The sequence below is a fragment of the Copadichromis virginalis genome, linkage group LG19 (assembly GCF_057382275.1).
Source record: "Copadichromis virginalis isolate Kocher_CV1m ecotype Utaka linkage group LG19, C_Virginalis_male_GT1.1, whole genome shotgun sequence".
Taxonomy (NCBI): Eukaryota; Metazoa; Chordata; class Actinopteri; order Cichliformes; family Cichlidae; genus Copadichromis; species Copadichromis virginalis.
In genome coordinates, this window is record NC_140636.1 from 10,836,888 (window position 1) to 10,957,252 (window position 120,365).

A 120,365-nucleotide genomic window follows, 5' to 3' on the forward strand; every position below is an offset into this window, starting at 1 on the left:
TTCTGGTGTGTTAAAATGGTAGTATTGGCTGTGGCTGTGTGCAGTGGTGCACGTGTTGCTCCTCCTTGTGTGTGGCCACTCCCTGAATTCCTGCACCAGAGGCCTCTCACTCACAACATCTACTCTACTGCTTTCTCTCCTGGGCTGAGATCAAACCCATAATTTTGCTGAGAGAGGGAAGAATGTAGCAGAATATCCATACTGTGCTGCATTTTAATCTGACACATCGTGGGTTTTATCCGTTTGTATGCCGTGATGTTTTGTCCTTCGATCCCATCCAGGGCTAGAGGCTAAAATTAAGCTTGAGTCTGTTGCCATATATAGAACATATGTTGCTTTTCTTTTTTTCCATGTGTTGTCTTCTGTCGTTATAGTTCAACTAATATGGAAACAGATGAATACCGAAAGTAATAAATCAACAAGCCATTAAAGGGGCACTTCATGGAGTGATGCGTAATTATATTTGATCCCAAGCAAAAAGATGCTTCTCTGACAGGGAACAAAGGAGGCTGAGAACTCGCTTTATAGTAAAGTACTCATATTCAGGTTTAATGGAATGACAGGCTGTGTAATTGTTTCTCATTTGTGAGACTTTTCGGTTCCAGTCATTTTAGCTTTTCTTCTCTTGAAAATATCTAATAAAAATAATGCAACTAATTTTTCATTGAAAATTGAAATTGAAAAAGTTTTGATGTTTGAAGTCTTCTCAAGGATCTGTACAATGTAAGGTGAAGACCCTGCTATAGATTATAGAGAAGCCCATTGATTCGCTATTTGATAGCACTTTGCGACAGTGGGAAGGAAGATCTCCTTTTTAACAGGAGCTCTTCCTCCACGCAACCTAGTTGAGGGTGAGGGAGGGGAAAGAGAAGGCAGAGGAGAAGAGCAGTGCTTTTGATGATATTTTTCTGGTATAATATTGCTGCTTTTACATAAATAAAAGGCTTTCAAGGTTTTCCTTTTTTTTACACCAGTATTGATCTGTAATGTTGCATATGCTTTATAGAGATCTACACTGCATTTGCAGAGGTAAAGGTGAAACATGAGATTAAACCTCTGTCCAGAATTTCCATGACTAAGAGAGTTGCCAGTGAATTGAGTGAGATTCACAGGAAGTTTAGTCCCCTGCTGTGAGAAACACTGATACTTACTGTACTGGCTTCATTGCCGGGTCAGGTTTTCTGAAAATGACACCAAGTTTTAGTGATGAAGCTGCAGAAACACCTGATTACAACACCAACAAACACTGCAGGACCGATCTTTTTGAATGTGCATTGTCTTTCTCATCATAAACAAACACCTGCTTTTCTATCAAATGACCACCAGAGGGAAGTGTTGGCTTCCATTTAACTCTCTAGACACATTTGGGGAAAAAAAAAAAAAAATATATATATATATATATATATATATATATATATGGGCTGAGGGAAATTTTGCCCTCAGCCCTGCTTTCCAGGCTGCAATGCCCTTTTGCATGATGTATCATTGACATGCTTTAGCTTATACATGTATACTATAACTGAGGTTAAGCAGTTAAAGGTTAGAAGGATTTTGGCTGAGCTCAAAAGGGACTGTTGCCTTGGAGGCAACACACAAGACAAGATACTCCTGCAGGTCCACAGACCACATGCAGTCAGTTGCGTATTGAGTAATGTCCTGTTGTGTGTACGTGGTTGGTGTGCAGAGGTCGGCAGGAATGTCTGTATAGTAAATACTTCATGTTCAGTTTTTGTAATAGAGATGTGACGTTTGTGTCTTTGTGCCAAAGACACAGTCAGGTCTGCATGATGTTTTGCAATGAAAGATTAAAAGACTCACACAAAGCGGTTCGAGTATTTTCTCTTTATTGTTGGATAAAATCTATAAAATATTCCAAAAACAAATACAATACATTATGAACGATCATCTTTTCACTGAACAAAGTCTTCCTTCAGTTACATTGGAGGGGGGGGGGGGTTGTTTTTCATGTTCAGCATTGACAACATACACTTTGTGCTTTGCAAAACCTACTGACACTCTGTGCTTTCACACAATTATAAATAACACTGCAACCTCCTGCTTATTATATTCGATCCTGTCAGACAGATTATGTAAAATTATTTTATAAAAAACAGAAAAGTGGTTTTATTTCACCGGCTGAAGAACAGCCAATTCACACTGTGTCTGTGCAGAGGCATCAGGAGCAAAAACAAGTTGTTGTTGGAGCAGCAGTGCGCTGCTCGTACATCTCATGTGATTGGTCTGTAGTCTTAGTCTGGGCAAAACAAGCTCCAAACCCCTCCTACTGAACATGTGACGCAATCTGCTTCCTCCCACCCTCCTCCACGTCCTCATCCTCCTCCTCTTATTTTCCCCCTTCTGGCTCTGGCTGCCACCTCCTCCCTCAGCTAGTTCACTGTCAGCCCGTCAGGATACATTAAGCTCATATGCCTGTAGTGTTCAGCGAGCACAGAAAAAGGCCAAGTAAAGGGAAGAAATCATGACAGCCGTGGCTTCTGAGTGCTTTACGTAACACCTTTCTGCAGTCCTTTGGTTTACAAAAAACAGAACAAAAAACAAAAAATATCAATGAAGCTCGAGCTCACACAGACACAACACCTCAGCGCAGTTGAAAATTAGAATCAGTAGTAAGGCACGTTGTCAACATGAAATGAGATGGAGATGAGGACGGATCACTTTGGTCTGACAGGAGAGCGTTAGATTCTCAGCACAATTAAAATGATAAACCACACCGTTTCGATCAGCGACAAACACACGACGGCTCTCTGGGTGAAAACAGGAGTGTTCCAGGTAAACCGGCAGACAGACAGACATCAGGAGGTAGAACAGGAGTAAACCACAAACAGCGAAGGTCAGGCGTCAGATTCCCTGTGACCTTTCACTCACTGGATTTCTTCTACTAGACAGGAAATTGGTTTCAGGTAGAAACGCGTATAAAACTGCTCAACTCCCACATTGCGTGTAAAAATTGAAATAAACAAAAAACCCATCAAAATACAAAGGCTTCTGTTTTCAGGTTAAACTCTGAGACATGGCAAAGGTGCCCTGACCATTGACTTGATGTGATTGGCTCCTCAGTCAGAACCACACTGGGATTACATTACCATTTAAAAATACATATTGTATGCTGAGTTAATGACATGTTGGATTTACTATACTAAGAAAAAAAAAGCTGCCAAGAAGGAAAAACTCTTATTTGTCATACAGGTGCTGACTGTTTGTCCCATTTTGTGTCACAAAGTGCATCAACACTGACAGTCCGAGATTAGAAAGAACCTTAATTTATAAGTTACACTCACACCTAACCTATAGACTCTATGTAGAAAGAACAGTAATATGGTTTGCTGTTCAGTTGTCATTCACAAATAAAAAATACAATTAGATAAAAAGGCAACAAGAAAAACAATTTACCCTTTCTATACTGGAGCATTGAGATTTCCTCTCTACACCCCCCACCCCACGCACGCGCACACACACACACTTTCTATACAACTTCAATATAGTGCTCACAAGCGGCTGCATTCTCCTTTCTACTAAGGAAATAAATATACAGATAGATAAATAGTCCATGCTCTGACTGCTGTACGGCCACAAAGACTTTCATCTTTCCTCAACAGGAGTTGCTCGGTCCTACAACTGAAAAAAAGAAACTCGGGCCTGGGCTCTCCTGGCTGGCAGAAGCACGCCCTCTTAAGTAATTGAAGGGATTTCAATTAATAATCAACCCAGACCTGATCTAACAGTCAGAGTGCCGCACGAAGCACGGCAGCTCAGGTTTCTTCTGACGACTGCTGCAGTTACAGAAGCAGGAGAGCAAAGTGACAAATACTTGGAAACGTGAGGATCCACGTCCAGGAAAATTCACCTTAAACACTGCCGTATGCCATCAGTTTTTCATGTCCAGTACCACCCATTGCAACACTTCTCTTGCAAGTTTTGCAATATACTTTTGGTGTGCCAACTTTGTCTAAACATGTCTGATCTACTCTTAGTAGAGATTATTCACCTCCTACTCATAATACAACCAGCTGGAAAGCTAAAGCGCTGCCCGGTTTGATTCCAGGTCTTCCTGTCCCTTCTAAAATGCCTTTCTGATTGTAGCATTGTTATATACCAAGTTTCAGCTAAAAATAAAATTCTTTGATTAATATTGATTGGTTACACAAATAAAAGGTACATCTTTTTTTGCATTTTTGTTTTGTTTGCCAGTAAAATGTCATAAATTAGCTCTTCAATTGCAACTTTTCTGACAGCCCAAAACCCCAGCATAAAAATACTAAAAAAAAATTTAAATAAAATACAAAGACAGAAATAATTTCTTTCCATTTTTGCTCAACTGACAAATTGTGTCAAGTTTTCGATCTTCACTTTTCCTGTCAATAGCAGTTTTGGACTGATAACTATTAAAAACAGTGCAAAAGAGTTGTACCATGGATGTCTAACTTTATAAGACGCTCTGAATGTTATTCTTCATCTGTTACAATAAATATTTCATATCTCTTGAGGCACAAGCATAGGTGCATAACTAGGTCCTCATAAGAGGCATGTGCATATTAGAATTAGTGTTTCATTCCACCTTAAACTGGCTCAACCTTGAGAAAAAATTTCAGCCAAACTATCAGATAGACCGTTAAAAGAAAAAGAAAAAAAAAAGACAGAGTTCATCAGAAAGAGTTTGTCAGCCCTAATTCAGCCGGAGCAGCTCCTAAAAAAAAGACAGGAAATGTTCAGAAGTTCATCTCGGTGATCAGGACTTTACCAGGATCTCCATGATGTGGTCCAGGTCATTCAGGTCCACGAGACAAGACTGGAGGCTCCCCGTTGAGGAATGGCTGGAAGAACGTAATTTCACGTCCTCGTCCGGCCATAGCGACACGCTGACTGGCCACAGAGACCCTGTCGCCCAGGCCGACGGCAGATCTGAAGTCTCATACATCGATGTGTCAATGTCCTCAAAGATATCATCCAGGGCGAGGTCGCTGAGGTAGCCCATGGCATTTACTGCATCGCTGAAAGTACTGATGGCTGCAGCGGGCAGAGATTTCTGCTGGTCGGGGAAGTCAATTGCCTCCTGAGAGGGGAATTCGGGAGACAGTGGGGGAGACAGAGACAGGCTTTCCCCATCTCCTTCGGCACACCCAGGGCACGTAACAGGCACGTCCTCTCTGAAATCGTCCCTGAGTAGACAGGAGTCATCTGCATGAACGCCGCTGATGCTGAGACGTGAATCTGAGGTGCAGGTTCCCACGCCGTCACTCCGTATTTCCTCCTGAATCTGCCTGAGAGTATTGATGAGCAGCACGGAGCGGCGCAGGCTGAGCTCCATCCCCGCCTGATAACGCTGGAGCTTCTCCAAGCAGAGGCCGAGCACCCGCTGACGCTGCTGCAGGTGGCTCATGACCGATTTGGACGGGTCAATGAGAAGCCCGGCCTCGTCTTCCTGGCCATCCTTTCCACTCTGCTCCTTTTCCTCCGTAATAGTGGCTTCCGCGACCACCTCAGCCTCCAGCTCCTCCAAGCAGCTCCACTTCCGCTTCACACCTCGACCCAACATTGGCCTGCATCAGGGGATAAAGAGCCCATTTGTTAGGTTGCAATAAGGTACAACGTGTAATGAAGAGTTACATTTACATGGCAAAACACAACAAATAGTTCTGCAAAACTAAATTAGGTAGAGAGGCTAGTTTCCCAGGGCTTGAACTGACTGTTGGTCTTAAACATTTGTCTTTTTTAAAGTCACCAATCGGAGCATTTCCTCCTGTTGAAGTGAAAGAAAATGAGACACAAACCTTTGACAGCAGTCGCTGAGATGGTGTGTCTATTCTTTCTTTATTTTATTTTTTTAGGGCTTGGATCTCTGATCTGGCGGCATGGCAATAAACCTTGCATTCAATTTATGTAAGAGCACAAAGCAAGCGAGCATGCTTAGTTTCAGAGACACTGTCAGGCACAGAGCCTTTTCAAATCAGGAGAAAACACATAAAGCATAAAGCTGCAGATACTGAATATATTATGCACCTTTACATAGTCGATTTTTTTTCTCCCCTGAGTTAAGACATTTGAAAGAGCGCATTTTACCAACTATGACTCACTGTTAGACACCCCAGCAGGCTTGACAGACTTTACTCATCCATACAGGGATGGGTAGCGCCATGGATCACTTTCTCTCTGATCCTTTTACAAAAGTAAAGAGGACACACGAAGCCCCATTTGGTGAGTTTGACCCTCGTCGGAGAGATTAAAGCTGCTTGGTCTAATTTAATATGTCGGTAGAAGCCTCAACAAAGTAAAATACGCGGATAATAAACATGTTAGCAAAAATCAGTCTTTTTAAATCGCTAACTACGATCATATGGTCACTCTACACTACTTATTTAGCTCAGGACCCCCGAGAACACCCCTTAACCCCGTGACGGTTCCCGTACTTCAGCGGGAACGTTAAGATCCAATTTGAACCAAGTTTAAAGGGCAAACTTGAGTTCAATTTAAGAGAATGACATGAAGACGACAGAAAAACCAACCTCACGTGCCCTTGGGAAGTGTCATGGGAGGTATGAATCCGTCGAGTCTTCGGCTGGTTTCGTTTCAGTGTCCCGTTCCTGAGCTGTAGACGGCCGAAGTGTGAGGAATGTACTGTCCGCTCGCAGCAGCTGGGGGAAGGCGGCGGAGCTGCGGAGGAGGGGGGAGGGGCACGGGAGCTCACCGGCGCACGGGATTGGTCCGTTCACCCGACGATCAAACCTCCGCCTCCGCCACTCACGGGGCAGCGAGTGTGCGGTCGTTTGTTCCGACAGCGATCTGGCGCTGCGTTTAAGAACACCTCGTAACAGTTGGAAATCATGTCGAAGCACACGAAATACACGTGAGCGGCGATAATGGCCTTTATGATCGGTGGAAAAAGAATTTATCAGGACATGGGCTTGTTTTGTCCAGTAAGCGGTAAATAATAAAAGCTGAGCATGTTTTTAAATATGAAATCACTGATAGAGCGTAACCACTGCTGTTATTGACCATGGTGGACTTAAGTATTAACCCTTTAAACTTGTTTGTCTTTTTCCGTTTGACGTATTTTTGGAACTTTAATTATTTTTTTTCACGCATTAACTATCTGCATAAATTTTCTGTTTAAGTACAGTTATATATATTGTCCAGTTTAAGTAGTGTTACTTTAGCTCGATTTTTCTTGCACTGACTTTATAGTTGTTGACATAAAGCAAGAAGTGACTTGTTGAGAAGTGTGTGACAAAGTGACCCTACTTCTCAGTTGATTTATTACCCCAGTAATCACTCAGAATGGGTTTACTGCTAGTCTTCAGTCCTCTTGAGTACAGCACAATGCATATAGCCCATGGCATTTAGTCAGGATATGGCAATGGCAAAGCTTATCTGTGGTACTGTGTTGTTTTTAATTAATTTTAATTCTAACTTTTATTTTACTTATTTGTTTATTTAGGTCACCTGAAAGGATTCTGTTCAGCATTTGGTTGCACTAACAGAAAATCCAAGAAGTCACCTTTTTTCTGTACCATCCATTATTTTTTCATATTGTCAAAAGTACTTTTACTCCACGAGTCTAGTTACTTGCATTACCCAGGTTTTAGGTCCTGGTTTTAAGGCATACATTAATGTAATAGCAACTATTAAGTGAAAGTTTGATTCAAGGCTAAATTTAACTAACATACATGTGGTCTGTTTTTGTTTCTGCAACACGTGACCTACTTAATATTCAGTTTCAGATCCACCAGTCTCTCCTCTGGGCCGATTCTGGTTCCCAAAAACCAAGATGGTGACAAGCAAAATTCTACAGTAGAGCTTTGGAACAGCACTGTGTCTCTATAAAAGAAAAAAAGTGTCAATAATACTCAGACTAGATTATTGGCAAATCAGCAATATACCTGTTGCCTCTACTCAAAGTAACTTATGAGTACTTTCAGCATTAGTGTTGTGGCGTCCTACCGCATAATGTGAAGTAAGAGGACATTAAAGGTGCCAAACATTATGCTATTTTATGGACAATTCTTTCTCTTTTAGATGCCACAAATGTTCAGACATTGATTCATAAAGTTCTCCCATGAATTTACATCTAACAAAGAAGTGAACATTTCTTTTAACAACATTTAATCAACACAGTTTTACCAAACAGACACCAGTGCATCCGTGCTGGAAATATCTAGAAGCCCCAGGTTGCTTTATTGCGTACCTGAACGCAGCATTTTAAAGGGACAAGATGACTCAGAACGGAACGGGAAGGACGTGACCAGAGAGACAGGAAAGGCAAATACCAAATAAGGAAGGTCTTATTCCACCTTATATCTCTTCCTTCTAAATCAGTCACGCTTGTTTCCTCATCTTGTTTCTTTCTTTCATTCTCATCAGCCCCATAGTTTTGTCTTTTTTTTAATTGAAATCGTACATTTGCGCGCTTAAAAGATATATTAGTAAAGAAGAAAAAGCAGCTATATAAAACAGAACCAAGATTTCATAGTATTTCATCTTTTACTCGAACACCGATGTACACTTTACTCTTTTAAGCTGAATGTGTAATCAACGGTTATCTAGATTAAGAGAGGAACCTGAAAGCAGCGTGGGAGGGGTGGACTAAAGCTCACTACTGCACACGTTTTTTAAAGGAAGTGTTGCCCTGTGACAGCAGAAGGCACATGTACTTTAAGCATGGTGCTGTGTATTTATAATAAAGGTCAGAGTAGCATCTTTCAGACCTGCTCTCTTAACATCACATGATGTTAACTTTATGAGAGCATTTCTGAAACAGCTCAGATTTTCTGCTTCACATTTATTTATTTTTTCCCCTCTTTTGCTGCTTTTTAAGACACTCGAGCCTCTTTCACCGATGACTGGATTTTTTCCCCCTAGGCTGCCTTTTTGCTGACTCACTGAGAGGCCATTAATCTTTAACTATAAGCTAACCAATTCCAGGCGACAGTCCAGCTTGCAAAGTAAGCTATAATTTTATGAAGAAATTGCTTTTGTCAGGATCAGACAAAACTTCCTTCAGATTTGTGAATATGCAGTTTTCTGAATATGAAAAAGCTCACGTTTTGAAAAGGACAAAATGTGGCTCGACTCTGAACAGGTTTGCTCCAAGTTGCGTTTCGAACACACAATGGTGCTGTTATGTTGAAACCACTGCAACTCTCTCCACATATCTAACGCAGGATCTCACGGTCCAATATCGTCATGTGACAGCACGTGAGAACAAAGGTCTCTCTGCGGCCAGACTGCAGCTGCAAAACATCTAATTCTATTTTAGTGTCATTAAAAAAAATCCTGTATTTGAGGGAACATATACAGACTCAACTGAAAACTCCTTCAAGGCGTCTTTTAGCAGGTCACACGTGGAAGAGCACTGAATGAATCATGCATGATTTGAGCATGATTTTGAGCACCTGTGGCGTGTGTTTTTGCACACGCCACAGGTGCACCTCTAGATTTTGAAATGACCAAGAAGTGTGTATAGAGAAGTGTCATTAGGAAAGCTCTATATCAGTACAACTCCATTTAAATTTAAGCATTGATTTATAGCGTGTTTCCACTTTACTTGTTAACAGGTAAATACGGATAGATTAACTAAACAGCTGTTAACTGCAACACAGGTCAACAGCACCTCAAAGTGTGGTCTTCAGAATTCTTGCGAAACAATGATGAATCAGCACCTGTCTCAGTTCAGCAAAAACTAAACCTTTACAGGTAGTTCTTGCAGGATAGTTTCATTAGACTGTTAGTTTTAACCAGCTGTTCCTAATAAACTGAAAACTTTTACAGTTTCTGTATGTGCCAGCGCTGATATAGTGAAAACCAACTTCTGATTGGCTGCCCCTTCAATTCTCACCCCAAGAATACACGGATATAAAATACTCAAGAAATGCTTACCATTCCACCAGACACGCCCCAGAGCTTTTTGTTTGTTTGTTTTAAGCTGTAACCATGTGGACCTGCACAGAACAGATGCGAAGGGCAGGGATAGTATAGAGAATCCAGCCAGCCTTCAAAATAAAAGACCCCATAGAACTTAAATGCTCAGCTTCTGAAAAGCTACCCTTGTGATTTGGAGATATGCCAAGACCAGCAGCTTCGTTAGCTACAACTCTTCAGCTCCTTAATAATTTAAATATCTCATCAGCCAATCACGTTGCAACAGTTTAGGCATGTAGACGTTGTCAAGACGAGCTGCTGAACTTCAACTGAACATCCGGATGGAGATAAAAGGTGATTTAAATTACTATGAACATGTATTTATGGTTTAAATGACCCTGAATCCTCCAATAGTTATGCTGCAATATGCATAGACTGCTGGGGGATTCCCATGATGCATTGAGTATTTCTTCTTCAGTCACCTTTATCACTCACTATGTGTTAGTAGACCTCTGCATTGAATCATACTTATTATTAAACTCTGGCTCTCTTCCACAGCATGTCTTTTAGCCTGTCTTCCTTTTCTCTCCCCTGTCACATGCCCCGCCCCTCCCTGAGCCTGGTCCTGTCAGGCGGTTTCTTCCTGTAAAAGGGAGTTTTTCCTTCCCACTGTTGCCAAAGTGCTTGTTCATAGGAGGTCATATGATTGTTGGGTTTATCGCTGTATGTATTATTGTAGGGTCTACCTTAAAATATAAAGCGCCTTGAGGCAACTGTTGTTGTGATTTGGCGCTGTATAAATAAAATAGAATTGAACTGCTTTGAATGTATTTACAGAGAATAGTCCGATAAGGAAAAAATATCCAGCGAGCATTAGTTCTCTGGGTGGAAATGGATTGGAAAAAGGCTGGTGGTTTAGCCCAGTTTGGGCATTTTAATACCAACTTGGCATAGTCTAAACACCACAGCTTACCTGAGTGTGGTTGCTGTCCATGGCCGTCTCTTAACGACCACATCTAGTTTCTTCCAACTGGATAACTCACCGTGTCATGGAGCGGAGGTGAGTGGGGCCTCAGTGCTTACACAGTTTTAAGCCGAAGATATTAAAAAGATGTCCACTCTCAGTAACATCACGCAGAGCCAAGACTGGGGAAAAAAATGAGTATGATGCTGTCTGGAGCCTAGGCTTTTCACTCACAGGAATTACTTATTTACATATGCTTTCATTATTCAAAACTTAATATGCATCCTTTACAGTGGCGCTCATATAACAGAAACAGAGAAGCACAAGTCTTCTTTCAGATCCATTTAAAAACCATGATAAATAGTTAACCCTTTAAGACCTACCATAGAACCAAGTCCGCCAGAGCTTATTTTATATTCTTACTTGCTGTAGTGCCATTTTTGGAAGCATTTCAAGTTGCTATACATCAATACAACCATTATAGCCCAAATTTTAATAATGTGTATGCATTAAGTCCACAGTAACTACATAAATTGCAAAAAAGTGCAATAAACTACAAAAAAAATTGAAAATCGTTTGTTTTTTTACATATACTTCTACTTGGAGAAATTTAAGAGGTTTATCCCTCAAAACTTTAAATACAAAAAAGTTGCAAAAAATGTAGGAAGTGTTACAAACAGCTGATCAGATCGGCAAAGCGTGTTTCTGGAATATTGTGTTTTTGTTCCTGCAAGCGCTTTTTATGCAATTTTTGCAAAGCTATATGTGGAAGGAAATCGTGACCTAGGACAAGCTGATGGCATAAGATGTAAGTACAACTCCTCCAGTTTCATATGCAAAACAAATTATTGCGCTAGCTTACGCGGTTCCGGTTCTACGGGGATTTAAAAATAGTTATGCAAAACGGAGCGTGCCCGCTCCGACCGGCTTTAAAGAGTTAAACAGTAACATGTCCTGTTGTAAAATAAGGGAAACAAGCACACACAATCAATAGTTGCACCTTTTATTATAAAAAATATTTACAAAGATGCTACAATGTTTTTGTCTTAATATAAAAAAATGCATACATTTTACAACGATAATTAGTCTTTGAAGTTCTAGCTCCCATTCAGACCAGAGTGACATCCTTCAGGAGTGTTGTGGTAAGGTATTAAGCGTGTCGTAATACTGTATTTTAGTCAATACATTTTATTTGCCTGAGTTAATCTCTTCATCACGATAAGGAACAATTTTGAAGAATGCATTTGATTTTCCACATATTTAGGAGAAAGGCAACTGTTTGCATAAAGGAATTAAAGGACATTTGATTTGTATACAGTCATTTTGAAACACATATGACAGAGCTGCATAGTAATTTGAATAGTAACCCGGTTGTTGTTATTACTAATAGTCCTTAAAAAGAAAACTTAGGAATAAATAGGTACTGCATTGGAAACGAAGGGCACAATTTGGATAAATACAATTTCATCGGGCCTCATGGTTGAATTGATAGGTCAACATGGCATGTCTGTACCTTGATAAAATAAATACAATAAATAAAACAACAATAAATTAGATGGGTTAAACACACAGAATTCTTCACTTGGAATAACAAATGAGAGAAAGAAATATGGCTTCTCGATGCAGTTATCACCCCGGGGTTTCTCCAAAATGCGTGAGGAAAAAGCTGCTTATTACTGATATTGGATCCATAATGACAGCAGAGCAGGAAAATTACTTCATTTGTCTCCTGGCTACTGTAAACTTACCAGAAATGACAACTCTTGCTCCTTGTTTGTTGACTGGCAGCAATTTTCCTGCTCTGCGTAAAGCTTTTAAGAAAATGAAAGAACAGCGCCTATAAAGTGAGACGATGCCAGTCCTGACACCTGTTACAGTCGACTATACCAAACCATGGGAAGACACCGTCTTGAGACTGGCTATTAAAATCTTAAAAACCGCTTGGGAGGGAAAAATAATAATATCAAATGATGCCTGCAAAATCCCCCAGCTGTATAATGCAAAAAATATATTTCTATATACACATACGTACATATACATAAATTCCATTCATAATTGCTCAAATCTCTAGGAAAATATGCATTGATTTATAGATTTGGATTTACAATTTGTTCTGGTTTTTGATGCATGTAGTGTGAGGAATTGTTTCTCAGTCCATGTAACAATAAATAGAACTGATGAAATGGCAGAGAATACGGCCAGAAGGAGCTAGCATGACAGAGTGAATGACGGACATAAACACCTAAATAAGAATGCATCATGGTAGTTATAAGGTAATTATCTTTGCCTTCTCACAGATATTGTTGAGTTTTGGATTTCAGAACCAAAGTGGGAAACTAACTGCTTTGCCAACTCACCAGCATAGCTTTTAAATCCCCAGATTTGTTAATTTTACCATCACAATTGTAACTGCCAATTACATTTTATTTTTTATACAAAAAGTCACAACAGCAGATGTTAACCTGCCCAAGTGGCTGTTACAGGAGACTAACTACATCTCTAATACCCCCATCCTCAAATCTACTTGGCTTGCTGTTAATTTCCCATCTTGATCCAAAACATCCAACAATCTCTATGTGTAACAATACCACATACAGAACACACACGTGTACTGTGCATAGTCTGGAAAGAGTCTGTGGCATCAGTACAGACCAGAGGAATGTTCAGAGTTTCAGGATCCCACTATGATCTCCATGATGTGGTCCAGTTCGTTCAGGTCTGACCTGCAGCTTGAGCTGGAGCTCAGGGCCGTGGGCCCATGAGAGGACAGGCTATCGAGCAGATCGTAAGGCCCCATTTTCGGGGCGCTCTGCATGCCTGTCAGCACCGTATCGAGGTCATAGTAAGACGGGTCCACGTCTGAAAACAGTTCCTCGAGCGCAGGGTCAGGGGGCGGCGCTGGGTGCTTGATCTCAAAAGTCCCAAAAACCTGCTCCCCTGTCCTGGAGTCTGCACTTAGGTGGTCCCCGTCTCCCTCCTCTCCCTCTGATACGCACTCCTCGCTGTCCTCCTCTTCTTCTTCCTCCTCGCACTCACCGTCTTCCTCTTCCTCCTCCCAGCAGGGCCCCATGCCAAAGGGACCTGCGAGGTAAGAAGCCGAGGACAGCTGAGGGGAGACGGGTGACAAAGTAGACATGGTGACATCCGTCTCCACATCTCCCTCCATGACCACCTCTTCAGAGTGGTAGCCTTCCTCCACACCGACCACTGCGTAAGGCTTTGGGCTCTGCCCTGCCTGGGCTGCTGGATCAGTCTGTCGGCACAGCACTTCAGTGGCCACCAGGCGGTCGGTGGGACACTGGGCGGCTGCGAGGGCCTGCGTCATTATCTGCCAGGTGCCATCCTGGGTCATTTCCTCCTGGATCTGCCGCACTGTGTTAGCAATTAGAACTGAACGGCAAAGGTTTGGCTCTACCAGCATGTGACAAAGTTGCAGCTTGATGAGCGACATGTCAAGCAGCGACTGCCGCTGCAGACTGTACGACGAAGACAGCATCCGAGCTGCCGCCGAAGGAGCTGCGGGGCCCTGGTCGCCACTGGAGACGGCCTCCTCCCCAGAGTCTGAGAACTTGCGCTTGGTGCCCTTCGGGAACATGTTGTCTCTCTTTTGTGAAGGCGAGGAGACAAAAAAGAAAGAAATCAGTGAGAAACACAATGGCACCACTTGCTTAAATATTAAGAAATGTGCCACACAGACAAACACAAAATGTGTACTGCTGTCAATGTCACTAGCTAAAATAGTTAAAAAGATTAAGTGCCATGTAATTAATTATGTAAATGTGTGATGTCATGAGGCTATGTGGTGTAACATTTGTGTGGACATGAGGGAGCTAGGGCTACAATCTGCTGAACTGCAGCTGTGACTTTACAAATAAACTACAGGCTTACTCTACAGTAAACAAATAATTGTTGTAGTTTTTTTCTTAAAGTTTGCTATACCTTTCCTGTTGAGAGGCACAGGCAATAGCAATGCAGCTTGGTCCCGGCTGCAACGCTTCAAGTACTTTTGTACGAGCGACAAGCAGCTTTTGTTCAGCACCATTTCTGCCCATTTTAGGCCAGTCTGAGGCAAGACTCCTGCTGGGCGGAACAACCACACTTTTAACAGACCACTGAGCCACCGAAAATAGCATGGTTACCGACTAAATGCGGACACTGCATCAAAGTAAGCACAGACTACAGAGACCTCTGTCAGAAAACAAAAACAGCACTCAAGTTAATTAGTGCATTTATTTTCTTTCCCCCACTGCCACCTGTGATCAAGAAAATCAAAATGATATCCTAATCAATAAGGGTGCTTTCAAGGGGGTAAAAGTGACAAGGATATGGAAAGTAACAGCATTTACAATTCACAGTACAATGTACCACCATGAGCCACTAATATTTACAAGGGATATCAGGTTTCCAGGTCTACGCACGCGACGCTTCAAAAACTAGCAGAACAAGATTTTCACTTTCTCTTCACTGAGGAGGGGAAGAAAAGCACAGTCAACTTCCTCATTAAATACCACTTCAACACACACATGTCTTACAGGAACAAAACAATACTCCCGCTAATGTTAAAGGCCCCTCTGACTCCCAAAAATAAATGGGATGCAAGTGAATAGGAGACTGAGCTCCAAACAGCAGCCTGTGGCATTTAATTTTCCATCAGACAGAAAAACAGTATGCGCAGTGTCCGGCTGTCTCCTCTGTGTTAAACCTGTGGGCAGGGCATTTGGGTCAATGATTCCAGTTGCTTCAAATTTCTATTTGTGATATACATTTTTTTTTAAAAGGGAAAAAAAGAAAACACAAAATTTTAAAAATCAGTACAATGAAAAACAACACTGATTCATGTTTAGCGTTAGGATTCACAGGGCACAATTCACAGAGAGGGTTGGATCACTTTACAGAAATTTCCTGTTTTTCAGGAACTAGGAATCAAAAAGAAACTACCATGCCCAAGACACTGCTGTTACTGTCATAAATCATCTCTACACCAAATTATCATTTTTATTTTAGGATGCCAGGCCAAACTAAGGCCCATAATCTGTGCAAATTACATATTTTAACATTGACACAGTGTGTAGTCAGGGGTGTTGTGCAATAGCATACTGACAAAAACTAGTAAAACAACAACCTTGTGAGTTCACATTTAATAGAAAAGTATACATCTAAATTGCTGATCAATCAGATCACCACATTTTCAAAAAGTTACAATCCATGCCAAAAGGAAAAAATAAAGAGAAGTGGCTCGTAAGTACAATTAAAGGCTTGGGAGCCTGGAGGTCTTTGAGTCCTCGTAATCATAGAATAACATTTCCTGACAGTGGACAGAATAAAGGGGGGAAAAGGTAATTTATGAAGATACCCGGAGATCTAAAATGAAAAGGGTGAGAAAACGATTACGGACGTATGTTGTCTTCTTATGTGGTGCAATAATACTGGCCCCTGTTAAATAAGAGACACTAGAGAGAACTACCTCCTTAAAGAAAAAAAAAAAAGTAGAAAAATAAAAGGAAAAAAAAAGACATTAAATAGAAACAGGAAGAACTACAACCTGAGAGACGGATCACTGCACACAGAAGAGAAAACAGTTTTGGACATGACAACTTTTTTTTTTTTTAACATTTATACTGATAATTGTTTTCGAACACCCTATAGTTTAGCATTTTTAAAGCTTAAGGATTCTACTCTGAAATTAGAATTACATTCCTGAAAACAATAAGAAAAACAGCCATTCATATATAGGTCATATATAAAATAAGACTGAAAGCGAGTTATGTCCTAACCAGTCTGATCAGTCATCTGTAGCAGGCAACATACACAGTGCGTTGTGTTTTTCCACTGTGGGACATGTAAACAACTACAATCTCATACAATCAATTCCCTAAATGTTCTTACATTTTAACCACTTAAAACACTTTCAATCAAGATAATATTGACAGATAACCTAACATGAGCACTAAATAACAACCAAACTCCTGATAATAACATCTCGATCTGCAAGTGAACATTTTTAAAAAAGATTTACTTACTTTACCAATAAGAATGTATTGATTTTAAAACCCAAAGTGATCTGCTACAGACGCTTAATTTTAATGACTGATATCGAGCTCATACTCAGTTAAATAGTATTTATTTACACCTGCACATTAATGTTGATGTATTAAACTTAGTCGCACATTTTTTAACACGATTTCACAAAAATGCTGACATATGTGGTGTTCAAAAACTTCTCACATATCAGGAAATAAGTGCGGGGGGGGGGGGAGACAATCACCTCGTGTAAATCAGTACTTTATTCTGATGCTGACATTACAGTTGTATTTACGTCAGACAGACAGTGTCACTAAACTGGATTTAAAACAGTTTAAATACATTCACTAAACTAAGTGTTTTCTACTTTGCTAGGAAGCAGAAGCCAAACAAAATTCAGCCCCGTTTTACGTCAATGGTTCTTAGCATGGCCCATCCCCCACCACTTTCACAGCCTGCCGTACTAAATGAATAAACACATTTTTAAAAAGCACTGCTTACATTTTTCCCACTTCCCTCTCAAATACATAGTGCTACCACTGCCAGTCGCCAAATTAAAACCGCTAGAATAGCTGTAAAAAGCGACGGAGAGCTTCTGGCCGTGACTACCGCATGCTTTTGTCTTTTCAGCAACAGAGCTACCGAGCGACAATGAGGCCATTTTGCGCTAGTAGCTAACAGTTAGCCGGCCGGCTATGCTACAGACGGAATTTACACTTCTGGGTTGCCGCTAGCTAGCATAAAATGTTCCGTGAAAAAAAAATGCCTCCAAGGAGGCACAAAACCCTCGGCATTCGTTTGGAAACTTCCTCTTACATAAAACGAATGCTAGCGAACGTAAAGCTAATTAGCTAAAAGCGCCCACCCACCCACAGTCCGCGGTCCTTCCTCCTTTCTAGCCAAAAACAAGAGTTTTCGCCACGGCGGGGCTGTTAAGTTCCCCAAAAACAACACACGGTCACCCGGGTGGCTGGTTAAAAACACTATCGTCGGGTGCTTCAGTAGCCGTACTCACCTCGTGTTTGTGTTAATTTAATTCCCGTCTCGGTCATAGGATCGACAGCAGAGAAAGCGGAGATCAGGTTCAGATGAGATCATTCATGCCACGGCTTCAAAAACTGAACTACCTCTGTCCTGCTGCTGCTGCGGAGCGGACGACAGGAGGGGAAGGAAGGGAGGGGGAGGGGAGCCGACAAAAGCCAGCCATATGCCTGGGATTCCTCTCTAATGATTTCTCCCTGCTTTTCTCTCCTACTAATGCTTCAACAAACAAGCCAAAGCCCGATGCTGGCTTCAAGAACAAGATGTAGAAGATCTGATGATGTTCTGGTTACTCTTTGTGTATTGACGCTGCGTTTACCGCTGGCCTTTTTAACAAGAAAAACAATCTGTGGTGAGGGGAATTATACCCAGTCATGGAAAGTGACTAAGAAACACGAATTTACTCCGATACGTGCCTAGTAACTAGTATGTATGAGGTTATCGCGACATTTAGGTGTTATGCCTTTTGTTTATAGCGAATTATTTTACTTCTGATTTCACTGTCTTTAACTGACAGTTGCAACTACCAGTTTACTGAAACATATAAAAGGCTGGCTGGCGACAAACCTTTTGGCTTTTATTGTGCAGGAAGTTAGAAATCACATATGATCTTAAGTTGTTTAACTGAATTAGTTTAATACTTTAAGAGGTAAAATGACAAAATACTTATTCAAACAAACATAAATTAGAACGAAATCCCTACAAGAGAATGCAATATTGTTTAGCAAAACATCATTTTTCTGTGTTTGTACTTTGTTAATTATCTTATAACCTTTTTACTCACTGTATGAATTATGAGCACTTACACTGTGGATTCAACCTCCAGTAATACTACAGTTCTACACTGACACAAATATCAAAACGCAACCCAGTTTATTAATAAATAATAAAAATAGAAAATGCTTAATAGAAAATTGTAACAAGAAACCGATTATTCTATTTATATAATATTAAAAAATAGTCTTAAACCACTCCTAATTTATTTATATTTTGTTAGGGAAATGGGAAATAGGTGACATGAGTTATTGAAAATTGTGCAAATACAAATATAGCTCATACAACAAAAACTGAATGTGCACAATCCTAATAAACTTAGAAGTCAATATTTGGTAAGACCACTTTTATTCTTCAGCACAGCCTAAAATCTCTTAGGCAAACTTTCTTGTGATTTCATTAAGTAGGAATGGGAATAATCAGGAATAGTTCTCCAGGCTTCTTCAAGGACACTCAAAGCTCTTCTTTGGCTGCCTATCGTTCTGTTTCCTGTAAAGATGATCCCACACTGCTTCAACAATGTTGAGGTCCAGGCTCTGGGAAGGCCAATCCAGCACTGATAGTGTTCCACAGTGCGTTGCCACCGATTTTCAATTATTCTGTAAATTGTCATACCCTCATAGCCCTTTCTTCCTGTTTCCTTCCTTAAGAATGGCTTCATGATTGTCACCCTACCATTGAGACCGTTTCTGATGAGGCTTTGGCAAACTTTAGATGGATCAAGTAAAGTGCCAGATATGTTTCTCAGGTCCTTTGTCATGTCTTTGCTGATTTTTTCCCATTTCTTTCAATCTGACACTTCTTTTTTTGTTTTCATATTCCACTTGTCTAGTTTCCTCAAATATTTTAATGTCACTTCTTTGATATGCCACCTTTTTAGCTAAAACTGCTTTTTTAATGCCTGTGATACTGTATGATACTATGGCATTTTACACTTAAAGCTGCAATGTAAAATTGGTTATGTGTATAGAAAACAGTGGCTGAGCCCATCAGTTAGATGGGTTTATATGTTTGAATTGTCGGTTTTCTTGTCAAATAATAAGTCAGGTGTTAAGCACCTTAACAAGGAATAAAACATTCTTCTGAAAGTAGTCAGGAACAAGGAGCGGACTGAAAATGACAGAAGAATTTGCTTCAGAAAGTCAGAAGAACTATTGCTCAAGACCAGTTTATGAAAATAACAAGAATGTCTGGCTTCTTGGAAGTGAAATGAGGGGTGACTCAATACTGTTGCACAGTACTGTATTTATTTATTTATTTTTAAATGAAATAATTCTTCTTTTTTAATTTGATGCCACTGAAAACTAAAGGCACCTGGTGGAACATCTCTCTATACTAATTAGGTTTGTTGGCAGCGGGTCAGTAACATGACTGGGTTTAAAAACACTGCCAAACATGCAGACTGAGCCTCTGGTAGTTGTGGTCAGAACTAACACACCACATTTTGGGTAATAGTGCATGGATCTTACCCAGTGAGGTGTAAACATGGTTTATACATGTTATGTCTGTTGAGACCGCAATAATAAAATCATTTTGCTCAACCCCGAACAGTTACTCTGCTTTATTTTGAATGGCACTGGTCCATTATGAGTCAAATTTGAATAAAGCCTTTGAATAAAGTTCAAATGGTGTCAACTGATTTAGATAGTAAAATAACAGAAACCATAGTTTTACACTTAATACATGGCAAAAAAGGTATATACTTGTTGAGTCACTGCATGCTCTGTTTTCAACAAGTCAAACAAACAAAATCCATCTAAGCTTTTTCCTTTTGGTGGTGAGGGGCACAAAAGGACTTGCTTTTGCTTATGCTCGTATTTTCTTAAAATGGTAAAGAAATCATTCTGGTGGGGTAACAAGAAGTCAGCTGGTTTCAGTAGCTGATCGAACCGCTTTTAATCCTTTGTAGTTGGGTCTAATTTAACTCAGTGCAACATTTTTTCTTATTTTCACCTTTTCTGTCTTGTTTATGCGGACAGACACTTAAAAGAAATGTCTTTGGTAATATATTGTATTGATAACCTTTGGAAATATTTCCATTCACGGGAAATTGTAATGCAATGACAGACAGATGCAAAGAACACTAAGTTTTATACTTTCCCTGTGTACTAAAGAAATCAGAGATCTGATTACAAACTGCGACAGACTGGCGACCTGTCCAGGGTGTACCCCGCCTCTCGCCCTATGACAGCTGGGATAGGCTCCAGCACCCCCTGCGACCCTGAAAAGGATAAGCGGAAGCGAATGGATGGATGATTACAAATCCATAATAAGTCCAGAAAAAGACAATAAAGTCAAGTTCAAATATGATCACATGTGATTTTCCATCTCACTAGAGATCACTTTGATAAGAACGCTGCATGAACAGTATTTTAGAATTGTGTATTTTGCTCATTGATGGTTGTTTTTTAAGCTTCTAAACTGCAGGTTTAATAAGTAGTTAAACTGCACTTTGTTTATATCTTCCCAAATCAGTAGCAGCCACATTTGGAGGCTTTTCATTAGTGTTTTTTAAGACCCTTTAATTCTGATTGGTGTAATTACCAGTAATTATCATCGCTAATGATGCTTATTACCTCTGCCTCTGGATGTTTTCATTTGCAGCAATGGTAATTAGCTTACAGTGGGGCAAAAAAGTATTTAGTCAGCCACCGATTGTGCAAGTTCCCCCACTTAAAATGATGACAGAGGTCAGTAATTTGCACCAGAGGTACACTTCAACTGTGAGAGACAGAATGTGAAAAAAAAATCCATGAATTCACATGGTAGGATTTGTAAAGAATTTATTCGTAAATCAGGGTGGAAAATAAGTATTTGGTCACCTCAAACAAGGAAAATCTCTGGCCCTCACAGACCTGTAATGTCTTCTGTAAGAAGCTTTTCTGTCCCCCACTCGTTACCTGTATGAATGGCACCTGTTTGAACTCATCATCTGTATAAAAGACACCTGTCCACAGCCTCAAACAGTCAGACTCCAAACTCCGCCATGGCCAAGACCAAAGAGCTTTCAAAAGACACCAGGAAAAGTATTGTAGACCTGCACCAGACTGGGAAGAGTGAATCTACAATAGGCAAGCAGCTTGGTGTGAAAAAATCAACTGTGGGAGCAATCATCAGAAAATGGAAGACATACAAGACCACTGATAATCTCCCTCGATCTGGGGCTCCACGCAAGATCTCATCCCGTGGGGTCAAAATGATCATGAGAACGGTGAGCAAAGATCCCAGAACCACACGGGGGGACCTGGTGAATGACCTGCAGAGAGCTGGGACCAAAGTAACAAAGGTCACCATCAGTAACACACTACAACGGCAGGGAATCAAATCCCGCAGTGCCAGACGTGTTCCGCTGCTGAAGCCAGTGCATGTCCAGGCCCGTCTGAAGTTTGCCAGAGAGCACATGGATGATACAGCAGAGGATTGGGAGAATGTCATGTGGTCAGATGAAACCAAAGTAGAACTTTTTGGTATAAACTCAACTCGTCGTGTTTGGAGGACGAAGAATACTGAGTTGCATCCCAAGAACACCATACCTACTGTGAAGCATGGGGGTGGAAACATCATGCTATGGGGCTGTTTTTCTGCCAAGGGGACAGGACGACTGATCCGTGTTAAGGACAGAATGAATGGGGCCATGTATCGTGAGATTTTGAGCCAAAACCTCCTTCCATCAGTGAGAACTTTGAAGATGAAACGAGGCTGGGTCTTCCAACATGACAATGATCCAAAACACACCGCCCGGGCAACAAAGGAGTGGCTCCGTAAGAAGCATTTGAAAGTCCTGGAGTGGCCTAGCCAGTCTCCAGACCTCAACCCCATAGAAAATCTGTGGCGGGAGTTGAAAGTCCGTGTTGCTCGGCGACAGCCCCAAAACATCACTGCTCTCGAGAAGATCTGCATGGAGGAATGGGCCAAAATACCAGCTACTGTGTGTGCAAACCTGGTAAAGACCTATAGTAAACGTTTGACCTCTGTTATTGCCAACAAAGGTTATGTTACAAAGTATTGAGTTGTATTTTTGTTATTGACCAAATACTTATTTTCCACCCTGATTTACGAATAAATTCTTTACAAATCCTACCATGTGGATTCATGGATTTTTTTTTCACATTCTGTCTCTCACAGTTGAAGTGTACCTCTGGTGCAAATTACTGACCTCTGTCATTATTTTAGGTGGGGGAACTTGCACAATCGGTGGCTGACTAAATACTTTTTTGCCCCACTGTATCTACATCCCTGTTACCAGTACCTAGACAGACTTTTAAATCCTCGAGCCTCCAACATCTAGCTACTGATCTGTAACCTTTTTGGAACAATTATTAGACTTGACACAAAAAACAGAAGGTGGGGCTACTTTTTGGATAAGACAGATAATAAGAGTTAATTTAACTTATTAGAGGATATAACTTATTATTAAGTTACATACCAAACACCAACTTTAGCAAGGTACACCTTGCTAGTCCCAGGTTAGCCCCCTTTTGCTATAAAAACTGTTTTAATTCTTCGTGGCACTAATCCAAAATGGTGCTGGAAAATTTCCTCTGAGATATTGGTGCATATTGAAGTGACAGTATCACACAGTTGCTGTTCATTTATCGGCTGCGTGTCACCACAACCACCTCTCAAAGGTGCCCTATTATCACAATTTTTGGAAGAATATTATTAACCAAAATGGATAGTTTATCTAGATTTATATATCCAGCTTACTCTTTATCAATATCAAATAAAGTTATTAAAACAATTAATAGCTTGAATTTTAATTTTATTTGGAGCAATAAGTGCCATTATATATCTAAAGATGATTTGGTTAAACCATACACTGAAGGTGGTGGAAACACAATTGACTTTGATATAATGAATGGTGTTTTGAAACTTATATGGTTAAAATCCTTCCTAAATAATCCACACTCCATTTGGTTTTTTATACCAAGTAAGGTCTTTAACACACTGGGGGGTATCGATTTTCTCCTAAAGTGTGACTTTGAAATTACTAAGCTACCTGTTAAACTCTCTGAATTCCATAAACAGGTCCTTCTTTATTGGAAAATGTTATTTAAACATGATTTCACTCCACATAATAGCCCAATTTGGAACAATTGATATATACTGACAAATAGAAAATCTATTTTTATTCAAGATTGGTTATCAAAAGGTGTTTGGGCAATTGCCCATTTTGTAGATGAGGAAGGACATGTTCTAGGACATCAAGATTTTTGCCAAAAATTTAATATCCAATGTTCTAAAAGTAAATTTAATCGGGTTATAAAATCCATTCCATTGTCACTTAAAAACATAGTTGTAAATTATATAATATATTCTGACATCTCCCCCAAGTTAAGGCAATTATATATAGATGGTTTTCAGTTTTGTGATGTTAAATGCAATAATAAGTTTCTAAGATCTTCATTAAGGAGTCTTTATTCTCCAAATTTACTTAGATGTAATTACATATTAAAAGATTTCTAAAGGGAAGAAATTGAAAGAATAAGAACTGATTACATCACCTTCCCTATTCCTCCTAAAGGGAAAGAAGTCCAATTTAAAATTTTGAATAAAATTTACCTGACAAATAGACTCCTTGGTGATAGATTCAAAATAGAAACTGGTAATTGTGTATTTTGTAAAACAGAAGAGGAGGATTGGGACCATCTATTCTTTTTATGCAATTTTATAAAAATATTTTGGTTGGATTTTCATACCTGGCTTTATTCCAGTGGGATTCAAATTACCCCATTTACCTTAAATATGATAATGTTTAGAGTGTTTTTGAAAGAAAAGAAAGCTAATTATGGTGTTAATGTGTTATTAATCTTGTGCAAACAATTTATACATAAATGTCGTTTTTTAAGACCAAACCAACACTAGCTTACTGGAAAAACAACTTAAACCTGTTGGTTAAATCTTTGACTTTAGGTAAAAAGAAAAAGGCTGCTTTTTTGTTTCCTTTGTGGAAGATTTTGACTTAGTGAGTTAATAATCTGTTTAATTATGTGACCCTATCTTTATATTTTCTGTTTCCTATATATTAAAGTTGCTAATATGTAAGGAATGTCTATTCTCTGAATGTGTAGTATATGGTGCATTTTGTTTGTATGTTAATTTTACTAATATTAAAAAAAAAAAAAGGTGCCCTATCGGATTTGTTCACTGTGGAAGCCGTTTGAGTACAGTGAACTCACTTTCACGTACAAAAAAAAACTGTTTGAGATGAGTTTTGCAGCATGGTTCATGATCCTGGTGGATGCTGCCGCCAGAAGCGGTCATAGAGTGAGGAACATGGTCAACAATACTCAGGTAGGCTGTGACTTTTACATTATGCTCAGCTGATATTAAGGGGCCCAAAGTGTGCCAATAAGTTATGCACCATGCCATTAGACCTCCAAGATGGATCCATGTATTCATGTTGTTTCTGAAAGTTGCAGCAGAAATCGAGAGTCATCGGACCAGGCAGGATTTTTCCAATCTTTAATTGTGCATTGTTGATGCGCCTGTGTGAACTGTAGCCTGAGTTTGCTGTTCTTGCTGCTATGAAATTTATGAAATATTCAGTCTGTGTCTACATGCCTAAATGCATTGAGTTGCTCTGTGATTAGATAGCCATGTTACTGAGCAGCTGAATGGTAAATGGCCTGTATTTATATAGCGCTTTTCTAGTCCCTAAGGACCCCAAAGCGCTTTACACATCCAGTCATCCACCCATTCACACACACATTCACACACTGGTGATGGCAAGCTACATTGTAGCCACAGCCACCCTGGGGCGCACTGACAGAGGCGAGGCTGTCGGACACTGGCGCCACCGGGCCCTCTGACCACCACCAGTGGTCAACGGGTGAAGTGTCTGGTGAGTGGACACCAGCCATTTTTTTTTAACTCACAGCAAAGGGAACATACCTAAATAAAAGCTCATGCTATACTCACTCAAACTCTAGGTGAGAATCTGCTGACATGGACTTAATCCCTCACGGTCTTCCACTCATTTTTATAATCACTGTCTAATATCACAGGTTTTTACTTCAAGATATGTAAAATGTTTAGGCCATGCCATCAGAAGTTTCACTAAGAGTTGTTTTCATAATTAATCAGTTATTTTGTCCAAAAATTGCCCCATAGCTGTGAAAAGTCTCCATTTTCATAAACCTGAGGGTGAGGCCTTAATTTGTCTTCCCCTTGCAAACAGCCAAGAACAGACAAAAGAAGTACATCCTTAAAATTAAAAACAAAAACAATGGAACATTTACAAATTTTGTGTGGTTGGTTTAAAAAAAAATGCTTGTAAAAGTAATTTGTATGAGTAGTTCATGTGAGCCTGGCAGAATGAAGCGTTTCTTTAGGAAAAAACAAACATTTGAAATGGAAAATAAAAACAAGTCTTTTCAAAGTTCATCTATCTGTGTATGTATTTACTTAGTTATTTGCTTACTTACTTATTTTTATTTTTGTAGTTCCAGAAGTCTGCATTCCTAACGCGGAACTATTCTTCAGACTTCCGGCAAAGGGGGGACATTTTTTACCTCCTTCCACAACGTTCCGTTTCCAGCATTTTCTGTGCTCGGCGAGTAAACGCAGGAGCACCGCTTGAGAGCCCGCAGCAGCCAGAGGCTTCTAGAAACAGCGTGCGCATCGGTGGATAGTCACCGGCAGACACCGGCTTTCTGCTTTTAACATTACACAGTTAAACGTTTCTTATTATTTATTCAACAAAATGGCGAAGTGGGGAGAAGGAGACCCTCGTTGGATTGTAGAGGAGAGAGCTGATGCGACTAATGTCAACAATTGGCATTGGTAAGATCTAATGAAAGGACATTGGTTTTTAGCTGTTAGCCTAATGCTAACACGACACACCGAGCTCATGTTAGTATCAAACTGTAGTTTATATGTTTAGATTTGGATCAAGTAAGGTTAGGTCATTATTTTGTCTGTAGCCGGCCTCAAGTATTGAGGTATATAAAAGTTTGAAACAATTAGGCGAGCTAACATTGCAGGCGTTCTTAAGTTAGCTTCGCCTGTAGCTAGCCGCTGAAGCTTCAAATGCATGTGTAACGGCTTTTAACATCAGTAGCGTTAAAATGCAGCATGACTAATTGTATCTACTGCAGTATTCTGGTGTAGTAACAAGCTTTATAGTCTCTCGCATTTGGTAAGTTTACGATTACCAATGTTTCATCGGTTGCACCAGAACACGTGTGGTAGCCCCAATTACAACGTGACTGCATTTTTTTATAACTGCCCTACGCAAAATAATACGAATGAATTCATAGTTTGTAAATATGGCATTTGTTCGTCTTCTGTAATGATCCCGGAGCATTTGATTACTGGCTTTTCTCTGTAGCAGCCATACTAAAGGGGCGCTGTCACCAGTCAACTAGAATGTGGTTCTCAGATTTGTCACTTAAGCCGGTCTGTGCCCACCTTCCAGCTGTGGTGACCTCCTAAAATACATTTGTATCTAGCAGAGGATTAGAAAGCTGATGTCAGAGGCCATCTGACTGGGTGATCCAATTGTGACGTCCTGAGTAGTTACCAGTAATGTACACTTTACAACTGTACACAACAACTGTACACAGTTGTTGTTGGGTGTTTTTTGTTTGATCTCCCCCTTTTGTGTTATGAAGATAAAGAACCCTTCCCACTATATATTGTTTTTAACACATTTAACTAGTGCATAATGAGTGGCCATATAGGGTGAATCTGATTCAGTCATGTGAGGAGAGGTTCCAGTAGGAAAGGCATCCGGTGTAAAGCCTCTGCCAAATTAAACATGTGGAGCTTCCCGCTGTGGCAACTCCTTGTGAATAAGAGAGCAGATCCAAGTACCATGATCTTCCTCTTGCTAGTTTACAATTGATGTGACTGAGCAGGTAAATCTTGGCCAGTCTAGCCTCACATTTGCCAAACGACCAGTGTCAAACAGACATATGTTTGATGACATGTCAGTGCATCTCATGTTTGGGATTCAGAAAACAAATTTCCCAGTTGAGTATGACTGCAAACACTTTGAAAATACATTGAGAAGAAGGCTTGTAAAGTGCACAATCCTTAGTTAAGGTGTTGGGGTTTTTTGTTCCCTGTTCGGATGTGCTCACTTATCTTTGTGGTCTCTGCTGGACTTTGCAGGACGGAAAGAGATGCAACAAACTGGTCATCAGATAAGTTAAAATCTCTGCTTCTTGGATTGAGCGTGGAGAATGAGGAGGGAACGTGTGAAGTGACAGAAGTCAGCAAGGTGGAAGGAGAGGCCTCGATTAATAACCGCAAAGGGAAACTTATTTTCTTTTATGAGTGGAACGTGAAAGCTACTTGGACTGGTAAGTAGAAAACTAGCATTATTGTTTGTTTCATTTAAGGCAGTAGTTTGGTTTTAATTGTATCTCTGAAACTGGTCGTTTGGCTGCTAACAGTGGCAGTTACCGTCATTGCTTCCAGACTATAATTTAGCAGGTACTGAGACTTAATCAGCATTGTGCCAGCTTGTTTGCAAACATCTTGAATGCAGGGCACGATCTCTTATATGGTGAAGTTTTACAGCTCAGCCTTTAACAGGTAGATTTTTATATCTAATAGGGGGAAAAAGCTTCAGTGGCTTATAGAGAAGAGTGACTGAGCTAATATGTTGCATTTTTATTATCGTTACTAAAATAGGAGGCAGGTTTGAAGAGGCTTTGAATCTTTGCTGACATGTTTATTCTTTTTTGTTTGAACAGGAAAGTCAAAAGCAGGAGTCGAGTATAAAGGAACAATTGAAGTTCCAAACCTGTCTGATGAAAATGACATGGAGGATCTTGATGTAAGTTTCACCAAAGCACATGTGCACACTGATTCAGGCTGGCTGGAAGGTGGAGGAAGAGTTTACCGAGTTTACTTTCCTGTGTCGTGTCCAGATTTCTGTATCGTTGAACAAAGATGAACCCGACACGCTGCTGATGAACCTGATGAAAACGAAAGGAGTGGATAAATTCCGCGACGCATTGCAGAGCTACGTTGGGTTCTTAAAAACAGGTGAGCTAACGAACAGCAAATTTCTCCCAGAGCCTAATTGCTGAACACATTGAGATTATGCATGATTGTAAATCGTTAAACTCTTTTTGGGTAGAATTTGCGTTAAGAGTTTGCCAGATTCAGTTTAGGTCAAAGAAAAGGGTCAAATGCTTACCGTATTTTCCGGACTACAAAGCGCACCTGTATATTAGCCGCACAAGCTAAAATCAGGGGAAAATCCTGTTTTGTACATACATTAGCCGCACCTGACTAAAGGCCGCAGGTGTTTCAATGTTGACTTATCATATGTAAGAGAATATGCACAAAGGGAATTGTCAGGAAAGAGATGGCTGTTTGGAGACACACCCCTTTTATTAATATTTTGAAAAACAAGTTAGGGGTACATATTTGCATAACTTTTTAGGGTATATCAGAATCAGAATCAGAATACTTTATTGATCCCTGGGGGAAATTATTTTTTGTATATGTACAAGTACCGGTAATTACAAGTACAAAACATGTACTGTGCTTCATAAATGAGTAACAAATGTAGTACATAACAGTAACCTACAGCACACCAGAAAAATAGATTCAGCCTACCTTTTAGGCTCAGGTGCAGTGACACGGCTTTAACAAGAAGAAAAGTCAGTCATTCACCACCATCTTTCTCTTCTTCCTGCGCACTAAAACCACCAAAGTCCTCTTCTCCAATGTCGGATACGAACAGGCTCAGGATGGCTACGTCATCCACTCTCAGCTTCTCTCCTTCGTTGTCACTTTCAAAACCAAAGAAATCCTCGTTGTCAGTGTCAGAGTCGAACACCCTCTGAAGGGCCGTGGCGGTGTCCTCCTCTCCATCATGCAGCAGTCCAGCCCTTCGAAATCTGTTGGTGATCGTGGATGTTTTCACACTTTTCCACGCTGTCAGAATCCACCGGTGGAGCATAACTTGCTTTTCGCAAGTTAATCGCCGCTCATCATCCACGCCTCCAGCTGAACGCGTAGTGCTACTTTGAAGTTTGTTTTTCGCGCTACTTCGTACGGCACTACGTTGCCTGGCGGATGGACATGTGACCAACATACCACTCTTGAACCCCGATACTGTGTGTCTGATCACATGCCCTTCCGCCAGGCAACGTAGTGCCGTACAAGAGCGGAACAAACAAAACAAATCGTCTTACGATATCACAAAAATCACGGACAATCCATAGAAAAGCCGCACCTGACTAAAAGCCGCAGGGTTCAAAGCTTGTGCAAAAAGTAGCGGCTTATAGCCCGAAAATTGCGGTATATTTATACAAATTCTTCTTTCTTTTTTTTAATTGCAGAATTCACACAGGGGATGATCCTACCCACAGCCAATGGTGTGGCCAAACCACAGTCCACATCACAGTCCAAAGCTAAGCTGGATAAAACTGAGGTTGGTGCACATCAATCACATAGTAAAGATTTTGGACTTTGACACTCACTTTGTCCCCATTTTATTTACTCTGATACCCGAAGCAGTGTTAAGCCTGCTTTCTGTGGTTAAATTCCCACCATTCAGTTGTTGTTCATGTCAGATTACGTGGAAGGTTTAAAGCAGTTTCTAGTTACGTCAAAAATTATGACGTTTCTGCAGAAGTCTAAACCAGGCTTTAGTTAAGGCACATAAACTGATCCGTGCTCACCAGACTTCTATGCTTGTGTGGAACAGATTTCCTCCTCTGCCAGCACAGCCACTCCCGTCAACACCGGCGTCAAGATCCCCACCTGTAAATTTACACTGAAAGAAACGTTTCTCACCTCACCAGCTGAACTCTACAGGGTCTTTCTGAACAGAGAGGTGAGCCTCAGCTGTGTGTTTGATTGGAAACCCAGGCTGTGGTTGTGTCTTGTTAAGTCTTTCAGTAAAAATGGACTTTGCTTCTTTTGATTTTGGGGCTTCTTGTCAATAAACAGATGGTTCAGGCGTTCACGCGTGGTTCAGCCACAGTGGATGGAGAGAAGGGCGGAAAGTTTCGTCTGCTAGATGGAAATATTCTGGGCGAGTTCACAGAGCTGGTGAGTCTGATCTATGACATTTAAAAATAAGCATTTGTGTATATGAATCATTTACTTGACTGTACTGCACCACATTAACGTCACTTTACCTGAGTAAATTCTAACAAGTCCTCTTGCTTTCAGGTTCCAGATGAGAAAATAGTTATGAAGTGGCGGTATAACACCTGGCCCTGTGGTAGGTTTCTATTTTTCAGTATGTGGGAACAGTGCTTACTATCATACAACAAACTGGACCATTTAAATTCAAATTTGAAAAAAAAATGTACTAGTATAGATGAATTCAAACACATAAACTGTGAAATAATAATTGCACAGCAGTGGTTTGTGTTATGGCTCAATAAAAAGGTCAGCTTTTCATTCACCTACTATAATTTTATCCTCATCTGTAGCTCACTTCAGGGTCAAAAATTATCTCCTCGGATCTCTCTTCCTTTTATGCTATCGTGCTTTTATAGTTAAAAGTATGGATTTTTTTTTTTTTTTGCCACAGAGCACTACGCCACGATCACAATGACGTTCTTGGACCGGAGCAGCGAGACAGAGCTGAAGGTGGAGTATCGAGGCGTCCCAAACAGCCAGGAGGAGCAGACGAAAGAGGGCTGGAAGAGATACTACTTCGAATCTATTAAACAGACATTTGGCTACGGAGCACGGCTCTTCTGAAAACTGTGTACTGTAGTGCTGTTTTGTTTTGGTTTTCTTTCCTGTTTTGGATTTTTAATCTTTTGTCCTTCGATCTCTGGCACATCCGACTGTAAACTCAGAGCACGACTTAACAGAAGAGACAGCATAAGTGAGGCCAATCCATCACCTCTCTGTGTGTAAATGTTTTCTTTTCTGAGCATATTTAAAATCAATCTTTGTTTTTGTTCCCCCTCCTTCAGTATTTGGATCAGTTGTTCAAAGGAGAATGAATGGACCGTGCCTTTGGGACTCGGGATAAATAATGGATTGAATAAAACAAAGGGATCTATCGCACCACTACTTCAAATTGGCCTCTACGTCTATAAATATGTAATTATTGCAGGAGATAAACAGAAATGTTTTCTTTTATTTGAAAAACAATGTTTAAAAAATGAATGTTTATTTTTTACTTGTATTGCTCATTTTGAGTCATTGTAGTGAAGATGCATGTTTTCATTCCAAACTGCCCCCCATGTGGAAGAATGACGTCCGATCACCTGCAGCGGAGCAGGACTGTACTCCAGCTTGTTCCTCTGAGACTAGATTGGATGCTCATTACAAGTGTAGCGTCTGTCAGCGTGGATCAGCAGGAGGAACGTTAGCGAACCTCATCAGTGCTGGGACATGGAAACAGTCTCACCTCCTCATGCAGGTCACTGCGTAGCAACTGAAGAGAGATGTTTTTGCTTTATTTGGTTTCAAAATGTTAAAAAAAAAAAAAAATCCAGTAAAAATAACCTTTCAGAACAGAGTGCATCTATTTATTCCTCATTTCACGCCATCACAGTGTAAAAAGGTTAGTTTACTGGAATAAACCAATCCCTATATGCTTGCGACTTGTTTTTATTCAACTTCTTTACATTCGAACTATCTGGAGATTCCAATTATTTATTTACATAAGTTATTTATTTTCATATATGCAAAAATCTTTAAAACTTTTAATTTACAAGTGCTCTAAAAATAGACACCACAAAGGCCACTATTTCTTAAAATAAGCACTTAGTTTGGTTTTAAAGATTGCTGCACATCCTACCGGAAAACAAAAACAAGCAAAAAATAAAGTAATACACTGAAAGCATCTAATTTGTATCAAAGAATATACATCTTCAAAATACAGTAAAAAAAAAAAGAGCTGCACACTGTCTAAAAGTGTTCCAGAATAATCTCAAAACTCAATATTGTAATCTAAATAGCATCATTATTCAAGCATGTACTGCTCTACAAACACAATTTCCTAATCAGCAAGAAGGAAAAAAAAAATCTACAACTCAGTGCAAACTTCCACAAAAGATTCAAGTGATCCTAAAATATATCTGCTCCAAACAAAGATCCCTTATCCTCCCAAGAAAAGGAACTCTTTATTTACCCAAAAGCTGGACTTGAGCTAACGAAACAACTTGTATGTAGACGTCAGCTGAAGTATTGCGATTACTTAGCCTCACTTATTTGTGACCAAAATCCAGGACAGCAGAGACAAAAGACAAATGTAAGGAGACATAATGAAATGAGGCGCTGCTGTGACTTCACAGCGGCTTCCGCTGGTTGCACAGTCATAAGCAGATGTAGAGCTCCGACTCCTGGAAGGAGGAGAGGAAATGATTGACTAACTGAAACAAGAAGGGGTATTAACATGTCCGCAAAGTTCATAAGCTCTTAGTAACCAAGGTAACTGATAAGAATTTGTTCTCCGTCTTCACCCTTTCACCCACGGATCACCACAACCGTTCTCTAGACAAGACAAACACTGCTGAGGTAAGAAGTACTCTACACTTTTTCAGAGTAAAATTATCACTATGGCCTCAAGGGGGCGCTGCTGCAGCTTTTAGCATGCAACACAAAAGTGTCCACTACTGCTTGAGTGCCAGAAACACAAGTACACACATTCTGAGAGCTGATTGGTTCGGTTCGCATGTTAGTTGGAGTAAGATTTTGTTTTTAGTTACTACGTACGCTGGCACTCGAGTCGTTGTCAAGTGAGTCGAGGCTACCTTGCGGAGCCATTTCCTCCACTTCAGGTGGTTTTTTAACAGAAACTTCATGCTGTTTGTTCCTTGAAACAAAGAAAAGGTCAATTATCATAAGAATTTAATAATGTTGAGGGCATTTGGAGGCTTTTTAAGAAGGAATTAGTTACATTGACATTAAAGGTACACTCTCTACCTGTATAAAGGCCACATACTCATGCTTCTGTTGTCCTTCTGGCTTGTAGGCGTGGTTTGTGCTACCAAGTCTTTGAGAAAATGGAAGAGCTTTTCTGACTCTATGCATTGCTTCCTATAAAAGCACAAAATGTAATACATTATATGCCAACTTTTCATATACATGCATGTGAACGACATGCTAAAGAGAAAAAAAAGCAAACAAACTGACAGTATATTGATTTCATTTGCTTTTTTTGTTAAATATTCAATTTATTTTATTGGGGATAACTAATGTTAAGAGCCTAGGAACTGTTTTAAAAACAACAGCATACAGTATTCTTGATTCTTGAGCCACCGCTGATTCTTTATATTAAAAAAAACAGACTTTTCTTATAATTTCTTATAAAATGGTCCAGAACAATAACTCCCCAAGCTTTCTGAAGGTCTTTCAAAGTTTTTCTTCAAACATTGGCCTCTTTTTCCACTAACTTTCAGTCCAGTCCTTGTACCTGAATATTTTTATAGGAATGGTTTTTGTTTATGCTACTTAACATTGACCTATGAACCTTAAAAGGCCACGTAACTAAAGTAAGACGACCCATTTTGGTCTCATCCTTAACAAATAGGGTGGGGGGGGGGGGGGGTGGGGGTCATTAAAGACCTGGCACAGGACCTAAAAGCTGCATTTGAACCTTCAATTGATCCATCTCTGTTTCGCTCAAGCCTCATCAGAAATGATCTCAGTGGAATGGTGGCTGTCAAGAAGCCATTAGTAAGGAAGGGAAACAGAGGAAAAAGGCTGAGGTATGCCAAAATATACAAAAACACGACTGAAAATCAGAGGCAACAATGGCAAAATGACACAACATTTGAAATTTTTGGTTCAAATTGTTGTGAAGCAATATGGAAGAGTTCAGGAGAAAGGCACAACATGTCTGTTTGCAGCCATCTGTAAAACATGGTAGAGGTTCTGCCAAGTTTGAAAAGCAATGCCAGCATCACTGGCTGCAGGATCATGTGATCCCCAGCATCACTGGCTACCAACACATGACGCTACCATCAGATTTTGATCCACCATGCAAAAACAAAGTATCTAATTGGCAGAATTTCATTTGTCAGCATGACCATACACACTTCCAATGCAGTAAAAGCATACATGGACAGAAAAAACACACAGTGGGACAATATCAGTCATGGATTGGCCTCCCAAGACTCTGGACCTCAAAATCAGTGAAGCAATCTTGGATTGTCATCACAGAGATCACAACAAAAGGCAGCCAACATCGAAAGAAGAGCTTTGAATGTCCTTCAAAAATCCTGGAGAACTATTCCCACTTAATGAAATGACAAGACGGAGATTTCAGGCTGTGTTGAAGAATGAAGGTCCTCGTACCAAATATCGATTTTCATGGTTGTTAAAAATGTACAAACTCTATGTTTTATAAGTATGTCGGTGCATGTTTCAATAAATCGCTGCATCTATTTTCCATTTTCCTAGCAAAGTATAAAGAAGTAAGAGGTGGATCAAGATTGTTGCACAGTACTGTAACCTGTTCAGTCATTTTTTTAGTTGAAATTTGTGAGGAACCTCGTGCGTAGTAAGTCTGAGTGAATGCTGTCATATTCAGTTAGATATGAACAAGATTATAATTGCACGTATGTCTTCTTCATCTTCACAAAAGACAGTTTGCACGCCTGCAGCAGTCGAAGGTGCGCATAGATCTCGTGAAAATATCTGCCTCACTTACACTCATAATATTTCTCTTCCAGTGTGAAACCCTAAAGCACTGCTTTCAGAGATGAGGACAGAAAGTGAAACAGGTCATGTGAACCAGACTCACTGACAATAGGAGCTGGCTTTAGTTTATTGCTTCCAGCTGTTTTTGGAAGTCTTTCATCTAAATGTTCTTCTGTGAGCATAGAGTGTTGCATGCATTTACGCACAGGGCACAACACTGCTGATTTCATTAATTACGTCTACATATACCATCATTTTAGCATCTTGGTTGGATTAGTCTTGATTAATTCATAATCTCATATACTTGAGCTCAAATAACAAAGTCTTACTTACATGTGAGCCACAGACACAACAGCGCTGAGCTTGGACTCTGTAATCACGCAGGTTTTGGTCAGCAGAGACTTCAGGAATATCTCCAAGGCCCGAGCTTATTGATGCAGTATGGGATTTCACAGCTCTACAACACTTTCAGCATGTATTACATACTTGCTTTGACATAATACAGTTACCATTTAACACTAGCTAACATCAAATATCCACACCATCACAGCAGAAAACAGTTCCTATCACCTGGAGGGATGTATCTTAGTGCAATAAACTGAACAATTTATTGTTGAGCCATTGTGTGTATTCGCTTTAATCAGCCTAAATTAATGTTTAATTCAGTCTAACCAATATCCAATACCTAAAACAACAAGATTCATTAGGACAGTTTATTTATTTTGCTAAGCGATTGGCACTTGAACGCAACTGACTTTAACTCCCAGCAAGTGCCTCAGGAGAAGCTGGAAGAAGATGCTGCTTCGGCAACTCATAAAGGATACATATGATTACAGGAACTGCCATCGCCATCCGGCCCACCTCAGCGTCCTTCTGCATGATTTTTCTGATGCGCCTCTGGCAACAATATCAAAGAGTTTACAGCTGTTCAAGCAAATGGAAGTTACGGTGCATTGAGGAGCACTGAGTAAACTGCATGTAACTGATGAAATAACTGTTAATAGCAGCTGAAGGTGGGTTTTTTTAATGGTTCATATGTGAAAAACAATGTGTGACATGTATGTACCAACTATTTATACTACAAAATAGGCCTACATACATTTCATTAAAAAGGAAAACAAGTTTCCCAACCACAACATAAAAAATGGAAGGAACAGAAAGCACAACGTCCTGCAAACTCGTATTCATTGAAAAAACATCGAAACACCTTATATAATGGTACCGTTTTTTGTTGTTGTTTTTTAACGAGTAAGTAATTTAGCCTAGTAGAGCTAAAGCATTTTTATTAACATATCTCCTAGTTTGCTAGGCTAGCTCGCTAATAAACATGATTTCCAGCAGTCTTTGAATGCAACAGTTGTCACACGACTACAGTTACCCGTTAGCTCGTTTGGCAGCTTTAATTTTCCACATTATTCCACATTTACTCACAGCAGGGAAGCGTACGTTATATCTTCTCTTCTGTCCGGACATTTTCGTCGCTTTAATCCGCGCCGCTCGAACACAGTTTTCATATTTTTACCGCAAATCGCTGCTTCGTCCATATGTTTACCTTCAGCAGGAAGAACCCCGCAAAAAATGCCCCAGAAAAGAAAAAACACACACCTGAGGTCAACCTGTCCTGACCCCGACAATGACGTCATCACACTGGCGCGTTAACAACTCGTGCTAAAAATGGTTTTAAAAAAATTCAAAACGTTAACTATTTAGGACTTCAGATACCATTGATGTCAGTTCAAATGTATTTATATAGTACCAGTTCACAACAACATTCTCAGCAAGACGCTTTACGTTGTCAGGTAAAGACCTTACAATATTAGAAACAAAGTCCAATAATCAGATGGCCCCCTATGAGCAAGCTCTTGGCGACAGTGGGAAGGAAAAACTCATTTTTAAAAGCACAAAACCTCCAGCAGAACCAGGTTCAGGGGTTGGGGTGATTGGAAAGAGATAAGAGCAGCGTGAGACAGGACAAAACACACACATGGGAGAAAAAGCCCGAGTTTAATCATCGCTAATGATCAAATTCAATCGAGTTGGATAAACACTTGGAGAGGGAAGAAAGACAAATAAAGTAGAAACACTCAATCCATGGGATATGGGAAGGCCTCAGCAGCCTAGGCCTATTCCAGTATAATCAAGAGATGGTTCAGGGTCACCTTATCCAACACTAATTATAATCTTTATCAAAAACCAAAATTTTAAGCCTAACCTTAAAAGTAGAGAGGGTGTCCAAAAAGTCCAAACTGGAAGCTGGTTCAACAGAAGAGGGCCTGAAAGCTGCCTCTGTCAGGATAATGGGACAAATGTATAATGGGACAAATGACACCTAAAGGACATATCCTGTCAGCAATAACTCCAACATTCCTCACAATGTTACTGTTACTTAACATAGCCATTATTTGATTTATATTGGAATTCATCTATTTATTCATTAATATTACCTACAGCTAACATGACAAATTAAAAAATAAAAGCATGTCCTATAGGCTGCTTTTCAGATTTTGCAGCATTTAGGCCATATATAGGGCCCTCCCCTGCACCACTATGTGCAATTAAAAAAATGAGTGGATGTATGAATTTTGCATTTACTATATTACTGCATGAAAACATCCACATTAATCATGTTAAGTACACAAATAAAGAAATACATATTATTAAATAAGAAGATTTCAAGTTTTTCTGTTGTGGCCACAGGATATTTTTAACACTGAAAGTCCTCTTACATAAGTTCACATTTTAAAGCTGGCCATTTTGCTTTTTTAATACTTCACACAGTTTTTGTTTGCATTCACGCACCATCTGCTGGACTGAAGACCACCCGGAAAACACGGATGTTTTCATTTGCTTGCGGTGACATATTGATCTTCAGCAGAGTATCACTCTGTCTGGACCACTCTGGCTTCACTAATGACTGCAAAGGTTAATCAGATAAGGTTAATCAGTACTCACTGAAAAAGATTATGTAAGACTAATAAAGCATCGACACCAGCAGGATAACTGTTATCTTTACTTTATGCATGCATGTTCTTTTTTTAAACATATTTGTGCCGACTGGTGGTAATTGGTGCATTTTTCATTAACACTTCTAGTCTCAACTAGTTTAGATTTTAACCATTTATAACCTGGGACATTTTTTTTCATGTAGCACCTTTATGGAAAAGGAGAAAAATATAACCAGCCATTATTTCAATTCAAATATATCAACGGGATTTTGGAATAAAAGCATCTTTCTGCTTCTAAGCATTTTATTTGTAGTACTTTTCTTACATACAATTTTAGATCATAAGAATATAAAGGTTAAGTAAGGGATGTCAAACTCATTTTAGATCATGGGCCACACACAGTACAGTCAGCCCACTTTGAGTTTGAACGAGTGAAACTCACCTTTCTGTCAGTGTAAAGAAGTTTAAATACACATTTAATCCCTGACATAGATTATATAAGAAAAAGTGCAATTTCAGCTGTAAATCTAAGTGCTATCGAAATGACAAAGAAATGCTGCTGAAGTAAATGAAAGAAATTACACAACTCTTTTGCAAAATTACAGAAACTTCATGGTAGCTCATTGCCCAGAAAGATTTTTTAATGTAAACTCATTGTAAATAAGAAAAAAGAAAAGAAAAAAGAATTGTAGGTATTGAAAAAACAGGAATGTTGTTTATTTATTACTTTGGTATATTATGAATTGCCATGTGTGAGATCTTTATCAGAGAAAAGTTGTAAAAGGTATGAAAATACAGTTAAAAGTCCAAAGTTTATGCCCTCCTTTACAGTTTTTGACTCTATCCAATGGGCCAGATTCCTGAGCCAATTCTGGCCCCCGGGCCTTATGTTTCACACCCCTGGTTTAGGCCGTCTGCAGTCAAACAAATAAATCCAATTTTCTGCTGATGTGACTGCCTCGCCATTAATGAGTGAACTAAAAAAAACTTAAAATAATATTCACTGCATCTTGATGCATTCTCAATCATCCAGGTAAGTAAATCTCCAAAAGCTGATTCTGTTCATCTGGACGTAGCGTGCAGATAACGCTACGTCCAGATGAACAGAATCAACTTTTGGAGAATATTCACTGCATTCTTATAAAATAACATTGCCCCTCAGCCCATAAAATGCCCTACAACCTGGCATGTTGCAGACCTGGGAGTGATTTTCTGCTGAGACGTGCAGATAAATATCTCAACCCTAATTCAGGAAGTGTGGCCTAACAACATTAAAATCAGTTACACTGCCTGATAAAGGTGCATGGCATTGAATATTTATGTGTGGTGGTTGTGGGGAGAGCAAACAAAACAGCCTCCAGTGTGTTTGAGGGGGAGTTTTGAACTTAAGAATCTTGCAGGTGGGGATCTGAGTTTTTGTTTCCCCTCAAGGAATCAACTCGAGTCTTTCCACAGAGAGGAATTTACAGCCACTGTAACTGTAACACTGACTATACAAGAGAGGGAAAAGAAGAGAAATAAACCCAGCCCTGCCAGGACCATGACAAATAGTAATATCTGGCATATTTAGCCAGCTTAGAGTGCTGAGTTCATTATACATTCATAGCACATCATAACAGAATGGAAAAAGTAGTGTTATGTAACGCCACCTGGTGGACAGCTTTTGTGTAGAATAAAGACTCGACAGAGGGATTGGAATCCCACAACTCTGAGTTTTGTTCACTTGAAAAGTTGTAGTACTCGAGACACAAACGAGAGAAATAAAAAAAAAAAGCCTTCTGTGTTGGTTTGCAGGTCCCTGACACGTGGAGCTCAGTCAGTGCATCTTGGAGCATCAGGCCAGTCTACCCGGCCCATTCAGAGGTGGCTATCTTAGTCCTTTCACATTTCTCAGATTGCACATACTGGATTCCTCTCCTTGACTCCTATCCTTAACCCCCTTTGTACTTCCCACCAGTGATGCAGGCAGAGGAGAGAGGGGTGGAGTCAGCAGGCCTTTGACAAAATAAGAGCACCTCTCTTCAACGCTTCATTTTAAAGCAATTTCAGGTAAATATGATCTTTGGCTCAACTGCATTATAACTTATTGTCGTTGTTTTTTATTTTATTAGCCCAACTACATCTGCATTTTATGATGTAGCAATGTTAATAGGGTGTTATATTTTCTGGGCAACTTTCAATTCAATTCACAGCACAGTGCAATTAGAAAAGACATGACACTTTTTATTAATGCACACAGAAACAGTGAAGGGCAGACAGATTGGTCATGCTACATAATTGAAACAACATCTGTGTGCTAGACTTCGTTCATACACTGAAGGTGAAAACGCTTCTGAAGAGAGTGCATTCATACGTCCTGTGTTACAGCTCCTCCTGCATCGTCTTTTTCCTCTTTCCAGGTGATGAGTATGCAAAAATCAGGAAATGTGAACGCAAGGCCTTAACTTTTGCTCACTTTCAATCCACCAAGATCCGTGTTAGCAGTTCAGTTGGTTTCTAACTTATTAATTTAGTTTTATATCATCTAGCCACTAGAAGCAAAGCTAGAAGTGTCTTACCTGGGCTAAGGAGAAAAAGAACTGGAATTCATTTCAAGGCTGTGGAAAGAGTGGAGAGGCTGAAAATGCAACCTGTTTGAAGTCCAGTGTAAAGTTTCCACACTCTGTGATGATTTGGGGTACTGTGTCAATTGCTTGATGCTGGTGATGGTTGGTCCATTGTGTTTTATAAAGTCCAAACTCAAAACTGCCGTCAACCAGAAGATCTTAGAACACTTTGCAGCTGCCCACAGAGCCAAAACTAAATAGCCAAACGGTTTGCCGATGATGCTGTTACTGCCAATAGAGAAACTGTTGTGCATTGAGAGGAATATGAGAAATGCCCAACCAATAATACAACTGAGCTGAGGGCCACTATCAACTGTCCCCATGTCACACCACACTGATGTAGTAATGCATAGTAAAGCAGCCCCAACCAAAGATTATGTGTATGCAGAAGAGCATCTCTGAATGTACAACATGTAAAACCTTGAAGCAGATGGCCTACAGCAGCAGAAGACCACACGGGAAACCACTCCTGTCACACAAGAACAAGTTTTGACTTCTGCTGCAATATTCACATGGTAGGCTCAGAAATTAGGCATTTACAGCATTTCATCCTGCAGCAGTGGTTCTGACTGATGGTGATATGGTGGTGTGTGCATTTTTGAGCTCCTTAATACCAACTGGACATTGCTTAAGTGCCACAGCCCAAGTTTTGCTGCTGAGCATTTCCGTCCCTTTATGACCACAGTGTCTCATCTTCTGATGCCTGCTTCCAGCATGTTAATATGCCATATCACAAAGCCCAGATGATTTCAAAGGGGTTTCTTGATCATGACAATGAGTTTACTGTAATCAAATGGCCTCCACAGTCACCTGATCAATAGAAAACAATCACCCAAACTTTATTTATGAAGCACATTTCATACAAGTTGGAACATGGACAGGAAGTTTAATGCCCACCGAGCTACAGAAATGATCCAATAATTAAAAATTTATGAGTTGTTGTAAAATGATTGGCAAAAAATAAAGACACCAAATCACTCAAAATAAAGAGATTGAACAAAACCTGCTATACAGTTTATGTCAGAACAGTAAAGTACGGGAATGCCGGTGAGAGAAAGAAAGAAATTATAGTTTTCCTAAAGATATAATACCTACTTTCATTTTACCTTCATGTTCTTTTTGATAAATATTTGAACAAGGGTGTCAAGTGTAGATTGTTTTCACTGAAAAAAAACCCAACTAAATCCATCACTGCTATTTTGTGACATAGTTGCCCTTGATGGTTTGATTTAATAGATCAAACCAACAACATTTCACATTTATTCCATATTATATAGTTTTTAAAGTGACATAAATTAATGATAAAAAAAATATGCTGCATTACCAGTACGTAGCCGCTGGGGGCACCAGAGTCACTGTTTACAGCGTAGCTCCACGAGCTCCTGGCTGGTAGCGTGGAGTTGGAACCAGAGAGGAGGTCGCTGTAGTAGTTTTGTTTTAAAGAAAAAGTTACAGAAACTCGTTGGAGACAGAATAGAGTGTGAGTGGTTTACATGGTGACAAACTACAAACTCAGAGGTAATTATTTGTTCATACGAAACAGTCAATTAGAGTGAAAAACAACAACGTTTAGTTCGGGCTCGCTGACTTCTGCATGGTCGCTAGCTAGCTAGGACTTAGCTCCAAGAGCTACTTGGCTAGCTGGCTAGCGAGGTCCAGCCCAGAAGTTGTTTACTTCAACTTGTGGATGTGGTCACCCCTTGAGCTTTTCACGACTTTTCTTGGGGATAAGAGAGCAAGGACTAACAATTCACACTGGATTTAACACTGTGCGCTGTTAGGAAACTAGCAGGATGTCCACAGAGGTTGAGTGTGCTCAGGTTGACTCGGGTTTGACAGCGGCCAGCCCGAGCGGAGTGGTGGAGAAGAACCAAAACACGTCCCAGGGTGCTCACTTGGACAAAGGACAAGATCAGGGGCAGAAAGTCTTAGAAAAACAACTAGCGGACAGCCACGACTCCGGGGCTCCCAAGAGCCCAGCGGATATAGAAAAGGAAAGCAAAGAAAACGACCAAAGTAGTAACGCTGACTCGGCTGTTGAGACGGTGAAGAAGAAAGTTGTTGAAGCGCCTCCGCCGAAAGTCAACCCGTGGACTAAAAGGACCACGGGCAGAGTGCCGGTCAGCAGCACCAACTCTAGCTCTCAAGACAAAGGTGAGACGGATTTGAAAAAAATCATGTATTAAGACAGATTCAACATTGCAATATGGTAACAGCTGGCCACACAGCTCCCTCTGCAGCCGCAGCTATTAAACACGTTTTTTGCTTTGCAGCATTTTAGCAGCTTCACTGCAGAGAAATCAACATTAATCTTTGCTGCACATCCCTGACATATCTCATTTAGGCTCGTTTAGAGTTGAATGGAGTGCATAACTTAAATGTCAGAGCGGTCGAGAGATGTTGATGGGAGCATACTGCCCCATCCCCCTCTGTGCTCGGATTGCTCCGTAGCACCACGTGTTGATTGCTGACAACTGCTACTTCTTTTAGCCACCACCAGCTAACTCTCGTGCTGCTTTCTCCCTCTTGATCGAGGGTCAGAGCTGGTGTCTGTGAAGTGAAAGCACACGAAAACCTGAATGTGGGACGTAATCATTCTTAATGTCGCGCATACATGCTTGACACTGTAAAAACAAACAAATAAGTAAGTAAGCGCCAAGACAGCCTGGCTAACTGTTCCTGCTGCTGTACAGCACGTTTTGCATGTCCAATGGCCTGGCTGTCTGCAGTTCCTCCCACCGGCCAGCCAGCTCCTCACTGTCACTAGTAAAAGTATCAGAATAAAGTGACTGAACAGGTGATAAGATAAAACGGGACAGGGTTGTAATCTAATGATTGTATTTATTTTTGAAAGAATCGAACAATTATGAGTGATACCAGTATCACTGGTATTGTTTTAGTAAAAAAGAAATTGACTTAATAAGTCACTTGAGCCAAGTCTGGAAAAAATTGATAAGCTTCAAGTATTTTTGATATTAAAAAATAATAGATAAAAAAAGTGAGGTTTGCAAATGGAGCTACATTTAATTTGTCAATTGATTAAAAAAATCTAAACATTCCTTCATTCCTATTCATTTCAAAGTGACACAAATGGGTCATTTTTTGTGTCATGAATGCTTTTCCCTGATTGCTGATCATTTCTTAAAATCTGTTTCGTATTTATTATTTAATTTACTCATGTAATGTGGCAACCATAACAAGTACACATAACTGTACACAGTACAGGGCACACAAAAACAATGAGAAGAAAGAAAACCCATACTCAGGCAAAATACAGAATCAAATAACACCCTAAAAATGCACAGAAGAGTTTAAGCTTTATAAGAGAGTGATCTTTTTGTGCATTTAAAGCTACAGCTAAAAGACATTTAGTCGATGAATAACAATATTGAAGTAGCAGGCCAGTGATGGTACACAAGGTTTAACTGATTCCTCTTAGTGTTAGTAATAAATTAACCTGAACACATCAACTTTGATGCTGAAAGCTTGTATTAAAAATGGGTGTGGGTGGGGGTAGTAAAGCTTAAGATATTTGGAGGTTTAGAAGGTAGGAAAAGTTTAGTTGAAAGAAGCCATCAAGGCGTTGTGGGATATGTAGGATGTAGGGTTCATGGCCGGCAATGAGGAGTAAAATTAAACACAAGTCTGTCTGTAATCTGTTTTCTAGCTCTGCTTCTGTTAATCAGATATCACAACTGAATGCATTACCTTTCTATCTATAACATACAATCAGTTGATCATTTCAGTATCAACAGTTCATTTGATTGACTCATGAGGCTGCTGATTGGTCACTGAGTGATTGCATTTATTTTATCGTACTCGTGACAGTCGACTCTGAAATACAGCTTTCTTGAGTTCAGACCGTTCAGCTAAATTTGAGTTGTGAATGTGTGTCAGAGCGCAGAGCAACCAGGAGGGAGCTATATTTTAAGCGCACGACTCTTGCAAGACCACAGGCATCGTTTTACAGCGTCACTGTACAACCAGTCTCGTGGGTGGATGTCTGAAGGCTCATTCAGGCATACACCCATTCATATGGAAGCCTCGTCCCTGTTTCTCTTATCAATCTGACCATCCACTGTCGAGCTGATAGGAGCTGTCAGGCTGCAGTGGGCCACTCCCAGGACACAGCAGCCTGCAGAGACGCAGCCACATACCGCTGGTGCTGCCTGTGCACAAAACACCCTCAACAAGTCGTGTCACTTAGTCCGTTGGGGGGAGCACATTTATTCTTTCTGTACTGACAGAAATATCCGATGGTGTTCAAACACAGCAGAGCAGCGCATGCAAGAGTAGATAACTTGACTTTTTAACTGCAGTGTTGAGCAACCTTTCTCAATCGGAAACTTCCTCAAAGCTCTTCTTAAATTCAGAGAGTTGAAAAGGACTGAACCCCTTTGGATCTAGTCCTGTCCTGTCTCTCAAACATAATGACCTCACTCTCGGTTATTGATTGTGTATCCGCAGATCAGCAAAATGCTCCGAAAGTCGTCCGCGCCACCAAGCCCAGAACGAAAAAAATCAGCAAGGTAATCCTTTTTTTTACGTTTCTGTCCTTTTCTTTAATGTCCATAGTTGCTCACATCTTACTAATTATTTCCACAGCAAAGTAACCACAAAGTGTTGTTGAATGTCTCGGCTAATATAAAGAGTGATGTTTTTGCTTGTAGTCTTTTCTTCCTGGCAAATAAACCACTATAAAATGATCACATGTTCACATTGCGTTGCCTGTGGATTTTCGTAGGTACTGACATTTAGAATGGGAAATAACCATCTGCTGATAGCCTGACTGTTAGCCGGTTTAAGCTGCTGACCTGTGGTTTTTGTTTGCTTTTCCAACCAGTTTTTCCACTGCAGTTACTTGAAGTTCACATTTAGAAGGGATTTAGATTATATGAAGATAATATCATATATAAAATGGTCATGTTTATTGACCAAAAAAATACATATTATGATTGTTAAGCAGGGGAAGCTTTTAGTAGTGCATCCGCCCAGTGGATCTTTAATTCCACTGAGGATTGATACACTGTGTTTTTAATACCCAGTTTATGTGCTTAAAGTGTGACATACTATCTTATCTAGTCATGCTTTTGCCACATATTGTGGGCTTTTATGTAACCTGGGGAATTATAATGCAACCTGCAGACCTTTCCTCATCAGGGTCATAGTCACAGTTCTACAGGACCCCATATTATCATTACTACACAGTTACTGAATGTTGTCTGGTAGTCATGCACATAATAAGCAAACTGATGTTAAATACATCAAATCACCAAGCCTGGTCCCTTCATATGTGTTTAGAAAAATGTAACAAGTAGTTTCATAACTTTAAATAGTATTTCTCGCACGCTCGGTTTCTGTGTTCACCACTCTTTACATATGAATAGAGTTCTGTGTTTTGTTTTTGCTCTGCTTATGATCTGTTACCTCTAATGACTGCTACTCCTTTTGTCGTATCGTGTCTGAAAAACAATAATTTGGGATGAACTGGAACAGAAGCTTTTTCGGTCAGTACTCATGCATTAGAGCAGGGGTTGTTTAAAAGCCTGAATCCCTTTAGGATAAAGTTAGTTGACTTTCTGTTTGATGCGCTTCATATCGTAGAATGGATATGGTTAGAGAAATCAGCATTTGAGTTTGTGTTTATTTTTTCTGCCCACCATACTCATCACTTCTGGAGTGTGTACCCTTTGTCTGCCTAACCTTGATCCCATATCAGTTTCCCCAAATTTATGGAATTTTCAGCAGTGGAAATTGACTCACTGTGTTTATCACGGTTGTTTGCAGTTTTCCCCGCACACACAGAGCACTGACCTCCTTTTTCTCTATGCTGGGCACTTCAGTGCTACCTGCTCACCCAAAAAGCAAATGAAAAGATTCCTGATCATTATATCATCCTTTGAAACCTGACAGTCTTTCTTCCTCTTTCACAGTCAAGTGACTTCAGTGACATCACTAACTGGCCTACGCCTGGAGAACTGGCCAAAGAGGTATGATATGTGTGAATGCAACTTCTTTTACAAGCAATGAGAGCTTGTTTTCTGGTGCTTCTACTAGCTGCGTCAAAGATGGATTTATTTTTCTAATTTCTGCTCACTAGGTGGAGCGCTAGAAGCATTCTGAAGTGTTCAGGGTGTAGCTTTGCAGAGGGTTGGTGCAGGTTTTTAAAAAGGGGCTGTCTTATAAAATGTAAAAAGGTATTCTGGTTTTGATCTCACATGGTCAGATGTGTGATGGGGGGGATTATTCAGAACCCGATAAAGCTGAAACAGGTCTTCAGTTGACTGTGAAAAATTTTAAACTCACCTCAGGTTCTTCTAACAACTACTTCAGGTTTTGTAAGGTACAGGCGACAGCGGTGAAAATATAACTAACTAAAGGGACTCTAGATTTTTCCTTTTCCTCAATCTCTGCTGATTCTCCAGCACTTAATCTTCAGTATAGTTCAAGATCTGATGAATTCAGAAAAGTTAAAAATATCAGGAAACATTTAAAAATCTTCAAATGTAAAGTTTGATTAACTGGAGAAGCACCTGATGTGTTTTTCATCACGAAGAATATTTAAGTTATTAAAAATGTTGTCATTGTCACAGTGTTGGAAATGAGGTGCTTGTTTCTGCCAGTGTAGTTTTTTTAAGCCCCAAGATTAAACTTGATCTGCATCTAAAAGAATGCATTGTATATTTTCTTACTTGTGCAAAGAATTCAAGTCCACAGAGCAGGAAACATATTAGTAAAAGCCCGCAAAATTGAAATTGTTCTATAAAGGTGTGACTAACAGCTGGTATTTTCCCCCCTTTAAAATTTTAGCAACAACAAAATGTCCTCAACAACAATGGAAAGAAGCCTCCGTCTTTGCGCAGAGATAAGGAGAAGAAAAGAGAGCGACCGGAGAGAAAATCTGAGAGCAGCCATGATGGAGGTGAGAGCAAAGAGAACCAGGAGGCTCAGGTGGAGCCGATGGGAGAGCTGACCAAAGATGAAGAGTCAAAAGCAGGACAGGACGCCAAGAGTGCCAACCTGAGGAAGAGAGGAGGTATGGGAGAGCAAGTCGTTGATGAGATGAAGCTTTGTCTCTCTCTCTTTCTCTCTCTCTTAAATGGTTTGGATAAGGCTAATGACAGCGGCTACAATCCTGATTGATTCTGATTCACACACATTTCATCACCGTCTTGTGAAGTTATTCATCTCCAGAATGTGGTTTTTTTTCATACAGATGTTTCTTGAGTTCCAAATTTGGAGATGCATATTTTTCACTCGACTGTGATGATTTGTATTTTTTAGCATGTCTGTAACTGTATTAACTCTGTAATTGCTGGCTGGTGAAGACTGGTGCATGCTCTGCTGTGATTATCTTACGTGTTTCTCTTCCAATGATCCACTCCTACATTGTAAACATCACAGGCACCAATCTTTGTGGAAGCCATTCAGAGATAAGCACCTTCATTAACTCCTCGATGTCTAAACTAGAAGCGAAAAGTTTTGTTTCTAAATAAAAGAAAAGACATTTTTAAACTATGTTTTGACCTAATATAGCGTTTAAATCAGCTGCCAAACTTTAATAATTTAAAATTTGAAGTGTAGTGTAGGAGTGAACATTAAACAAAATGCCTGAATCACATTGTTAATAAGAACTTTACAAGACTATGTAGAAGTAATTGACACAAATGTTCTATAGAGATGCAAAAAGCTGCTAAATGAAGCAACAAAACACAGTGACTGTGTGGCAACCACCAGTTGCAAGGGAAACAGTTTTCCCCCATCCAGTTGACTAGAGCTTGCTGGAGATTGATGGCAGTTGCCATTGTTGTGAAATCGATTTGCTAAAGCACCAGTCACACAGGCCTAGAGACCAAATACCTACTCCATGAACAGCTATAGTTGAAATTTCTCTAAAATCCTAACCTTTTCTTGCATGCACATAATCTGCAAGAGTTGTTCATCATATTGGATGATTGATAACCACCGGTCACAAGGGAATAATGTGGATTCTCCGATCCAATGGTGAGTGGTCCTTGGAGTTTCCTGGCAGTCACTAGGTGAAATCGGTTAACACCCTAATAACACCCAAAACCTAACTCTGATTACTTTGATCAGTAGTCCATAGTTTGCATGCTGGTCTGTAAAAACTCGCCAACCCATCAGTAGTAAAATTTGAAAAAGTGCAACGCAAATCAGAAACAGAAAACCTCGTAGAAGCTGTGCCTTTTGAACCCTGTTGGTTGAAGCACTGAGGCGCAACTTAAACTCTGAAGGCAAACGCTCTCTGTTCCCGGTTTGTGTTGCACTTTTGTGTTCCACAGTTAGAAAGTAATTGGCAGGTGGGGATCATACTTTCTGCGTCTGCGCGTCCGCTACAGTTTCCTTGAGTCCCAGTAACCTAAATGTCATTATCAGGCAGTCAGTGTGACGGTCTGTGTGGATGGGCTATGCCTGCCTGGTTTTTTGGGGGGGGGTTTTGCAACCACACGTACTTGGAGAATTGACATTACAGCCACAACGTCACAACTGGACACCGACTAGTCTCTAGGCCTGTGTGACTGAGGCATTAGATACTGAAGCTACAGCGTCTCACATCCAAAATGGCAAACAAGTTAATGTCACATGGTTTGCAGTTATGTGGCTACAAAACCTGAATACAGAGCATTAGTACAAAAACCTAGAAGCTATGGGTACATGAGAATAAAGACTTTTAAGTCCTTTATTTGCTAAACAAACCTGGAATATGATTAAGTAGTCATTCATTGCTATGATGAAAGGTTTACGCTGCAGTTTTAGTCACCATGCAGCTTTATTTCTGGATTTGATCTTTTTTATTCCCCCCCTTTTGGACCAAAACTCTACAAGCTTTGTTTTCGGTGTGCAATCATCGTTAGGTAACAAACGTAAGTGGGTTTCTCTGCCGCTGGAGGAAGTGTCCCGGGATGATGATGCCAAGACGCCCGGCAGGGGCCCAGCACGCTCAGACACAGAGCCCATCGATGACTCGTCTGACCTCACGTCGCCTAATCAAACGCTCCATAATAACAGGGCGCATGATAGCACCAGGAGTAAGTGGCCTCGAGCTCACTGTTTACTGTTCACGTCTTCAGTCTTTTTCTTTCTTCCTCACTTCGCTGGGCTGGCTTTGCTTTTTATTTCTCTGGTATCTTTTTAACATTTGCTCAGCAAGCTGCCATCTGTCTTTAGTGTCCACATGGCTTTTTTCCTACTGCATGGCTCAATGAAAGCATGACTTTTTTTTTTTTTAATTTGGCGAATATCTTGCATCAGATGGATGATTTAAAGCTTCTTTGACATTTATTCTCATACAAATTGCCAACAAAACCAAATGTTTGTAATTTTTCCTGCAAATAAAAACAAATATTAAAAGGTTTCAGATCTCTGCAACGAGAACAGGCTGCTGCTGCTTGTCATAAAGCTGTTGAGCTAACTGGATGTTGGTGGACATTTTTATGTTTTTATCATCTGTGCTGACAGTAGTCCTTCTAGTTTAGATGATCTGGCTGTTATTAGGGTTTATTTACAACTTGTTTTTATATTGAAGCTTTAGACAGTTACAAAATATTGATTACAATCCTTTAAATTTACTTAAAGACGAGTACTATTTAAATAAAAAAGCAGTTTACTTTGAGTTTCTTGTTCAACTCAACTTCTTAGTAGTTTTAAATCTAAAAGTTTAATAATGCCCTTCAGCGGTACATGGAAGAAGTTGTAGGCTTTGATCATGAGTGTATGTTTTCCTGTTCATAGGTTGGCGAAGAGAGCCGCGGGACTATGGCGACGATGCTGCAAGCATTCGGAGCGACGGTGGGAGTGTTCGTGGAGGAATACGAGGAAGAGGGAAGGGACGTGGACGCGGAAGAGGTCGTGGGCGAGGTGCAGACTAGTGTTTTTCATTCATTGCCACACATAAATTGGAAGCAGAATCATCAGCAATGCAATTTCTGTCAAAGACAAGAAAATCCAGCTTTTTGAAGTGTTCTCTCTCCTTCATATGCCATTATTTGTTCCTTCTGTTCTTTTGTTTTTAGGACGATATGAATACCCGCTCAACTTTGGAGACTCTCAGTCATCTGATGGTTCTGCTCAGGCCCCTGCAGAGTTTGGCACCAACATGGTTTACTACTACAATGATGGCAACAAATTCCAGATGTACACGGTGGATGAAAAGCTTCTTAAGGAATACATCAAACGGCAAATGTAAGAATTTAATACCTGGAAAAAATATTGTCCTATCTTATGGAGGCTCTTATTACTTTTTACTATTAATAGCTCGATGTTCCAGCTTCATGAAGCATACTTCAAATTTAAAAAAAAAATTGGTTATTTTAAGCAATGACATATTTTTTTCTGGATTAAGTAGAAGGTTGTAAAAATCAGGTCATTTTGTAGTTTGCATTTCTCAAACAAATACCAGAGCAGGTCCAAATATGCAGCGCAATCCATTCGCCAATTTTAGCACCCCAACCTGAGACATGTTAGTTGAACTAATAGTATTGCTTCAAGATGGGAATGCAACATGGAGTGTGGCAAAAGATGTTTGCCGCCTCTAAAATTTGGAACAGCTACAAACAAAATGGGTAGGTTACATGAGGAACACGCATGGATAGATCATAGTGAAATCCAAAGCATCAGGACGGAAAACGCAGAAAATTGCACAACAACAAAAAAAATGGACAGAAATACGAGGCAGTGTTTGTGGCAGAACTGAAAGGAATGTGCTGAACGAAACGGAAAAGCCAAAAAGAAAACCAGTGCAAACACCTAAACGGAAGAAAACAATATGACAGGAGGTTTAACGAGAATGAACTGTGGACGATGGGACGAAAGTGATGATCTGCTGCTGAGATGATGCTAAACTTCTGTCTGCTGCTGTTCCAGTGAAACGCATCCAGATGATTGAAGAAAATATTCCATACAGATACATTTTCCTTTTCAGTTTGTCTCTCTTTTTATGAATAATCACATTTTCATAGTCAGTAATGACATTTAGGCACCGTTAAAGCTAAATTTCCTGTTCTTCCTTCCCTTGTGTAACATAGTAAGTGAAGTGTTTTCGGATTTTTGTTGTTCTCTTATTTCCTCAAAACATTTCCTCGAGTATCCTTTTAAAAGTCACTCAGTTTAAGACCATAAATTCATTAAGGTCTGTCTTTATTTCTGTAGTGCATTTTTCATACCAGTGTGATCAAAAATAACGTCTGAAAGAGATGAGATAGAAACGTCTATAGAAGAGGGGTGAGGATGTCTCAGTACATGTATGATAGGCAGTGATCTGGGTTCAGGGTGGCCTGCAGGGGGCAGTGTCCACTGCTTGTCTGCCTGACACTTTTGGGCCTCATTGCTGTTCAGACTGGAGGGTGAGGTGAAATGCTAAATATAGTCTGAGTGATTTGAAGGGGACAGCAGATGAATTATACCCAGGAGTGACTGGGGAAAAAACTGTTAGAGGGTGAGGAGGGGAGGAAGAAGGGGTGAGGGAGGATAGAGAGGCCACTCTTGTCTTCTCCTTTCTCATCTCACTCAGCGTTATTCAGGCTGCTCACTCAGCCGACGTTACTCTGGCTGCTTGCCGCCCGCAGGGTGGGCACTAAAGTGTGCCATGGTGATTTCAAATAGTCTTGACAGGCAGTCAGCAGGGAGCTCTTCCAGTCTAGATATGGTGCTAAAGTCAGACTATGTCTTTTTTTTGGTAAGGATTATAAAAGAAAATATGATTTCTTAATATATATTTTTTATACTTCTTTGTATTGGTGACTTACAGGTTTCTACCTCAATACTAGACTGAAATGTTTCTGTAACACAGAGTATTGTAAATTATTTGGGAATAGTTCCTGATTCCTGAAATCAATGGAGCCTCAGGGACACAGGCACAAATTTGCCAGCTTCACTATAATACTTCAAAATGGGTAATCTGCTCCTTTACGGATCTCCTTTATGGACTGTTAAACAACTTTGTTTTGTTTGTGCTGGTGATTAAATGTATTATGTTGTCCTTCCTTTTCAGTGAGTACTACTTTAGCCTCCACAATCTGGAGCGAGACTTCTTCCTGAGGAGAAAAATGGACACGCAGGGTTTCCTCCCCATCTCCCTCATCGCCAGCTTCCACAGAGTGCAGGCCCTCACCACTGACGTCAGCCTCATCATTGAGGTAGCATCACATCACCAGTGTAAATGCTGCGTGTGCTCAGGCTGTAAAGCTTGTTTCTTGTCACATCAGTGTTTGTTTTGTCGGTTAGTTTTTAACTTCTAATCGTGCTAAGTTTGACATTTGTAGAGATGGTAGCAGTGAAGGACTTTGAGAAGTCATGGAGTGCTACTTTTCATGACAAATGAAATGTTTTAAAAATAAGTGTGTGTGTAATTATTTATTTTTTATCAATGCTAAACTAAAAGTTCTTATATTCTTAACTACATGCCTTGACTTTAATGCTTGGCTCTGGTATCTATCTCGCATTTTGAAGGCTCTGAAGAGCAGCACAGAGGTGGAGCTGGTTGATGAAAGGATCCGCTGTAAAACAGACCCTGAGCGTTGGCCGATTCCCACCCCTACCACCGTTGGTTCCCCTCGCACCGACTTCTCCCAGCTCATTAACTGTCCTGAGTTTGTTCCTCGACAGACCCTCAATGCCACAAACTCCGGTCAGTATCCTAATGATATCCTCTCAGCAAATCTCATGATGTAGATGCATAGTGTGTATCCAAAACCCCATATATATAGAATGTTAGCACTTTGGGGTGTCGTGTCCCTTTGCTATACAAAAATTAAGTTCTATTTAAAGAGCACCGCTAAGCGGCCCCTTTGACACTGGGTGAACTATGAACACACAGTTTATTTTGACTCGGTTTTCACCAACCTACTGCCCCAAATATTCAGTTGAGCAGCAAATGTGGATTAAACGCAGCTGGAAGGCACCACAAACATGACATTGCTGGAACATTTTACTAAATGAGCCTACATATTTGGGAGCAATGGCTGCAGAAGCACAAAATCACAGTGGATAGAGAGACAGTAGACAGACTGGCTTTGAAATCATGAGATTTGTTGACGCTGTAAAAAAGCATCATCTTTATGCTTGAATGATTAATTCAGTCTAATTATTTTTATTTTTATTTTTCCATGCTAAATTAAACATCCATATTTATGATTTCTTTTTTTAAAATTTAATAATTAAGATGACGCTGTCTGGAAGTCATAAAAACAGGTTTTGATGGACACTTTGTAAACAAGCTGACAAAGCTGCCATTAGTCATCAAAAACAGTTCAGTTTCTCTAATATCAGGTATTGTTGAGTTGTTGGTATTGAGATTAAACGCACAGTTTTATGTTGCTTTGAGCTTTTTGTTTTTTTACTCTGAGTGTCTGTGTTACGTGTCGGGGTTTTCAGCTTCATCACCTGTGAAGGCAGCGACTCCTCCTGATCCCGTGCAGCCTCAGGACTCCCCTGACCCTGGCTCCTCCAGCCAGGAATCTCTACCGGCCACAGATGACTCCAAAGATGCCCTCGCCCCCAAGCCCGACCCTGACGCCTGGATCCAGGTTGAGAAACGTCATAGGCAGCCCTCTGCAAAAGCAAAGGTAGTGAGTGCAAAAAGGTGAAACGGGCCACTCCCCTCATGCCTAGGGTTGCTTTAATTTTGAGTATGTTATTATGGTAACTGGTAGAAATTATGGCCATAACAATCAGAACTAGAAGGGCACACGCATGCTTCACTCCTTCACCAGGTTTCATTAAATTAAAAGTTTTCAAACATATTTTCCATCTTTCATCCCTTCCATTGTCTCTCATTTGTTACTACGTCATAATGCTTGTCTTCTCCTTTCCTCTGTGTTTACTGTCAACACCTTTCGCCCATCTCCTCCATCTTTTTCCTGGCAGTATGTCAGTGATGAAGTGTGCATTGCCGGCTCTTCTCTCTCCACATCGCTCCAGCCTCACTGCCTTTCCTCTGCAGTTGAGTATTTCCTCCAGCACTCACTCATCCAAGCTTGTCCTCTGCCATTTCTTCCATGTGCTTCTTTTTTTTACTTAAATATTGCATGTCTGTTTCTTTACTTCACAAATGAACTCGATAGGGGATTAGTTATACCGTGTTACAGCTAAGTCCTTCACAAAGTTATAATTCTGATTTTATGCTTTAGAGAGACGGTGGCGATGAACCTTGTGGTTGTTTTTGGAGTGTGCAGTGGGTGATGCTGATGAACTGAATTGGATTATTCACAGATGTATTTCTGTTATTTAATATAACATTAATAATAGAAATGCGTGTAAGAAACATTGTATTAATGATGGATCAGTATAACTCTGGACTGTTTGTTTGCCTAATATAATTGGATGGCTTAATCACATTTATTATGTGTTTACACCTCGTTTCCAGCAGGTCTTGTCTGTTCCTTTGTTAATGGCTGTGTATTCCCTGTGTTGTCTAGGGGGATAGTAAAACGCCTCCTCCCAGCCAGCAGCCTCCTCCACAGGCAGAGCCCGACCAGGAGGAGCTGGACTTCATGTTCGATGAGGAAATGGAGCAGATGGCGGCCAGGAAGAACAAGTTCACAGACTGTTTAGATGAGGACGACTCGGACTATGAGCTGGATGACCAGGATGTGAACAAGATCCTCATCGTCACCCAGACTCCACCCTACATCCGTAAGCATCCCGGTGGGGATCGGACAGGTAACCATGAGTCCCGAGCTAAAATTACCGCCGACCTGGCCAAAGCCATCAACGACGGGCTGTACTACTACGAACAGGACCTGTGGAAGGGGGAGGAGCCAATCGAGTGCATCAAGGTAAGACGAACGTGAAAATCATACTGTACGCGTTACGTTAATGGTGGATTTTAAAGTCTTAAAGGCTAGACTGTAATACACTCGTATAGCATCAGTGAACGCTGTATATTTTATCTATTTTAAAAGTTTATAGATGACTGAAATACCACACCAAATACTCAAACTCCCTTTTTTTAAAAAAAATCAAAATAAAGTCATTATCTTCTAGAAGATGATGTATGGATCAAATATAGGGAAAATTATTTTTACCTGCTGGACATACAGACGACCTGCATTTTTAGATCAGTACGCAGCATTTTCTGCTTGGAACTGACAGCTAATAAAAAAGTCTTACAGTCATCATGTAGCGTGTTGGAGCAGGTCTGCCAGAGAGCGGTTAAAAAAAAAAACTGCACTGACACTAGAAAAGAAACACCCAGTACAGACATGCACGTACAGCACACAGCGTAGCAAATCATGCCTGAACAAACCAGCCTTTGCATCTCGCTGCTATTCACAGAATATTGCTCAAGTTTCGTATGTGTTTGCATATGTCAGTTCTAACGTAACATCCATGGAAACATTGACTCTAACTTGATTTTAGACGTTGAAACTGGTTTGCAGTTATTAGGCAATACTCTGGATCATGCTAAGTTAGCTGTCTCATTATCATTCCAGGATTTGTGCTAAGCTTGTTTTGGTGTTGCATGGATGAATTCTTCTGAATTTCTCTGGTGTAGTGGGCTTTATATGGTGATCACATTTAAACTTTATAGTCTGAAATTATTTAGACTTAACACTCGAGTCCAAAAGGTCTAATTGGACTTTGTAATGAGGTTGTTACCAAAACTGAGAATTAATTAAATAAGAACTTTAATTGTAATATTTACAAATTTTAAAGGGTAAGAAAACCTGGTGTGCATCAAGCCATCACCATCCCATCCAGTTATTCAGTCACCATCGCTGTCACAATGTTTGATGGCTTGGAATTCGACATATTTATGCATTATTGAAGGCTATCTAAGTGCGCCCACCCGGCTCTGTGGAATAGGAGGGTCTTTGAGAAGTTAATACAGATCAGGCTATACTACGTATGCACAGCCAGTGGGTAGAAGCGATAGACTCAGCAAACCTGGAGCCCAGACTTCTTTGATATAAACTGTTAGGTAGTTGGAGCAAAAATACCCCGAAAGGCACAAACAACTGTGTCAGCATCCTTCTGTTAACTTCCAGCCTTTATATTTTTTAAATAGGTGAGGAGTTGTCAAAGAAGAAATAAGTGTTTTTATTGGTCACAAGTGCTGGTCACCATAAACGTTTGTATTATCAGCGAATCCTCCGTTTCCGCCAGATTTGATTTTGAAGAATTTATCCAGGAGAGTTTTCTTGTGTTTCCACAGCTCACAAGTCCTGCTTTAACTTTTGCGTTTTATGCATTGTGTTCTAATTCTAGCAGTTATAACAGTGTTACAGCCACACCTGACATTTAGCACAATATACATGTACCATATTGTTCTTTTAAATTGTGTTTTAAATTGTATTGTTATCAGATCACTGATATGGAAATCACTAACAAATTAACTAGATGACACAGCAGACTGCCACATGATGGATCAGAAATCTAATGCTGGGCTGAAAAATGAGTCTGTGTATGTTTGTATTGTAACCAAAGCACTCTGCTATGGTTGCATTAGGGCTCATATCTCATAACCATTACTGTCTGCACCACCTCTTCAGTGATGATCATTGTGAAGTTGCATTGTCTTACATTTCTTTCTTATACAGCAGGAAACACAATTGCACATACTAGAGTGGATATATAGACGGTATATGATTGAATGATGCTGCGGAGCATTGGGGTAGCCCTTGGTTGCTTTCAACTGTAGGTTTCCTTTAAAGCGTAAGCACTACTGGCACTCATGCCACTTTGACATGAAGACATTGTGACAGAGCTGTTAAACCTCACACCGTGCAGAGGAGGGACAAAAATAAATGCACCATTTACTGTCCACTATACAAGCCTCCAGACTACAGTTGCTTCCAGAGCTCAGCGACCTCCTTTTGAAAGCTGCCTCTTCTGTGGATACAGTGCATGTACAAACTCTGACTATAGGTCACACAGCATTATGCAAGCCTTACATTAGAACAGAACTATAGCACAGCACCAGTGTATATTCAGGTTTTACAACACTACAGCATCGTATAATGTTGATGGCCAAACGTCAGCAGCAGGTCACCATAAATCACATCATCAGTTTAAAACACTTTGGTCCCATTCATCAGCATAGATGATGTAACCTTCAGTTACATGGAAGTGGATCAGTAGGTGAAAAGAGACTTTTATGGATTCAGAACAGAACAGAAATGTCTGCTTGTTTTTTACCAGCATATGAAGGGTGTTCTCGTAGTGGAAGAAAAAACAGAAGCAGACTTAAATCATTTGAAGATGTTTAACGTGGAAACACATTAAAAAATCTTAATTAATAGCTTAGAAGTGCGATTGTTTTCTTAAATCCATATAAAATGCATGCTGGCCAAAGTAATTTAGTTTGTAATTTGCAAGAAGTAGGCTTGTTAATATTATTTTGGTGAACTGATACATTTCTTGATAGCATGTTTTGCCTATTAAGAGACACGGCCACTTTCCTAGAGCGTAAGGGGGGTTTGAAAGGCTTATTTTATCAGGTCAGCTGTTCCAAATAAATTTGAGATGCATGTTAGAAAGTGGGTCTATGATTTGCGTGCATGCGTATGTAAAATTTGAATTAAATGAGCATTAAATTATCATTGACTTTTCTGTAATCACTTACAAGAAAAACTGATGTCAACATGTCTATTAGTGGAGAAAAGTCTCTGTAGTATTAGTAACAGGACAAAAAGAGCACGATGAGGAGTTGATGCACGGGCTGTGGAGAAGTGTTGGGTCAGAAGGTCTACAAAGGGGAACTGAAAGGAGAAAGTAGGAGTCATTAGTTGACCTTTAATACCAAACAGTTAGAGCAGCAGGTTAAACATCAAGAACTCTCACACACTGCCACCTCATCACTGGCAGCGTCAGAGCCGTCCACAACTCACAAAGACGAAAACATATCTGTTACACTCAGCAAGAATCATTTAATCCTGCATCTGTCAACAAACTGGGGCTGTAAAATCAGAGCAGAAATGAAAGCTTGCTGGTATAACGGTGACCAAAATGACAAATGAAGCCAACCACAAAAGCAGAATCAACTATAAGAATCTTTATTCAAGCTGCTCTGTGAAGACGTTTTCAACGGGGTCAGCTCATTCATGGGCTCAAGGGTTGGTCAATAAATAAAGCATGTGGGAAATGTTTTGCCTGAGCACACATGCACCAAGGCCACCTGCATATTTTTCTTCCCCCTCTGTCTGGTGCTGACGTGTAAAGTACAAAGTCTGCGACACATGTGCTGTGTGTCACACAGGCCTGCATGGCTGCAGCTGCTGGCGTGTGAGTGTTTTTTACCACCATAGTGAAGTGTTATCAGTTTAAACAGCCTGTAACGGCCAAATGTAGTATCTGAGGGGAAGTGCAGAAATCCTTTTATTGATTAATTTGACTTAAAATTGAGATTTGTCACTAGGAAATCAACTAAATAAGAAGATTGTTTTCAGGGCTGCAGTGAATTGCTTCGTGTTGGATCAGTAATTATATTACTTTGTTTAAGAGCTTAAAAAATATCAGCCTCCAGCTCATCTCTTTTTGTTACCTTATCAACAGGATCATTTGTTTTATCTGTGTTCGGTTCAAAGTGCAGCATTTATTGTTGTTTTTCTGCTTGGATAAAAGATGATCTCAAGGCCGTGTTAAAGGAGTGCAAATGGTGATGATCAGTGGTCATCTAACTCTTCTTTTTTTCCTTTCCCCCCCCCCTTTTGTCACATTTCTGCTCCCCAGCAGGAAGTGGAGAACTTCAAGAAGCTGAACGTCATCAGTAAAGATGAGTTCGACACTCTCACCCCCAAAGCGCCCGTTGACCCAAACCAGGAAGTCCCATCTCTTCCCATGCCAGGTGGGGTTTGTAGAGTTGTGGTGAAGCAGGTTTCATATGAGCGAGCATCCTGTGTGCTACCTTCTGCAGTTTAAACCACACCCCTCTCACACTGCGGTGCTAGTGTAGGATGTGATTTTGTTTGTATTATGGGCTTTTTTTGTGCATTGTAGACATAAAGATGGTAGATATTCAGATAATTACCTGACAGTAAATATAAATTAATAACTTTTTGGGGCAATGATGGGCTTCTCAGCAGACAGTGGAGCAGAGTTGGCTCGTTCTGTGCCCACAACGGTCCCACAGTCGCCCAGAGCTCACCAACCCCGGACCCCCAGAACCCCTCGCACCCCCGGACGCCAGGACCCCAGCAAGACACCACGTTTCTACCCTGTGATGAAGGAGACCGGCACCATTGATGGACAGGTAAGCTCTCGGTGTCCTTACATACAAGGAGTAGCAAAGCTCCTCTTTATCTGCCAGACTACAGATCAACAGATGGATTGATGTCTGTCAGCAGGCCTGCTGGTGAAACTTTTCCTTTCCCTTGTTTGTTTGTTTGTTTGTTTGTTTGTCCTAACTCTTTTTTTCACATGTGCATAACAGTAAGAGTGTGGCCACTCCTACAAATACAAACAGTGGCTGCCGGTTTTCTATTTGTGGTATCACATTGGTTTAAAAGATCAAATATGTAAATACTGAATAAATATATCATTCCTCACTCCTTAAACTAAAATAAAACCATGAAACATACAAAGTAAGCTAAAAATGTCAGGCAGCACAGCCGCCCTGTGCCTCATTTAACCAGTGTCCTGTCCTGGTGTTTGTTCCAGACGCCCAGGAAGAAGAAGACGAGCCACAGTTCGAACCCTCCCCAGGAGGCTCACATAGGCTGGGTGATGGACTCTCGCGAACACCGACCGCGCTCTGCGTCCATCAGGTCTGACTTTTTCATTTGAGTGTAATTTGGTTTTTTGCACATTTGGCCGACGGACCAGTTAGCATCCCAATACAAGGATCGCTGCTCCTCCTACGGTCAGAGTTGAGTCAAACGTGGGGTGGCTGTGGCTCAGGTGGTAGAGCAGATCAGCTACTGATCGGAAGGTCGGTGGTTCGATCCTTGGCTTCCCCAGTCTGCATGCCAAATATCCTTGGGCAAGATACTAACCCCAGGTTGCCCTCCGATGCGTTCATCGGAGTATGAATGTAGTTTAGTTTGCACTTGTGTTTAGAAGTGCTTGTATGAGTGGGTGTGAATAGGTGAATGTGGCATGTTGTATAGAGCGCTTTGAGTACTCCGGGAGAGTAGAAAAGCGCTATATAAGAATCAGTCAATTTACCATTTACAATCGCCACCTGATGGGTCTCCAGGTCAAAGTCACGTTTGTTGTTTTGTGGGAACTAAATAGAGAAGTGTTTCATGAGCCGGATGAGCTGCCATGTCAGTGACATTTTCTTTTTTATGGCTGCATTGATGGTGTCTCACAAGGAGCGCTTCCTCATTTCGCCCTGCCAGTCATTCTCCATTATATGTCAAGCAGTTGTTCTGCTTGACGTATAATCCTTTTTATGAAAAGAAGTTGGTGCTAATGTGATTTACACAAAGTTTTTTTTTAAAAATCAACTTTTGGTGGGGAACGTTCGAGCCTAATTCCACACTTTGTTTTGGGGGTTTTGTTGTCATTGGCTCATTATCACTTCAAACAGAAATGAGACAAAAATCCTGCTTTTTGTTTTGTTAGTCTAGATTTGTTTTTGTAAGGTTTATCTAATAAACTGGCAACTAAATGTTTCCCCGTTGCCTCTCAAACATCTTTTTTTTTTCCTCCATCCTTGCACAGCAGCTCCAATGCCTCTCCATCAGAAGGAGCCCCGCTATCAGGAAGTTACGGCTGTACCCCTCAGTCATTGCCCAAATTTTGGCATCCATCCCATGAGCTGCTGAGGGACAATGGCTTCACTCAACAGGGATACCACAAGTACCGCCGACGGTGCCTTAATGGTACAGAGACCTCTAAAAACCTCCACAAATACTGCTTCTAAGTACTCCTCAGCTCTAGTACACCATCACGTACTCCAAGCTTTGAGAAAGAAGTACCGAAAACAAGATGAAATGGTCACCTTCTCTGTTTCCTGTTCTTGAATTTTTCCCTTCAGAGCGAAAACGGTTGGGGATCGGGCAATCTCAGGAGATGAACACTCTGTTCAGGTTCTGGTCCTTCTTCCTCAGGGACAACTTCAACAGGAAGATGTATGAGGAGTTCAAACAGTATGCTGTAGAAGATGCCAAAGACAACTACAGGTGAGGCGGACATTTAAATCCTGAGCTCTGCGTCTGTGCCCTAGGGATAAGAAGTAAATGTCATTCATTAATGAAGCAAACAGCAAACACAGACTGCTTTGTTTGTGTCACTTATCCACAATTACAACCACACCCTAAAAAACGCCCTGAAGTGTTTTTTGTGTTTGTGTCTCACATAGTGGTGATAGTGACTCTGGAATAACAAGCCACTTCCACAGATTGAAAGACTTATTGATGTTATTCAAGAATTGGAGCGCCTGCAGGTTTAAGCAGTGTCATTGTTCGATAGCATGAGGTTAAAGGTGAACACTGCTTCTGTTGTGACTCTAAAGGGCTTCTCAGTCAAACCTAAATTCTTGTTTAAAGACGTGGGTAGCACAGCCCTGCCTGTTGAAGTGAAAGTGCCTGTAGTGTAAGAGTGTAGCAGCCTCAATGTCTCTTCCTGCTGGAGCTCACCCTGTCTGAACCAGAAACCAGTATACTTGTCTGTCTGGTTCCTCTGACAGCTTCATTACAGCTGTAAATAATCCACGAGAGAATGGAATCCATTGTTGTGAAATGTTGGAGATGCAACTGCTTCGCTGTCAGCGCTGCATTTTCACCCAGCCATTTTCTCACAGTGCATCATTATGTGCACACACTAACGTCTATAAGCAAGGTTTGAAGCTCGGTGATATTAGTTTGCATGTAACTCAGAGTGAAAGGAAGTGTTTGTTGTGTCCCTGCAGGTATGGATTGGAGTGTCTGTTCAGATACTACAGCTACGGTTTGGAGAAGAGATTCAGATTAGATCTGTTCAAAGACTTTCAAGAAGAGACCCTCAGAGACTTTGAGAAAGGTAATAAACATGAAATGTAAACAGGCTCTCCCAAATGTCAGCTGCTGCTTTCACTAATGTAGCAGATTCTTCTGAATAAATCCCATATTCAGTGATCGAGTGTACGAGTGTGGGAAGTTATGTTTTCATTTTGGCATACTATATTAGCACAATTGATCTAAATTCAGACAAAAAATTCAAAATCCGAGTAGAAAAAAGTTATTTTTTACTGTAAAACCCACAAACATGTTTAACGAATCATTTTCATAACTTGAAATGCAAATAGAAATTGTACATTTCTAAAAAATTATGCACAAGTTTTGCAAACAACAAAGTTATATGGTACTATTTACCTAAAAATGCAGCCAAGGCCTCAGGCGTTTTTTATATAACCATTTAAAACTATTTACAGAACAATCAGGTGTTCTACAACAAATAAGAAGACACACAAATTATTTGTGCCAGTCCAAAAAATAGTTTTTGTTAAGCATAAGACAGAGGAGAACACCACAGGCCTAAACCCTGCAGGTCTGTCAGCAGGAGGTGCATCAGTCCAGTTTTCTATGTGGGAACAGCGCTTACACTAGAATTTGCCTTTAGTGGCTTTTTTGGAGCAAATGTGACATTCAGCAGTATAACTGACACACAATACAAAACAATAACTACACAACACACTAACTCTTCTCCCCTTCTCCCTAAACAACCAAGTGCCACATGTTGCTATATCATTTTTTTGATTGGCTGACATTATAAACTTCAACACCAATAGGGAAGGGGTGTTTTTTCTTTTTCTTTTTTCACTCGCAAGTAGAGAGCGTTTGCTAGCGCTGTCCGTAGAAAACGCTGTTTTTGCCGTTCTTCCCGCGGTAAACCCCCAGCGGGTTAATAAATGCTTCATAAAAACACCAAAATTCTAAACATTCTATTAATATATTCAGTATTTACATATAATTAAATATAAAAATGCTAAAGAAGGCCAACATGTGACTTAGCTTTGGTTCACTTGACCCTCTCAGTTTAATGTGGAAGTGTGTAAAGAGAAGAGGGCGTTAATGTAGTTCTCTCAGTCCATTTCAACACTGACTCAGTGAAGCAAACAAACTGTGGTTGTTTTTGTTTAGACTCAACCAATCTTTATAAAACATTCTGCTACAGTACATGTGGCGTGTATTCCCTCTTACCTAACCACTAATAGTATTTGTTATATTAATTTTATGAAAATGCAAGTATCCGGTATTAGCAGACTAAATTAAAAGAGCTGGCTTTCAGATCAAAGTAGATCTGAGCTGTTTAAATCGGCTAGTTTGGATTAGTACCTGCTCAGCCAAGCGATCCAAGCAGGAGGACTGCATGTAACCAATTGGCTGGTCAGTGGCATCATGAGAGCGCCTCGTTCATGAAACTCAAAACCGCCATTTTTCCAGCGTGGTCCTCGATTCTGATGAAAAGCCACAGACACAGAGTATATATACAGATACATCCTTGCCTCGACGTCCACTTTTATTGTAGCACTTACGTTGCATTTAATTATGTCACAGGACACTCGGACGCATTGCTATGACAATGACCATGCACATTAGGAGGTACAAAATTGGAATGGAAAAGCAGTTAATCCAGTGGTTCCCAAACTTTTTTTTTGCTAGGCCCTCCTTTGTTTTTCTTCTTTTGATACAAGTTGACTAGAAAAATGTCCCCTACATTTAGGCATTTGAATTTTACCTAGAATTCAACACTGAATGAAACTGCTCTTCCTTGCATTTCCCTTTCCAGGTCAGCTGTATGGACTAGAGAAGTTCTGGGCCTTTTTGAAATATTCAAAGATAAAGAACCAGCCTATTGATCCGAAGCTGCAGGAACACCTCTCGCAGTTCAAGAACTTGGAGGACTTCAGGGTGGTGGTGAGTGTCTGCTGGCTACAAGTTTGAAAGGATGCTTCATGTTATCTCCACACTAGAGTGCTCTTTACCTGCAAGTTTTATTGGGCTAAATGAATTATTAACGAAAAGAGAAGCTAGCATATCCTCATATAAAATTATTCTAACATCATTATTTCATACTGAAACACTAACAGACTCGGAGCTGCTCAGTCTGCGCCTGCAGTCATAGAACTGTATCATCTGGTCTCAGCAAAAATGAACAATTCTCGTGAGTGATCTATTGTCCCACGCGTAGTTACGCTTTGTTTTCCTGTGATGACTCTCTGCAGCCCCCGATAGGAGACGATGGCAGCAGGAGGAGGCGTACCTCATCCTCGGCTGGGGATGAAGGGAGGCGTCGGAGACATCCTTCCAACACTACCTCAAAGCCCGCGCAGGCCTCCAAATCCTCCAGCACTTCAGCTGAGTCTGCCTCAGCCTCTGCCGCTGCACAGACCACACCCAAAGACAAAGCCCAGAAAGCAGCAGCGACAACATCTGCACAGGGCAAGAAGACAGAAGCCAGAGCCGGGAAGAAGGAAAGTGGTGCACCAAATAAATGAAGCTCCCCTCCCGTAAGCGTGGGTTTGAAAAGAAGCAAAGTGGGGCGGCTGCAGCGCTCATTCATTTCAGAGGCAAACTGCTTGGGTGTGAAGAGAGACTGAGCGTGGTTGATCCAATTTGATTGTTTTTATCAGTGCATTTCATTTAAAAGCAAGCATAGGCAGCGAGCTTGAATGTGTTCACCTGACAGCTCATAACGTTTACAAAAATAAATGCATTCCCTGCATTTTGCCTTTTCAGATGCCAAACTATTCAACAAATACTTTGATTTCAACAATATGTAAGCCGCGCTGGTCTATATAGGGCTGTTAAACTGTGATTCTAAGTTGCCAAGATAACAGACACTGCACACAGTGTGACTAATCTGATACAGCAGGATGTCGGGCGTTTTCTCATTAAGTAAAATAGTCCGCATTCTGCTTTTTTAAAAGTCTTCCTAATTGATTATTTGGGATTCAGATGTGTTTAAAATTGAAAACAGTTGCAGGTTTGTTTGTTTCTTTTCTTTTCTGAGGATATAAACTTCTGTTTTTATCATGACAATCAAAGTTGAGTCTTAAAGTGCCCATATTATCATTTTATTTTGGGGGGTCTGCTAGATTAGGTTTACATGTTTTACCCCATTCTGTCCATTATTGCAGCACCGTCTGTCTGTAAGGCTCTGCTTTTAGCTCCTTTCTGTCCAGAAAAGCACAGTCTCTGGGAATTTGGCTCCATTAATGCAGTACATGTGATCATGGAGAGTTAAAGAAACAAGCGTGATCGTAACATACACCATGCTAACACTAAACCATAGACAGTATAAGAGAATGATGCAACTTTTTAGCTCTAAAGAGTGAAGCCAGTGTGGAAGTGTTTTATCTCTTTACCCCTTTAAAGCCTACTAGAAGTAACCCTTGATGCTCTTGTCGGAGCCGAGTGGTTCCTATCATATTTCATGCCTGCTTATAGAACAAGATGACTGGGTGAGCAATAGACGGTAGTGAGGTTGGTCTCTACCTATTCAGCTACCCTCGGAGAAACCCGCAAACTATTGTAATGTTCGTCAAACCACGTCTTTATTGATATGTACTGAGGTATCAGACCTCGTCATTAAGGATACAATGAAAGTAGATAAATGTTGTCTTTATGAGGAAAAGAGCTAAAACTATTTGTTTTAAATAGCCACCAGGGGGCGATACCTGTGGCTGCAAAAACATATGGTCCTATAGAAGTCTAATGGAAAAGAGCCCTTGGATTTGACCAGTGAAAACACTTTCCTCAATCACCCAGTTAAAGAAATCCCAGAAGGTTGAATGTGTTCATCTGGAGGTAGCATTTTTTTCTGTGGGAAAAATGTCTCATCCCTCATCCAGGACTGAGAAAGTCACTTGGATGAATGAAGATAATCAACTTTCTAGGACTTTCCTGACGAGCTCACAGTGTCAGTTGTTTATTTTGGGTCATGTTGAATACAAAATTAGGTGATAAAGTTACTCACTCATTCACAAGGTGTCACCACAGCGGGTCGTTCCACATGTTTGATTTGACAGATTTTTACACCGGGTGCCGTTCCTGAAGCGACCGCAAAGAGATTTGTGTCTCCTCTCAGAATTGAAACTGAGATCTTCCACTTATTAGTTAAATGAGGTAAACCACTGTTGTACATTTTGGTCAGGCTACGTTTCAGAAAGGAGGATTATCCAGGGTTTGCTCACTTGTAGGTGACATCACAGTGCACACATTGCTTGCTTCATCAGGCTGTTAGTCATTCACACTCAGGTCCCCTTAGAATTCTTTTCTTCTGGCTTCCTTCATACTCTTCCACAACAATGACAAAAGAGCCACATTAAACCTGCTAAAAAGAACTGTTGCTTTTCTGGGGAGATGTTTAGCAAAGTGTAACCATACTTGTGAATGTTCAGCTCTGTCTTTCATTGGCATCAGTCTGTGTTTGTGCTGCATGGTGCTGCTGAGAGAGCTCGTACCGCTCCCACACAGGCTCTGATAGCAAAAATTCATCATGGAGAAATGTTTATTGTTATTGCAATTTAGAAAGGGAGTGGCTGAGATCAAATGTTGTTGTGTTCATGCTATTGCCGTTTAGGGCATTGACTGTGAGCTCAGTGACTCACAAAGATGCACTAACGCCGTGCACAGTCATAACCTGTGCGTGCCTGTCCGTTAAAAGTGACCACTACTCATGTGTGTGGTCACATTACGCCTGTAAGATTTTAGTCTGAGATTTTACTGAAAAGTGAAAAGGTGCTCTTTCACACATGAAGCTAACATGTTCAGACACTGTCAGATTAATGGAAACTGGGGGGGGGGGGGATGGTTGACTGACTACAGCTACAAGGTGGACATTGTTACAAGTCATGGAAAAAAGCCTAGACTGTAAAAGAGGCATTTCAAGTTGTTCATCAGGAGTGAGGACTATTACAGACTAAAGGATAGAGGACAAACCAAAAAAAAAAAACCCATAATAGGGGCACTTAAAATTAGTGAAGGACTCGCACCAAAGCTGCTGCTCCATAACAATGTTTTTACTCTCTGACAGACATTGCAGCTAAACTACAATGTTTTAGTTTTTGTTTAATTTACAGCCTGCAAAAATTCATTTGGGACACTTGACGTCCCATTTTACAACCAGAAGTAGTATAATTTATTTTTATTTTTCCATGTATTTGATGGATGGAATAGTCTTAGGTAAGCATTGCAGTTCTTAATTGCTTTTTGCTATTGAATAAAATAAAAATGTTTAAAAAAAAAATGTAAAAAAATAAATAAGTTTCTGCTGGAATAATGGGTGTGAGCTAGCATCATAAAACTACAGTATATTTTAGCTTGAAGTTTATATTTTGTTTGAGGCTTGGTGCTCTAGAGCACTTTAATGATTAACTTTCCTTTTATTTCACCAATGAACTTAAAATGTGTTTTAGAGCTGACTTTAATGGGAAAAAAATGTAAATACTATAAAAAATCATTTTGCCATTTATTCATTTGATTTTTGAGAAGTGATTTGTTTTATTGGTAGTGTGGTGTTGAGTGTGTTTTTAGGGTAAAGCAGTGCATGTTGATGAATTGTAAAATGCAAAAAAATATAAAATACTGATTGTACAAAATTGTGTTTGTGTGATCTGTCCTACTTTATCTCTCCGACTCCCCTACCTCTATTGGGTTTGTGCATTTTTTTTATTATTTTTTTTCACTGCCAAGTCGCCTATCCTGATAAGCTAGTTTTTGTTGTCAAATCACAGCTCGCACCTTTTAACAGCCTAAAGAAGCAATTCATACTGAAAAGTGTGTGCATGGGTTCGGGAAAAAGCAAAAACAGAACAGCTCCCAAGGAATCCAAAGACACCCTGTGACTTAACGTCAGAAAGTCCAATATTGAGGAATTGTCAGAAATCATTTCCCATGCAGTTTTGACTGCTAACAGTCATGGATTGGCCTCCCCACAGTCTGGATCTCTAGCTTATTGACATACAGCATTTAAATGAGCTTTGAATGTTCTTCAAGAAGCCAGGAGAACTATTCCTGAAGACTACTTAAAGAAATGACAAGAAAGCTGCCTAAGAGAGAACTGACCTCACAGCCCATTGTTCATTCAGTGGGCTGGTTTCAATCATTGTGCAAAGGTACTGTTTAAAAGGTTGGGGAGACCTGCAGTTGGCTGGGACTGAAGAAGTCACTTAGAAGAGTGATAAGACGTTTTTCCCACTGAAAACGCTACGTCCAGATGAACAGAATCAACTTTTTGGGGGTGCTTAAGAGAGTTCAGGCTATACTGAAAAATAAAGGTGATTATAACAAATATTCACTTTCAAGCTCATTAAAATTGTACAAACTCTGCTGTTGCCTTATAATTTGTGTGTGTGTGTGTATATATATATATATATATAATTTTGTACTATTTTCAAACATATTTTCTATCAGTGTAAGGCGAATCCGCTGACACAAGGAGACTGAAGATCTTGGGGCTCCTGTGGAGCAGTCGCTTTCATTTTTGCCTAGCCGTAGCAGCAGCAGCAACAACGCTGAACCCTCGCTCAACTAGTGGTTACCGACAGGACGTGAACGCGGCATTGGCCAGGGGCGGGTAGGCGCTAACCGTGCAGTATGGCGGACGATGGAGACAGTTCGAGCGGACCAGTTGACACAAGCGGTGGGCAGGGGGCAGCGGAGGAGTCGGACGGGCTTGGCCTCGGAGGGATGTTGCTGAATATCAGTATTTTAGTTCTAGTAGCGGTGGTCTGTCTGGTGGTCTACCGACGGTGGGGCAAACGGCTATACTCATACGCGGCCCAGGGCGACGAGGCCTCGGCGCTTCCCAAGATGAGGAGACGGGACTTCACTCTGGAGCAGCTGCGGGAGTACGACGGTATCCAGAACCCCCGCATCCTGATGGCCGTCAACATGAAAGTTTTCGACGTGACCAGCGGGAAAAAGTTTTACGGTAAAGGTGAGTGAGCTGTGGGAAAACAACAATCTTTACGATTGCGTGAGGAAGCTGAGGTGTCCCTTCTTGGGGTGAGTTGTCCCGAACCAAAATTTGGGCGCAAACCGTCGGGGTTAGCCTAGCTCTTCGGCTTTGTCTATGTTTTTGAATGGAGTGCTAGCTGTTAGCTAGCCGCTAGCCGCTAGCACGACTTTTCTTTTGGGGTTGTGACTACAACTAAAGTTGCAGACGTTTGAACCTTATATATATATATATATTAATGTACCGTAAACCTGCGACACTTTCTGTTTAAAGTTATGCAGCCGGGAGATGATTATTACGTTTTAGCATGCTAGTCTGCTAACGCTAGCCTGTTAGCTTGTCGACGTGCACAATGTGCGAGTGTCTGGACTGGACCCGTCGCTTGTTTACAGTGATGGGACTCACAATGCATCAATTCTGTACAGTTTGCATGAATATTTTCACCTCAAATGACCTCAGCACTACTGTACTCGTACTGTATGTTTATTTGCGATTGGGAAAAGCAAGTTTGGGTGCCACTGTGTGAAGTTAAATGGAGTTATAGGGACGAGACTGGCAAAACACGAAAAGAAGATATGACACGTCTTTCACTTAGACAAAACGAATGTGACGGGCCCACAGCCGTCTAACGTGCTACTCTGCATTTTCTCTGGCAAGGCTGAGTCAGCCGTCAACTCTGCAATAAACTATAATTATTCAAACAGCAGTCTCATGTGTCAGTCTGCTACTTCACAATGAGAGGACCGAGCCAAGCAGGCCCTGAATCTGTCCACCTCACCAACTTATGACACACTACCAGAGGCTCAGTGGAGCTGGCAGGACCGTGACATAAACTGTAGTGTATATTAGTCACACTGGATTTAATGCTGGAGAAACAGTTGATAGAAAAGTAAAACAAGGCATAAACTAAATAAATTAAAATGAATAAAGATGTGCAACTTGGTAATGGTGGTGTTTTCTGCTGTTCCATCACCACCTTCCTTGTCAGATCTGATGCATTTGTCATTCATTGTGGCATTAAATAGATCCACCCTTTAATCAGAAATTATATTAAGTCACTTGTATCCCTGCAGTTGTAGCTGTCACTCACAGCTGTTGCTCTGTCTTTCAGGCCTTATTCTGGCACTAATGTGGTCCAGTGAGCGTTTCTTTTTTGTTACACATCAAGTCAACATGAAAAAAAAAAACAGCATGATTCAAATTTAGTAAATGTCTATGTTGCACACTGAAGTTTCGTGTGAAGTGCACGCTGGAGTTTTATCTCTAATTCTCGTGGTTGGTTGTGAAAGGTAAAGAGTACTCCTTATCTTTGAGTTGATTAGCTCTGCTTCATAAACTCTTAAGCAGTGCCAGAGTGAGCATTGATCTGTGTTGGGTTGCACCGTTATATGAGCCTGCAGAGTTTTCACATGCAAGTCAGATGATTGTCCTCTTGGAAGATGATGAAGGATTCAAAACGTGGAGAAAAACTTCAGGAGTTTTATGAGACTGTATATCACTGGTCCCTTTCGAGTGATAATAAAGTCAGATATCAGAAGCAGAAGTCCCTTAGTGTAACACATGTCCTTATAAAAATTAATCTTGCTGGCAGATGTTACAAGACTGGGCTGTAACAAAGGCAGGAAAATACTGGATGTGATCTGATTAGATTACAATGTTTGTTTGACTAAAGCCCTCAGTGCTAATAATGTGGTGAGTTTTGTTGCAGGTCTGGTTTAGAGTAACAAATTGTCATAGGTGACAACAGAGACCTGTCATTTCTGTGACATTTCTACAGGACAAAAAAATTTGTTCTTTTTCTAACAACTGCCTATTCATTGCATCTCTGAAGATTTGCATGATTGATTTTTCTTTCTAATCAGAAGAGTTTGAAGGACTCATTCCTTTTGAGTGGTGTGAACGAGTGAATGTTTGGCATTTCTGCTTGAAAAGTGCCTGTTGACATGATTAAATTTCTGCTTGAGTAACTGTTTAATTGACAGAGTGTTGCAGCCCCAGTTAAACTCTTGTGCAACTCAGGAAATGTACTCCTTAGGTTGCTGATATTGAGTTTCAGATTACAATATGATCATACTAATCTATCTCCAGACTCTAATAAAAACATCAGTAGTGCTCATTCAGCATCTACAATGTGGATGATTTTAAAAACAAACTATTTTTAATGTATTTATTTAGCAGCTTAATGAACGCGTTCATGCGTATTTACTGTTCTTGAAAACGTTTAATGTGAAGCAGCTGCTATCGTCACAAGATGCAAGTCTGAGTTAATCATAAAAGGTTAACTTGTTGCTTTACTGCAACTTCATCTGTATACTTTCCCTTATTCTCAGTAAAACCATGTGATGCTTTTGCGCTGCACACACAGTGGAGTGCAAACACTTTGTTGGTTATTTGATTAGTTAAAGGAGATATGAAAGTACTTTAACTCTTACTCATTCTTGCTGTTGTTTGTTTCTCAGATGGTCCTTATGGCATTTTCGCTGGCCGGGATGCTTCGAGAGGCCTGGCCACCTTCTGCCTGGAGAAAGACATCCTGAGGGACGAGTACGACGACTTGTCAGATCTCAGTGCTGTACAGATGGAGAGTGTTAGAGAGTGGGAGATGCAATTTATGGGTACGCTTATGAAGAGAAAATACACTCGTATTGATTTTGCTCAGATTTCACAACAGCACCCATCATATTAAGTGAGGATCCAAATAGCTAGACAGCACTGACTGAGTTTTAATCTTCTGTTTGTATTGATTTCAAGTTTACTTCACTGTCCAAAAAAGCAAGTTTTTTTTTTTTGCTTTGTTTGTTTTTCCTCGACTGGACCCTCAGGCCTGTCATTTTGGGGGGGGGAAAACACTACTTGCAGTCATTATGTAAGTAGACCCTCACTAAATACTCGTTAGTGACTTATTAGGCTTTTAAAGGTGAGTCAGTGGTGGAAAAACCATCAGTGGACCAAATGGGTCAGCAGCTTCAGTTTGCCCCTTCTTGTAGAAAATATGAAGAAGCAGCTGTAGCTAAGAGCTCTTTTCATAACTCATTAATCTGCTAATGAAGTGACCTGCTGTTTATGCCATATGGGCATTTTTTTTTTTGCTTTTTGCCGTACACCTACGGTGATGCCATAAAGTGTCTCATTTACTCTGGAAACAGACAAATTACTGTGTGTGATATAAAGATCAGAAGTAGCACACTGTCAAATTATATCAGCAGTTATTTTCACTATGGACTATTTGCAGTCTGTAGTTAAAAACCTGCAGTTAATTAAAATCTTTTTTAAGAAAGGGAGGTGTTGAAGGATTTGAAGCTACAAAATTATTTATACTATTGTTATTCATTGATTATCCATAGACTTGAAGTCATTTCAGCTCTGAATGTTTGTTGGTTGTCTGGAGTTGAAAGAAACTTTGGAGTGAACTTGAAAGAGACATGCAAAAAAACAAAAACCTAAAAAACCCTGAAAATATCTCCCGCCACCACATCTTCAGCAGAGCAGTTAACAACAGGAAGCACTGAAACTGGAAGGAAACAAAGGCCTTCATTTTCTGACATGTCATAATCCAAGGATTATTCTGTGCTCGCTGTACATGCAGCACAGTGTTGGATCCTGTTACAGTCTGTCATTTTAAAACTTTCCTCGTGTGATTTACCTCAGATCTACTGTATTAGTGTCTAATTTTGGACTGGAACTCGTCTGAAGTACTGCCGGGCTTCTGCTTGCTTAAATAACACTTTAAAGCAGGACTGAGCAGCTTTGGCTGAGTTGGTGAATCCCAAACTGCAGTTGATTGACTCTTATAAGAGGATGACAGCATGTCATTTACGCTCAGCGCTGTTCCAGCCCAAAGTTGTATCTTGACATCGAGGGCAAATGTATTCGCTTAAGTATTGAGAGAGGTTTGGGAGCTTAAATCACGAGTTGATTAATTTACTGACATAAAACAAATTATAATGTAATAATTTTGGTTCCAGCCTCAAACACTTAAGCCTTCCCAAACTAAGCCTAAAAACTGAGCATCTTTGATTTTTGGACTGTTGCTGATTGTGTCACACATGGGTCAGATGTCTTGTTTTTACCAGCCAAAACCAGTCTGCTGATTCAGCCTCGGGGGTTCAACGGTCACTTTTTGTGTGTGTGGCTTTTAGGGCAGCCAGCAGACATGCAGGTCCAGATTTCTGTTTCTGCCCTACAGTCATTTATAAATCCAGAGAAAATTAGCGAAGCAAATCAAAGCCAAATCTTTATCAGACATGCAATCCCTTATCTCCAAAATGTATTGACCACGTAAGGCAATTGAATGTACCCTGACCAGCTGTCTGACATTTTACTTGGAAACCCAGCCAAACAATTTTTCCATTGTCCGGTTACTTGTAGGTTAGCCGTCTGTCAGGTGATTTTATTGATCACTCAGCCCTTTGTTTGAGCTTTAAATCTGTTCTGCACTTTCTTCCAGAAAAGTATGACTACGTCGGAAGGTTACTGAAGCCGGGCGACGAGCCGTCAGAGTACACAGACGAGGAGGACATCAAGGACCACCTGAAACACGACTGAGAGGTTCCATCACTCCGACCAAAGCCAGGAGCCCCAAACAGCTGTGACAGGGCCCCCCCAGGCCCCCCTAGACCACTTCCTCCATTTCCTCCTGCCCTATTGGCCTATCTGCCACTCCCTTCTCCTGCCCCACTGGCCAAAATCTTCACTCCTGATTCTGCCCGGTGACATGGCTGCTCTGGAAGGGCAGAATTCAAGTGTAAACACCCAGACCTCCCTCTTCTCTCCATCCCACAGAGATCACCACCAACAGAAAGCGATTGACCGCAAAAACCTTCGAGGAGCTTTTTTTTATCGACAGCAAACACATCTGGGGGCGGCGAGAGGCCTCGTGACATTAGATGTATCTGAAACAAAAACCCTAAAATATTTTAATCATTTGTCTGGGGGAGGGGGAAAGTGTGGTCGTCATGGTCGCCGCAGGGCACGGGTGGAGGCTGGTCCGAGGTAGTCAGAGAAACACATTGGTCTGAGATGATCAGTGGACTGGGATGGGGAAGCGGATTTCTCTCTCTTTTTATCTTTGGTTTAGTCACATTGCAACTGAAACTGCTTCAGCTTCGGACAGCTTATCAATCAATCATTTGATTTATTTTTTTTCTTTTGTTTTTTGTGTTTAAGTCATTGTCTCCCCTTGTTCAGAGGGCAGTGCTGTGGCCTAACCAAAGGCAATTGGCAGGGCGTCGCATTTTCCTGTTGTTTGTAGTGTATGCACTACTAGTTTTCTTTGTTTGTCACCATGTGATTGTATTTGTTGAGTAGCATAGAGGGAGGGCAGGGCGGGAGGGCAAATTTTTGTTTTGTTTTCTCTTTTTTTTTTGTTTCCTTTTTATTTTGGATGGGAGGGGGTGGAGGGGTCAGAGGTCCTCGCCATATGAAACTTGTTTTGAATCACATCAGATGGACTGAATCAGTGATCGGGAATACAAAGGGAAGATGACAGGGCAGTCCTAATCAATCGACTCAATTGTTTACATGCCTCACAAGCCAGCTGCAAGTCTGTAGATTCCCCTGAAAATGGTCCAAGTATTAATTGTGCCTTATTTTGTTTGTTGTGTCAGTCCTGACCGGTCTAACAGAGGAGGCAAGCAGAAGGATGGAGGTGTAGGCTTTTCCTAGACTCGGTCCCCCAGACTTTTAAGAAGGCATATGTTCTATCAGTCGTCCATGCACAGACTGTAATATTTCCCCACTTCACAAACTTTGTAAATAGTCCGTATGAATTACTCAGTGTTACTGCCATATTTATGTAGTTGATGAACTCCATATACGTATAATGCTATGTCGTATTGGCCAAACCCCCCCTCCATTGTTTGTTTTTTTTTGTTTGTTTTTTTGTATTTCCTTCTTTGCGTTCTAAACTTCTTTTTAAATGTGGATGAATTTCCAAAGGGGGGGAAAACAAAATACAAGGAGCGTTGCAGTGTGCTGCAGGGTGGGACCGGGAGCTGTTATTGCAGAAAATGTTTTTCAGAGCCGTTGCTTATCCTGTAAATATATCTATCATTTTATTAAAGCATGTGCAACAACAAAGTGAGCTATGCTGAATTCCCACCACATGTATTTAAATGTTGGGCGTGTGTGTGTGCGTGTCTGCGTGACAGAAGCAGGAAGGGATTTGTTCATGCATAATAAATCAATTTGGTTAATAATTGAAGATGTCTGGAATTTATTTGAGATGCGTGATTGGATCGCTAGCAGGAACACAGTTTTCCCGTGTTTTATCACCGTCTTTCCATCAGTCCTGTTTGCTTTCTTCTGACAGCGATGGTGGGGGAACAGTCATGCTGGGTGGCACATGCATGCAGTAATTAGAAGTTCTGTAATATAACTAAGAAGAAAAAAAAAAAGTGCTAAGAGTTTCACAAAATGTGAAGCTGCCTCTAGTAAAGTAAAACCCTTTGTGTTTAACTAGGAACTAAACTTACTGTTTGATACTGCAATAATTTTAAAAAATCTATATGTTGAAGGAAATACTTAGGGTGATGTTAATAATGAGCAAATAACAGAATATTTTTTTACTTCATAGGATTTGAATGAATCACTCAGCCTCATCAGGACAGGTTTGATTTGCTTGCGTAAGACAACCCATACATAAGATATCCTAAGTAGTTAAAATGTGTTTGCATAAAACTGAAACATGACTTGGGTCAACAACACTAATATTTGGATACCGTAGCTCGCTGGTACATTAGCATCAACATTTATAACATGCAAATCTTTGCAAAAGCTGAAATTCGGCCTCCCATTGCTGCACCCTCTGCACATACTGGAAATCTACGCATATATAAACATACTGGATTAATAGTCTTGTGTATGCAAACATTTGCAGTACTGAGCAAAAGTTTTGAAACATCCTTTGGATCCTGTATGGAAGGAAAAACAGTTTGTACAGTTCTAATGAGCTTTGAAAGTCTGTTTTGCATGAGGACCTTTTTTCTTCAACAGAGGCTGAAATCTCTTAGACAAGCTTTCTTGTGATTTCATTAAGCACGAATAGGAATAGTCAGGAATAATTCTCCAGGCTTTTTGAAGGACTTTCAAAGCTCTTCTTTGGATGTTGGATGCATATCGTTCTGATCTCTATCAAGCTGATCCCACACTGCTTCAATAATGTTGAGGTCCAGGCTCTGGGGAGGCCAGTCCATGAATGAGTGTTTTTAGTGATTTTTACTCCACTTCTTGTATAATTTCCCTATTTCAGCCTTTTCTTCCTATTTCCCTTCTCTAAAAACGCCTTCCTGACATTAACCCCTCCATAGAGAATATTTCTGATTGTCTTTAGCAAGCAGCTGATTGATCATCTAACGGTCCAGATGCACGTATCATGATTTTTCCAGTTTCTTACAGACTTTAAGATACTGTCCGTTTGTCAAAGATCATTTTTAGGTCTGCCACGTCTTTTCTCCTCCACTTCTTTATTTTAATTTATTTCTTAAGGACACATTGCACGTCATGCTGAGACATGCCAAGGTTACAGCTGATAGCTCTTTTGGAATCACCTTGTTTTTACCAAAAACCTGTCAAACTGAATTTTTTATTCAACATTCAAGAAGTTTATTGTCATATACACCACAAAACACAAGTGGATACGCAGAGCAATTAAATTCTTACTCTGCAGGTTCCCTTCACATTAAATAAACAAATAACTAAAATAAAGAATAGACTTAACTCTGAGCACAGAAAATAATAAAGTAAACAAGTGCTTATGTAGCTTATGTGTGGGTGTAGTAAGAATTTAAGGTGCAAGTAGTTGCAACACTGTCACAGTGGTAATATATACAGAATATGTAACATTAAAATTGTTTATATTGTATGACGTTGTATTATGTTGTATATAAATGTACAAAATTGCAAATTTACAGGTCAAAGAATTCGACAGCTCGACAATTAGTGAGTTTTCATAGGTTCAAGACAAGAAATCGGAACAAGTGTTGTGTTTTTGTGACAGCCTGGTTGTAACAAGGTAACACTTTGTCCCCCCTCTTGTCCTTCATAGCCACAAAGAATGAGTAAATATTATTTGTGCTTGCTAAGTAATTTCTCCCGGGTTCGCTGTCATATCCAGAGACACTGGAACATTTTTGGTACATGTAACACCAATAATAAACATTAATCCATATTTCAGAGCTGCATTTATTCATTCACGTGGAGCGTAAATCTCTGATATCAACTACTCAACTGCGCCTCCCTCCGCCGCTGATTGATTCGGGAACTTCATCACAACGTGTGTGAGTGAGTGTGAGTTTGGTGTTGGCTGTTGTGGCTCATGCACTGTCGCCGTTGTGTAAAGCCAAAGCGGGTTTCTCCTAATGCTTTCAGCAAGATCACGGATCACGGATGTATCTTAGCTGATTCTCTGCCGAACATTTCCCAGCAGCAGCTCCATCACACACCGCCGACATTTTGGCTGTTTTATCTAAAACCCAAGCTAACCGTGCTGCACTTACACCCTCTAAAACCAACCTTCACCAGACTCGGATCCTTCTGGCTGCTTTCCGGACGGTAAGTGGTGATCCCGTGGAGAGTGTTTGTCCACGTTAAGCGCGAGTTTTTCCTCCGGCTGTGAGGGCGTTGTGTCGGTATGTTTCCCCACCAGGAGCGCAGTAATGGCAGAGCATATGTCCCAGAGTGAGCTGGATTACCCGTTCAAACTTCTGGAGTATTTTAACGGCTTCAGAGTGTCCAAGGTAAACATTTCACGGTTTATCTTCGGGAAGTGTCAGTCTGATTTAATGTGTGTCGATTCAGATTTTCTCCACTATATGCAGGAACTGTTGAAATATTACAAACTGGACTGAGGTGGTGGATCTGCCTATAGTCATAGTTTTTTAACTAAAAGTCTGCCTACCAGTGCAAAGTTGTTAACTTGACAGGTCTTTCCGCAGGTGATATTTTCAGCCTGTGAGCTTGGAGTATTTGACCTGCTGCTCAGGTCCCAGGAGCCTTTGAGTGCCCAGCATGTTGCTCAGGAGCTGGGCACCAGCTTGGATGGGATGGAGAGGCTGCTGGACGCGCTGGTGGGCATTGAGATCCTGGAGGTTGAGAAGACAGATGGAACAGGTGAGGAATAGGAGGAGGCGGGTATAGTGTAGCAAGCAAAAGATCCCTGATTTGTTTCTGGGAGGAGATGCAAACCCCTCGGGGTTGTGTCAGGAAGGGCACAAGGGGTGGAAATCTGTAGAGCTACCCGCTGTGGTGACCGAAAGTAGTTTTTGATGTACAGAGAGAAGGAAACTACAAAAATATGATGGTTTCTCCCTGGGCATGAAAATGATCTCCAGTGTGATCATTCCAAAAAGCCAACATGTCAAATTTAAGCTACATCAGGTAATAATATTATAATTAAAAAATGGTATAATTAAATTGTATGTAATTGTGTAACAGTTACATTTAGCTGCTCTTTAAGGCTTTCATTTTAATTTATTGCTCTTTCTCTTCTATTAAAACAGCTTTGTACAGCAGCACCGACGTGGCAAATCTTTATCTGGCCAAAGGCAGCACCAAATCTCTCCATGACATGATCGTCTACCAATCCCAAACCATCTACCCACTGTGGAACAACTTGGTGGATGCTGTCAGGTCTGTGTATTCACATGGGACCACATCAGGCTAAAATACCACACAAAACGAGCTGATTTAACAGGGCTTTTAGAAATGTTTGCAGATGTAAAGCAACCATTCTCTTTCGCTTTGTGTTGTTTTCATGAGCACAAAGAATTGTTCCTTATCCTCTGTCATCATGCAGGGAGGGGAAGAATCAGAATGAAAAGACATTCAGCCTTCCAGCAGAGGAGGTCTTCCAAGCCATTTACAGGTTGGTGTTGATCCCGCTGCTTCAAGTGTGGCTTTGAGCTTGTTAGGATTCAGTATATGAACCTAAACTGTACCGCACAGATCAGAAGAGGACATGCTGAAATTCATGGGTCTCATGAACTCGTCATGGGTTCTGGATGGACATGACGTTGTGACAGCGTTCAATCTCTCCGGCTTCCAGAACGTAGTAGATCTTGGAGGTAAGAGGCTGTCAGGGATGCTCTGACATCTGAGAGGGGCTATTATTCTTCCCAAGAAGGCAAATAGATATACACACACCTATCAGACATAACATTATGTCCACCTTTAAGTCGTTTAAGTTGCGAGGTGGGGCCTCCATGAATCGGGGCTGTTTGTCCAGTACATCCCATACATGCTCAATTGGATTGAGCTCTGGGGAAACCGGAGACAAGTTAACATCTCAGTCTCGTTGTTGTGCTCCTTGAACCATTTTTGCTTTGTGGCAGGGCACATTATCCAGCCTTCACTCCCCCACATGCATCAGTGTCTCTTGGTGACTCATCATCCTGTCGCTGGCTCACCACTGCTCCTTCGTTCGACCACTTTTGACAGATACCGACCTTTGCAGACTGGGAACACCCCACAAGAGCTGCAGTTTTGGAGATGCTCTGACCCAGTCGTCTAGCTATCACAATTTGGTCCTCGTCAGACTCGTTCATCTCCTTAAACTCACCCATTTTTCCTGCTTCTAACACATCAACTTTGAGGACAAATGTCCACTTGGTCCCAGATATATCTCGCCCAAATAGGTGCCATGAAGAGGAGATAATCAGTGTTATTCACTTCACCTGTCAGTGCTCGTAACGTTATACCTGATTGGTGTAGATACCTCAAATTCATGTATACCAAAAATGAACATTTTGAAGGATTGTTCCCTCTGATAAATGTTGATCGCTGTTTATGAACGATTGCTAGGTTGCACTGGTGCTTTGGCCCGCGAGATGGCAAAGGCGTATCCCTCATCCACCGTCACAGTGTTTGATCTCCAGCAGGTCGTGGAAGTGGCTCAGAAGCATTTCTCTCAGGAGAATGATGCTATTGTATTTCAGTCTGGTAAGTCTGCTATGGATGATTTAAAACACCTTAAATGTTTAAGAAAAAACATACATGGGGGTGGCTGTATGTCACCTACTAATCAGAAGGTTGGTAGGTTCATGATCCTCTGCTACTAACACCAGGTTGCTCTCCAATGCTTGCGTCTGAGTATGAATGTGTGTGAATGTTAGATAGAAAGTACTTCCCTAGAAAGGGCATAGAAAAATGTTCAAAACCTCCTGTTTGCAAGGTGCAGCCAATCAGAAAAAAGCTGGGTTAAAAAAGAGGAGGAAAGGAGCTTAAACATCTTGTTTTGGTTATTTTGAAATCTGAATCATGCATAGAATCATGGAAGTAGATATAATAGGTCCCCTATGAGATTAGTTAGGAAAAAAGCATTTTTTTCTTCACTGTAACCAATAAACTGGTAAATACGTCTTTATTAATGCTGCGCCCTCTACGTGCAGGAGATTTCTTCACTGGTGAAATCCCCACTGCAGACTTGTACGTTCTGGCCAGAATCATTCATGACTGGCCTGAAGAGAAGTGCCTGACGCTGCTGAAGAAGATCTATGACATGTGTGCACCAGGTCAGTACACCAGGTACATGTGGGGGTTTGTTGTTTTAGCGACAAACCACTGAATGTGAGATCTGTCAAGTCTGGGAAAGTAGAGAAGTAACAGCTTCAAAAGCGGACAAGTTATGTTCAGTTTGTGTCAAAATGAGACATTTTCTTACCAGAGTTAGTGGCCAGCTTGAAAATAGCCACTGTTATTACATTTCATATTGCTAATGAGCTTCATCAAAAGAGTAAGAATAATATGAGTATATTATTGAGCGATCAAGTTTGAAGTTGACATTTCTGAGCTCCCAGTTGGAATTTTCATCTGGAACGTCTCCTCAACTCAGAGTCAGAGCAACCCCACCAATCCTGAGGTAATCACAATCACAGCCATAGATGGTGGCTGTGATGTAAACAGTAGTAAAACTGAAAAACTTGTCATCTGTACTGCCATTGTTGTGTATTTGTAACTCAGCCCACTCATCAGGCTCTATCTTTGAATGCCCTGCAGCAGTGTTTTTAAGCACAGAAAACAAGTATTACATTGTTTTTCTTGTGACACGTGAATAGCTCGACCTTGGTAATAATGAAAACAAATCCCATTTTTCTTCGTTTTTGCAACTTTACTGCCGACACTCCCAAGTTCCGACTTCCGTGGTATCTGGAGCACAGCATAAATAACAGTTTTAGTAATTGTTTCCATTTGTTAATGATTTGACCTGTATTTTATCTGCTGCACTGTAAGATGTTCACAAACCTGCTGGCCAACACTAGTTTACTCCACCAAGTACTAAATCATGTGTTTCGAGGGGATCAAACACTTATTTCACTCAGTAGAGTACACATTGTTGCTATATTTTCTCAATTTTTCATTTGATTATTATACTTATAGCAGTTTTTGTTTCTATTTGAAACAAAAACTGCTTTCAGTATCTTTGTTTGTCCTCCTGCCAGGCGGCGGCGTCCTGCTGGTAGAAGCGATGCTGTTTGAGAACAGACGAGGGCCCATCATGACTCAGCTTTTCTCCCTCAACATGCTGGTGCAGACGAAGGGCAGGGAGCGCCCACCGTCCGAGTACACACACATGTTCAACAAGACCGGCTTCAAGAACATTCAGGTCTGCCGCACGGGCAAATCTTATGATGCCATATTGGCCATCAGATGAGCTCAGACAGAGAACGGGATGCTTAGAAAGCATCTGTCAAAAGTCTGGGAAATTAGAGAAAGGTTAAGTGGAAACTTCAAGGCCTCGATAAGGAACAGATGTCAACATCAAACTGTAAACTGTGGGGAGAAAAAAAAAGTTGTCCACATGGATCTCCAGTTTATGTTATCGTCAGCACCAATTATTTAATATTTTGAAATTTTTCTTACAGTTCACCTTGTCTTTCGACCACACCTCTGGTTAGAGGTTGCTGCTGTGATAGATAATATCTTTTAGTCATACTTGCGTCTATAAGTAATGTTCTCACCTTTCACCAAGCAAAATAAGATTCAAGAATGGGTTCAGATTTTAAAAAAAATTTAACATTTGATGAAGATTTTCTCTCTTGATACCACTCTTATGGTTGTATGCTAAATATGAAGCTACTACTACCACCAGAAGCTTGTTAACTTAACATTAAGCTAAGCTAAGCTAAGCTAACAAGTAACTGTTTAGCATAGTTAGCATAAAGACAAAAGTAGGTTAACCTGCAGATATGTTTAATTTACCTTAACTAAATAAATACACTAAGCTAATAAGCAACTGGTTAGCTCAGTGTCGAGGCTCTGACATGAATTCATTGCTCAAGAGTTGTTCACCATATTGAAGATGACACAACAAGTGTTTGCATGGGAAATGTGTGTTCCCCAATGGGTTGGCTCTCGCTGGGTGAAAATGGTTGCAAAATATGTGCAGGACCAAAATCATCCTAGTGATTGCTTTGGTTGCTAGCACATTGCTTGTAGTTTTTCGTGGTTGTCTGCAAATACTCATCTAGCTGAGAACTAGTACATTTTTACAATTTGTAAAAATTTGTACAATTTGTAAAAATGTTACGCAAAGTGGAAATGGAGAAGCCGTGCCTCACCACTGGAGGCAAGCATGTTTCACAAGTTGCAACTTTTACTTTGAAGGTGACGAATCTTTATTTCTAGCTTGTGTTGGACTTTTTGCAGTTTCACTAAAGTTCGGAGAGTGGCTGGGAAGTGTTTGTAGTCAACTCTGTCACTTCCAGTCAAACTAGGACAGCAGCAACATGCTAGCAACCAAAGCAATGACAGAGAGTTTTTCACCAGTTGGTTGAACTGGTACCTATGGCATTTAGAAGCTCCTTGTCTACGTCCCAGCGACTACTATCAACTTCAAGAAACTGGTTGGGGTATACTCACTTCCCTCAGAGTCAGTGGTTGCCAAATGATCACAGGCCATTTGACTGGCTTGTGTGACTGGGGCTTTATTTACTTGATCCTACATTATCACTGTGATCATCACACATCCAAATTGGTGGACGAGTTAATGTCAACACTGACGCTCGCTTCTCTTCTCTTTTATGACTATTTTTTATGCCTATTCAACCAGAATATTAGACCAGTATATCATAGTGGGCACTGCATATGCACCCCAAAACCTTTTTAAACATTTTTGCACAAAGTTAGTTTTATAATTTTGAATTACATCCAGACTTCAGATATAATCTGATCATAAACAGTTTTTAACCAGATAAAGAAAAAAGTCATTTTCACACTGTTGGGAAAACTGACCCTATAATATTTGTTCATGCAAAAATCAGACTGTAAACCTGCTGCCATCATTGCTTTCATTGTTCTACACAATATTTTCTCAGTTGTGTCTATCTTGCAATGTGTCATTTCTCAGTCTCTGTAGAAAAGTCAGTTTTGTCTGTCTTGTAGATCTTACCAAGTCTGTGCTAGATGTGTGTGTCTTCATGTATTTAATGATTCTGTTTCACTCACAGGAAGACACATCAGACTAATAAAGTTCAAATAGGAAAAATACTGACCTTTAAACTTAAAAAAAGTGATGTGATGTGTGTGAACGTGCGCGTGTTCCCAGCTTTCCTGTTCACTGTGACGAGTGGAAGATGAGACTCAACTGTATTTAACCCTTTATGATCACCTCTGTTTACCTTCATCATTCCTCTGCTGCTATTATGAAGTTCTCACTGTGTTGGCTGGTTGAAGAAAAAAGAATCACTCGGGTGCTGTTTAAAAAACCCTCTTTGTCGATGTCTGGTGCATTTTGTCGTTTTATGTTTTATTTTTTTATGATGTCAGTTAGCGAGGCTTCAGGAACTGAAGCTCTTGTTCACACCAGAAGCCGACTCGCATCAAATCGGCTCCTCATAGCTGCTGATAAGTTCACACGTGAATTAAAACATGTGTTAATGGAGCTGTGAGATTATGTTTTATTAGCATGTGTGTCACTGATGACATGTAAATGTAGAATAACAACATGTGCAATAGAAATGGAGCATTTGAGTCACCGGACCCTCCTCCTCCTGCTCATTCCTGTAAGCATGCATCCTTCAGACACACATCTTGGATATTCTGTACAAAAAGTTCATTTGAACAAAAAATATTATGTTTATAATTTTTTGTATTAAAAGTATTGCATGTAAACACAGCCACAGGGTGTTGGGAGTTTGTCCTTGTAGCTGATACTGTGATAGTTCTTTAGTCTTAAATATTTATTAGTTAATGTTTTTACAGCCTCCCTGAATTTTTGCCTGGACTTTACACAGTTTACACATTAGTTATTGAATTACTATTATGTTAAATTGTTCTTTGTTACCAAAGCAGCAATTTTAAGAAGTCATATCCAATATGTAATGTGATCATTTGTCTCGGTTTCTCCTGGCAAAAATTACGAGGATCCAAGAATTATAGATAATGAGTCTTACAGTTTTTTTTTATTTATAATATGGTGTATCCATGAGCAAACTATGCAAAGTATAATAAAATACTTCATTTCACTGAGATATTTTCTTTTGCCTTTTATTCAGCTATTCTGCGTTAACGGGACTATTTTATTAAAGGCTATTTTCAGTGTTTTGCTTGCTGTAACTTGCAAGTTTCCTAGCTTCTGGGATAAATATTCAGATATTATCAAACTGCTTTCATAAATGAGCTGATACAGTATGTTGTAAATAATATCGAAGAGCACAGAAAGAAACACAAAAAGGGGCGTATCAGTAAAGAAAGTGATTATATTGATCTAGGAAACCTTTACGAAGGGAAGAAAATGTGTCCTTTTCTCACTAAATGTTTGTTTTTATGTTGCTGATGGTCTGTCCCTGTAGTGTGTGGTGTCCTTGACAGAAAGCAGAGACTTTGTTGTCAGTAGAAACCCTCCGTCGTACACACTTGGGAAAGAATTATGCACACATTATTATGGTTTGTTGACACTCAAACTGGCAACCGGGTAACGTGGGTTGTTACCGAGGCTGTGGAAACTTCTTGTTTTTTCCTGCAGTGATCTGTTGTCGGATTACTGCTACCAGTTTCGGTTTTGCTGCCCTCTAGCGGCCGATGCACATAGCTGCGTGTGTGCAGAGTAATCTCCTCCCCAGCCGCCACTGTGTTTGTGTATGTGGAATGCGGGTCAAGCGGAACTCAAGGCAAAAACTGCGCTTCGCTTCAAACTCAAAACAGCGGCTCGCATCGGCCTGACGTGCTCTGTACGTACTATGCAATTTATTTAAACTCTACGCTGTTTTAATTCAGGTGCATATGTACCAGAATTATTTTATCTAGACATTTGAGCGAGTTTATATTTTTAGTATGGACGTACTAGCAGTCCGCTAGGAAAACGCGACATCGTCATTTAAAATGGCGCCAAAGATTAACCTCAACCAGTGGATCGCTGGTAAACCTACCACACTGTGCCCTGCTGGTTAGCTGCATAGTAGCGAAAAGGCAGTGTTGTATTAACGATGAGTTTAAATTCACGTGTTGTTTTTGATTTGGTGTAGTTTGTTTTGCACAAGAATTGACCCTTAACCTTTGACAGCGCGCTGTCTGTGCCGTGGGATTTAGTGAGTGGCACCGTAGAACCCTGTGTTATGTTAGCAACATCGGCTAATAATGCTAAACACAATCTACATTACGTGTAGCCTCCAGCTAACTAGTTAGCCGGTGTGCTAACCAACAACGTCAGCGAAACATAAGGTGTACAATGACGTTAGACAACAAGATTAAATATTCGTGATACGAATTAGTATCCATATGTTCTGTTTATTAAGTTAACTTATTTGTATATAGCGAATGTTGTTGCTAACTTAAAAAAATATAAACATGCCAATTTGAGGCGCCGGTTAGGGATGGGCCTTATGTTACATAACGGAAATAGGAGATTAGCAACCAGGCTAACATTAGCCATGTAGAGTTGCAATGTGACTTAAAAAAATGCAACGCTCCGTGGTCTGCTTAGAACTTGCATCCGTATCCTTATAACACAAGGCTGCCAGAATAGCACCGGGGAGCATTTGTTTTGATCAGCTGGTGGCTTGAGCTAGTTTCTCGTAATTTAGCTCGTACTTTCTGCAGCCTGCTTGCTGGAAGGAGGGGCGTCGCACAGACCCTGGCTAGCCTGCATTTAGCCTAGCCAGCTAAATTAGGGTTAGCACCTTTCTCCCTATGCGGGTTGGCGGCGGATTCTGAGAAATTTCCTCCTGTGCTCTTGGGAGTTGAGACTCCGTGCACGGGCAGCCTGATCTTATAACAGTGTTGCTTCCTGTCAGTGCAGCATGCGGTAACTTCTTCTCGAGCAGTGCCTGGTGCGTGCGTGCGTGCGTGTGTGTTTATACAGCCATGCTGGCTGATCAGGACGGAAACCGGTGGGATAGTGACAAGTTCTTGGACTGTTGTTGTGCTTCGTTCTCATATGGCAGAAGTGATAATTTAGCACTAGCATGGCAGTGATTTAAATATTGATTGATCCACTTTTGCCCCCCCCCTACTGTTGGGAACATATTTCACCACAACATGATCGTTTTCTCAGATTTTGCATAATCAATACATCATACCACCGTGTTTAGCTGCAGTGAATTGCAGCTAATTGATAATACCCAGAAGAATATTTTTGGTCAACATGTTTGCTTTTGGTAATGGTGTAACTGAGCATGATTTGGTTACAGCATTGTGCAAAGCCACTCACCAAAAGTAGCATTTACTAACTGACTCGACTTTCTTTGTGTGAGGGGTTTTAAGGCAGCCTATTAATCTTACTACCAAATCTTTTCCACAGTTGTTTATCGTGTACCTTTTCATCCTCCCATTCTGTATCTCCACCTCATTTCTTGTTTGTGAAGTGCCCTTATGCCGGAGCTCCGCAGACAGGTGACAATGAAGAGAAGCAGACACCCCAGCAGCAGCGATGACTCGGACAATGGAAGTAAGCAAAAATATTGTCTCTGCTGACTCATTCATACCAAGTCCACATATAGATGGGAATGAGGGTTGGCACAACCCTGCCAGCACAAGTGCCAAGCACCGAGATAAGTTCAGACAAAGCGAATGACTTCATGAAGTCTGGCTATTTTTAGAAGTAAAAGTAAAGTCTTTTGACAGCTTCCTTGATAACCATGACACTTTTGCTTTGCAGTTAGACTTGAAAATGTATCTCTAATGTTATTGGTGTCAGTGTGAGTAAGTCTGTACTTCCATGTTCAGGAAAGAAGAAAAGAAAGAGAAACAAGTGCAGTAGATGGACAAACATAAAGGAAAAGCAAAAGAAGTCATGTAGTCCGAGAAACAGGAGACAGAGTAGGGACAGGAGGAATGTTTGGACCTTTAAAGACATCCTGGCAGGTCAGGCAGATGGTCTCAAATCTGGGAACAGCTTGCAGTTGTTGGTTTCCCTCAGAGGTTGGACTTTTACCACATTGTTTAAAATGCTGCCCGGAGCTGTAAATTACAGAAAGCAAAGTACATGCTTCATTATGACTGAGCATTCGTATCATTTTGCCATCTGTTATAAAAACAAACCCCAAGCGCTTACTGGAAATTGCTTTTAGCCTGGTCTGTTTTAGGGTTTTATTAGACAGACAAGTTAAAATATTTAATGCCATAAAGCACACCACAATGATCAAGCACTTTTTATTGTGGTTCTTGCAGTTGATTAAAAAATCAGAACAAAAAAACCCCATTTTGATCATCAATTTCATACCTGGCCCAAAGTCAAATTGGCGACTCTAGCTGATAAAATGAAATTGAAAACAGAAAATGTCAGTTGCCCCAGTTTGACTATCCAAATGAGCCAGGCGTTTCTCTCAAGTTTCCCCTCATTGGGGGAAATCCAGACGTATTTAATGGTGTGAAGTTGTTTATTAGAAAATCAGCAGACTTGGGCTGATGCTCAAAGAAGAAATGTGGGTCTGTACAACAGTTTGTGGTGTTTCTGTTTCAGGTAATTCCACCTGCTGGTCCCAGCATTCATCGCAGCACAGGAGGTGGACTGGGCAGAAACCCTCTGAGGTACGCATTTGGTCTCAAACTATTTATTGTGGTTTTTAAAAGGTTGCTGTAAAACTTGAAATGTGTAGATTATAATTAATGGCCCTTCTTTTTTGTCAGTCTTGTACTCTGGGATCGTACTTTAGATTTTAACTAAAGACGTGTATATGTGGCTGACAAATGAATGTGAAAATGAAAGGACCAGCTGGCAGCACATCTGTAAAATAAATGTTTATGTGGTTGTTTATACGTGTAAGAAAAGACGTGCTATCTTGGACCCACACTCCAATTGTGTCCTTGAGATGAAAGCACGTTTGCTGTTATCTACTGTACAGTCTGTGGACTTGGTCCCTGCAGTCCACTGTGTCCTCCCTTTCACTAGAGAGCCAATCAAATTAAAGCAAAACAATGACTTGAGCCAATGCAGGATCCTAATTTGCTGTCTTTAGCTGTGAGGGTCAATGTGGTCGATTATTTTTCCCTTCCTTTTTTTTTTAACCTGTTCAAACAGTGATATACGTTTTCATACATTCTATATTTATTTATCAGTTGCTTTGCAAAAATGTAATTTAGCGAACCTTCAGCTTTCTTCTTTAAGCTGATTGAAGTTCTTGACGCTGTTGCAGAGACGAGCTTTGTTTTGCAGCAGTTTTCTCTGAAATCTCATTATACACTTAGCAATGTTCATGTTATGTGCTGCAGGTTTTCAGGACGGACCTGATCACGGCCATGAAAGTGCACGACTCGTATCAGCTGAACACCGAGGACTACTACGTCCTAGCTGACCCATGGAGGCAGGAGTGGGAGAAGGGCGTCCAGGTCCCCGTCAGCCCCCACTCCATCCCACAGCCTGTTGTGAGGTAGGAAATAAAAGTAACACATTCAATCTCACTCATAGTTCACTTCGGTGAATAAGAGGCAGCGTAGCTGATGGAGACTTTGACACTTCTAGCCCTTTCCCACTTGTACCCACTTGGGTTGGCTCGACTGGCCTTGGTTTTTATGGTTTTCGATTAGGTGGTAGAACCTGAAACTGTGTACTTAAAAAAAAAAAAAAATGTTTTAAATACCTACTCGACTGGGCTTCTGAGCAGTGCAAAAACGTGATGTCAATTGGCTAGTCAGTGGTGTAACTCAATGAGTCATGAGAGCACGCCTTTATGAAAATCAAAACTGCCATTTTTGAAACCGAGCAACAAATGAAATGGCTACACAAAAAACCCACAGTGGTCCCAGAGTGACAAAAAGCTATACACCGAGCAGCAGGTATGCCATCGCCTTGACGTTCTCCATTGCTTTGGTGTTTGTGTGATGTACAATGAAGTCACGAGACCACGTTGCTATAACAACCCAGCATTAGGTGATACTCGGCTGTAACGGAAAACGTCTGAAACCGAGTCGAGTCAAGCTGAGGCTCCAAGTGATTTAGCACAGCCTGTGTAGAGGTAGATCAAAATATCAAGCTGATGGTGCTAAAATATCACCTTGGAAACCTGTATTGTTTTATCTGTCGACCACTGAGTGCTGAAGGGTTTTCGTGGTTCAGAATTTGCCTTTAGGGGATGTCAGTGAGCAAACACAGTCCGTGTATGATAAAGGCAGCGAGTCTGTATCATCCTGCCTAACAGACATTGATGCATTTCAAGAAAATATGAGTAAACGAAACCCTTATTAACAAAACATTTTTAGAATGCTGGTGAGTTTCTGGTTAAAGCCTCTTTGAGGGGACACCAGAAATCCCGCCGTGCAGGAAATACCCTTCTAATAAAATTACAGCAGAGAAATGTTACAGTGTTACTAATTTAGTAACAGTGTTTCCATTCATTTGTATGACCATGAAAGATAATCTTTTACCATCCTGTCTACTGTTCATCAGTATCAGAATTGTAAATATTACATGTTTTATAAATTTGAGGGCTGTTTAAGTGCAAACCAGGAAATCGCATCCTTTTTGAAAGTGTCATTGAAAAGAAAAGTCCTTGAATGCCTTAAAAAGTCCAGAGGTGCTTTTGGGTCGGCTAGGAGCTACTGTAAAGCCTGCCGTACATGTTAGACCACCAGTTGTTGGTTAATAATGTATAGTTCGATTAAACATGCTAATCTTAGCCTAATCTAGATTCATCCCTACTCTCTAACTATAGGCCCATTTCCAACCTCCCTTTTCTGTCCAAAGTACTGGAACGAGCCGCCCTCACGCAGCTCCAGCTATTTCTTGACAACAACAATCTCTATGAGAAGTTCCAGTCTGGTTTTAGAGCTCGGCATAGCACAGAAACCGCCCTACTGAGAGTTTTTAATGATTTGCTTTTAACTGTTGACTCTGGTTGTGCTGCTGTCTTAGTAACCTTGGACCTGACAGTAGCCTTCGACACTGTAGATCACAACATACTGCTAGCCCGCCTTCAACATTGTGTCGGTTTAAAGGGCACTGTCTTAAAGTTTTTCCAGTCCTATTTGAATAATAGGAGTTTTTCTGTTCACCTTGGTGAACTGTCATCTCCCAGAGCTCCTTTAACCTGTGGCGTACCTCAGGGGTCCATACTAGGCCCCCTGTTGTTTATTCTGTACTTGCTCCCTCTGGGCGATGTGCTCCGTAAACATAATGTGTCCTTCCACATCTTTGCCGATGATATTCAGATCTACCTCCCTCTGAGGTTGAACTGCAATGTTTCTTTGCAGCCGCTACTCTCCTGCTTGTCTGACATTAAGACTTGGATGACTCTTAACTTCTTACACCTTAATGAAAGCAAAACCGAAGTCATTGTGTTTGGGCTTCCTAAAGATCCCAACTTCTCTCTTGACTTTTTGGGACCCCTAACCTCCGATTGCACTTCTTCCATTAAGAGTCTTGGAGTTATTTTTGACAATGCTTTTAAACTTGATAAACAAATCAGCTCTGTAGTTAAGGGATCTTTTTATCATTTACGGATTTTAGCCAAAGTCAAGTCTTACCTTTGCAGGAACGATCTAGAAAGAGTGGTCCATGCTTTTATTACTTCACGGCTGGACTACTGTAATTCCCTCTATGCTGGCCTAGATCGTTCCTGTCTACATCGCCTTCAACTGGTGCAGAACGCTGCCGCTCGCCTGTTGACCGGTTCAAAAAAAAGAGACCACATCACTCCGGTTCTCTGCTCTCTCCACTGGCTCCCAGTTGCTTTTAGGATTGATTTTAAAATCTTACTGCTGGCTTTTAAGGTTTTAAATGGCACTGCACCTTCTTACCTGTCAGAACTCCTTAGTACTTATCGCCCCAGGAGATCTTTGAGGTCAGCCGATCTGATGCTTTTAGATGTTCCCAGATATAAATTAAAGACAAAGGGAGAGAGGGCGTTTGCTGTGGCTGCACCCAGACTGTGGAACAGTTTACCTCCTCACGTCAGATTCTCCAAAAGCCTAGAAACTTTTAAAACTGCTCTTAAAACTCACCTCTTTTCATTGGCTTTTAGAAAGGTTTAATTTATTTGTTTATTTATTTTTATTTGATCAGCGAGGTGTTTTACGAAATTGTGTTCTATTGTATTTTTATCTGTATTTACTGTACAGCACTTTGGTCAGCCTTGGTTGTTTTTAAATGTGCTCTATAAATAAACTTGACTTGACTTGACTTGACCATAGTGTACTGCATGTGCACGATAGTGAATGTGAAGGTCTCGGTTGTGCAGGGTGCTGTCCGAGAAAGGAAAGGAGACGATGTTTGGTAGGCCAAAGAAGTTGATCCGGACATCAGGCACAGAAGTGCTCGGCTACGTGGACATCCGCACGCTGGCGGAGGGGATGTGTCGCTACGACCTGAACGAGGAAGACGTGGCCTGGCTGCAGGTCATAAATGAAGAGTTTACAGAGATGGGTGAGTCACTGAGTACATATTTGTTCTGTAGCTGCTTGTTTGATGGTTAAATCTGTAAGTTATTTTTAGGCTCAGGAACTGAATATAGTTGTTTCTTTTGTTTTTTGTTATATCAAATGTATCAAATGAAATGAAACAGAGCAGATGAAAGCGTTTTAAAGCTGTGTCCACAGCTGCAAGGTCTGAGATGTTGACATCAAGCTTTACACTCTGTCAGCCTGCTTGTTTGCCATCAGTATTCAGTGAAGTTCATTGAAAGATTAGTATTATTATCTATGTATTTATTATAGATCCTTGTTGTATAAACAGACGTGCAGTACAGGTTTGCAGTCACAAAGCTATTTTCTTCAGAAGGAGCGTGAGCTGAGAGATGCAGAGAGCCAGCGAAATCTGTCCTGTTCATCTTTCTTGTCCTTGACACCCTCATAACCTCTCCTGTGCTCCTTCAGCTGCAAGCTGTGTTTATATACAGACTTGGTTTTTGGGTCCAGTTTGTATTTTGAGTAAAGAGTCCGGCTTTTTTTTAGGCTTCTTGTGTTACTGCACTGCTGTTTCCAGTTTCTTTTTGATAACTCTCAGTGTTGTATGTGTTATTGAGCATTTTGTGTCTTCTGTCTGCTTTTAGATGGATGGAAAATGTAGGTGTAATTACAAATTAAAAGCCAAACAAAAAGGGCATTTACTCAGCCCACAGAGAAATATTGATGCTTAAATTGTAGTGAAATTGAAGATGATAAAACCCAGACTCTCCTGCAGGAGGCAGATTTTTTTTTTTTTCATCACTGCAGTCTGATCATATTGTCTAACCAAAAGTGTAAGAGAGCATCAACAAATAAGGTAACTTTATAATACCGGTAGATCAGGACATCTTTATTCATGTATATTTTTTCCCCAGCTATTCCGCCACTGGATGAAATCACCATGGAGCGTGTGATGGAAGAGTTTGAGCGCTGCTGCCACGAAAACATGACGCACGCCATGGAGACCGAGGAGGGGTTAGGCATCGAGTATGACGAGGATGTGGTGTGCGATGTTTGCCAGTCACCTGACGGGGAGGACAACAACGAGATGGTGTTCTGTGACAAGTGCAACATCTGCGTTCACCAGGTCAGCCGTCATCTCCCTTTAAAATGAGAAAAAAACACAGCAGACAGAGGACAAATCTGTCATAATTCCCACAGAATATTGTTCTAAATCTGTTAATGTGCGATATGAAGTCAAATCTGTTTTCTTTTGTCAGTTTTAAACTTTTCCCTGTCTAGTAAAAATATATGAAGTCACTCCCATTGAATAAACTGGCTGCGTATTGCTAACGTCAACAGTTATTTAACTTTTTGTACATGAAAGGACTCAAAATAAAATTCTTCCCGTTTTAATGTTTCCTGTAGGGGAAAAAGATGGATTTTGTTAACTTGTTCAAAGAAAAAAGAAAGTTGCAAGATTTTAGAGATTCGTCTCACTGAGGCAAAAAAAGCGACTTGTCTTACATTTTCGGTTTGCTTTTCATGTGACACACCTACTGCCTGTCTGCGCCGTCATTTCTGCTTGCTTTCTGGAAACTGAGCCACTGTTTGGGTTTCTTTTCAGGCGTGTTACGGCATCCAGAAAGTCCCTAAGGGCAGCTGGTTGTGTCGGATCTGTGCCCTCGGCATCCTGCCAAAGTGCCAGTTGTGTCCCAAAAAGGGCGGAGCCATGAAGCCCACCCGAAGTGGAACTAAGTGGGTCCACGTCAGCTGTGCCTTGTGGATTCCAGAGGTGAAGATCAGTCATAATTTCTGTTTTTTAATCAAATGGTCATTGTGGGACTCTAGTAGCCTCTACTCTTCTTCTGATTGGCTGCTCCTGACAGCTGCTTGTCTTGTTAAGAGTCGTAGGTTTTGATCCCACTTGTTTAAAATGTTGGTAACCATTTTGACACACATGGCAGTGACACTGTGTCTAAGACCACTCTGCATGTACTTGCATTTGTCAACACCATGTGCGCTGACATTTGAGCAACTCGTGTCCTCTTTGTGTGTTAAACCCTCTGTGCAGGTGAGCATTGGGAATCCAGAGAAGATGGAGCCGATCACCAATGTGTCCCATATTCCCAGCAACAGATGGGCTCTGATCTGCTGCCTCTGCAAAGAGAAGACTGGCGCATGCATTCAGGTTATTAACAATCCACGGTTCATTTAATGTGAAAAGCTCATCCAGCACGTGTCAGTAACTCAGACTACGGGAGGAGATTTCCACAGTGTGGGCATTATTGATCCACACCGGGTGAAAGGATGCATCAGTGTTCTTCAGTTTACATGTACTGGAAATCAAGGCAGTGACTTCACACCTCAGCAGGGTGGAGGCTTAAAGGCACAGCAGATCACCCAGCAGTGAAATGTTTTAGTGTGTGGTTTTAGATTTTGTGTTAAACATGTTAAATTCACAATAGTAACAACATAAAAGTAAGGCAGGAAGACAATTTGACACACAGCAGATCTGGACTGAGTGATATGGAGAAAGAAATGATCTCTGTGTATATTTAGGCTGAATGTTGGTGCATGATATATGTGTTGGTAGTGTGAGATATCAGCGCTGTGTGGATGGGCATCCGCCCTAAAAACTGTGCCAAATCAAATATGCGGATCCACCCGCTGCGGCAACCCTGTAGGAAATACGAGGGCAGCTGAAAGTACATCACACTGAGATGGCACAATCATCAAAATTCTTTCTGATACAATTTTCAGAAACCTTAGTGATGTCATTCATAACATTTTGATATATTTGACTGTTTTCACTTCTTATTAAGCTGAAGGTACTTCTGTTTGTTTGAAGTGGGTTTGTATGAGAGCCTGAGTCACAGCAAGTAGAGGGCTGGAGTGTTACTTTGGTATTTGATTGGTTTATTTTGATCAATTAAATACCTGTATGTTGTTTTTGCTGCCCCCAAATGGCAAAACACAGAATTGCAGGTTTAAAGAATAACTAGAGAAGAAATTTGATGTTTCTGATGCTAGAGATTCTTTTTGGTTTGTGTCTCAGGCTGTGCTTTGGTGAATTTGACATCTTTGACAGCATTTCAGTTTTGGCATTTTTAAGTAATAAGTTTTTTTTGTTGTTGTTGTTGTTTTATTTAATTATATATTATATTTCCTGTAGGAATGGGGGACAAAAAAACTAATTTTAGTAAACATTTTTCTGTTTGTTTCTTTAGTGTTCAGCAAAAAATTGCCGGACTTCCTTCCACGTGACGTGCGGCCTCCACGCCAACCTTGAAATGAACACTATCCTCACAGATGACGATGAGGTCAAGTTCAAGTCTTACTGCCCCAAACATTCTGGGCTTGAGGGTGACGAGTCCAGGGACCGCGACTCGGGTGACGAGGAGAAGGAGAGTGCCAGAGACAAGAAGGGCAGGAGGAGAGTGAAGGTGTTAGAGGAGGAAGATGCTGCCTCCCCCTCTTCATCTTCCTGTGTGGCCCCTCAGCTCATCGATAGAGCACTGACCAACCCAGAGGCACTCAGCAAGGAAGAGAAGAGAGTCAACCTCCGCAAACTGAAGCTGCAAGAGATGGAGGAAGAGTTCTACCAGTTTGTAGACGTGGAGGAGGTAACTAGTAACTTGAAGCTGGTGCCTGAGGTGGTGGACTTTCTCTATCAGTACTGGAAACTGAAACGCAAAGCCAACTTCAACCAGCCGCTTCTCACGCCCAAAAAAGACGAAGAGGAGAGCCTGGCACGGCGCGAGCAAGAGGTGCTGCTGCGCCGCCTGCAGCTCTTCACACACCTCCGACAAGATCTGGAGCGGGTAGGTTTTGACTCCACCTGCAGCAGGACTCACAGGCGCAAAGACAACAGCGGAGGCAAGAAGAGAAATGTTATGAAGAGCAGGGGATGACGAGAGAAACGCTTAAATGCAGTTCAATAAATTCTCAGTGCAACATAAAAGTCTGCTGCTTATAGAGGAGAGGAGGGCTGCTGGTCATTTATTTATTTAAAAACCAAAACAAACAGGCTTGATAAAGTCCACAGAGGGCCTTTCATTAGTACAGCAGACATAACTGCTTGTATAGGTACATTTATTCTACCATAACCATCTTTTAAAAGCTGGACAAAACTCTTCTAAGATGACTGATGTTATATAGAATGGACCTTTGGCACTGTGAGCCAGCTCTGTGGTAAAAAACATGGAACAACAATCTTTACCATGCGCTGCATGAAACTACACGATCACTAGCGGTTTATAATGCTTCTTCAATATCTAATCAGCAGGTTTGCCTACTGACTGTGATCCACAGTATTGCTGTATGAGGCTTTAAATGAAAAAATGTGCTCTCGGTGCTGAGTTTGGTTGTGAGAGCTGCCATCTTTACCACATTTGGTGGTGAAATATTCCAGCCCTAAATCGACCTTCTGCAGGTCTCCAAACATTGAAGCATTAATTTTTAGAAAAGCAAATACAATCACTAAGCTGATGGATGTAATTATCCTGCTGTATTTCAAATCCAGCCTGACAGAGTAAGTCACACTAAAGAGTAAAAACAAACAGTTCAAGTGTCATGACTTAAAATAGTTTATCTTCAGTTGCTCTGCTGATATCTGTCCTCTTATATTCTCTGAACACAGCAGGCTAAATCCTTCTCACCCTCTTGCCCTCTGCTGTTGAGATGTTTGGACTGGCTAGTGTTACATTAGCCCAGCCAGTAGTGCTGAGCCTAAAAACTGTCCTGGTAGACACACACAAGCTAGTTGCTGTTTGACCTTGAAACAAAGACAAGTTTAAGTGAGACATTCAAGAAGTTTATGCTCTCTGTGGGCCAGGTGAGGCCCAGGTGAGACATTAGTACTTTTCTGCAGGGGTACTCAGTTGTGTCAGGGAAAGGAAAGCTGGTTATGGCTCCAGTGTTTATATTGACAGTCTGTCTGGTTAGTTAGCTGTGTGCTGTGAGGTTGATCCCAGATTACATTATCACAAACACAAAACATCTGGTTCAACACATCTTAGGTTACGTTACAAATACCAGAGTCTCTGTTACAGAGTGCTGTGGATGAGTCACTCTGTCGGGAAACCTGTTTACACAAACGACCAGGTTGACGTCTCCATAAAGTATATTTAACTGGTTAATCCCATCATTCTAAAACGGATTAAAAATATATTTTGTGTTACTATCACATAACTTGACTGAACTTGGTCAAGTTTCCTGTTTTTGTTTTCCTCTTCTTCTGTAATTGTGAAATCTTATCCAGGTTTCTGAAATTGGGATATCAGGTTTGTTTGTAGAAATGCAGAAATGAGGCACTTGCTCACGACAATTAAGTCAGCAGAAGTGAAAAGACAGCACGACCCGTAGTTGTTGTAGGATGCAATCTGATAAAAGCGTGACTAAAGAAGCTGCTAATGCTCCACAGGTTCGTAACCTGACCTACATGGTGACTCGGAGAGAGAAGATGAAGCGGTCGTTGTGGAAAGTCCAGGAGCAGATCTTCCAGCACCAGGTCCGATTGCTTGACCACGAGCTGCTCAGCGGTGAGTCCATGAGATGAACAAACTGTTAACAGGTTTGCATGTGGTAGCTTCCACATGAACTTTGCATTCATGTTAGTAAACCTAGCTAGTAGACGGTGTGTCCCATCAGCTTTCTCAGGTCTGCAGGTGAGAAAGCTGCACGTTACAAACTGCAACCGCCTGCAGTTCGTAACGTGTTGAGATATTTTGTATTGAATTATAAAAGTGTGTTTCTGCACACACGACTTCTGATGTGGGGTTTGGTCATTTCTGTATATTTGCACCCAGCAACTATTTGCTGAGCTGATTGAAAGGCCATCAGTAGGCGACGTGTTACAGGCTACGTCAAGTAGATCTTTCTGGATTTCCTTGATGGCGTCGCTGATCGCACGTGGAAACTTTGGCGAGAGAAGAGCAGAAATTAGGATGTGACTTGCACACAGGTCATGTTCCTCATCCTATTCCCAGGTCTGATTCGTGCTCAGTAATAAGTCAGCACAATGTTAAAGCTACTTCCTGTATCAAAAGACTACAAATGTTTGCTACATACTAAAAAAATTGAACTGGTGCTCACAGCAAAGCCCTGCGTTCTGCTGTTGGCCTTTACCTGAGGATAGAAATATTAGAAAAAGCAACTAATTTGGCTGGTTGATAATTACAGATAGTTACCTCTCATGTTTTAATAAACCTGTATGTTTTTTGTGTGTTTCAGGCGATCCTTCAGCAAAGGATCTGGAAAAGCTGTTCTCTCTGGGCTGGTTATCGTCTCAGGGCTCCCAGTCTAGCTCCTCCTGGAGCCCCTCTGGACTGAAGACCAAACGAAAGGAAAAAAGGAAAAGCAGCGAGAGAAAAAGCCTGCCCAACTCACCGCACACTCAAAAGAAAGACAATCTGAGCAAGGCATCGGAGACGAGAGATAGCAAAAGTTCCCAGATCAAAGAGGCCGCAGCCATGGAGGCCAGAATCCAACACATCAGCCAGGAGACACCGTTTAAAAAACTCCCAAAGCCAGAGGTCATTCAGGAACCAGCCGTCGGCAAACTGCCCAAGCATGAGAGCCGGAAAGGCCCGAGAAGGGAGGCTGCGGAGCCCGAACTGGAAGCGAGACGAAAACGGGATATTGAGCATGAGCAGGAGGAGAAGAGGAGGAAAAAGGGGAATGATTCCACAGAAAGCTTCACCAGTCAGGGGAAGAACAGGTTTGGGTCAAAGCATCTGGAGAAAACGGTGTCCATCAGACTGGTAGACATCAGAAACTCTGACTCAGACAACTACTTCATAGATGAAGGGATCAAAAGAAGCCCGGTCTCTCCGGATGTGACGAGCAACACTAAATGTAACAAAGCCAGCACGGTGTCAGACACCGCTCCCAGCGCCAAGACCAACGGCTGGCTGAGGAGAGCCTCGGCCGACAGCTCCCACGCATCTAACGGTCCCGAGGCTGCACAGCTGAGAAGCTGGGGGAAGTTCAGGATCCCAAAGAGGAGCGAGAAACCCGCAAGTATAACGGAGCAAAAGCAGGCGGAGCTACACAAGCCCCTGCTCAGGCCACTGACCAACACGCCCAAGCCGTCGTACCCCAGGACCCGACTGCGCACGGGGACGGAAAACGAGGACTACACGTCTGACTCCAAGGCGGGCGACGGCGAGCTGGAGCCCTGCCTGAAACGATGCCACTCACACCAGCTGAGAGGCGACTCGTCACTCAGCCGCCGCTACGTCTCTGACATCATTCGCCGGGGCGTCCTGGCGTCCTGATGACGGAACAACTCTTAGAAATTAAGCTGCACTGTGTTGTTCGGAGAAGAACGACAGCCGCTCTTTGTACCTTTATTTTTCTCTAAATCCTAAACAAAACAAATAAGGCTAGAGTAAAAACAGAGCTGATATTTATTTTTTATTTGTAACATATGTAAAACTGGGAAATATTTTATTTTATTTTGTGCTAGTTCTTTTTTTTTTCCTTTCCTCAGAATAGAAAGATGTCAAGTTGCCACTTAATCGCTCGCTCAGATATAAACAAGCAATAGCATCAAAGTTGGGATTGTTGCTTGGGACCATAAGCTTGCTATGTCTTTTCTTTTCGTCTCTAGTATTAAACTCGGCCATGAGTCAGTTGCACTTAGTGGAAGAATCAGAAGCAGGTAATCCTCAGTCATACTGTCAGTGATCAGGACTGCATAGGCCTTCTTTTTAATTAATCAGGCTTCATCGGACCTCGACCGCTTCAAAGAGGAGGTCAAACTGCCCTTTTAACGCTGTTTAAACGGAGTACTTCTTCAGTCTGTGGTTGTCCTACGCGATGACGCCGGGTGGGGGTGGGTGGGTTGGCAAACTGAAACAGGAATTCAGAATGTTTTACTCGTCATCAGCACTTAAGTGTAATTTGAACTGCGATCGTATCCATCATGTGCCTAACTTTTATTTGAAGCGTTTGCACTACGAGAGGACGGCACAGGTGTGAGTAGAGTTATTTTTACACTGAATAATTAAAACAAACAAAAAAAGAAAGCGTTTTGTACCCTTGGCCGCTGCTGTACTACTGTTATGCAAAATATTATTTTTTTGTTGTTGTCTTAAAGAGGAATAAAAACTCTGCTGGACTGAAAAATGGTTTCTGTGTCTCATTGATGAGTTGTAGAGATACAGTAACTCAGTCATTCAAGGTATATGTTAAAATGCTCTCATCTTGAAGATCTCCTTATAAAAAAAATACATTAACTTTTTTCCTGGTGTGAGTAGTTGGTTCATGTGTGAGGACCTGCGTGCATGTCTGACTCCATGAGGGCCTGTTGCCCTGCAGAGGGACTTCTACTCGCTTTGCAGCTTGACTGAGAACATCAGGAGTGCCAGGTCCACCTATGGGTGCCCTGAATGCAGGTTACAGGTGTGGAAGAGTCTGTAGACACTGGCAAATGTTAGGCCGCCTTCAAACGTCCTCCAGTGTGACTGGTCAGAGCTGGTTTTAGGAGGATGTCCTTGTAGGGTCACACAGAACCCTGTGTGGTACAGCTCAGACTCTACAGGTCTCAGCATGTTAAATGTTAAAGCTTATGACAATACCATTAAAGACTGAGGGCTGCTGAGCTTTATGTTTGCAAAGCTGCATCTAACACACCACGAGACTTCTGGAACAACGTCCCCTGAACAGGTGACCAAAGAGATGTTCGGTAATGAGTCAGCGCCACGTTTGGTGAAAACCAATCACATCCACATCAGCACAAACACGTCATGATGGCTGTTGAGGGAGAGGTGACGATTAGGATCTTAGAGCTGTGCGTAACCTCAGTGAACTGAAGCAAGAAGAGTGGGACAAAAATTCCCCCACAATGATGTAAGAAACTGACAAAGTCACTGAAAAACATTATGTCAAGTTATCGCTGCTAAAGGTGCTTCATAAGTTTCAAAGTGACAAACAGCTGATTTCAAAGAGAGGCATCAAAGGCATCTCATCTTCATTTTGGTGGAGGGAGAAAACTAAGCCAGTAATCAGATTACTTCTCATCTCTTGGTCCACAGACTACAGTGGAGTTCAGTGTGGTTCTGTGAATGAAGGTCAACATGGTCCATGTAAGGCAAGGCAAGGCAAATTTATTTGTATAGCACAATTCAACAACAAGGTGATTCAAAGTGCTTTACAGAGACATTAGAAACAAAAACAAATAAAAAGCATGATTTAAAATTGATTAAAACAAGCAAACAAACTAACTAAACACGCACATTTCACACCTGTTCGCGTGATCTGAACCCTTATCGTAAGGGGAGCTACCAGTCCTTCTGTGGACGAGCTACTTTCTATTTTAAATTCCCTGAATTTAAAATACTCTCTAGACCCAGTCTAGACCCAGCTGGGGAGCTACCCAGAGCTCTAAACCCACTTAACAAACAAACAAACAAACAAACAAAACAGTATATAAACTCAAAACAGATAAAATCAGAAATAGATAAGATCAGTAGTTAGTGTAAGTTTTGAAATTTAAGCTTAAAAGTGTGGATTTGGTGCTTTATTCAAATGCAGCTGAGAACAGGTGAGTCTTCAACCTGGATTTAAATAAACTGAGTGTTTCAGCTGATCTGAGGCTTTCTGGGAGTTTGTTCCAGATATAAGGAGCATAAAAGCTGAATGCAGCTTCTCCGTGTCTGGTTCTGACTCTGGGAACTGATAAAAGACCGGATCCAGATGACCTGAGGGATCTGGAAGGTTCATACTGGGTCAGGAGGTCATTGATGTATTTTGGTCCTAAACCATTCAGAGCTTTATAGGCCAGCATCAGAACTTTAAAGTCTATCCTCTGACGGACAGGCAGCCAGTGTAAGGACCTCAGAGCTGGACTGATGTGGTCCACTTTTTTGGTCTTAGTGAGGACTCGAGCAGCAGAGTTCTGAATGAGCTGTAGTTGTCTGACTGATTTTTTAGGTAGACCTGTAAAGATGCTGTTACAGTAATCAAGCCTACTAAAAATGAATGCATGGACTAGTTTTTCCAGGTCCTGTTGAGACATCAGATCTTTTATCCTTGATATATTCTTGAGGTGATAGTAAGCTGACTTTGTTATTGTCTTAATGTGTTTTTCTAAGTTTAGGTCTGCATCCATCACTACACCCAAATTTCTCGCCTGGTTTGTGGTTTTTAGATGTATAGATTGAAGTTCTCTGGTGACCTGTAATCGTTTTTCTTTGGTGCCAAAGACTATTACTTCAGTTTTCTTTTTGTTTAGCTGGAGAAAATTGTGGCACAACCAGTCATTAATTTCCTCGATGCATTTACCAAGAGCCTGTACAGGGCCTCGGTCTCCTGGTGACATTGTGATATATATTTGTGTGTCATCTGCATAGCTGTGATAGTTTATTTTGTTGTTGTTTATAATCTGTGCCAGTGGGAGCATGTAGATGTTAAACAGAAGGGGTCCCAAGATGGAACCTTGGGGAACTCCACATGTGATACTTGTCTGCTCAGATGTGAAGTTACCTATTGATACAAAGTATTTCCTGTTTTCTAAGTATGTTTTGAACCAGTTTAGTACAGTTCCTGAAAGACCTGCCCAGTTCTCCAGTCGTTTGAGTAATATGTTGTGGTCAACTGTGTCAAATGCTGCACTGAGATCCAGTAAAACTAGGACTGACATTTTTCCACTGTCTGTATTCAGACATATGTCATTAAACACTTTGGTCAGAGCGGTTTCAGTGCTGTGGTTCTGTCTAAAACCTGACTGGAAGGCATCGTAGCAGTTATTCTGTTTTAAGAAGTAACTGAGCTGTTGAGAAACTGCTTTTTCAATGATCTTACTTAAAAATGGGAGATTTGAGATCGGCCTGTAGTTTTTCATTTGTGTCTTGTCAAGATTGTCCTTTTTCAGTATAGGTTTGATTACAGCAGTTTTTAGTGATTCTGGAAACACATCTGATAATAAAGAAAAGTTGACGATCTGTAACAGATCTGACTCTAAAGTCTTTGAGACCTTTTTGAAAAAACGTGTTGGCAGGACATCTAAACAGCAGGAGGAGGAGTTCAGTTGACCTAAGATGTCCTCCAGGTCTTTGCTGTTAATCGGGTGAAACTGTTTGATGGTGTTTAAACAGTTTTTCGGTGGACACAGTACATATCCTGGATCTGCTGTTGATGTACCAACTGCTTGTCTAATCTTTTGGATTTTGTCTGTGAAGAATTTGGCAAAGTCATTGCAGGCCATGGTCGAATGAAGTTCAGCTGCCACTGACACAGGAGGGTTTGTTAGCCTGTCAACTGTAGAAAATAAGACCCGAGCATTATGGCTGTTTTTAGTGATGATGTCAGAGAAGTAGGACCTCCTTGCATTCCTCAGTTGTAAATTATAATTGTGAAGTTTCTCTTTATAGATGTCATAATGAACCTGGAGGTTTGTTTTTCTCCATCTGCGCTCAGCTTTCCTACACTCTCTTTTTTCATTAGAGTCATCAGAGGCTTGTTAATGCAAATCATCTTGCAGCACTGGGATGTAGCATTGTAGTACCTGGATGTTGTAAAGATTCTTTTCTCCTCCTTGATTCACCTCGTTTCCTTTTCTCACCTTTGATTGGCTTTGGAGTTTGCCCTCAATCGCATTCACCTGTCACATGTTACATAAGGACTGCACTTACTCTTTTTACTCCCACATAGGGCGGCAGCTGAGAGTTAGCAGCCCACATGTGTCCTTTACAGCAACAGATAGATGACTGTTCATTCACATTCTGACTGGATGAGCCCATGATGACCTCAAGATTCCTTTGAACCTCCTCGTTAACACTGGACACTGAGGAAATTTGACTCATCGTCTCGTTGGCAGCTTAAAAAAAAAAAAAAATTCCATCACAACTAGAAAATTCCAAAGATGATTTGTGATTTGAACGTCTTTATTAAAAACAAAACCACAACTGACTTTATGCTGTATAAAGCAAATCTTCTGGCTCCTGACTGAATTATGCGGAGGCGTGCCATCTCACACTGGTGTCTCGGTGAAAACAGACGTACATTTATTTCTCTCAGTTACACAGAAAAAAAAAGCAGACGGTGGATACATGTTCAACCACTTTTTATTGCACGATTCAGCTGACGTGAGATCCTGCACAAAAGTGTTTCAGCACTGCATCAAGGGGAGGATGAAAAAAAAAAACAAAAAGGACAAAACTTGTATATTTACAATAAATGCATCACTATTACCACTTATACATTATGTACATATTAGTCTGGTTTACTATGACAGTAGTTACAGAATGAAACCCCTACACGCATTACACTTCAGCTCTACAGGGAATTACAGTGCTTTCAAAAGAAAAAAGGGACTGGTTGGACTACATTCACTCAACAGAACAATAAATCAAGGTTAGGATGAAGATAATTAACATAGGAAGTCAAAAATACTCGCTGAACATTTGGACACGTCCCAGTCACATGCCCTGGGGAAAAACTTTACAAAAAAAAAAAGTGCAGTTATTAAAAAACAAAAAACAAGAGAACAGCCTCCTGATGGATGTATACAAGTAAAATCTGCTTCTGAGTCTTTAACAGATTAAAAAAAAATAATAAAAAGTTGCTGAAACAAGCGACCTGTTTGGAAGAGAGAATTTAAACAGTCAGACAAATGTGAAGTTAAAGGCACAAGCAAATGTCTGCAGCCTCGTGACCGACTCAAAGAGAGCAGCAGCAGCGAGACCTAAAAATGTCAAATCCGCTCAGGAAGCATAATCAGCACTTTTCAGGCAAAAACTGGCAAAAGTGTGGAGGTGTCACATGATTACAGCAACCTGATTGTGCTCTTCCCTCGACAGGTGTGTGTGCTTTTCAGAAGCAGTGGTTTCAGAGCTCTATATTGTCAGACTTGGCTCAGCTCAGCACTTTAAATAAAAGAAAATCATTACATACATGAAGATACACCTGTGGGAACGCTGTTTTAACACCTTCAGGGGAAAAAAAAAAAAATTAAAATTGGGTGGGGTAAGGGTGTTGGTGGCTTGGCTGATGCTTTCTGGTGCAGAAGGTAAATGCAGAGACTCCCCCCTGCACAAATATCAGGACTTGCTTTTAGGCATTCTAGTGAAATGCTGCACAATCGAACAGAAGCACTGAGCTCCCTCACTCAATGTTGATGTTCTTGTATCGGAACCCCTCAGCTTCAGGCCTCGTTTTGGGACTAGGGGGACATGGTGGCTGTGCCCATCCTTACACCGTCTGCAGGGTGAGGTTATGAAACTTGCATCAGCCAAACACGGGCCAAGTATTTTAGCAGTTTTATGCTCAGCCAAGCGTCTGACACATAGCCCTCGGGGCTCATCGTTAAATGCGACAAAAGTACACGTCAAATATTAAGATGCATTACGTTAGCCAGTGTGCTGTCGTCTGCCAGCGCGTGAGTGTTAAATAATAACCGGACTGCAGTTCTGAGACAAAAACCTCCGGAGGATTTAAAAAAAGAAAGATTTTTTTTAAATCTCAGATTACGTCGATAAAAAGCCCGGCTTTCAGACAGTATTATTATATCTCAAGCCTAAAATCTGCGGAGATCAGATATCAGACACTACAGTGGATATTTTAAAAAAAAGACAGAGAGAGAGAGCACCTTAAGGACTCTGAACTGACCCGAAAAGTCACCGTCATTCCTTCGAGAATGTGGCTCATCATCGAACAGAGTATTTAAGACCTGGAAATCCTCCAAGTAGTGTTTTTTTGTTGTTGTTTTTTTTTCAAGTCACAGGGCAGTTTTCAGACTGCTCTCGTTTTTAATACCTTCTGTAATCCCTCGTTTACTGGACATGCTTCACACTGTTCAACATCTTTGTTTCACAAATAAACTCAAATTAAAAAAAGAAATCATAAAATTATTCAAAAAAAAAAAAGAAGTTCAAACTGAGCTACAACAAAAACAACAGCACACGTCTACAGTTACAGGTCATCTATGGCTACAAAAACAAAAGAGGTCATCTGACGCCTATCCATAGTGTCTTGGTGTTCCATATTACATCTGGCATATATATATACTATATATAAAAATAAAAACAATCCATTTGGCAACCTGTGTGATGTCTTACACTACTCCAGTAATTATACTTTTGGTCTTCGATATACACATATAGATATAAGCTATAAAACTCTGCTGTTCAAGATAATCCGTGTTGAGTGAGAGGAGGCGGCCCGACTGAGGTTCAAGTTAGACGGTGACACTGGCACTTGGTTTCAGTCCTGGCTGGATCAGCGTTAATGCAGACGCCAGCTCATTTCTTCTGTTATATACACGAGGAAAAACGAACCAACAAGCTGACAGTAAGATGAGAGGCTGTTTGGTTTCTGGAGGAATGAGTGTCCGGACCTGTGCTTGCTCTGCTGATTTGTGCTTCACCACAGATGGTTCGCCTCAATGCAGACGAGACGGGGGGAGAGGGGAAAAAAACAAACAAAACAAAAAAAGCCTGAAAATTTCAAAGGTAAAAAAACAAAAAGACTCTTGAGCGATGAGCCATTGCTGAGCATGTGAGAGATCAGCAGCTTTCCCTGATAACAACGATGTACAGTGCCTTGGTTCCTGTGAAAACACTATATGTGGATGGGGAAGAAGGGTGCCCGAGTCTGGTTTGGTGTTTTTGGCTCTGTGAAAGGTCACTTCAGGTGTCTGCGGATTTTCTCTTGGAGCCCTTTGTTTTGCCCTCTGCTCCCTCCGCCTTCTTGGAGCTTTTAGAGGAACGACTGACGGCGGCGGCCGTTTTCGTCTCCGAGTCGATATCCTGGGTGTGGCTGTCGCCTCCCTCCAGCTCTTCGTGCTCCATACAACACAGCTGTCCTGTGGGGGGCCAGGGACGCAGCGCCCCCTCCTGGTGAGCCTTGCAGAAAGAGTTGGGGCAGAGTTGGCAGAAGGCTTCAGAGTTTTTCCCACAGACGTCACAGTGATGCCAGGGGCAGTCCCAGCGGCCTGTGGAGAGCCACGACACTTTCACTAGAGCTCAGTCAGTTACATCTCATCAAAGAACAGCCTCATGGTGCCCATGTGGGGCCTTAACATTGCGAGAGGCATCAATTTTGATTAAAAAAACCACATTATTGTAAAAACAGCTAAAAACAAATGAAAAAGAAGGATTAAAGAAATAGGCAGCCGAAGCCCATTTCTCCTTTTATGCTGGAAGCAGTGAAGCTCTCCATTTCCATCTCCACTGCAAACTTAGTGATTAGTCACCAGGTGCAGCAACTTTCCTGGGGGTAAACAGACTCCCTCCTCTCTGAAAGCCTGGTTTTGACTCATTTAGTTCAGACTCGTTTGATGTGAAGTTTGCTTGCTGCCATGTAATTTGTGAGTAATAATAACAGGGAGTTAACATAGCATAAACAGATGCATTCAGACTGTCTGTGGAGTCTTACCGAACGGTCTCTTGGTGAGGTTCAGGCAGGACAGGTGATAAGCTTTGGTGCAGGTCTTCTTGTCGCAGAGCACCAGCTGCCCTCCGTCTCCACAGCGGAAACACTCGTCCTCAGATTTTTTCTTTCCCTCCGATTTCCTCTTTTTATACTTTCTCTTCAACCTCTTTCCTTTTGGCTCAGCTGTTTGGCCATTTGAGTTCTACAGAGGAAATGCAGAGGTGAGCAAACTTATGGAACTTCACCAAAGCAGTTTAGTTCTCCTCAATCGATTTGTACTGAATTTGTTTGGATTTGGAAGCTCACCTTCGGTCGGTCACCAAGAAATCCGCTGCAGTTGGGCGCGCCGCAGCGGCACACGGTCTTCTCGTTGCCGAGACAATCAAGGTTGTAGTTAAAAGTCAACTCGGTGCCTGTGATAGAGAAAAAACAAAAACAGATTAAAGAATATACTATAAGAGCATATTTATTGCTTAAATTTAAGACTAAACTTGCAGTCAAATGTCTCTCACCTGCTGGGATGTCGCAGACGGCGAACAGGCCGACACGCGTGTCACCATTCACCGTCCACTTCTGTGTCTCACAGTTGGGCTGACAGCTGTGGTTCATGAAGCGAGAGTAGTTTCCTTTCGGGCCAGCGTCGATGATTCGGTCCTTACCGTCACAAACAGATGGCCACAGTCAGTCATTTGCAGCACCTGAACAGTTTATATCTGATGCACATCCACAACCCAGCTACACTTGCATTTCCCATTTAACAAATTTTGCAGTCGAATTGCATTTGTAGTATTTGTAGTATTGACTACTGTAATGTTACAGCTGTCTGTCATGCAACATTCCCAATGCAATACCAATCTGTTGATCTAGCTCCCCGTGGAAATGGCACCGCTACCGAGAAGTCGGCACCCTAACACTGTGAGGAGCGCAAACAGCCCACCCGCAGGGCGTGCTGGGCTTTCTCGATAAGCGGGCGGTACCAACCTTGTCGATGGTGAGCATGTAGAAGTCGGTTATGTTGTTTTCATGGGCGTATTTGATTCTCGCCCTGCACTCCTCCTCGTCGATCAGCTCTCCAATGTACTCGTTCACAAACTCACCCTGTTCGAGAAACGATCAGAAACCAATCAGACCAGAAACCAGAGATATCGTGTTACTTGTGTAATCTGGGCGGGTCTGCAGAGCTACGGCGTGAGTATTTTTGGGCAACGTCATGATGAATACAGGCCCTTAGCTTTCACGGGCAGCATCTTTAAGCAGTTTTAATGAAATGAACAAATAAGATACTTCAAGCAAGAACACGTCAATGCAAGAAAGCTTCTCACCTTCTTGATGTCGCGCAGGCAGATCAGGCCCCAACCTTTGCCGGGGGTCTTGATAATCTTGGTCTCTGGATACAGACGTTTGGTGAAGTCCTGGTTACAGCAGCGCTCCCCACTGGGACACACCTGAGGGTGGCACTCGTATTGCAGCATGCGGTTCAAGCACTCCGACTCAAACCCACACGGCCGCTCGCCAGATGGCTTGCAGTTACATTTGGGGATCTCAGAAATGTCTGCGGTGTACACCTGAACCTTGCCGACAGGTTTGTTGACCTAAAGGGGGGGGAGATAACATTTTTTTTATAACAAAATAAAATGTGAAAGAACATGCTTCATACCCCATTATGGAAAGGAAAAGCAAAGTTCATCATTCACTCATTTTTAAGATGCAGCACACCTTACACGCACAGGTGCATTTAAGCTACATCAACTCATAAACAGCCATTCTTTTTGTTTTTAAATGGAGAAATTTTCTGCTTTTATTTTGAAAGATCTCTAACAACATGAAAATGTAAAACTGACACCAATCAGCAGTCTACAAACAAAATCAAACGCGGCAAGACGAACGTTTGAATTTTCCTTGTCCACATAAAAACACACAAACTGTTTATGAAAATCCTAAAATTCCATTCATGTAACTCTGTACTTGTGGACCGGTGCTTAGACATAAAGACATTTCACACCTTGATAAATTTATATGGGGGAGGTTTACGGCTGTTCTCCTGCGCTTCCTTAGCCTCTCGCTTTATCTTTATCTCCTTAAATCGAGTTTCGGCCTCCAGCAGAGCTGAGGAAGACAAAACAGAACAGAGTATGAGCACATCGAGCTAAAAATACACATTGTGTTTGTTGTAATTATGACAGCATCTGTTACATTACAAAAATCCAGAAAATGGCTTTCATGTCCAGTTGAGCTTGTCTGTGTTTTTATAAAGCATTAAAACCTGAAGACGTTAATGTGGAAGCTGCAGCTTTTGGCAAAAACCACCTTTTAATTACTTCTGTTAACACAAAGCTTGAAAAGAGAAGCTTTTTATAATGATGAGTGGCTTGAAACCAAATCTGATTGGTATGATGGCCTTTAAGTTGTTTTTTTTTAAAAAACTGAGTAATTACTTAATTAGGGAAAACGTTTAAAGCATGCAGACAGTAGAGGAGATCTTCACCATTCTTGAAGACTTTGCCAATTCCATTCCTCTGATGTTTGCTTCCCCTGTCGCCTTCCATGTATGGAAATACTCTGCCCTGGTGAGTCCAGAAATAATCCTTGGAGCCAAAGAAGAAGACTGGGAACTCTCCGATCTCGTGTCGAAGATGCTGGATGTTGGTGGGAATGTTTCTTGGGTGGTGGATCTCTGCTGGCCACCATCTCAGGAGGACAAGAGAAAGATAGAAGCAACAAATGTATAACTTACCGATTTAGCTCAAAGATATGAAAGGTAAAAAGATACCCTTGCATCCAGTTCCCTTACCGGTATGTTCCCAGTTTGACCCAGATGATGTCCCTGTACTTGGGTTTCTTTCCGGCTCGGCAGTCGTTGCAGAACCAGCTCCCATCCGGCATAGCGATATTCAGGCAGTCAGGGTGAAAAGCTGCCGGGCAGGACTCACAGCACAACAGCTGTCCCCCTGCAACACAAGGACACCTTTAGATGGGCGACCAGTCCTTTAGATGCTTACTTACAAATTCAATTACATTTTATTTATGTACTGCCAGTTCACAGCAGTGGCCTCAAGGTGCAATAAATTGTAGGATGACAAGCCCAACCTTACTGCAGCATATTTAAAGGATGGTTTAGAGTCACCTGATCAAGAAGGAAAGTTTGAATCCATAAAGTTGAGAAGGTTTCTGTCCCCTGAATCCAAACTGGGAGCTGGTTCCACAGAAGAGGGAACCAAAGCTGAAGCCGGCGCCCCCCATTCTAGTTTTAAATTATTCAAGACCTTTTACGTGAGGTGAAGGAGCCAATGAAGAGCAGCCAGCTCTCGCTTTCTAGTCAGTACTCTCGCTGCAGCATTTTGAACTGAAGTCGTTTTTCACCATCGCTTTGAGAAAGCATGTTTCCAACTGCACAAATACTTTTCCCACATATCTGTTTAATGAGCATGGGGAAGGACACATCCTGACCAACAATTATTTCAATTATGCAGGCTTAAGTATCTGGTTAGACAGTAATTCTAAGGATTTTTAAGGCTGGGTACAAATAACCTGTTTTATCTGAATTTAGAAGCAGGAAAGTAGAAATCATCCAGGTCTTTAACACTGTAAAAAAAGTCTCAAAGTATAATCTGTACTGTGCTGATTTATAAAAAACGCACATTAAAACCAATGTTTAGCTTGACTCTCAGCTAAAGAAAGCTCCTACGTACACACTTGTTAATATAGCCTAAACAAGGGCATATAGCTTCATTTCTGTTTGGGTTGTGAAACTGAGATATGTGAAAATAGCTAGTGAGACTTTTCTGCAGGATATAATATTGTAGCTAATAAAGACAAACTTTCTTTCTGTTTCAGTCCGCTCATCTCACACACTCCCACACAACAACACGTCAAAACTGGCTGAGGGAAAGGGAAGGGAAAAAACACTTGAGCTGCTGCAGTTCAACATTTTCTGATTTTCAGTAATAGCAGCCTGGGAGATTAATGGCGCCACATTTGACATTTGAAGTTTAAGAGAGGTTTAGTGAGCTATAAATATGTCATTCAGTACTGAAAAGTAGCTTTATATAAAACTGACTAGTACGATGTTTAATTTTAAGTGCATACAAGTCTCTTAAAACCAATCAGTCTGGAGCTTTTAGTAACAGCCGTGTGTGAAGAGGTGAGCAGCTGCTTCGAACCTTTGGAGCAGACGAAGCACCAGCTGACATTGACATGGCTGTGGTGGCTGTAGCCCTTCTTGGCGTTGAAGTGGTTGGTGCAGATGATGGCAGTGTTGGTGATCATCTCACTTCCTGCAGCCACACACTGATCGCCGATGTGGTACGCTACTGGGCATCGAAGGCATCGCATCAACCTGCCTGCAGCGCAGAGAGCGGGACCAGGTTACACAAACATACGGCGAAGTCAGTGAACTCGGTGACCCAAAGCGCCAGAAGGGCACAAACGAAACCCTGAATGGATACCTTTGTAAACACGGACAAGGGCTCTACTGATAACCGATGACCTCAAACAGAAGTGGCAGGTATTCACTTACTTGTTTATTCCTGTGAAAGGTTAGTCATAAACCATTTGACATGAAACTGCAATTTTAAATAAAGTGATAACTGTTACATACTGGAGATAACTGGGCTTCTACAAATAAGCAAGGCAAAGTCTTACATTTAAGACTTTCTTAATGACACTGTTATAACACTTTAATTCAAATAAGACCAAACCTGCAACAGAAATCAATCAATTGTACTAATATCAACTTTCCAAGTAACACAGTAATACTAGTTAATTAACTGGTACGAGGTTCAGAATCAAGGAAACCAACATTTTATAACTGCCTTCCCGTACAAATTTTACAAAATACACCAAGCTCCGCCTCCGTGAGCTAAAATGTCCTGATGAGAGCATACCTTTGTTGGACTTGTGCTTTGTGCGGCAGCCGTAGTGGCAGCTCAGGCAGGTGTGTAGCGGGCACCGGAAGCCCTTGTTGTCAAACACCGTGAGGGTGTTGAGGCGGACACACGCTTCGTGGTAAAATTTGCCGCAGTGTGGGACGTGGCAGCGCCGGACCTCACCCTCCAACTTCTTACAAATGAAACACGAGTGAATTCCTAAAGAGAAGAAACAGAGAAGAAAGAATCGGCAACGGGAACAGAATTATTGTGTTACCATAAACGGTCTCCTTCTGCTCCACTATTAACGCCGCCTCTGTTCTGCTCACCTGTGCTACACTCCTGACACAACAGCTTGTCGTCAGGTTTGAGAGTCTGATCGAGACAGTGGAGGTGGAACATCCCGCAGCACTGACCCTCACAGGGCACCAGGTCCTCACCAGCCTGCTCACACATCTAGAGGAAAAACACACGCACACAGATTTAAACTACAGCTGAGTGAACTGAGTGAGCTTTAATACCGACTCGTTTCGAAACAAACAGCAGATGTACCTGACAGACAAACTCTTTTTTGCGTTCACCCTTCTTTGTCCCGTCTAAGCTGTCACTCGGAGATTCAGGGCGTCCTTCACTCCCAGAACCCTGCAGCAAACAACGTGTGATGAACTCTGAATAAGACAATGCCAGTTAGCTACAGTTGTACCATTCACACTGAAGCCTCTAAATTTGCTTCTCATCTGACTAACGAGCTAAACTAATTGCCAACATGGCTGACCTCTCTATAAAGACAAAAAGAAACGTCAATCATGAAAACAACTTGAATTGCTGGAGAAACCTTTTCACATTAGTACCACCAGCTGTTACATCCCCTCACCTCGGGATCAGGACACGGGGAGGAACGCCTCTTCTTTGCCTTGGAGGGTGTGGCCTGATTCATTCCATCCTGTTTCCTTTTTCTCTTGCGCTTTGGTTTCTCTGCCTCTTGGTCATCTGTGTACCATCAAATGATCTGGACTTTAACTTTAAGACTCAAAGCAGCTAAGACGCCACAAATCCACAAAGATGTGAATTTAAAAGAGCAGTCAAACAAATATAGAGTACCGGTAATATAATTTTTTTTTTTTTACCAGTCAGGGGACTTTTTGACTTCTTCAGATGTTTCCTGGGTTCTTTTGCATCCTTTACGTCGGTTTTCTTTGTCCACCTTCTCCGCTTTTTCACCGGTCCTTCTGAAGTTGAAGCCTGAAAAAGGCAAACGTTTGCTCAGTATGTTGTTTATCACAAATCGCTTGATGTCCATGTTAGATACAAAACATGTTGCGTTTTCAGCATTCAAACATGCCAAGAGAATAATTCAGTTTCTCCAGGGAAAAGTTTCTTCTGAACAAAGAGTTAAAAAATTCTTAGACTTGGGACTGACAAAGAAACCCACCTGTTTTTGAGCATCTTTGCTTGGTTTGGATCTCTTGTTAGACTGCTGATCCTCTTCTGCCACAGCATCTGTTAACAGCCTTTTCTTCTTCTTTCGCTCCTTTTTCACTAAAAAGAAAATGAATGTCAGCTTGGTTGGCTTCCTTCCAATGACTCGTTTTACATTTTATTAATTTAAAATGAATTTAGGAATAATACAGAAGCTGCCTTGACCTTTGCTATATGCACGACTGTTGTGGTCATTTTAGCGCTAGCATACTTTCAGTCCCTGTAACATCAGTGGCTCCTGCTAAAAACTTTGCAGCGTTTTTAAGCTTCAGCCTCCTGATGATAAACGGGTTGCCATAAACCAGCCACTCTGCTTTTCTATTAGTCACAAGAAGCAGTTTAAAGCATGACACTCCACAGCTTTGGTAATTATACGCCAGCTAAGGTCAAATTCGGCCAAAACTCAATTAGTGGTCAGTTAATCTGCTGCGAGGTCTTCAACTTTCAACCAACCTGGAACTGAAACTGGAAGTGAGGCCACTTCTGAAACATCATTTGTTGAAGAGACCTCCTTTGTTTTCCCCTTCTTCACGGGCTCAGAAGTGTTGTCCGCTGCAGACGTTTTCTTTCTCCTCGCTGTCTTGGTGGGAGAGTGACCCTGTTTGGATATTCTCTTTTTCTTCTGAGGTACAACTGGTTTACCTTGTTTACCTGATACAGATTTTGAGGAATTCTGCAGAAAACAAATGTTGTTTAATGCATGATTACAGTATTACACATCTTAAGAACATGTGCTTAAAACAGCATTTCTAAGAACTTACAGTTAAAATACTGACTAATCACAGATCAGCACAGCTCTCTGTTTTAGGTTTCAACAATCTGATGATTCAGGTTTATCATTTCTTTTACACCAGCATAAAAATCGAGCTTTTGTATTGTTTGTGGAACAAATTGTGACAGAGTGGCAGTACCCACCGGTTGGAGGGGGAGATCTGGGCTAAGCCTATTCTCTGCTTTCTGGTTCAGCTTGTTGCTTTGTTCCGGCTTTAACTTCTCCAAGATGTGGAGGTTCAGATGAGGCCCGTCGTCATCATACAGAAATCCAAAGTTGGCCATGCGAGCATCCAGGGACATGTCGAGTGCCTCCTTGGCCTGAATGATGCCCATGTTCCACTGAGCCTGGAGTTTACGCGGCACAGAGGGAGTTGTCTGTGGGACAAGTAGAGGAATGAGCCAAGTTACAGGTGACACATTACAGCAGTGATATTCAACCTTACAACTCTGAGGAGAGAAAAAAAAAGGCCTCTTCCCACAAACTTATGAGATGCAGACATAATTTCATTGTTAGCATTTTGTTTGTGAGTAAAAGAGCTCTAAGTGGAATTAAGACTGGTTTTGTAATGAAGTGATATTAAGATAAAAGATTTTATAAACCCCAAACCTGAATAAAGTGAAACTAACAAAACAGTTTGAGGAAATTCAGGGTTTCAAAATTGCGTCAAAGTAACATGTTTCTCATAACGGCACACCACATTTGCTACACAGCCAACACACAGAGACGGCACATAGAGGGGAAAAGACCAAAAGACGGCGGCAGCAGCAGACATACCTTTTTATGGTTGATACGCGAGGCCGGCTGTTTGTTGCTCCGACTAAGCTCTTGGTATTGATCCTCACCAGTGAAGGACACCATGTTCTTCTCAAAGATGTAGCCTCTCTCTGGGGCATCTCCAAAATACTGCACGTGGTAAAGGAGACCTGACCTCCCATTGGCTGTTGAAAAACAATAAATGGACAAATCAATAAAACCATAAATCAATTTTCCAGGACATGTTAAAATCGTGCAGGTGGCCGTGAGTTTCTCACTTTTCTGTTTCTGTTTAAAGTGATGGTTCAGTTCTGGGTCTGTGGTCACCATGCAGGGCCACCAGGGGTATCCTGACACCTTTGTCCAAACCAGATCCCCAACGGAGAAGCGGCTCAGCAAAGGAGCCCGTTCCTTTACTTCCTCTTTCAACTCTGACCTGTTCTCAGGCTGCACAAGAGAAAGAAAGACAGTTACTCAATAAATACAAACTTTTGTAAGAAATGATCATTTTCCCAACACATCGTTAATAGCTGAAAATGTTCTACTTTTAATGTAATACAGTCTGTTAAATTAACTGTACCATCTCTCAGCATATTGCAGTATACTACACTGCACAAAGGGGTTAAGTAGCACTTAAAAAGGTAAGAATAAAAGTAAAACCTCATCTGTCTCTTCAGTTCCCTCCACAATGTTTGTGTGGCCAGGAGGCTCCACTTGGATGTCAGAGGGATTTAAGTTTGTTTGAGGATTTGGTTTGACAGTTCGCCCCCTCCTTTTCTTTATATCCTGCCTCTCATCGGTTCCAGATATAGTACCTTCAGCGGCTGTGGCCAAACTGGTCCCATTGGCACAACATGGCTCAAATAACGGCTGCGTGACTACTTGGGGTATCGTTACTGTTAGTTCAGCTTCAGTGTGAGGAGTACAGTTGTGCTGATGGGTGCCATTTGTGGCAGGCGCTTCGGCACCCCTGAACATAGGTGGCTCAGGGGTACAAAGCTCGGGCAGTGAGTCTTGGTCACCGTTGAGCATGCGGGAGGTGAGGTCTTTGAGCCTGTCGTGACTGTGGTTGTTATGGCCAGCCATCTTCTGAAGAACGCTGTCTTGTAGTGTGGCAGCCAGATGTGCAGCAGCTTTGTCCATTAGCATAGCAGGGTCACTACTCATATCCCCTCGACCTTTCCGTACACTGAGGGACTCCGGTGGTTGCTTCATGCTGATCGGATTGGCTGGTTCGGGCATTGAAGGCAGGGAGCTACCTTTGCTATCCATCACTTCTAACCCCCTCCAGGGTCACTGAGCTACAAGGGAACAAGTGACACATAAAAACGTTTTATTCTACAGGTTGAATCAGAAAACAATATTATCCAGTATTTGTGTGTGGGTATGCTTCTGATTCTTTCAATTTGCTAAACTGCATTCTGAGACATGACTCCAATAAGCATAACGTTACACATTTTACAAAATGGCACTCACTTGCTCCAGCGAGCTTGAATAGAAAGCTGGGAGGGGACACAGAATACTGCACCTGTCACGGAATGTTCTAGCCTTGTAGTTTCGGATGCTTTTACAAGAAAGTAGAGCGACTCGATTGACCAGAAGCCTGAAGCAGCAATAACTGTGTTTAATGAAACAATATCTATACATTTATCTATTCATCCTCCACCCAATAACAACTAATGAGAGTGAGGTCAGGTCAAGCCTATCCTTGATTATAGCCATGCATGCGAACGAAACCCACTTGGCGGCATGAAAACCCTCTTACCGCGATAATTTTAAGTTGGCTTTCTCCTGGAAAATGACTCGCTAGCTGCTAGCTGCTAGCTGCAGACTGTGGCAAAGTAGTATGGAGAATCAGCCTGCAGGCTCCACCGCATGCAGCGAATGTCCAATGAGCGGACGGCTGGCTGTGCCGCGTAACGACCGCATTACCGGCTAGAAAAGCCGCGGAAATGGAAGCAGCTGACATACAGAGCAATGCAACTGGGAGTGCGAATAATTGCTGGAATTTAATCCATACCACCCTTTGTACAAAGCTAAACCATATTGTCTATTGCCCTACACTGTGACAGTAATGTTCGTTGCAGTGTAACTGCAGGACGACTGAAGCTGTCTTAACGTTAACGCAAGCGGTTTTAACGAGCGCTCCGTCTGTACGTTAAACATTAGCGTTACGTTAAAGTGTTCCGCCGGCGAGCGTAGGCTACCTATTTTGCCAAGCGGACTTCTCTATAATGTCATGCAAGAAAAAGGCCCTGGCTATTTCCTGAAGCGGAAGCCACGATGAGGGAATCTCATGGATCACATCCATGGACAGGCGGTCAAGCATTTTCATACAGCGTACAACCGCATCTCTGTCATCACTACAGTCAGCCATTACACCGGATTCCAGCAAATAGACAAAGCCGCCATCAAGACGCTTAAGACATCAGCTTACTTGCTATCCGATTAAACCAAATAGGCAAATACCTACGTGGCGGCATAGTTGCACATTGGCGGTAAATCGTTTAAAATGTTCTGCTTTTGTTTCACTTCTAAATTTATTTTGCAGGCGCCATGACAGCTTGTTTCAAAAAGCTAACAGTGCTAGCCAAAGCTAGCCCCAGTGAACCATTGAAGCCAAGTCAAACTGCACATTTAACGTTAGCATAGATGGCTAACTAGCAAGTCATCTCTTGCTAAAATGGATGGTCGACCCGGATAACTGCACTAGCAAAAACGCAACCAGCTTGATTTTCCCGGATTGACAATAACATGAAAGACAGCATCTTTCTAGTTACCTGCTGAATCTCCTCTCGGTGGTTAAAGGGAAAGAATACCCGTATTCATCATGTAAAGCGAAGGATTTCATTCAAGTCGAATCAAAAGCTTGCGGGAAACTCAAACTCTCAGGCCAACCAGCGCGAAAAATACTAACTTCCGATTGGTCGGCTGCAGAGCGAGGATCCAACCGGTCCTTTCAAAAAAACAACCGTAGGAAGTAGCTGACCCCGGAGTCTCCCGTCTGTTTTTTTTAATGACATTTCACATTTCCCCGTCCCTTTTTATCTTTACAGCATATATTCAGGATAAGTCTTTGTTTGCTTTATGAACAGTGGTGTAGTGTTCAACATTATACCTAGTGTTTGATACTTAAATACAAATTTCAAAGATTTCCCTCGAAAATGTGTCAAATATGGACAATAACAGTGACAGAGTGGCTGAAGTGCTCAAGCTAATATGAGATGACTATACAGGCAAAACCTAGAATAGCAGGTATGAGGTGGCTATGATGGCTGTGAAATAACTGCACATTGTCTCGCTGGACTCTAATCATAGGGGTGGCTTAAAATCGTCAAACGCTTCACGCTAATCGAGAAAAAGTTTATTCTAAATATCAAAATTAGTTTGGTTCCTAAAAAAGAGAAAGAATCAAAATCACAGACTTGCAAGAAAAGTTGTGTGATTCCTTTGTAAGAAGGGTTGTTACAGCCACATCACTGTGATTCTGCTTAATGGGAAACTCTCCGCTCACATTCAATTTTTGTCCAAATTCCTTATCAGTGCTTTATGATAACCAATACCAACACGGCAGAGCATAGGCCCGACGCTTACTTGCGCCTCATGCTGTAAATTCAAGCATAAAAAAAATGCAGTACCAGCAGCGCGTGCTAAGGGGCGCGAAACTTACAGTAATCTATTTAACAACAAGAACGGCCCTTCAAAATAAAACTATATATATATATATATATATATATATATATATATATATATATATATATATATATATATATATATGTGTGTGTGTGTGTGTGTGTGTGTGTGCCTGTGTGTGTGTGTATTATAGTGCTGATTACACATAACGAGAAATTCAGAATAACCATTTTGTTGGTTTGATGGTTTCTTTAGGTAATTCTCTGGGTTAAATCTAGTATGTAGATAGGAAAGATGTCACAGGTCGTCTCTGAGCTGAGGTCCTGGTCAGGATTAAGCTTTGTAACATTTTACGACAAGGCAAACACAGATCAAGTGAGAGAAAGGCATCATAACACTGGCATACAGGGCACTTTAATTACTTAAAACAGAAGACAAATTCTCCCCTTCTGTCACTCAGCAGCAGCTGCAAAACCGTTAATCAACATTTAACGATACTCCACAAATGGAGGAATTCTAAAATATTTTTACTCAAATATTTAGCAACTAAATATATAAAAAATATGTATATATGTATCAGTTAGATTCCGTTTGTCATACCAGTAAGCCACCTCTTCTTTTAATGTGCTACATGGCAATTGACTACTGTTTTTATCAAACACGCTATAGGTCCCATCGATCTATATAGAATAAGGCGCTGAGAAAAACATCATATTTGTCATTAACTTTTAAGTACGGGCTGCTCTGGAAGATTTAAATGTCATCATCAGTGAAATTCTGTCCTGTCTCTCTTTGTTCAGCTTTTCTTTTTAGATGTCCTCCATATACATATATAAAATGAACTGAGCAAGCGGTGTGATGCAGACTTTTGTTCTGTCTAAATCTAAAATTAACAAACTGGAATAAAAAACACTAAATTAAACTACCTCACGAAGGTCACTGGGTTATTTTGAACTGAACCAACTAGGGTAATCCCAAAATTTGGACAGCATGCAGGTCACCGGGTTACTGACTCTCTGGCTGTCACAGACAACAGTGTAATTAAGTGTCCACTGACTGCTGAACGAACAAGCTTGCTTG

The 120,365-nt window shown here is 41.1% G+C and overlaps 9 protein-coding genes across 22 annotated transcripts; 5 read left to right on the forward strand and 4 right to left on the reverse strand.

Moving 5' to 3' along the window:
- Positions 1 to 1,823: 1,823 nt before the first annotated feature.
- On the reverse strand, positions 1,824 to 6,660 carry LOC146685566 (cell division cycle-associated protein 4-like). The gene is made up of 2 exons (XM_085441996.1): positions 6,522 to 6,660; positions 1,824 to 5,558 (listed from the first exon to the last, which is right to left on the reverse strand). Exon 2 carries the CDS (start codon positions 5,552 to 5,554, stop codon positions 4,748 to 4,750), a length of 807 nt encoding a protein of 268 aa, XP_085298122.1. The 5' UTR covers positions 5,555 to 5,558; positions 6,522 to 6,660; the 3' UTR covers positions 1,824 to 4,747.
- Positions 6,661 to 11,826: 5,166 nt separating this feature from the next.
- On the reverse strand, positions 11,827 to 18,094 carry cdca4 (cell division cycle associated 4). 2 transcript variants are annotated; one of them, XM_085441667.1, is made up of 3 exons: positions 17,874 to 18,094; positions 14,777 to 14,914; positions 11,827 to 14,441 (listed from the first exon to the last, which is right to left on the reverse strand). In XM_085441667.1, exon 3 carries the CDS (start codon positions 14,430 to 14,432, stop codon positions 13,509 to 13,511), a length of 924 nt encoding a protein of 307 aa, XP_085297793.1. In that variant the 5' UTR covers positions 14,433 to 14,441; positions 14,777 to 14,914; positions 17,874 to 18,094; the 3' UTR covers positions 11,827 to 13,508. The 2 variants fall into 2 exon arrangements, with proteins under 2 accessions (XP_085297793.1, XP_085297792.1); XM_085441666.1 differs by lacking the exon at positions 14,777 to 14,914.
- An 8,113-nt stretch (positions 18,095 to 26,207) lies between these two features.
- ahsa1b (AHA1, activator of heat shock protein ATPase homolog 1b) lies at positions 26,208 to 32,214 on the forward strand. The gene is made up of 9 exons (XM_085441362.1): positions 26,208 to 26,458; positions 27,791 to 27,981; positions 28,378 to 28,460; positions 28,555 to 28,672; positions 29,980 to 30,071; positions 30,348 to 30,476; positions 30,593 to 30,694; positions 30,818 to 30,869; positions 31,185 to 32,214. Exons 1-9 carry the CDS (start codon positions 26,379 to 26,381, stop codon positions 31,355 to 31,357), a joined length of 1,020 nt encoding a protein of 339 aa, XP_085297488.1. The 5' UTR covers positions 26,208 to 26,378; the 3' UTR covers positions 31,358 to 32,214.
- On the reverse strand, positions 31,842 to 36,912 carry LOC146685569 (dr1-associated corepressor). Of its 3 annotated transcripts, none has more exons than XM_085441364.1 (6): positions 36,863 to 36,912; positions 36,082 to 36,154; positions 35,591 to 35,684; positions 33,558 to 33,652; positions 33,329 to 33,428; positions 31,842 to 32,955 (listed from the first exon to the last, which is right to left on the reverse strand). In XM_085441364.1, the coding sequence occupies exons 2-6, from the start codon at positions 36,134 to 36,136 to the stop codon at positions 32,817 to 32,819; spliced, it is 483 nt and encodes a 160-aa protein (XP_085297490.1). In that variant the 5' UTR covers positions 36,137 to 36,154; positions 36,863 to 36,912; the 3' UTR covers positions 31,842 to 32,816. The 3 variants fall into 3 exon arrangements, with proteins under 3 accessions (XP_085297490.1, XP_085297489.1, XP_085297491.1); XM_085441363.1 differs by lacking the exon at positions 36,863 to 36,912 and adding an exon at positions 36,689 to 36,850; XM_085441365.1 differs by lacking the exon at positions 36,863 to 36,912 and adding an exon at positions 36,689 to 36,850 and having other exon boundaries at positions 32,868 to 32,955; positions 33,539 to 33,652.
- A 5,249-nt stretch (positions 36,913 to 42,161) lies between these two features.
- On the forward strand, positions 42,162 to 68,295 carry larp1b (La ribonucleoprotein 1B). Of its 7 annotated transcripts, none has more exons than XM_085442648.1 (20): positions 42,162 to 42,962; positions 45,276 to 45,337; positions 46,742 to 46,798; positions 47,619 to 47,844; positions 49,685 to 49,858; positions 50,562 to 50,687; positions 50,843 to 51,011; positions 52,819 to 52,963; positions 53,277 to 53,454; positions 54,201 to 54,391; positions 54,693 to 54,767; positions 55,244 to 55,603; positions 59,499 to 59,613; positions 59,849 to 60,018; positions 60,426 to 60,532; positions 61,434 to 61,594; positions 61,750 to 61,894; positions 62,623 to 62,732; positions 64,482 to 64,609; positions 64,918 to 68,295. In XM_085442648.1, the coding sequence occupies exons 1-20, from the start codon at positions 42,602 to 42,604 to the stop codon at positions 65,188 to 65,190; spliced, it is 3,333 nt and encodes a 1,110-aa protein (XP_085298774.1). In that variant the 5' UTR covers positions 42,162 to 42,601; the 3' UTR covers positions 65,191 to 68,295. The 7 variants fall into 7 exon arrangements, with proteins under 7 accessions (XP_085298774.1, XP_085298777.1, XP_085298775.1 ...); XM_085442651.1 differs by having other exon boundaries at positions 61,437 to 61,594; XM_085442649.1 differs by having other exon boundaries at positions 59,852 to 60,018.
- Positions 68,296 to 69,198: 903 nt separating this feature from the next.
- pgrmc2 (progesterone receptor membrane component 2) lies at positions 69,199 to 75,855 on the forward strand. Its single transcript, XM_085442655.1, has 3 exons — positions 69,199 to 69,635; positions 72,113 to 72,268; positions 74,101 to 75,855. Exons 1-3 carry the CDS (start codon positions 69,293 to 69,295, stop codon positions 74,196 to 74,198), a joined length of 597 nt encoding a protein of 198 aa, XP_085298781.1. The 5' UTR covers positions 69,199 to 69,292; the 3' UTR covers positions 74,199 to 75,855.
- A 2,040-nt stretch (positions 75,856 to 77,895) lies between these two features.
- On the forward strand, positions 77,896 to 85,115 carry asmt2 (acetylserotonin O-methyltransferase 2). Its single transcript, XM_085441817.1, has 9 exons — positions 77,896 to 78,203; positions 78,298 to 78,388; positions 78,587 to 78,761; positions 79,151 to 79,280; positions 79,447 to 79,515; positions 79,596 to 79,714; positions 80,451 to 80,588; positions 81,038 to 81,160; positions 82,088 to 85,115. Exons 1-9 carry the CDS (start codon positions 77,968 to 77,970, stop codon positions 82,297 to 82,299), a joined length of 1,293 nt encoding a protein of 430 aa, XP_085297943.1. The 5' UTR covers positions 77,896 to 77,967; the 3' UTR covers positions 82,300 to 85,115.
- A 424-nt stretch (positions 85,116 to 85,539) lies between these two features.
- jade1 (jade family PHD finger 1) lies at positions 85,540 to 100,535 on the forward strand. 5 transcript variants are annotated; one of them, XM_085441118.1, is made up of 12 exons: positions 85,540 to 85,816; positions 87,449 to 87,531; positions 87,810 to 87,947; positions 88,546 to 88,613; positions 89,295 to 89,452; positions 92,258 to 92,442; positions 93,338 to 93,549; positions 94,030 to 94,197; positions 94,477 to 94,593; positions 95,633 to 96,226; positions 97,828 to 97,945; positions 98,637 to 100,535. In XM_085441118.1, exons 2-12 carry the CDS (start codon positions 87,456 to 87,458, stop codon positions 99,680 to 99,682), a joined length of 2,880 nt encoding a protein of 959 aa, XP_085297244.1. In that variant the 5' UTR covers positions 85,540 to 85,816; positions 87,449 to 87,455; the 3' UTR covers positions 99,683 to 100,535. The 5 variants fall into 5 exon arrangements, with proteins under 5 accessions (XP_085297244.1, XP_085297249.1, XP_085297245.1 ...); XM_085441119.1 differs by lacking the exon at positions 85,540 to 85,816 and adding an exon at positions 85,931 to 86,004; XM_085441121.1 differs by lacking the exon at positions 85,540 to 85,816 and adding an exon at positions 86,512 to 86,756.
- Positions 100,536 to 104,455: 3,920 nt separating this feature from the next.
- On the reverse strand, positions 104,456 to 118,550 carry nsd2 (nuclear receptor binding SET domain protein 2). Its single transcript, XM_085441408.1, has 22 exons — positions 118,433 to 118,550; positions 116,313 to 116,953; positions 115,931 to 116,099; positions 115,674 to 115,837; positions 115,040 to 115,273; positions 114,578 to 114,797; positions 114,078 to 114,184; positions 113,773 to 113,887; positions 113,520 to 113,635; positions 113,198 to 113,287; positions 112,975 to 113,101; positions 112,664 to 112,864; positions 111,941 to 112,120; positions 110,572 to 110,728; positions 110,266 to 110,468; positions 109,783 to 109,886; positions 109,103 to 109,372; positions 108,762 to 108,878; positions 108,293 to 108,434; positions 108,087 to 108,193; positions 107,784 to 107,982; positions 104,456 to 107,340 (listed from the first exon to the last, which is right to left on the reverse strand). Exons 2-22 carry the CDS (start codon positions 116,922 to 116,924, stop codon positions 107,036 to 107,038), a joined length of 3,939 nt encoding a protein of 1,312 aa, XP_085297534.1. The 5' UTR covers positions 116,925 to 116,953; positions 118,433 to 118,550; the 3' UTR covers positions 104,456 to 107,035.
- Positions 118,551 to 120,365: the final 1,815 nt, after the last annotated feature.

Excerpts from the sequence above, each read along its gene's own strand:
- LOC146685566 (XM_085441996.1), bottom strand. The coding sequence starts at position 5,554 with ATGTTGGGTCGAGGTGTGAAGCGGAAGTGGAGCTGCTTGGAGGAGCTG.
- cdca4 (XM_085441666.1), bottom strand. The coding sequence starts at position 14,432 with ATGTTCCCGAAGGGCACCAAGCGCAAGTTCTCAGACTCTGGGGAGGAG.
- ahsa1b (XM_085441362.1), top strand. The coding sequence starts at position 26,379 with ATGGCGAAGTGGGGAGAAGGAGACCCTCGTTGGATTGTAGAGGAGAGA. Across the intron at positions 28,673-29,979 it reads CGTTGGGTTCTTAAAAACAG|AATTCACACAGGGGATGATC; the intron begins GTGAGCTAACGA and ends TTTTAATTGCAG. Across the intron at positions 30,870-31,184 it reads GTATAACACCTGGCCCTGTG|AGCACTACGCCACGATCACA; the intron begins GTAGGTTTCTAT and ends TTTTTGCCACAG.
- LOC146685569 (XM_085441363.1), bottom strand. The coding sequence starts at position 36,730 with ATGTCCGGACAGAAGAGAAGATATAACGTACGCTTCCCTGCT. Across the intron at positions 36,155-36,688 it reads ATAACGTACGCTTCCCTGCT|AGGCGCATCAGAAAAATCAT; the intron begins GTGAGTAAATGT and ends TATTGTTGCCAG. Across the intron at positions 32,956-33,328 it reads ACAACGACTCGAGTGCCAGC|GAGTCGGAGCTCTACATCTG; the intron begins GTACGTAGTAAC and ends TCCTCCTTCCAG.
- larp1b (XM_085442648.1), top strand. The coding sequence starts at position 42,602 with ATGTCCACAGAGGTTGAGTGTGCTCAGGTTGACTCGGGTTTGACAGCG. Across the intron at positions 46,799-47,618 it reads CTGGAGAACTGGCCAAAGAG|CAACAACAAAATGTCCTCAA; the intron begins GTATGATATGTG and ends TTAAAATTTTAG. Across the intron at positions 53,455-54,200 it reads CCTCAATGCCACAAACTCCG|CTTCATCACCTGTGAAGGCA; the intron begins GTCAGTATCCTA and ends CGGGGTTTTCAG.
- pgrmc2 (XM_085442655.1), top strand. The coding sequence starts at position 69,293 with ATGGCGGACGATGGAGACAGTTCGAGCGGACCAGTTGACACAAGCGGT. Across the intron at positions 69,636-72,112 it reads GAAAAAGTTTTACGGTAAAG|ATGGTCCTTATGGCATTTTC; the intron begins GTGAGTGAGCTG and ends TTTGTTTCTCAG. Across the intron at positions 72,269-74,100 it reads GTGGGAGATGCAATTTATGG|AAAAGTATGACTACGTCGGA; the intron begins GTACGCTTATGA and ends ACTTTCTTCCAG.
- asmt2 (XM_085441817.1), top strand. The coding sequence starts at position 77,968 with ATGCACTGTCGCCGTTGTGTAAAGCCAAAGCGGGTTTCTCCTAATGCT. Across the intron at positions 79,281-79,446 it reads AACTTGGTGGATGCTGTCAG|GGAGGGGAAGAATCAGAATG; the intron begins GTCTGTGTATTC and ends GTCATCATGCAG. Across the intron at positions 80,589-81,037 it reads TGCTATTGTATTTCAGTCTG|GAGATTTCTTCACTGGTGAA; the intron begins GTAAGTCTGCTA and ends CTCTACGTGCAG.
- jade1 (XM_085441118.1), top strand. The coding sequence starts at position 87,456 with ATGCCGGAGCTCCGCAGACAGGTGACAATGAAGAGAAGCAGACACCCC. Across the intron at positions 88,614-89,294 it reads CTGGGCAGAAACCCTCTGAG|GTTTTCAGGACGGACCTGAT; the intron begins GTACGCATTTGG and ends TATGTGCTGCAG. Across the intron at positions 96,227-97,827 it reads TCCGACAAGATCTGGAGCGG|GTTCGTAACCTGACCTACAT; the intron begins GTAGGTTTTGAC and ends AATGCTCCACAG.
- nsd2 (XM_085441408.1), bottom strand. The coding sequence starts at position 116,924 with ATGGATAGCAAAGGTAGCTCCCTGCCTTCAATGCCCGAACCAGCCAAT. Across the intron at positions 114,185-114,577 it reads ACTTCCAGTTTCAGTTCCAG|TGAAAAAGGAGCGAAAGAAG; the intron begins GTTGGTTGAAAG and ends TTTTCTTTTTAG. Across the intron at positions 107,341-107,783 it reads CCTCACCAAGAGACCGTTCG|GCCGCTGGGACTGCCCCTGG; the intron begins GTAAGACTCCAC and ends GGCTCTCCACAG.